The sequence below is a fragment of the Nipponia nippon genome, unplaced genomic scaffold (genome assembly GCF_047370975.1).
Source record: "Nipponia nippon isolate SJK-2023a ecotype South Korea unplaced genomic scaffold, ASM4737097v1 scaffold_4, whole genome shotgun sequence".
Taxonomy (NCBI): domain Eukaryota; kingdom Metazoa; phylum Chordata; class Aves; order Pelecaniformes; family Threskiornithidae; genus Nipponia; species Nipponia nippon.
The window spans coordinates 122,838,824-122,949,700 of NW_028262358.1; the positions used below are offsets into that span (position 1 = coordinate 122,838,824).

The 110,877-nt window shown below is 49.4% G+C and overlaps 9 protein-coding genes across 16 annotated transcripts; 5 read left to right on the top strand and 4 right to left on the bottom strand.

Moving 5' to 3' along the window:
* The first annotated feature begins 1,286 nt into the window (after positions 1-1,286).
* On the top strand, positions 1,287-19,024 carry EFHC1 (EF-hand domain containing 1). 2 transcript variants are annotated; one of them, XM_009467356.2, is made up of 11 exons: positions 1,287-1,386; positions 6,545-6,766; positions 8,366-8,653; positions 10,459-10,608; positions 11,595-11,787; positions 12,108-12,328; positions 13,121-13,261; positions 14,477-14,690; positions 15,324-15,471; positions 16,300-16,516; positions 18,444-19,024. In XM_009467356.2, the coding sequence occupies exons 1-11, from the start codon at positions 1,324-1,326 to the stop codon at positions 18,513-18,515; spliced, it is 1,929 nt and encodes a 642-aa protein (XP_009465631.1). In that variant the 5' UTR covers positions 1,287-1,323; the 3' UTR covers positions 18,516-19,024. The 2 variants fall into 2 exon arrangements, with proteins under 2 accessions (XP_009465631.1, XP_087631786.1); XM_087775660.1 differs by having other exon boundaries at positions 11,595-11,640.
* A 1,207-nt stretch (positions 19,025-20,231) lies between these two features.
* Positions 20,232-41,668, bottom strand: TRAM2 (translocation associated membrane protein 2). The gene is made up of 11 exons (XM_087776148.1): positions 41,422-41,668; positions 32,579-32,642; positions 30,046-30,155; positions 29,701-29,817; positions 27,951-28,009; positions 27,310-27,394; positions 27,102-27,172; positions 26,404-26,508; positions 26,109-26,267; positions 25,061-25,224; positions 20,232-24,809 (listed from the first exon to the last, which is right to left on the bottom strand). The coding sequence occupies exons 1-11, from the start codon at positions 41,539-41,541 to the stop codon at positions 24,736-24,738; spliced, it is 1,128 nt and encodes a 375-aa protein (XP_087632274.1). The 5' UTR covers positions 41,542-41,668; the 3' UTR covers positions 20,232-24,735.
* Positions 41,669-46,320: 4,652 nt separating this feature from the next.
* On the bottom strand, positions 46,321-54,519 carry XKR5 (XK related 5). 5 transcript variants are annotated; one of them, XM_087777185.1, is made up of 8 exons: positions 54,345-54,519; positions 53,733-53,916; positions 53,450-53,631; positions 52,208-52,417; positions 51,921-52,090; positions 51,397-51,508; positions 49,418-49,992; positions 46,321-48,549 (listed from the first exon to the last, which is right to left on the bottom strand). In XM_087777185.1, the coding sequence occupies exons 1-8, from the start codon at positions 54,400-54,402 to the stop codon at positions 48,454-48,456; spliced, it is 1,587 nt and encodes a 528-aa protein (XP_087633311.1). In that variant the 5' UTR covers positions 54,403-54,519; the 3' UTR covers positions 46,321-48,453. The 5 variants fall into 5 exon arrangements, with proteins under 5 accessions (XP_087633311.1, XP_009465632.1, XP_087633314.1 ...); XM_009467357.2 differs by having other exon boundaries at positions 46,321-49,992; XM_087777188.1 differs by lacking the exons at positions 53,733-53,916; positions 54,345-54,519 and having other exon boundaries at positions 46,321-49,992; positions 51,921-52,106; positions 52,208-52,362; positions 53,450-53,581.
* An 11,013-nt stretch (positions 54,520-65,532) lies between these two features.
* On the top strand, positions 65,533-68,674 carry LOC148053502 (gallinacin-4-like). Its single transcript, XM_087775747.1, has 3 exons — positions 65,533-65,653; positions 66,417-66,503; positions 68,544-68,674. Exons 2-3 carry the CDS (start codon positions 66,446-66,448, stop codon positions 68,672-68,674), a joined length of 189 nt encoding a protein of 62 aa, XP_087631873.1. The 5' UTR covers positions 65,533-65,653; positions 66,417-66,445.
* Positions 68,675-73,947: 5,273 nt separating this feature from the next.
* On the top strand, positions 73,948-75,490 carry LOC148053503 (gallinacin-5-like). 2 transcript variants are annotated; one of them, XM_087775745.1, is made up of 4 exons: positions 73,948-74,179; positions 74,299-74,385; positions 74,989-75,115; positions 75,282-75,490. In XM_087775745.1, the coding sequence occupies exons 2-4, from the start codon at positions 74,328-74,330 to the stop codon at positions 75,295-75,297; spliced, it is 201 nt and encodes a 66-aa protein (XP_087631871.1). In that variant the 5' UTR covers positions 73,948-74,179; positions 74,299-74,327; the 3' UTR covers positions 75,298-75,490. The 2 variants fall into 2 exon arrangements, with proteins under 2 accessions (XP_087631871.1, XP_087631870.1); XM_087775744.1 differs by having other exon boundaries at positions 73,948-74,172.
* An 8,536-nt stretch (positions 75,491-84,026) lies between these two features.
* On the top strand, positions 84,027-86,428 carry LOC148053504 (antimicrobial peptide THP1-like). The gene is given in 4 exon segments (XM_087776151.1): positions 84,027-84,121; positions 85,082-85,169; positions 85,544-85,674; positions 86,183-86,428. Coding segments are annotated over 4 exon segments (351 nt in total). The 5' UTR covers positions 84,027-84,100; the 3' UTR covers positions 86,294-86,428.
* Positions 86,429-89,733: 3,305 nt separating this feature from the next.
* Positions 89,734-90,676, top strand: LOC148053505 (antimicrobial peptide THP1-like). Its single transcript, XM_087776194.1, has 2 exons — positions 89,734-89,791; positions 90,546-90,676. The coding sequence occupies exons 1-2, from the start codon at positions 89,734-89,736 to the stop codon at positions 90,674-90,676; spliced, it is 189 nt and encodes a 62-aa protein (XP_087632320.1).
* A 5,495-nt stretch (positions 90,677-96,171) lies between these two features.
* On the bottom strand, positions 96,172-99,647 carry LOC104014755 (antimicrobial peptide THP2). Its single transcript, XM_009467431.2, is given in 4 exon segments — positions 96,172-96,403; positions 97,115-97,239; positions 98,259-98,337; positions 99,567-99,647. Coding segments are annotated over 3 exon segments (348 nt in total). The 5' UTR covers positions 98,317-98,337; positions 99,567-99,647; the 3' UTR covers positions 96,172-96,238.
* A 6,120-nt stretch (positions 99,648-105,767) lies between these two features.
* Positions 105,768-107,501, bottom strand: DEFB136 (defensin beta 136). 2 transcript variants are annotated; one of them, XM_087775832.1, is made up of 4 exons: positions 107,448-107,501; positions 106,501-106,586; positions 106,268-106,394; positions 105,768-106,013 (listed from the first exon to the last, which is right to left on the bottom strand). In XM_087775832.1, the coding sequence occupies exons 2-4, from the start codon at positions 106,556-106,558 to the stop codon at positions 105,998-106,000; spliced, it is 201 nt and encodes a 66-aa protein (XP_087631958.1). In that variant the 5' UTR covers positions 106,559-106,586; positions 107,448-107,501; the 3' UTR covers positions 105,768-105,997. The 2 variants fall into 2 exon arrangements, with proteins under 2 accessions (XP_087631958.1, XP_087631959.1); XM_087775833.1 differs by having other exon boundaries at positions 107,395-107,483.
* Positions 107,502-110,877: the final 3,376 nt, after the last annotated feature.

Sequence of the window (110,877 nt, forward strand, 5' to 3'; positions counted from 1 at the left end):
GGCGCTCTGCCACACAGCCTTGTTAAAAAGTTGCTGTCACTCTCCTAGAGGATGGCCCATGGCCCACGGAGGCAAGCTTCCTTCTCTGAGGAAGGCCCTGGTCCTTGCTAAGTTCAGGAAACCTGCTAAATGGTGCTTGGACATCACAGCAGGAGAAATCAGAGAGCTGAGGTCCCAGCACCTGCATCTGAGTCAGCAGTCACATTAGCAGCTTGCTGTCTTTCAGATCCAGCTCTTTCAGCCCTGCTTAGCCTTCAATCTCTTATTTTCCTTTCTAAGCTCATCAGACTCATTCTTTATCTCCCACCGGCTGGCTTTCTTCTCTCTCCCACACCATGCTTAGACAGACGGTCTGGCTGCATTTCTCTCTGCTTGACTTCTGCTTACAAATCTCTCAGATCCTGCTGCCTGCCCTTGAAGCGCAGCCTGTCCTGTCCTGTGTACCGTTGATAAAGAGACCAAGGGAAAGACATACAAAAGACTCTTTTCTCCATGGTGATTGACTTGGCTCTCCTTTCTCTCTTACATTTGGGAGTGACTTTTGCACAACCGCCTTTTCCTAGGTGGCCTCCTCGCTGCTTCTTTTTGCTGCCTCCTTCAGAAAGGGATAAAAATTGTGTTTTTAAAAGAGAGGAACTATGTCAGTGGTACGTATCACAAACCCCACTATTTCACAGCTAATATACATACTACATACATAACAAACCAGCACAATCACTTCTCCTGTTAAAATGTTTTGAGCACTCCAGGTACAGTTTTGACCCCCTCGGGCTACTCCTCTCCCTGGGCACGGGACAGGGCAGGGACGACTCCCAAAAGGCGTCCCTGGATGCCACCACCCGTTTTGGAAGCCAAGAGATTTTAATAGCACGGGCTATGCCGAGGGGGTGAGGGCCTGGCAGAGGCAATACTGAGCTTACGCCGCGGGATACTGAAAGGCCCCGGCTGGGCGTGAGGGGGAAGAAGAACATGGCGGCAGCCTGCGTTGGCGCGCTCAAATCCGTAAGAAAACAGGATTAAGGCTTTCCGCAGCTCCCGGGACTCCCTTCTTTTCCACACTGCGGGGGCGAGGGCACCCCGGACCCCCCTTCCCAGGGTGCTGGGGGCGGCCCAGCCGCTCCGGCCCCAGCCCCGGGCTCGGCCGGGCTCCAGCGGCCGCGTTCCCGCCCTCCCGTCGCCACGGCAACCCCGCCCCGGCGCTCACCGCGCAGGCGCGGACGCCCCCGGCTCAGTGCGCAGGCGCGCTTCCCGGCGAGCCTGCGCACCGGCGGTTGCCGTGGAGACGGCGTCGCCGGAGGCCGGGGAGGGAGCGCCTCCGCCGCCATGAGCTCGGAGCCGGGGCCGGGCCTGCCCTTCCTCCCGGGCTGCGCCTTCAGGGACCCCATGGTGAGCGCAGCCGTCCGGCGTCCCCTGCCCGAATCCCCCCGGGACACCCCCAAGCCCGCTCTGGGCTGGCCATGCAGGTGCCCCCCCTGAGAGCCCCCCTAAGAAGCGGGCCTCTGCACCCCCCACCTGCTTCAGGGACTCGTCAATGACCTGTACCCTGTCCGGCTCCCCCGGGGGACCTGGTACCCCGTGAAGACACCCCCTGGGAACCTGGTAGTCCCTCAGACCCTCCTCTAAGTCCCCAGGAGACCTGGTACCCCTAAACTCACTGATTGTTCCCCCAGGGAACATGTTACCCCCTGAACCCACCCCGAGGGAACCTTCTGTTCCCTCAGACCACCCTCTAATTCTTCCAAGAGGCCTGATACCTCCTGAATTCACCTAATATCCCGGCGGGGACTTAGTATACTGTGAACTCATGTTCTGGGAACCTGGTACCCCTCAAACTCATCAGACACCCTTCAGGGGACCTGGTACCCTGTGAAGTGACCCCCAAGGGACCTGGTGCCCTGTAAACTCATTTGACGCTCCCCAGCGGATCTAATACCCACTGAACTCTCCCCCAGGGGACCTGGTGTTTCCCAAAGCCAACAAATACCTGCTGAACTCTCTGAACCCACCTGGTATCCCCTGACCCCACCCACAGCAGACCTGGGACTCCCTAAGTTCTCTCGATGTAATTGAAAGTCTGTTCCCAGGGGACCAGATATCCCTGAGCTCACCTTCCAGGGGACTTGGTACTCTTAATCTTGTCCACAAGGAACCCATTGCATCTTGCACCCATCTGATAACCCCTGAAATTGTCCTAGTAGCTTTGGAGAGGTGAGTTCCCCCAGCCTCATTGGAGACTCCAAAAGCTTTCTCTGTAACTGCAGAATTACTATCTGCAAACTCACCCCACAGAGATCCAGTAGCCCTGAATCCACCCAATAGTTCCCCCACCAGTTCATGTGGTACCCCAAGGGAAGGAGTATCCCTGTATTCGCTTTACAGTCTTGACACCTGATTCCCCCAGGGAAACTCCTGTTTCTCTGAACCATCTCAGTTTTCTCAAAGGGATGTGTTCTGAACCCACTGCTCATTCTGATACTGCCCTGAACCAGGACCCTTAAACACACCTGATGTGCCCTCAACTGACTCGATATACCCAGGAGAACCAACACTCTCCAAACCTCAAGCAGTCCTCCACTAGGCATTATTCCTCAATACCATCCCTGTATACCTAGGGAAACAGGTAGGTCCTGGACCCACCCACCACCCTTAGAGGGACAGATACACCCTGAAGTCACCAGTCTCCTGGGCAACCAATACTCTCCTGATACCCCCTCCTCCAAAGCTCCAATACTTACACAAATGCTCTTCCAGTATCGCCTGGAGAACTGAATCCTTGATAGTCCATAAGGAGCTAATGGTCTGGAACCTGAGAACCTGACAGTCTTCAAAGAACTGGTATCCCTCACAGAATGGGTACCACCACAGCCTCCAGGATCCTGCCAAGGAAGTGAGACCCTCTCAGCTTCTCCCAGGTTCCTTGGAAGAAGTAGTGTCATCCTCATCCTCTGCACTTGAATTGGTACCTAAATGAGGAAGCAACCTCTCCTTTTCCCCATTCCCAATGGCCCACACACTGAGGATCTGATAACACCAAATCCTTCCAATATCCTCTTGAGGAAGCAGTACCGCAGATGAGAACTGATACTCCCTGAGTTCCTTCCAGTACTGCTTCAGAGCAGCTGACAGCTCTGCCCTTCCTTCTCCCTGGGGAACTAATATATGAGTCTTGACACCATTGCTCAACTTCATCTCAATGCTACTAATGTCAGTTTGAGAAACCAATACCCTGACTGCTTCCCTCAGAAGCAATGCTCCCAGACTTTTGTAGGGAACAGATAGACCAGGGCATGCCTTACATTTCCCTGGAGTTTAATATCCTCAAGAACAGGTTCCACCATTTCCATAAGGCTCAGCATTCTGAGTGAGGCCCCTTCTTCCTCCTGCTCCCTCCCAATACATCCAAGTTGCCTGGTCATCAGGCGAACGGGACCCCAGTATGCTCTGGTATTGCAGGACAAGGAACCTTGTGTACTTGCATGTGAACATTTGTCATGGGACGTGCTCTACTACCACAAAAAATAAAAGACATACCTTGGGACAGTACTCTTTGTCCTTGATATTCCCATCAAAAACTGACACCTCTAGAACAAGCACTTCCCTGCCTTCCTGATACGTCCCCTAGATTGTGCTCTACAGAAGAGAGAACCTCTTACCAATCCAGTCTACCCTTTGGCAAATCTTCTCAAGTGATGGTGAGCCCCGCTGCAGGTCAGCCCACTCTGCTCTTCCCATATGACTCACAGAGCCTCTTTACTTCCCGGGACACAGACGTCATGCTTATTTGATCTTCCAATGGAAATGCTAATTCTCCCAAAGGAGCGCTCCCTTAGGAAGATATTGTCCTGTATTTCTTAGACCAGTGGTGGCATTGTCACTAATACTGTTTGACAGATGTGCTCTTGAAATGATGTGCTCTTGACAAGGACTGTGTCATGATGGGCTTTGGTAAACCCAGTCCAGATCATTCTGGATGCTTTTGTGGGAACCCAGTTTTCTCTGTTTTTCTAAATAGGACCCACTCTTTTCTTTACTCTGCTTGTGTGTGGATCAGATTACCCAAGGATAAATTCTCACTGTGCCAGTATTAGTGGTACCTTCCAGCCTGAACAGTCAAACTATTTTCTAAGTCAGTGACAACTGAGTTCTTCAACAGTAAGTGGAGTCATTTACTCATAATGAATACTCTTAACCATACAGTAATAAAGGTTATCTCAGAATTATTCTCATCTTAATATTATTTCCTCAATATCATTTATAACATCTTGGAAATATGCAATGCAAATTTCTGCCCCTAGCAAAATATTATTTCCTCTATCAGTAAAATCCTGCCTGCTTTAGTCATGTGAATGCTTCTACTGACTTCAGCAGTGTATGTAAGAAACACCCACGGGACTTAGCAGAGCAGATCATTATTTTAGAGTAACTTGAAGTATTGGTAATGTTTTAAGGAGATCTGGACTCCAGAAATGGCTTTGCAGTGTTCCTCAGGATGAGCCCTAGCAAGTGCTATCAACTCCGTTTGCCTCAATTTTCCAGTCTATAAAATAGGCATCGTGATACTTGTTTTCCAAGTGAATACTGAGAAGTGCTGAAGAAAACCTCTGTCTTCAAATAAGATTGTATTGTTATTGCTTAGTGCTCGTGTGACAGAGGAACAGAGACACTGGGAGGGGGAACGGCATTTGTATGAAGTGTTATAGACTTGGCAAAAAGAAGGACTTAATTCAGTGGCATTTCTTCAGATATGGACTGGCAGCAACTGAGATTAGGAGTTTATAATCTGGCTTTTCCCTTTTACATTTACATTGGTCACCTGATACTGTGAGATGTTATCTGGCATCCACGCTCGCTTGGGAGAGCCTATCAACTTTGGGAGTCTTATGAATTTGTGAGGTGTTTTCTTTAGGCAACCGTGAGCCCTTAAAAGCCTGTGCACTTCTGACAAACGCTGATATTGCCCAATTTAAAGACAAACTTCCTGGTTTTCCTTGAATATTTTTCCCACAGCTTTCCCTTGATATTCATTTAACAGAAGGAAATGGCAGTTCTGTGGCAGGGCTAATGTTTGTAAGACATTCTGTTAATATGTCTTCAGTAAGATCTCTTGTTTTCACCTGAACCTGTTTTCCCAACTGCTCTGGCCACAGCATTGCAAGATCCGTCGTACCAGTTTAAAGAGAAAACGGGCGATTATGTGAAATTCAAGTGGGGCCTGGAAGGTATAAATAAGATTAGAGGCTTAACCATGAGGGGTGAGGGAAGGGGTGGAGAAGTGGTTCACATGCCTGAGGTTGGACAGATTGCAAGTCTGGGTCTGGAAAAGGAGGTGAAGCTTGTTCCTTCAGGGCCAGAAATGCGTACAACTCTGTTTTAATTGGCAAAAGTCAAGGTAAAGTCAGGGATTTTATTATCAGGGACTCATGATTTCTCCTGCTTTCTCTGGAGCATTAAGTGTTGAAAGCCCAGTGGGACCAGCCAGGCACGTGTTATTTGAAATGCTTTCAGGATTGCAGGTGAGGTACCAGGCATGGTGGACTGTACAGCAAGTGGAGTAGCTTGGTGTCACTCAAGTCCGATCCTAATCTTCAGTAATGAAGAACAGGACTGGGCTGACAGAGATCAGGTCCCATTCACAGCTCTGACATTTTCTTGTTGTGTGTCCTTAAGCAAAGCAGGGACCTTCCTGTGCCACCTGGATAATTATTTAGCTTGAAGAATGACTCAGTAGCTGGCATGAGGGAGATCGCAAAGGTAGGTGAAAGGCTCCAAGAAACTCAAAACCAAGATTAAACCAACAAAGCAAAAAGTAACAAGTGAATCCTATAGCCAGCATTGTACAGTGCTCACAAAGATAGAATTCTTCTCGCCTTATCAGGCTTCTCATTAATCTGCTATAGGGTCTTACATTGTGGTTGTGGTTATTTAATGTGTGACCCTTGCCTGGACTGCGGAGAGAGGTGGTGAAACAGCTAATGTGCTTTGGTACGTTTCATAATTGCAGTTCTGTGAGCATGACACACCTTGATTTAGCCCAGCAAAGAAAACCCTGTGAATATCATCTCCAGGAGAGGGTTAACAAAATAAAGAGCAACAGAAAACACACAGGGTGCACAAGGTGTAATAGTCAAGGGAGCACCGTAAGGCAACAACAGAGTGAGGTCCCACGGTGCTCTGTACTGCCATAGCACAGAGTCGGGAACAAGAGTTTGTGAGAGAAATACTAGGGCAGGTAAAGTGCTGTCACCCCATTCTAGGAACTGAGAATGGTGGCAATAGGGACATGATGTGATTTAAGCTCTTGGCGAGTCTGTGCCAGTGCTAGGATTTGAGTTCACTCTGATGCTTTTTTCCTCCAGCCACTTACTGTTTTTTCAGCGTTCTTGATCTAAGTGTAAAATCTGATTGTAAATAACTGCTGCAGTAGGTTATAATAAAATGCTGGGGAGGCATTCTGAATATTACACTCTTACTGTTTTTCTCAGCTTTCAGTAGCTATATCTACTATGCGCATGTAGTATTTTAACAGCTGGATTTCTTTCCACAGAAAACATCTTTTCATCGGTCCCAGACACTGGGCTACAAAAATGGATTTGCCTTTTCTCGGCTGCCAACAGTGGGGATCGGCGGGGAGCGACTCTATGTGAATCAGCTTTCTCAAGCTGAATTAGACGAATTATCCAACAAGAGACCCACGCTGACCTATGGGCAAGCCAAGCAGGCTCTGCCTTCAGGCTTCATTCCAGCACACGTGGCTTTTGACAAAAAGGTATAAAGAAGCTTATTCCAGGAATATCGCTGGCCAAGTTCAGAGACATAAACAGTCAGCTCCAGGGTTCATGGGACAGTGTACAGCAGTTTTCAGATGCCATAGCCCTTAGTCAGAGACAGCTGAACCTCAGACTGAAAGAGGCTTTCTTTGCTCGGGAGGAGGATTATAATACGTAAACGATGTAAGACATAAGTTACGCTAGAGCATTTCCAGCAGGCGTTGGAAAAGAAGTTTGATTAACTCTGAAAAGCTTCAGTTTATAACCATTGCCCTGTAAACCACAGCCTGGCCTTCTGTATTTCCAAAACTATATTGAGATTGTAACCCAGCTTAAACTGTAAAAGACAGTCTGCAATGGGGACCCTGTTCGACTGTTTAACTGTGGTCTATCTATTTATGCTTGTTTGTCACCACAGCGTGTTACAGCCTGTACTGCTCCATTAGTACTTCCTGCATTACATCGTGGTGATCGTATCGGACTCGGAGGTGGCTGTGTGTCTGCTTGGAGCAGTCCTGAGCTGACCCTTGGTGTTAAATGTGCCAGTGGCACAGACTGCAAGCCGGCGAGTGCAGCCACAGCCAAGGACAGAGCAGACGCTGCAGAGCGTGCAAGGCTCAGCAGACCTGAACGCGTGCAGGGGTTTGCACGCTGCCAGGCAGGCCTGGAAAGGCTGTCTGTAGCCAGCCCTCAGCCCATCTGTAAGCCAGACTGGGGAACAGATGTGCTGTGTTAATTACTGAGGCTATTCCTTCAGAGTAATGTAGATGTTGCCGTTTTTAATCTGTCAGATACTTCTCTGCCCCTTCATTCAAGCCAGAGTAGCAGCAGGGGCCCCAGTGCTGCTGGGGGAAGTCATGGTCCCTTTTGAAGCACTTTTGCTGGCTAGTAGGAACTTGCTGGCTTTATCCTTACTTAATTACCTAGGCCTGTGGGCTGATGTAGGCTGGATATGCAAGACCTGATTGGCCACCTACATCGTCTTAAGGGGTAATGAATGATCTTGGAGGGAATATTCCTCATACTTCTGCCAAGCACAGGAACTGTGATTGACTGGCTTTTGGCAGGGTGCATTTTCTCTGCACCCTGATTTCTCTCCTTGTTTCTCCAGCACAGATTAGCTTTTGCTGTCAGTGCTAAATAGATGTGACTTCAGATGACCCATGCAGATTTTAAAATCCACAGGTGTGGTTGAACTCTTTACTAAAATCTCCTGATAGCTTCCCTAAATCAGGGTCTGCAAAGCTGACAATAGTAAAGAAAGTCACGTATGTCAGCAAACTAGATTACTGGCAGTAACCAAGCACCTGGAAGTAGGTGGAACAGTGGGTGATGAAGGAGGAGTAGGGAAAAGGCTGTATTTTTTACACCTGTCTCAAGCATACCAGATTTGTAAAAGGCAGGTCTTGATAAAAGCCCTCATGATGCCTCTGCCATCAGTCACAGATTAGGCTACAGTTGGCTTTGATGATTTTATAGATTACAATCCAGTATCTTTGTACTCTAAAGCACATTACAAATAAGTTATTTGTCTTAATTGACTAATCATGGTGTTCAAATTGTTTCTTTCTCCCTTTGGGATATTGCCCCTTTCGCAGATTTTGAAGTTTGATGCCTATTTCCGGGAAGATGTTCCTCTCTCTGCAGAAGAGCGTTACCGGATCCGCCAAGTGGCTATCTATTACTATTTGGAAGATGACAGCATGTCCGTCATAGAGCCTGTTGTACGGAACTCTGGTCTTCCTCAAGGCAAACTTATCAGACGCCACCGGCTGCCTAAGAATGACCGTGGGGATCATTACCACTGGAAAGATCTGAATCGGGGCATGAACATCACCATGTATGGCAGGATGTACCGCATAGTCGACTGTGATCCATTCACACAGGTGTGTTGCTTGTACTGAGAACACTGACACAGAGAATCCTGGGAATTACAGGTGGCCAGACCTGTTAGAGTCCAGTAGTCTGCATCTGTAGCTTTCAGAATAAGGTTGCTTGCAATCTTTCATTTTGCTTTTTGTGAAGACTTCTTTCTTCAGATCAATGGGGAGTTCAAGGTATGGTATGTGCTGAGGGCATATTAATTTCTCAGTATTTGTGCCCCAGGGCTGCTGGGAGTCCGTCCTTTGTCCTCAGGACTTCTCCTTACAATACAAATTCTAAGTTCATTTCTGCGTGTACAACAGTTTAACTGCTTAGAGTCCAGATGAAACATTGTGCATATGTGAGAGGGAAATAGTAACTCTTTTCTGACTTAATACTCTTCTGTTAAGAATAGGGGAAGGGAATGCAGTCAGTAACTCTGCACCCATCTACAGCCAAGCCAGAAGAGCAGTCATGATCCGTGGGTTGAGAATCATGGTATGAACTGACCTTTCTAAGAGACCTTACTTATTGCCTGCTTTTCTATTTCTGGCTATTTCTGTACCAGTAAGTGAAATAATAACAATCCAATAGCAAATACCAGTATAATGGTATCCTGTTAGATTGTCCCCCAGTATAATCTCAGCCCTGGTCAACTACTATTCTTCCAAGCAATTCCCAGGAGCAGGCCAGGAGTTAGAATGCTCCAGCAACCATTCCCAATAGGTGAGTTACATGCAGCCAACCTGTCCTAGAGCCTGACAGAGTTTAGATGCAGGCTGTTCCTTGCCAGTTGGCCTCAGTGCCCAGGAATGTTCCCAAGCATGTATAATATATTGGTATATAGGTGGCTGTTGAGAACATGTGGGGCCAGCTCTGCTGGAACTAGGTGACTGTTAAAGTCAGTTTACATCAGATGAAGAGCTGGTTCTCAGATAAATGTTGGCTGGTTGATGGAAAACACAAAATGAGCGATGTGGGTCTACATCTCAAGGCCACTAGGCTATTTATCATTAACTGGCATCCTCCAGACCAGAAAATAGTGAGTCTGAAAGTGTGAACCTGCTTTGTGAGTCTTCAGGGTGATCTCACGTACCTGTTGGAGATATTTGCATAGGTGCTTCCTGGGCTGAATGTTTTCATGGGCCACATCCCAAGGCCAAAAAGGGAAGAAGTCCGTTGACTTCAGAGGTTGTTTTGGGTGACTGATGTGAATACACAAGTAATACCCTAGAGTTTGTTGATGCATCCAAGATAAGCAAAAAATCTATTTATAAACAAACAAATTGTCCTCTTTCTGTGGCAAAAGTACTCCTGAAAGATGGACTGAAGCTGCCACTCTGGCACATATCCTCGTGGCCCAAAGGGCTTTGGTGGCCTTACTGTGGGTAACACTAACTTCCACTGTCTGACACATTGGGGAGCCATAGGTCTCTTGCAAATTCTGACTGACTACATCCACCATTATGCACTAATTTAGCTTTTTTCATTTACGTAAAAGAGACCAGCTGACAGTTATCTTCCATTTAAAGGCCTAAGGCCAGGGAAAACTGTGCTCAAGTAAAATCTGAGTTAGGATGTTGAGGACAAGACTGCCCTGAGTAATTAAAGGGCAAGCAAAGCTAAGAAGCAGCTTAAACAGAAACATCTTAATCATCTTCTATTGTATTTGTTATTGCAGTAGAACTAATACTCCTGCAGCCTGGTGGTCTGTGAGGAATGAACTTGCAGTGTTCTGACAACACTCATCTCAGCCCATCTGTAATCTCTAGTTACCTCTTACCTTCAGAACTCACAGCAGCATTAATACCTCAGATGACCTTCCTAGGTGTTCCTGGAGAGCCAAGGAATTGAACTGAACCCTCCAGAGAAAATGGTTTTTGATCCTTACACAGAACTGCGTCGGATGCCTACGCACAACTACATCACACCATCAGATTTCGACCAACTCAAACAGTTTCTGACTTACGACAAGCAGGTGAGAGAGCTGGTGGTGATTACCCACATTACAGACTATATGTGTTATTGAAACTCGAGTTTTGTGAGTGTCTACAACCTTACTCATTCTAAAAAATCTCAGTCCGCTGAACAGACTCCAGTTTTGCTCCTTTCTTGGCTTTAGTAAGAAACAAAATCTTTTATCTTTTTACTGGGCTTTGTGCCTTGTGAACAGCTTCTCTTTGGATTGCAGAACCTATGCTCTAGATCCTCCATCTCCCTCTTGCTTTCTGTTGGGCTGTGCCTGCCATTTTACTGCCAGTTTAGCCTTAGTGACTCAAGTCTGTGCTGGGCCAACTCTGCCCGCAATGGCCATTGAGCTGCCTGTTTAGCAGCTGTACCTTGGGGAACTCTTGAGCATCACAGTGTGAAGAGTTAGATTTCTGTGGCATTAAAAGATGAGATTTCCAGTAGGCAGAAATAAGATCGGGTCTGCAGCGAATGCAGCCTCCTCAGGACTGCTGAGTGCCTTCCCCTCTGCCTTCCTCAGCATGACAGTAGTAAAGAATTGGCCATGAAACCTCTGAGAGGTTTAAGAGTCAAAACAAGATTCTGTCTTGCTGCATTAAGTTTCATTATAAAAATCACTTCCCTTTAGACTACTTCCCTATTCAGTCCTGGGCAATTATTTTCTGCTGCTTTTTAATCACTTCCCTCTCCATTTTTCCTCATGCTTCCTGAACTAAATTTCTTGTCTTAGCATAAACTGTTCTCTCTCACTTGCTGCTGTCAAGGTAAGCCAGGCCTGTCCAGCTCTCCAGGCCCCTGCTGCCCTTCCCACTGCTGCCTCAGCAGCCCATTCATCCCAGTACCCACAGTACAAGGGCTTGGTTCTTCTGTGCCTGGCAGCGAAGATTGCTGAGATGCCTCCAATCACCCAGCCCATTTCAACCCACCTTGTCTGGACAAAGCATTAGTAATTCTAATCCATGTTTGTCTTCTCTGCCTCTTTTTTCCCCACCCCAGGTCCTTCGCTTCTACGCCATGTGGGATGACACTGACAGCATGTTTGGTGAGAATCGGCCTTACATCATCCATTACTACTTGGCAGATGACACAGTGGAGGTTCGGGAAGTACACAAGCAAAATGATGGTAGAGACCCATTCCCAATACTGATAAAACGCCAACGCTTGCCCAAAACCTTTGTGGACAAGAAAAGTAAGTTTAGATTGGCCAGCACATCTGTCTGTGCTGAAGTGCCTTGGTGGGTAGACATGTGTGTGATGGCTGTGTCAGAGGTACGCTGAATGTGGAGAATTTTTTCTGAGAACACTCCAAGTGTCATTGGTTTTTGGACAAAGAAAAATTCTTTAAATGATTACTAAATTCTTTATCTTTTGGGAAGCAGTGGCAGGACAGCAGTACCAACAGCTCCCTGGAGCTATTTATACAGCTTGCTTTTGTATCCCTTTTCACTAGGAAATGTTAACATCTACCTGATGATTGATTTATTTTTCCTTTTGCTCCCTTTTCCTTAGAGACCTTCCCAAGCTGTGTGCTGGAGATCTCTGATCGGGAGGTACTTGAGTGGTACACAGCTAAAGATTTTGCTGTTGGGAAATCTACCACCCTCCTTGGACGCACCTTCTTCATCTATGATTGCGATGACTTCACACGAAACTTCTATCGTGACAAATTTGGCATCACAGACTTCCAGCCAGTGGAAATAAAGGAGAAACCACTTGAGGAAGTTCCACAGGTACTGCAAACAATTTCTTGAAGGGAGGGAAGGAAGCAGTTGGTATAAGTTCTTATTGTAAAGTATAGGTTCAGCTTAGTAAGAACCTATAGTAAACAAGTTCAGCTTAAAGAAAAGAGCAAGTAACTTGAAAAAGACAAGGCAAGAATGGTCATAATCAATATAAAAATGAAAGTCCCCTGAAACTGTTGATTTCTAATACTGTAAAGGACAAAGCACTTGCTAATAGTCATAGAAAGAACTCTGGTTATGTCTATACTAGAAAATTAAACAGTGTCAGGGTTTGGTTTTGTCTGGGAAGCCAACTGGTGCAGTATGGCTGAACTCATACTACTAAACTCTCCCTCACGTGGTTGCTAAGTCCAGACTGCCTACTGGGGACAGTCACAGCCCTTGTTACCTCCCAGACTGAGCCTAGGAATGGTTTGGAGTGCGAGCTGGCCTAGACCACAAACACAGTGGGGATTAGGTTAACAGTGTAACCATATAGATGATTGAGTTCCTGTGCACAGGAAGGTTTAGTTATTAGTATGGCCATAGTCTCTTTATTCAGAGAAATTACCTGGCTTTCTGAATTTCAGATTTTCTTAATTCTCTTAAATATTTTCTGTAAGTAGGGGATCCAACACACGGCTGGGCTAGTAGCGTCTCTACTGGGCAGGATGTCACAGCTACTGCTACCTGGTGACAAAAGATTTCTTTCCAAACAGATGGTTTCTGATAAGTTGTCTTGCAAACATTGTCGTGTTCTTAGTTTCAGCTGTTTATGCTTGATATCTAATCTGGATGCAGGTAATTCCTCCCTATAATGGTTTTGGCATCCTTGAAGACTCTCTTCAGAACTGCTTTTCTCTCGTTCCAAAGCCTCCACGGAAAGATGTAATTAAGATGCTAGAGAATGACCACAAGGTGCTGCGATACCAGGTGGCCCTGGTAAGTGTTTTGCTTGGTGGTATAGTGCCAGCTTATGTTGTAGAGTCAGAAGGATGGGAGGAACAGCCTGCTGAGACAAGGCTGTTAGCAAGTTCTCCTCTGTGCTGGTGGGAAAAGAGAGTTCCCCAAGCCAACAGGAGTGCCCCTTGGGGGATGCCGTTGGGTTACTGTGTACTTGCTGTGACAATTAGTAGCACGCAAAGGTAGAAAAAAAACAAGGCCAGAAAATACAAAACAGACATGCTACAAAACCACGGCCATTTATGGAAAAACTCCCACTGACATCAGCACGTGACAGATGGCCCTAACTGAAACAGCATTGCAACTGGGCACTGTGCCTCTGCCTGCCTTCCGCTGCTGCCACAGGCGTAAGCTTGCTCTCTCCGCTGCTGGCTCCCAGCACCTGTCCTTCTCCAGGCTGGTCCTGGCTGCAGCAGCCAGCAAGGGGCTGTGCTAGCAGAGCAGCCGAGTGCCAGCGCAGAAGCTGGGGAGTCTGCGGGGACGGTGCTTTCCACCCACGACATCGGCATTCAGGCCCTGGCCTTTGTGCCAGCTTTACAGTTGGTTTATGCAAGGAGCCTCTGGCACGGCCAGCAGTAGCAATGGCATTTCCTCTGCTGCCTGGTGCCTGCCCTCTCCACACACTCAGGGTGAATAAGGGCTGATTTCTTTTCCCGATTGTGCACGAGTTCCTAAAGGTCACAGCTGACGAGTTCAGATCCACTTAATTTTAAACTAATCAAGTAAACCTACTGGTGTGTCAGGGGAGTGTCTTCTGTGACTAAGAGCTGGAAGCAGCACCGACCTCGGCTCAGATGCTTATTATAATGAAAAATATACCTGTAATACTGAATTTTACAGCCAGTGTCTCTCTGTGATGAATCATTCCCTATAGGATAGTCCTTTCTCTTGGATTACTCAGTCTGTGGAAACACTGAATTTACTTGGTCACTGCAGCCCAGATTCTGCTTCTGTTAGCCTGACTAGAGCAAGTAACCTTTGAAATTCAGATACTTAATGCTGTCTAGGGCTTTGTTAAACTATGTCAGCATATCTGTAGCTTTTGGCCTACCTTAAGCGCTTTGTTTAGTCAGCTATAAAAAAAAGCTATGAACTCGGGGTACTTACGAGTGGGTTACTAGGTACTCCTAAGCACCCCAGGAAAGAAAAACCTGGTTCAAATGTTCTTTTCCAAAGCCACTACCTTTCCTCTAGGAATCACCACACCCTGAGGACAGAAAGCGTCGTTTCATCCTCTCTTATTTCCTCTCCAATGACATGATCAGCATCTATGAACCCCCAGTCCGTAACTCTGGCATCATTGGAGGCAAATACTTAGGAAAGACCAGAGTTGCCAAACCAGGTTCTACTACAGAGAATGTCACGTACTATGAGCCCTCTGACCTCACCATCGGTTCTACAATTGAAGGTAAAACCCAGCCTGGATTGATAACACTCTCTGAGCTTTGGTCTTCAGTGCCTGCTCTGATATGTCATTTATTGCATGGACAGTGCATATACCTTCCTTCACTTGAAAGATCTGTTCCTTCTGGCTCTCATTACGTTTGAGTTTCCAGACCACCAGCTGGTGTACATTGATATATCTTTGTTACTCTCAATGATGTTTGGACCTTTGACATAATTAGGCAAAGAAAGAGCTACATTCTCCATAGTATGTGTTCAGTTTACATTTTAGGACCTGCCGGGATTTACAGGGTTAAAGCTATGCCAGACGACTTCCAGCAGCAAAGGCCTAACCTGCAAGGAAAATCTATCCTGTAAGGAAGACAAATGTAATACTGAAATATTAGAAACACAACAGCACTAATGGGGTGTCATAGGCCCAAGCACAGGTCCTTTGCTCTCAGCAGCTGCTTTTCTTGCAGCAAAGCTCCCGTTGAGTCAGTGAAACTATTCTCACTTCAAGGACTGAAACAAATAGCAGAGCTCGCTCAGACCTGCGCCCAGCCACAGGAGAGAAACCATGCTTTCTCCTGGATGATGAAGCGACTTACCCATGCTGAAAGGCAAGTAACTGCTTTCTTTAATGCCTCTTCCCCAGTGTTTGGCCACAGGTTTGTTATCACCGACGCTGATGAATATGTGCTTAACTACATGGAGAGCAATGCAGAGAGTTTCCCTGCAGCAGCACTGCAGTCCCTGAGGGATCATTTTCACCCACGGCAGGTGGTAAAGGAGGATGCCAACAGGTAGGCTTCAAAGGATGGCGTTGTGGAACTAAGACTCAGGGTTGACAGCTAAGGGCATTTCCAGCATCATCCATGGGCTCCAGCCTGCTGTCTAATGGCTGCTTGGTGGATTATTCAGCTCCAAGAGCCTGTGTCTGGACACATACAGAGGGAGTTAAGTGTGTATAAGATAATGTTGTGGCTGCTGCTGACCCAAAAACCTTGCGGGACAGCTCTGGCTCAGCAGCAGAGATAGATACTTTCAGCTAAATGGACACAGTCATCTTTTCCCAAAAGTCAGCAGTTAACTTAAGAGGTGCTGCTAACAGTATCTGCATGAGCTACTAGATGGTTTCAGGCTCAGCAGAGAGTTGGTGGAGTCTTTTTTTTCATTTGCTCTGGCTGTGCTTATCAGCCCATCAGAGCCTAAACCACATCCTCTTTTTTAGCTGTCTGGGTGACCAAGTAACAACCCTACACCTCACAACACACTTTGGAGTCAGTTAGTATCATGGTAGTTCAGGGGCTCTGGTTGAAACTAGAGTTGCATACAGTTCCTGGGACTGTATGGAGCACACAAGAAAACGCTCTTTGTCCCAGAGCACTTGCAGACAAAAGGTGCACGGGGGAAATGTCCTGCAAAGGGAAAATAGTTTATCTAATGCTCCAAGATCAAGACTGAGCTTCATCTCCAAGTTCAAGCTGAGGTGAGCTTGCCCTAAAAACCAAGAACTCCAGAAGCCTGCTGTGTATTTAGAAATAGTGTGTGGTCAGCCAGCACAGAAGTGTCACAGTAAGGCTGCCAGAAGTAGCTTTTTCATGAAGTCCTGTTCTTCCTTTCTTTTACAGTGACATCCCCACTCTTGGGACCAGCAAGCAGGAACTGGATGAATTAATTGTGCAGGTTCAGGAAGAGCTGAAGCTCCATAAGTACTTGAACAATAAGAACATTCGGGAAGCGTTTCTTCAGTGCGACAAGGATGGCTCTGGCATCCTGGACAAAGCAAAATTTTTAGCCCTTTGCAACAGCTTGAGTGTGCCAACCAACACCACTCTTCTTAACAAGGTCAGAAAGAAGGGGTGCTGTGCATAATGAATTCCCTTCCTATAGCTCTTCTACAAACCAACCCTAGCCAGGCGAGAACAAAAGCTGCTCTGCCCTACAAAGGGGAACAGCTTCAAGAAAAGGGCAAGAAAGTCCCAATTCAGAAAGGCCTCTGAGCTGTTGGACTGAGCCTGTTTTTTAAAGGGTGAGATAATAATTGCTGTCCTCTAAGTAAAGGGAAGAAATGTTACCCAGGTTGCCCCCCAAATGAGCAGCCTAATGTTTGGCTGCACTGTTTTGTGCGGCCTGAAAATGCCTGCTGGCTCAGGTCTCAGAGATGAGCAGAAGAGGTTGTATATCATGATAGAGGTCAGGCATAGACTACTGCAGAGCCACTGAGTGTCTGTCATGACTTAAGCACACCTGGGCTTGAGTAGAGATGACACTGAGGCGCTTAGGGAATGAGCCTTAGGAAAGCTTAGACACATTTTGGGTTTAACAGCAAAACTGAATTGAAAATTTGAGAACTAAGTATTGTACCAACAAAAAAAAAAAAAAGAGAAATCGGAATCGTAACCACTTGGTTAACACAACTGAAACATAGGCTTGCTGGGCACTATGAGCAACAGCACATGGAGATCACAGCCTGTATAGCAGAAAATGTGAGGGAAACTGCAGAGAAAGATTCATGCAGCATGGAGATGGAGGATCCTTTCAGGAATATGACTGGCAAGGGTGCTTTCTTAGCATAATGTGATATGCAGTAGATTAGTGGCCAATAAAGGCAGACTCAGAGTTTAAAGAAATCTAGAAATCCGAGGGAGTACTTCCCTTGCTAAAAAAAAAACATTTTCTAAACCAGCTAACCATGAGCATCCCAGCTGTGGTTAGAGAGGTGCTAGGGTAGCGTATTTCTGTCTCTGAATGTGCACTGAATAAAGGCCTTTGACCAGCACCCAGGGCTTTGCTGTACTGGAGTTCATCAGAGACCACTCTTCCCTGAGGAATTTACAATGTGGTGACAGTCCTTCCTGCTTCCACTCCGAGGACGGGAGGTGAAGTGACATGCCCAAGAGCATGTGGGGAACGTGTGACAATTGAGGCTCAACCCCCATGTTTCAATCCCCATCTAGGACCTATACACTACAAGCATTCCTCTTCTCTCTGGAAAGAGTGTGCCCAGAGCCCTCAGAAGTGTGGTGGTGCTATAAATTAAATATACGCCAGATAGATAGTTAACTACTGTCTGGATTGGAGAGGAGCACAGCTGTCAGTCACACAAGAGCAACTCTAGTAAATCTGTCTCCAGGTGACAAGGGGAAGAAGAATCCTTCCAAGGAACTGTGATATTAGACCTTATCCATCTCCCTGGGTGTCTGAAGGCGATTAGTTATGCAATTAAAGAAACAAAAGCCCTCTTTCTTCCCCTTAAGCACACAAAGGCTATAGCTCTGTAACACAATGCAGGGTCAGGCACGGATACCAGAGCCGGCTCATTAGTACGGCTGTCACTAAGCTCAGTTATCTGTGTCTCCACCTTATGCCATGGGCGCACACCCAAGCGACACCAGTGAACAGAAACTGTTCAGATATGCTGCCCCCATCCCACTTTTGGCAGGGATTTCTGTGGGGTTTCTGAAAGATTTGCCATGGCCTATGCCAGTCTGTGGCCACACTTCATTTTTTTTGTGGATCTATTGCCACTGTGATGATACTTAGAAGGCAATCAGGATTAAACTCTTTTTCTTGCATGGATTAGTGTCACCTATAAGCATTCAAGGTTACCTGTGATTCAGGACTACTAAGGTGGTAGGCTCTTCCACACAGGGGAATAAGATTTTCTGCTCTGTCACACAAGGAGTACCTCTGGGCACTTTTCCCTAAAAAAACCTAAATTTGCAGCTTCTTCCAACGCTTTATGTTGTTTGTTGGTTTTTTTTTCCCCCAGCTGATTGACCTATGTTCTTGTGGAGACGACAAGATAAACTACCATGACTTCCTTAGAGCCTTCCCCTCGTGATCTTCCCGCAGAAGCTGAGGAACAAGACCAGCAATGAAATTCTTAGCTGAGTTGACTTTAAGACATTGGACTTCAAAAAGGACGCTCTAGTCTTTACCCTTGCTTCACTCACTCTCCCCCTTCCCTTCTCACTAGAGCCAACTAATTTCACCCTCACTTTGTTAACTTTTTTCCTTCCAAACCTCTCCCTGCCCTTCAAGCCACCACCAAACTCAACCTCACAACTGCTGGATATTGCAATGAAACTCACATGAGAAAGAACTTCAGAGGACCAAAGCCAGGTTCTCCTCTTGATCTCTCAAGTTTTTAAAACAGTACAGCAAGGCTTGCTAGAGCCAAAGCTCTGTAAAGTCTGGAGTGATAACCACTCTAGATTTCTCTTACAGAGTCGAAAGGGGCCTTTCACCTTCAAGCAGCAAAGACTGCCAGCTTAAATCGTTATTTGCCTTGCAAGAAGATCTAAGAGCCCTGCCATGGACTCACACTTGCTGAATGTAAGCAATTCATGCATAGCTGCTATAAAAGTGTTAATAAAGCTGCTTTAAATAAAAGTACCTCGTGGCTGGAATTACTAAGGATTAAAGCGAGGGGGAAAAACCCACAAAACAGTGATTCTGAGTTTCCTTGAAATGGAGCAGTGAGTTTAGCTCTCACATAGCTATGGAGATAGCAGGGTCTGTACACAAATCTGCTGACAGCAACTTTGCATTTTTTAACAAAAGGTTGGGAGAATGGTTTTAGGACTGAGATACTGTCTAAACCCATCTTACGCAACCTGTCATCTTACCCGACAGGTCCAATGAAAGGGGAAAACTAGCTGCTGGCATAGCAATAGAGTTACGACACTTGTGCCCCACGTAGAGTCACGTTGCTCATCTCTCCATGAAGGTAAACGCGGCAGGGACCTTCTCACCCCAAATGCCAGGTATTGCAGTTGAGCACATATGAAAGGCAGCTATCATGCACACAAGTAGAGAACAAAGCTCTTTGGAACAAAATCAGCTTTTGTGCTGTGGATTCCCGTTTCCCCTCAGACAGCTGATAGTCTCCATATGACAGCTCCCTCCTGCCTCTTCGGAAAGGTCACCGCTCTTCCCTTCTGGGCCCATTTTGTGCTGCTGCTCACTCCGAATGAGAAACGTTACAGCTCTCTGAGGTCCAGCTCGGATTTCAAAGCACGGCTCGGCATTGCACGAGGTGCCTTCCAAGCGGCAGCTGACAAAGGCTAACTTCTAAAGGCCACCTTAATCGGCTTTTCCAGAAACCAAGAACTTACAGATGAGATTACTGGAGCTGTAGGCTGTAGAAAAGAAAGTCAGAAACTGTTTTCTGCACATGCTATGAAACTGTAACCTAATACTCATCCAATCATGTAGCATGCCCGGGGCCAGCTGCAGAAAGTATACAATTTAGCTCACCATAAAGTATGCACCTAAACCACATCAGATAAATCATATCCTACAAATGCCCTTATCCTCCACTCCCAACGATGAAGGCAGCCGCAGATGACTAACTCAGAAGCAGCTGCCCATGCTGTAGACATGGGAAAAGCAAGAAGATGAACCCCAGCTGCGGGGAACGCAAGGACACAAGATGCTGCGCCGAAGGGAACAGACTAGTCTGGTATGGCAGGAGAGCGACAAGTACGACCCATCGCAGCTTGCTCTGGAAACGCATACAGCTTAGCAGAGTGATAAAGCATCAGCAGATAGCAGCAACGGAAGAATCTATGCCTTTTATTTATTTATTTCAGAAAAATACTTTTGTTGAGTTTATCACAAAAGTCATTTAACAACAAACAACAACGAACAAAATCCGTACAAAAACTTAAGTGACAGGAAGAATGAAACAAATGGGATAAAATATCAGAGACGGTTACTTCCCCCCACCCCCTCCAAAATTAGGAAATTTGCACTAAAGCATAAATATGGAAGAACAGAAATTTTCCTTGAGTTCCTTTGCTGAAGTTTGGTCCGTCGAGTTCAACATATTCAAAGAAAAAAACTACATGCTTCTGCCTGGCTTTTACAACAGCCGTTCTTCCCCGCTGCCAGCAAAACCCCATGTGCAGCCCCAAGGCGAAGTAACATACTTCACAGTTTAAATATACAGCCTGCCAAACCATCTATTACACACTCGTGAAGTTTACCAGAAGGCTGTAACTCAAACCCCATAATCTCCATCTACTGTTGATGCAAGTCGGGGTCCATCTACCAAGACTTTACCTAAGGCAAGAGACTGAGGCTGCTGTAAACCCCCGGGCACTGCAGCGAAGGCAGGGTAGCTACAGGCTTCGAGAGTCACTTGGAGGCAAGGGGGAGGCATCCTAGAGTAGTCGTTCTTCCCTCCAACCGGGAAGCCTACCAAAAATACATTTTAAAGTGGTGAGTTAAGGGGAAGGGGACCTATAGGGGAACTGGAACTTGTCTTCTTTACTACTAACCCAAACATGATAAGTAAGAAGAAGAATCCTAAACAACAAAAAAATAACACAACTGTAATGCCCCATAACATAAGAGTCACTCAAAAATTATATGTGAAATGCTACATCTGTTCTTCCTCTGTCCCCTTCTCTTCCCAAGCCCATTCCCCAACTATCTAAGACAAAAAGACGAACTACTGCTGGTATTTCACAGCTCCTGTAGGCGAGGGCAGGAAAACACTACGCTTGACACCAAAACTCACAGACTACTCGATCCCCGGCCTTCTTAGGTTGGATAATGGACACAGACTACAAAAGCAGCCTCAAGGCCACAGGAAGGGTGCAAGCAATAGCGTTACGCTGAAAGTAAAGACTTCCAGTTTTGCATAGTCTCTAACACTTGCTGCACTGTGGTGGACAAGAGCTCCTGTTTGGGGTTGAGTCTTTTTTGGAGAAGACACAGGGCTTGACAAGATGGGGCACCAGAAGAGCACCCACTCAAGGAAAGTGGGCTCTCGGCACCTTTGTACGCAGAGTGGTCAAGGGAAGACTGACCACTAAGGGCTTGCAATGAAAATACTCCATCTGGGAAAGAAAAAGCTCTTTGGGCTGAGGAGAAGGCTCGGTCTGCTGAGAAAGGACATGGACGTAGAAGCAGTTACTGCAGGCTTGCAGCTGAAGGATGGTGCTCACACTACGAGACAGAGGCAGAAGCAGCCCGTGGCAGCCCCTCCAATGGAGGGTGGATTGCAGACCTCTGGGATGACAGCGCATATTGCCTTACAGCAAAGGCTCAGCTCAAAAAAAAGGCCCCAGGGATCCTGCCACGCTTGGGCATAACAGGAGAAGAATGAGGACTTCTGAGGACTAAGGACAAGGGAGGGCAAAAAAAGGCCCATCATCTACAGGTTAAAAAAAAAATAAAAAAAACCACATGGAAATGCTTCCAAAACAAACTGTCCCTTTTACTGGTAGCTCTATCAAAAAGAAAACAAAAAACACATAAATGTAGCATATGTTGTACATACATTGTAAAGAGGGAGGGCGTTCAGCTACTGATATAGTACACAGATCAAGCATTCAAGAGACTACATGGCAACATAAGGCACTTGGGATACAAAGCATCATTAGCTACTTTATGAAGATGCAGGATTGTACAAGTGGAAAAGCTGCCTGAAGCGAAGCAGGCAGGAGGAGGAATCCTTCAGCAGCCAGTTTTTGGGGGACTGTATGTGTCACCTGTTAACAGAGTCAATACCTCAGCTGCTGCGAGGCACCGGCTTTGCAGAAAGGACCGGCTGAGGCTCTGGAGAGATGCCGGCCAGCAGTCGCTCTCGGAGGGCACGTGGCAGTGGATGGCTGCGGATGGGAATAGTCAGGAGAAAGGAAAAACTTCTCACGCTAGACCTTTTCCGTGTCCTCCCTAACATAAAGCTCTTTTCCCCCCCTCTCATCACATCACACTGCAGGTACTGCTGCTGCCTCTGGTTGAGCCAAAATGTATATTATCTACCCAGCAAGGGCTATGAGGAGCAATTGCAAGATACCACCAAGGGCTCTGCTCCAAAGCCTCCTTCCTCAGTTCCCCTGAAAATGGGGGAATCCTTCTCCCAGAGTCCTGCTGACATCTCTCCTTTGGGACTCAGAGGTCGTGGGGATGGAGGAACAAGTGGAATTTGACCAACTGTCCTCACATCCCTGCACATTTTCTCCCTCCAGTGCCCAGTGTTAGCTGGGGCTCAACGAGAAGAGGGGGAAGAAGGGAGAAAAGACGCGTACAGAAGGAGGAAAAACACCTGGCCCAACTCCAAGAGGCAGAAAATCAACTGTCACACATTCCCTAAAACACAAATGATGCGAAAGACAACTGCGCCAGCCGCAAGCTAGAATTGCACTCCGAGAGAGCCAGAGTTCGGCTGCCCAAAGCGCTGAACAAGAGGCACACTAAGGACCACGTGCCTCCCTCACCCGCAAGGAAGGTGGACCTCAATCTTGGCTTGCGTATCGAAGAGCATCCAAGCTCCCCGCAACCCTGTGCCCCCTCTTCTTGCCCAGCCAAGGGAGCACACCACTCGCCTGCTCCTGCCGCAGTGAAGAACGAAAGCTACAGCCGGCTTCGCTGCACAAGAGGCACCAACAGCAAAGCCCAGCTACAGAAACTGCCCCAGAGGAGAGATGTGGGGTGAGAGATGCCTGTTTACTGCACGCCTAGCAAATCGAGACTGGTGCATGGCACCTCAAAGCTCAGCGAGCTGGCACTGACCCACAAAACCCTGGGCAGGAGATGCTGCTCCCCAGCAAAGAGGCAGCAGGGGTCTGAGCCAGTGGGATCTGGGGTTCCCACGAATCTCCTGCCACCATGTACAGGTGGCAGCGGGCAGGTGCAAGAGGGGAAAGTGGTCTGCAGCAACAGATGGCCTCTGAGGTAGATTTGAGACAACTCCATCTGCCAACAGCTACGCGTCACAGGTCAGGCTTTTCCTAATATGCAAGCTGCTCCTTGCAGCCCCGGCTTCCTTCCCCTTCCCTGTCATCTCATTCACAGCTCAGAAAGGGATGAAGGGGCTAGGTTTTTTGGAAGAAACCCTGCATTTGATAGCACCGTGGGTGGATACAAGCTCTGTATCCTTTGGAAACAAAGAGTGAAGCTGGTGGCTGCTGATGGCATGGCTGGACTGGTACGGTAGGGACGAGGAAGGCTAAGGTGACAGCATGAGGGGCACAGTCCCATTGATGCAAAAACCCTTTGCAGCAGCCAGTTTGTCATCTGGACGTGGTCACAAGCCATGAGAACACCAGGTCCACGAGGCACACGCAAGCTGGCAAAGGGCCGGGGCTGACAGGAGCCAGGCCAGCGCTCAGAGTGGGGCAGGACTCAAGGTTTCACTTGGACCTGAGGATGCTGCTGCCCCACAACAAGGCACTGTGAGCTGCAGAGCCCCAAGCCCAGCTCCTGGGGCTGCGAGGTCCAGAACTACAGGGCAGCTCACCTCCTGCAGCCAAGAGGGTAAGAGGGACCCAGCTGTACCAGAAGAGCTGGGGCAAGCAAAGGCTAGGAGATGGGTCCTATATGAAGAGGGAACTTCTCTCCCTCCTCCGCTGCCCGGCTCTCTAAAATTAGCTCAAAACTAGGGGTCAGAGAAACCCCACTTAACCAGAAGTCCACCATGAGACAAGGCACGGTTGAGGTTCCTCCCTCAGACCCTGGTCTCTATTTGCAGCACCACCATCCTGTGGCACTTGCCAAGCGCTGGCCAGACGTGCCCCAGGAGAGGCAACCCTCGCCCCAGAGCACCCCTAAGCCTCAGGGTCACAGAGCCCCAGCGCATTCCCCTAGGAGCCTGTTCCCATAACAGACACATGGTGCCTTCAAGCTGCCACGGCCCTGACCCCGGGGCTCAGGGAAGCACCACAGAGAGAGGGGAGGAACACGCTGTAGAAGAAAAAAGGACTTTTTGGAACCATCTACGATGCAATTGTAACAATAATCCAAAATAACCAAACACTAAAATACAAAAGAAAAAAATTGCACACTGATTTACGATGAAACAGAGGAAGGCAAAACCAGGAGGGCTGGAAAAGGTTCCTACGAGGGGAAGGGAGCAGGGGAAAAGGACCTTTTTGGTTTTATTGCAAATGGTTCAAGAAAGTAAAAAAGGAAGGGAGGAGAGCGAGAGACACCTTGGGAAGATGACCGGTTTCCAAGCCGTTCAAGATGATGCTTGTGAGGACCAGGAGGAGGGGCTGCTTCTTAGTCCCGGTATCTCGCCCTCCTCCCCAGGAGACAAGCCTTTGCTTCTATGGTGATTTCAGCTTCTTGGTTCGTGGCGAGGTGCCGTTCTCCGCTTTCACCACTCCGTTTTCATGGTAACCTGGGGATGGAGAGAGAAAACTTTGTCCCTTGCACAGGCCAAAACCCTAACCCTCCAGGGACTGGCCCACAGATATGGAGAAAACCATCACCGCGGGATGATCCTGCTGGGGACCCCCGGGCTCAGCGCGGAGTGGCAGGAGGCACTGCCGCAGCATCGCCTGCACAGGCAGCAGCCTGCCAAAGGGCTGCTGAACCACAGGACTGATCTCCCACGGTGCCACCCCACGGCATGCCAGCCCTGGCACTCACCAGAGTCCCTCTTGAGCGGCTTGGCTTGCTGCTTGGCGCCAGAGGCGGCTCGCTTCCGACTGCTCTGCTCGTTCCAGTACTCCCGCCAGCGCCGCAGCTGGAAGTGGATGAAGCGCCACATCACCGAGGCCTGGAAGAGGCACACCAACAGCAGCACACTCATTCTGGTAGGGGTGGAGAAGAGGCAGGCTGAGAACAGAGGAGCGAGGCCAGAACCAGCCCAGCCTTTCACCCACACCGGGGCTGGTGGCCAAGGTCCCGCTGGACCGGAGGCAGGTGCTGTCCCTCCAGCCCCTGTCTCTGCTTTCTGCCATCCCCTGAGCTCAGGGCAGCCACTTCCCTTTCTCTCCCCACCATGAAGCTCTCAGGTGCTCAGGGCATTGCTGACTCTTAAGACTTTAGGCAGGAATGGATGAATAGGATCATCTCAACGAGCACTACCCAAACCGCAGTCTACACGGTCAAGGTAAGATGTCCCCAGCTGCTCTGTACAACTAGAAGACAGATGTGGTTGGAAGGGAGCTAAGAAAGTCCCCCAAATACTCAGGCATGCCAGCAGTCTATAGCTCTGAAAACCTTGGGAATAATCAGGCACCTGTCCTAGCAGCTTCTGGTCTGAACCCACAGCTGCTGTATGGGTGAGAAAGGCTCCCAGTCTTGACAGACAGACTGCAAGGCACGAGGAACCCATCTCATCCTCTGCTTCCCACGTCAACAGGCAGCAAAACATGTCCAAGCAGAAGGGAAAACGCCTTTTCATTGACCACATCCATGTGAGCGCAGTTATGGGCACAGAAGCCTGCAAGCCTTTCTCTAAGACGCTCACGCTTTATAACTTCACTCAGTGAACAGCTTATTTGCTGGCTTTTCCCTTGCATTGTGGCTCTGCAGCCTTTAACCCCTCCTCACTCCCTCCACACCCTCCCAGCTCACTAGGACCTTCCCTAAAGGGAACCTAGATCAGATCCCTACTGGCATTTCCAAACTCAGCAAAAACCACCTTGTGGGATAACACAACCAAGGAAGATACAGTAGGGGACATTCCTACCTGAAGAGGATATTGTTGAAGAGAAAGCTGAAGAAGTTCCCTCTCTCGGGGTCGAGGGCCTGGTTCTCCACCCGTGGCAGCCCAAAGCCGATGACCAGGATGTACAGGGTGAGGGTGAAGAGCCTGGTGACCACGAACACGACAGCCCAGACGTTAAACCTGCAGGAGAGCAAGCAGAGGTGTCAGCAGGAGAAGCCTCCAGCACTGAGCTGGACGGTGAGAACGAGCCCCCCATCACACCGTCGGCTCTCCTGGGCACCGGGGGAGAGAAGCCACGGCCAGCTCGCCTGCTTACAGCTTCTCGTTGTTCTCATCCGTGAAGCAGACCAGCCGGGCCATGTGGAAGAAGAATTCGGCTAAGTACTGCAACAGCAAGAGGATCAGCCCCAAACGGGTTAAGCTAGGAGGGAAGAGAAAGAAAAAAGCATCACTGGGCTGGTCAAGCTTAGTCCTTCATATCCAGCAATGGCGTCTCCCCTGCCATCCCTGCGCTGCAGCAAGCACCAGCCCGAAGCCGGACCTCTCCGCAGCAGCAGGGGTCGGATTGTGACGGGGGAAATCCCTGTCCCCAAAACATCAAAGCGGCTCAAACCAGTAGCATAGCCGGGATGGGTACGAAACAAGGCCCTAACCGCTGGCATTGCTGCTCTGTGCACGCATTCAGAGGAAGGGTAAGAGCTTGCCTGCCCGTGCTGAGCTGGGAGAGCACCCCAGGGTGCCTCCCACACCCAGGGGAGATGCACCCATCCGCCTCCGCCTTGGGTCCCTGGTTAACACTTGCTTTGCAACACCCTGTGAACAGGGACCGCCTATGCACTTGTGTAACACTGCTGAACTCCTTCAAAATCAGCTCTGTGGGTCTGTGAAAACTGTTTGCCATTATTCCTTTTAAGCCCTCCACCCCGCTGAGGCTTCCCGGGTGACTCGCACTGCAAAAGGACCCGCTCAGCCCCATCCACGGCGCGGGATGGGATGCCGAGGCAGCCGACTCACTTGAGGAGGTATGCGCCGGCGATGTGCACCAGGTAGAGCGCGATGCACTGCAGCTGGCGGGGGATCTCCTCCTGGCAGGGGCAGAAAGCCATGTTAACCCCTCGCCTCTCTTTGCCCACCCTCTCCCAAAGTCTGCTTTCCCCAAAGCCGGTGGGCAAACCGCCTCAAGCATCCCCAGGGCACACGGGAGCAGCCACCCGGCTCTCACCTTGCGAACTTTTTGGAAGTAGAGCTCCGGCAGGGCGTGCAGCCAGTACGCCAGCTGGCACAGGTAGAAAAACTTCACCTGGAACCTGAAACGCAGGGACGAGCCGCGTGAGCCAGCCCGGGGCATGGCAGGACCCCAAGGACCCGGGCACCAGGGAAAGTGCCCAGCCGCACAGCACCAGGCAATCCCTCCACCGCTTTGAAGCCACGGGATTTAGGAGGCATAATTTCTGGGCTGAAATTATATGTTCAGCTGAGCTAGCCATGCCCAGAGTTTATCCGGCTGCTCGTGCCGCAGTCTCCATGCTCTCAGCAAACCTCACTTTTGCAAAAACCCAAGAAGGGAGGATTGTCCCCACTTCTTTGTTTCTACTATGAAAAACAAACAGCAAAGCAACTTGCCTAAGGTGATGCAGGCAGTAAGCAGCCAGGATGAGTAACCAAGCTCGCAGGGCCTTCCTCATGGAGGAAACCCTCCAGGAACACCATCCCTCGTCCCCCGGGATCTGACTGCAGCATCCTTGCAGCAGGGTGCACGCAAAGGGTGCTGCACTGTCAGCACCCCGCTCCCAGCCACAGGGAAAACCATATAGAGGAAGGAAGCGGTCAGCCCGAGAACAAAATGCCCTTGCGAGTGCTTACGGAAGATAAACATGCGGGTAGTTTTCCCACAAACTCCGGGGGTTCGATATGTATCCTTCCTGAAAAAAGAGAAGAGATGCAAGCCTTCAGCAAAATAAACAGGCAGAGCATGGTTATGATGGGGCGGGCTAATGCTACAGTGAAATTAGGAACTGGGGATGACACTCGCGTCCTTTCAGCCTGCAGTAAAAACCGTGTCCCCTGCACAAGCCAAGGCTGAGCTCTCCAAAGCTCAGCCACATTCATGGGTCCCTAGTACCCTGCTCAAGTTTCGTGAGGCCCCCGTGTCTAGGGGTTGAAAGCTCCTTGCTCGGTTGCACAGAGGGTCCCGAGTTCGGGATAGGATATTTTGGGGTTTGGGCAATGCAAGAGGGATGCTCTGGAGGCGTGGGGGCAAGATGCCAGTGGCACAGCTACAAGCAATCATGTGCATGGTCCGGGGGGGCTTCTTCCCCACTGGCATTTCCAACCCGAGTATCAGTTAAGCAAAAAGAAGTACTTCTGAAGAGAAAGGAGAACAGAAAACGCCTACAAAAATAATTTAATATGCATTGCATAGTTTAATTTTCCACCTGTCTGCCTTCCCCTATGGCCTCTTGCCTTATGCTTGCAGGGCAGATTACAGGACGGGGTTCCCTTCTCGTTTCACGCTTGCACAGCTCCTGCCACAGGGGTGCTACACTGGGCTTTGCAAAGAGATGCAGGCATGGAAAATTCATCTTGCCCAGGACCTGTCATCATTGTCCACGCCCTGTCTGCCCTAAGCCCTTTTTTCGGTTGAGGGAGCCTGGAGGAGATGCAAATTCTGTAAAAGGTGACCTGCTCTGCACATGGGGGGCATTCGGGGAGCACACCACGGCACCACAGGTTTGCCCAGGAGGCTGCAGCCCCAGAGCTGGTGAGAGATGGGTCTGGTGCTGGGTGAGGGCAGCCCAAAAACAGTGGCCTCGACTGTTTTGCCAAAGCTTCCCTCCCCACAGCCCTACAGGGCAGGAGCAGTGCCAGCAGAAGCGCTGGCCTGGAGGGGGTAGCAGTCCTCTAAGGAGGGCTGGCAGGACCCCCGAGCATCCATCCCCAGCACCGCCAGGGACCACAGCTGAACCCCAGTGGCCACCACTAGCGAAGCATCATCATTATCCCTTCACGCTGCTAAAACAGTTGTATCTCTCCACCACTGCCTGTTCTTCCCTCCCCCTTCCTCCCCAAAATGAAACATTTCCACTCCCAATTTTTCTCCCAGCACTTATGGGTTGAAATATCCCCAACGCAACCCAAGGCACGGTGTCGTTTCCCTGCTCTCAGCATTCCCCTCACTGCCAGCTCACCAAGAGAGGGATTGCAGAGAGGGATCAGAGAAATCTGTCCATTCACCCCACATCCCTGTAAAGGGCACCCGAAAACCCCAAGGCACTGAATGCAAATAAGGAGGAAAATAAAGCTGAGAAAGACAGCAGGTCCCAGAGCATCGGATGGAGATGACAGGGCCAGGCAGGATTTCTAGGGTCCAGCTCTGAAAATACTTTACAGCCCATTTGCTTGTGCCTTGCACAAAGCAGGAGAAGGATGTCCTGAAACTGCCCTCACTCTGTGGCCGAAAAGACCCACCACACTTGAAAATTAAATTTGCTGAAACGTGCCTGTCTTGGCCCAGGGGCCGGCTGGGGACTCTCTGCTGCCATTAGGGTTTTGTGGTCCCAAAACCCTAAATCCCACCCAGGGAACCCAAAGCCTGGCCAGCCCCGTGCCTTACCGTCACCACGACGTACAAGCACCAAATCACAGAGGTGATGTGGAAGGCAACCAGCTGTCCCGATTCATTGAACTTGCTGTGTTTGACCTTGGAGAGATGGAGACGCCTGTTGATTTTCTGGGAAGAAGCAGAGGGAGAGAAAAGGAACAAGAAAACATGAGCCACCCGGTCAACAACTCTCCCTCCTCCTCTTCCCTGTCCCAAGCAGCCCCCAGAGATGAAGGCTCACCCATCACCACCCCAACCCCCAGACTACCCCCCGAACAGCATTTAACTGCAGCAGGACCACGTCCCCCCATGCTACTTGAGATATTTTGGTGACTCAAGACGCTGAACGGCACTCACGTCCAGGGCGTACTCCTGCACCACCGCATGCAGGATGATGGCAATCAAGATGTAAAAGAGGATGGTGACCAGATCCTTCAGGCCATAGTGATACTGGACCAGCTCCCCATCTGCAAAGAGACCAAATGGTGGGTCAAATCCCCATGACCCAAATGATTTCCAGGTAAGGGCTTAAGGGTTAGTTGAAGTTCAGAGGGGCTATTCCCAACATGCAGCTTGGATGGGGCCACCAGAGAGGTGGAGGCAGAGAGAGGTCATGACTGTGCCAGTGGCTGCAGGGCTGGAAAAAAGGGCTCTAGCCTGAGTCAGTTTATTGGCAGAGGGTGGATGGTTTCCCCTCCAGTAGTTACACACCTCAAGGGAGGTGACACTCAGGACACTTCAAGCTTTTCCTGCCAGAGGTGAGGGGCTGCGGACAGCCTGGCTGTGGAGACGGGAATTTATCAGCCTGGTGGGATGAAGACATGGAGGCAGTGCTGAAGCAGGTGATGGGATCAGGGACACGTCACTGGGAGCATTAGGGCTCGGGATGGGATTTCCACCCCCTCAGTTATCATCCAACACCCAGTCTCTCCCACTCACCCCTGAAAGGTGCCAGAGCAGGATTCAGCTGCCTAAACGCAGATGCCTTGTGCTATTAAGAGATCCGAGACAGTGGCACAGGGCTGGCGGATGAGAAATAGGACCCATGGGACGTCCTGCTCTATCAGAGCAACAGGAGACCCAACAGCACCCAAAATACCCCTGACGTCTCCTTTTAGGCAACTATTTGCAGCCCTGAAGCTTATGGGGAAGAAGCAGAGTCGGGAAAGCTGCTGTCCTCGTGGCACCCTGCAGAAAGCATCGCGATGCAAAGCTCAGCCCACCCCAGCTGCTGCTCTCCTGTACCCTGATCCTGACCACCCCCCTCTCCTAATATCAATGCTGGGAAGTAACTTGTCTATCACCAAGCCTGTTTACCCTCGAACAAAGCTTCAGTCCAGATTTCTAAGATTTGCGGTACATGAGTAAGGTTTGAATAGGATTTATGAAAACACCTGGCGTAAGGATGTGAAAACACTTGGTCCTTAGGAGCCCCCCAGCTGGGTGCTGTGTAAATCCAGAGGTAAAAACATTGCCTGTATCAGAGCGCTCATAACCCCAGCGTAGGATAAAAGAATTGCAAGATTAAAGAAATTAAACATTATGCACGTGCATGACTGCTCTGCCTCCTCTCCTCTCTCTAGGGCACTTCAGAGGCTGCTCTAGCAGGAGCCGTGCGTGCGCTGAGCACGGGAGACGAGAGCGAGATCTGCCGACTGGCAGGCAACAGCATCCTTGTTGCGAGGGATGTGAAACAGCCTTGGAAAAATTCAGGTGAGCAATAAGCCTTCCTCCGAGCAAGCTGGCTGCACCAAGGTCTCTCTCCCCACAGCCTCAGCTAGCTAATGCCCTATACTGATACCCCAATACCTGGTCCTGGCGAGATGGGTATGTGCCCCCCCCCGCCCCGAGATTTCTGGTATCAGGAAAGAATAAATCACTTAACGGCAGCGGAAGCTGGCTGGACTGTGCCATAGGGGAGCACAGACCACAATTTAATCTGGAAGCTGGATGATTTCTTCAACCATAACGTTCAAAGATTTTAAGGGCAGACCTTTTATCTTCTGCGTGTCTGCCTCATCGTAGTTTCACTAATCCCAACAACCCCGCTCTTCCCTTGGATGATTACTCGAACACTTCTAATTAACTGCAGTTTTCTGCCCCGGGCGTTTGGCTCATCCTGAGCCCAGGGCTTTACCCAAACCACCTCCTGCTGCCCCCATGCCGGTGCCCAGATCGCTGCCAGCCCCAGCGGGGCTGTTGGCTAGGAAGGTAGCTACTAGCAGCCAAAATACAAACAGGGACGGAGGCTCCAGCTGCCTCCTGGCTGGGAGCTGGGGCACGTCCTCTGGTCCATCGGTCTCGGACCTGTGCCAGCTCGGAGCCTCCTTGAATTAAACTCCATGTGCATCACGACCATAAGCTGCCTGGAGCAGGGATGCTGCGCACCATTTGCATCTCTGCACCCTCACCTTGTGCCATCCCCAATAAATAAAGCGAGATGGGAATTATCTGCGCAGCCCCGGCTGCTTAGCAAAGAGCTAAATCCCTCCTGCTCCTCGGCAGGGCACAGAGCTGCTCTGGGCACGCAATCAGGCAATTTGATCTTGCCTGACCAGGCTTGGAGGAGGATCCTCACCCTGCAGAGCGCACAGAGAGGCCTCACCATGGCAGAAACAGGGTAGAAAGGAAGCCCTAAAACCCCCTGGAAAGCATTTCTTCCCAACCCTGGCAGCACAAGGGCTGGCAGACACAACCAGTGTGCTCTGAGCCACTCAAACTTTGCTTTTCACCCATGTATCTTATTTTTAAAATCTCTTTTACTACCAGACAACGGCTCGAGCAGTGTGCATCAGTAAAAGGTGAGCCCAGGCCAGCTGACAGCGAGGGTTTGGGGCAGACCACGACTCGACCCTCCCCTTGGGGTATCCGCAGCAGCAGCACCTCTTACCTGCTGTAGGCACGCTAATGTTATACTGAGGTAAGATAAACACGAAGGCAGTCTTGGCTGTAACCTGTCAAAGAGACACAGAGGGGAAAAAAAAAGCAAATCAGTTCTTAAATCCATTCCTCTGCCACCATTAACTCCCCTTTCCTACCACAACAGGTAAGGCAAATTGTCCAGGGAGATGTGCAGGCACCAGCTCCACTCACAAAAGTGCCTTTCAGCAAGGGGACTGCTAGGGAAGAGGTTTGCCAACAGGGACTTGGGATTTGGGAAGGAGAGAGGGGTGGATAAAAGAGGAAGAAACCTGGAAAAGCAATGCAACCATAAAAGCCACCAGCTAGCCTGATGGGGGAAGCTCCCTGCTTCCCCTCAAGGATGAGCATCCCTCCAGTAGCATAGACCACCGTCACGTGCGACCCGCTGCTCAGGGGACACCAGGAGCCTGACCCCGCAGGCCGTTTGTGTTAATTAAAACCATCCCTCGTTCCCATCCACTCCAGGCAGCCATGCCAGAAGTCTGGCCTGGGTAGAAATGACAACATCCACACCTGAGCAAGCTCAGTGGCTTCAAAGCCCCACAGGCTACGCACGTATCCAGCCCCCACAGCTTTGCAGAGACTCCTCTAGTAACAGCAGCCACGGGACTGATGAAGCTGGACCCCTTTAGAGACCACGCAGGTGCTCATGAGGGTCCCACAGGGCAGGGGAAAAGCAGCTTTGGAAAAAGGGCTGAACCTTGCACTGGCCATGCACAAATCCCAGCACATGGCCAGCATCACAGGCTGGCCCATAAAGGGAAAAAAAAGCCTAGGATGAGACATCAGGCCCCCTGCAAACCAGGGCTGTGCTGTTTGCTTTTCATTTATTGCTTTTAATTCAAGGGAATGATCCTCCCCAGCAGTGAAGCAGGAGGCTTCGTGGGGACGGGACAGAGCCGAGCATCCCATCCCAGTGCATCTGCAGGACACCCCAAAGCAGCACCTCTGAGCCTGATGAACCCCTGAGCCGGGTCCGCAACAAAACCCAGTGCACAGATGTCCAATGCCAACCTCCATCCGCGCCTTCATCCCATCCAATCCCACACCGGCAGCAGGTCACCAGAGATTTTTACCTTTCCGATGGCTCCTCAGCCACCCCTCCAACGCTTCGCAAGTGCCCAGCCTCATACGCAACCAGCCCAAATAAATCCTGTGCCCGTCGAACGCTGATAGGGATGAGCTGCATTTCACACAGACATCACTGCAACTGTTACAGAGCTGCAGGCTATTAAAAACACGGCTGGAAATATTGCTTCACATCTTGCGGGATGTAGCTGCGGGAGGGACGCGGGGGCTTTGCCAAGTGTTCCCATCCCGCCCCCACGAGCATTGAGCAACCGGCCGGCGGCTCCGCTCTGCCGGCGCTGGCAGTGCTGCCCATCCTCTTGCAGCCTCGGCTGGGGGACAGCACACTCCACAGTGTGTTTTCATGATGTTTGGGGATTATTATTTTTTTTTTCTCACTTAAAAAAAGAAATCCCACGTGTTGTGCTCTGCTTGTGGAGGAGTAGATGCAAGAAGCACTCTGCCAAGACAGATGGAGAGGTTGAGGTGGTAATGGAAAAAGCACATCGCCTGGCCTCAAGCTGGCTTAAGGAGACACTTCTGGCTCTTGCAAACCTTGCTGGCTAGGAAAGCAAAGTTGCTTCATCCCAGAGCGGTACAGCACAGCCGGGACCCGGACTTTACATCCAAACCTTGTCAGAGGCTGGCGCAGGGCATGAAAGAAACGCACGAAGCTGGTGGTGGCTGTGATGCTGCAGGGATGGGCGGCCGTGTCACGGCTGTGCTGATGGCAGCAGGCACTGAAGGTTTTACATCCTACCCAAGTACCTGGCTGATATCCAGAGGTGTAAACAGCTGGAAACAAGGCATCATCTCTAGATGAAGTCTCCTAATCCACCGGAGGGGCCATAAACCAGACTTGTGGGTCCAAGAAAACGACCCCAGAGCACCCCGACAGACTGATTTCCAGAGAACTGTCTCCCTCCTCCACCTGAAGGATAGGGAAGCCAAGGCACACACCTGCAGCCACTCACTAAGGGCCACAGTGGCAGCTCTGGGAGCCAAACTTGAACCTCGGGGCATCCAACCTCCCCATCCACCTCTGGACATCTCAAAGATCTTATGTGGAGGGAAGGTCTCCTCTTGGGCATCAAAGGCTTTCCTTTCTCCTGCAACCAGTCGGGAAGTGTTCACACGGACCGTGGAAACGTCTGAACGTGTGCAGGATTTCATCCTTCACCCGGGCGCAGTCCCTGCACGTGCTCCTCTGTGGGCATCAGCAGGACTTTAATGGCCAAGGCAACATTTTCAGAGGCGGGTCCCTGGGCTTTCCAAGGGCTGAAAAGACTGGTTGCATCTCATTTTGTGAGCGTTTACACCTCCATGCCTTCCTCGCTGCAATCGCACAAGAAACCCAGAACATGGCACTTATCATCTGGCTTAGCTCTGTCCTCTGAGACTCACCACCTGCGAGGCCCCCGGTGTCCTGATCACACCGCACACCCTCGGCCAGGTCTCCTCTATCTCCTTGCCACCACTGTGAGGACATTTCAGTTCAGATAGGAAAAGAGTTGTGCTTTCCAGCAGCCAAGGCGGCACAAAACACACGGGACAAACGACTTTGAGGAAGACGCTGGTGACACCCCTCCATCCTTGAAGGTGAAGGACACCCTACACGTCCACTCGCATCTTTTTGCCATTGCTCACAACACACCCCTTACCAGCGGGTATGTAGGGACAGGTGACTTGATCACGGTCATAGCTGAGCTCCATCAGGCTCCAAAATCCCACGCTGTAGCCATATCCACCACAGCATCTCCTCTGCCACATCAACTGGGAGCACCCACGGTGCACCCATTGCTACACAGCCCTGCATAGCGTATAGAGACAGAAACACCACTGAGCAGCTTAAGCCTCCTGGAAAACGGGGAACACTTGAACCATGACCTCCAGCAACACCACCTCCAGCTCCCCTGCAAGGCAAGAACCAGGTTTCGTTGGCTCGGGAAGCAGTGACGAGCACCGGGGATGGCAAAGCTTTAGAGCTCACATCCAGCATTTCGCAGGCTGCCAAAGAAAGGAGAACTTTGTAAGGGGAAGAGCAACGTGAGGATTATTCAGTGGCACATGACGCTTGCTGTCTGTTTGCTCTGAAACAAGATGCTGGTATGAGAAAGGAAGCGCCAGGCACGTTCCTGCCTTGCAGGGCAGTGAGCAGAGCCGGAGCCTCTGCAAAATTGCTGCAGGCAGGGGCAGAATTGGGCCTCTCCAGGTATTGGTATATTTTTTCGTTATGCTGTGAGGCCACCTCCTCAACTTGCTTCTTTGGTTTTCCCCTCTTATCTCCAGCCTTGCCTCAAGGCAGCCAGAAATCCAAACCCTACAGAGCATCACCATGACTTGGGTAGGGACTTTTATAGGGTGGGAGAAGGATTTGTCTGCATGGGATGAGCTGAGCAGGGACCATATAGAAAAGGCCGTATATTCCTTGCTTGCTCCCTGCCCTGCATTAAGGGCACCTCCATGCAACCCACCACTGCCCAAGGGGGTGAGGGAGATGCTCCTCATCCTGGCCTCATCCTGCCTGGCATGAGGGATGTGCCTGAACCAGCTAAATTTGGGCAACAGTTGTCCTGGGGGCTCTCTACAGCCACGCAGAGGGAACAGCATCTTCAGCAGTGAGTGGGTTCCTGGTGATTAACGACACTAACCCGAGGACCAAAGGGCAGCCGGACGGTGAAGAGGCAAAACACGATGCATCCATCAAGACCACGGTTTTCTGCGATGCTCAGAGCAGCTGGGACAGGGCTCGGGCTGTTTCTCATGGAGCAACGTGTCCAGACATCCGCTTCACACCCCTCAATGGCAGGGCGATGGATAAAGCCAAACAATCCCAGCACTACTATGCATTTACTATGCATCTGCTATCCACCACTACGCATCTACTCCCCGATAATGCAGTGACTGGAAAAATGCACACCCCCACTAACCTGGAGTTTGCTGCCTAATATAAAGCAGGAAAGCTCCCCCCACTCTTTTTAGAAGATGCCACAAAACGCTGTAAGAGTCCAAACCAAAATCCCAATTCCACTTTTGCAGGCACGCAAGCGGCTAAGCACACACATCCAGGCAGCTTAGCACCTCTCCCAAAATCTACCCGCTGAGACTCTCAAGCACTAAGATTTTCAGGAGCAGGGGATAACTTTTGAGCATCCTTTGCAAAGAGGTAGCAGGTCACCCTCTGAAATCCAGTTCCCTTCCCAAAAGCCTCAGCCCGTCAGGATTTGCAGGATCCGCGCTGTCTTCACCCTGGCCAGGAGCCGTCCCCGTGGTCCTGTTTGGGTTAAAACTGCTTCGGAGGAAGGAAACAGCTCCAAACCTCTGGCAGGGGAGGCTGGGGGAGTTTCTGCAGTCTGAGCTGGGAAAATATTTCCAGGACTTGAAAAACAACTCAAACTAATTAAAGATAAAATGCTGTCTGAAGGCTTTCCTCACAACTTTTTTTTTTTTTTTTTATTTTCCCTCCACCAGCCGGAGTGTTTATTGAAAGAAAAACTTGTTGATCCACGGTATGGATTGACACAGGCCCTATATGTAAACTAAAGCCCAAACTTTGGACCAAAGCCTTTAAAAGTAAACAGCCAGCTTCGACAAAAAATACTCCCCGAGGGCAGCGCAGCCCCTCTGCTTGCACCCACACACTCGTCCCCCAGCACCACACCGTTATCATCGCCTCACGCTCCCTCCTGTTTATTCTCTTCTTAAAAGCAGACCTAAATTCTGCTTTTTTTTCCCCCCTTTTTCCCCCGCACAACTATTCAGCCTTTAAGCCACTTGCGTGCCTCAGTTCCCACATCTGGCAAAGACCAAGGGAGGCAGAAACGCAGTTTGTTTTCCCTCGTTAATGACAGGAAGGCCTTAATTTTTGCAGAGTACTACGGAGGGGACCGGGGAGGGGAAAGTATATTTAGCAGGAAGCCTGGAAATAGCAGCTCATTCGTCAGCCGCCTTCGTCCGACAGTGTCACAACCCGGTGTTTGGGAGACCGTGACTCACCGCCGCGGCTCTGCGCATGGGGGAAAGCCCTTGCACGGCATCTCTTATAACGTTTTATAACTTTATTACCATTATCCCGTGCATAAACATCAGGACCTGTCCTCTGCTTTGTCCCTGAGCTTGTGGCAGCCAGCACTGGGCATAAAGGAGAAATAAGATTGAGCCTCAGTTTCCCCATCTTACAGAGATTCTGACAGTAGCCTCTGTTTAATACAGAAACTCCCCCAAACCAGCCAGGTCTCCCCCAAACTCAACCTGCACGGAGGCTGAGCGATCCAACACGGCACACTGGAGCCATCCCTGCCGGGACACAGGTCACCGGGCAGCTGCAGGTTAAACGCAGCCTGGCCTTGGCTTCGTTTTTCTGCAAAGCAGGGTGGAAAAAGATATGCAAAGCGATTTCTGCGCAAGGATGGAGAGCACCTGCTTCGTGTTTCTAGACACAGTCAGTTAAAATGGTTTTTGACCAAAGAAAAAAAAAAAAAAAAAAAAAAAAAAAAGAGGGACATTTTTCTTTCTGGGCTCCAGCTCTCTCGTGGATGGAGCAGCCACACACATGCAGCAAAATCCGTCCCCAGCACCACACACATGTCCACAGGGTGCATTTTCACACCCTGAAGGCTTAGGGCTGGCCGGGAAGGCAGAAAACCCCACAACACCCAGCTCAGGACAGCTCTTTTTGGGGGGACCCCCTCCAAGCCCTGGGCTTCCCTCCCTGAGCATCTTCCATCCCTACGATCATCTAAAATGCGCACAACACTCGAATAATCAAGTCCAACACACCCCTAACAGCGGCAAGCAGCCTCGTGCCATGCTCCGTGTCCCCAGATCCCCTCCCTGGAGCCGGAACAGTGCTAGCGGCACAGCCGGCAGCAAAGCCAGGCATTAAGCAAGATGAGAACAGTACCTCCATCGCGACGGGTACCTGCTCCCTGCTGAGGAGAAATTACCAGCCTGGTGGAGCCCATTGATGCATTTGGATGGGGAAGAGGTTGCATACCCAAAAAGATGCTCAAGGATGCTCTCATGCCGCTCTTTGGGAGGGGGAGACCCGCGGCAGCCCTCGAGCATTGCTGTGAGCACGGTGCCGGAGCAAGCAAGCACTCAACTCCCAGGGGCCGCCTGGGAAAAGGTTAAAAATCCCGTTTGTGCCTTCCCAAAGAAACCTCCCCTGCAGGAAACGGCCTATTGTGAGCAGGATTCGGCCGTTTCCGCTGAGCCTGAGCTCGGCGGTGGCCACCTCGGTGGTGGCCACCAGCATTGGGGAAGGCGGGAGCCCGGCTGCAGGGTGGGAAGCGGGGCAGCAAGGAGGAGGAGGAGAAGGGATGGCGACATGTCCTCCCCACCAGTGCAGAGGCGCTGAAAAGGCGTCAAAAGGCAGAAATATCTGAGCTGTCACCAAAACTCACCATAGAGGTGGTGAGAATCATACAATGCTTTGGGATGGAAGGGACCTTTAAAGGCCATCTAGTCCATCCCCCTGCCATGGGCAGGGGCATCTACAACCAGATCAGGTTGCTCAGAGCCCCATCCAGCCTGGCCTTGAATGTTTCCAAGGATGGGGCATCTCCCACCTCTCTGGGCAACCCGTGACAGTGTTTCACCACCCTCATCGTGAAAAATTTCTTCCTTATACCTAGTCTGAATCTCCCCTCTTTTAGTTTAAAACCATTTCCCCTTGTCCTATCGCTACAGGCCCTGCTAAAAAGTCTGTCCCCGTCTTTCTTATGATCCCCCTTTAAGTACTGAAAGGCCAAAATGGGCATGGATGGTTTGGAGGGCTGAGGAAGAGCAGAGCCCGATTTCTCCTCCAGGGGAAAAGAAAGCAGAAGGAATAAATAAAATAAAATAAAATAACCACAAGGACCAAAAGAGCTGTCCCAAACCCCATGCCAAGGGGAACACGAGGGCAGATGCTGCCGAACGGGGACGCAGCTGGGCAGTACAGAGGGAGGAGCGCTGAAAGCCACCCCAGCACGGCAAGCGCCGTCTCCCCGAGGTCCGCCGGGAGAGCGGCGGCACCAGCAGGAAATTGCTGCCTCTCAGCAACCGGGAGAAATTTAATTAAAAAAAATATAAAAAAAAAAAAATCAGAAACGCTGCAAAAGCCTCCCTTGCCATCACCTCCACGGGGGGTTTTATCGCATTGCATTTCAAAACCACCTTCGGAGCACCACATCGATCAAAAGCCCTTGCAGCAGCGAGCCCGGGTACCACCTCACCGGGATGGGGTTCCTGGCGTGCAACCGCAGGCACCAGCCCTCTGAAAAAACCAGCTGTGGGGAGAAACCCTGACAGAGATGCAATCCCAGTGACTGGTCTTTTTTTAAAGTACGACTATGAAACTTGCAGCCCAACTTTGCAGCATTTGCATGTGGTTTTGGAATACAGCCGGCCCTCTCGGGTTAGTTTTGAACCCCCCCCCCGGACTCTAAAATAAGTATATATATATGCACAAGCACATCGAAAAGGTTTTGTGCACTGGAAGTGACTCACTCATTCAATGCATTTGCAGAAAAAAAAAAAAAGGGGGTGGGGGGAGAAAAAAAGAAGGGGGCTGCCACCAGGAGGGTATTAAGGAAATGGATTTCCTCCTCCTGCGATTTGCTACAGAAGGAGCCTTTCCTCCTCCGCCAGGCCCCCCGGCCACCCCTTTCCCGTCCGGATTTGCTTTGAAACGTGGCACTGCGCTGAAGGGGAGGGTTTGCGCGGGGGAAGCAGGGAGGGGGTCCGATCCGGCGGCTCGCAGCCGCCTGAGGTGCCTCCGCGTAGGGTGCCCAGAGCTGAGCGAAGCTGCACAGCGGTGGTGGCCTCCAGCCCTCCCCTTGTCTCCTCCCCAAAAGAGGAAAGGAAAAAGCAAGCTGGGAGGGAAGCAGACGGAGCAGAGGGAGCGCGGCATTCCCGGCATGGCTCCGTACGGCGCTGGGGCGGCGGCGGGACAGCAGCCTTCCCAGGGGGCTCCGGCCACCCTGGCTGGGCGAAGGTTTCCCGTGGAGCAGCCAGGGATGGCTTCTCACGGCCTGCGACGGAGCGAGATGGCCGGGATGGGGAAAGGCCGGGGAGCCGCTGGCGTCTGCACGAGGCCCAGGAGCCCCCGGTGCGCGTCCCACGGCGCAGGGTCAGCGGGCTGAGGAGAAAGCACCTGGAAAAGGGCTAACATTAAAGAATAAAAAAGGTAAAAAAATACTACCCCTATTTCCAAAAGCTGGAAATATCAGTGAGGGCTTGACTTCTCCCTGCATGTGGCCAGGCGGCCGATGCACCCCTCCGTGCTTGGGAAGCGGTGCAGGGCAGGGACTGTCCCCCAGCAGCGGTGGTGGGCGTGCAGGAGAAGGCGGTTCGCCACCCCCCTGTGCTCCCCCTTCCCCAGCTGGGGACCCCGGGCAGGGCTGGGGGTGGCAGAAGGATGCACCACCCCGAAAACCAGCACTGGGATGGGTCCCCATGGGGATTTGGGGGGGGGTGGAAGAGAGACGGGGAATGAATGGGGCAGCACTTGGCGCCCCAGGGACGGAGGGGTCCCGCACCCCATCGCCCCCTCCCCAAGCGGGACGGGGTCACCTCGCAGGGGTGCAGCACCCCGGGCACCCCCTGAGCAGAGGCAGAGGCGGGGGAGGGGGGGTGGCGGTGGGTGGGGGGCACCCCCCGGGACGCCCCGTCCCCAGCGAGGGTGTCCACGGGTGGGGGTGATCCCCGTGGGGTGAGGGTGTGTGTATGCGCGTTGGGGGGGGGGGGGGGGGGTCTCACCTCGAACATGAGGGCGACGAGGACGAGGAGCACCAGGCACAAGACGATGTCGGCGTGGTTGTGGATGAGGAACTCCTGGCTGAAGAACGGGTGGCTCTTGGCCCGCCGGCGGAAGGCCATGGCCGCGCCGGGAGGGGAGCGGAGCGGGAGCGGGAGCGGGAGCGGGAGGAGCGGGAGCCGCCGCCCCGCCGCCCCGCCGCCGCGCAGCGCCGCAAACTTCCCCGGGCCCCCGCGCAACTTCGCGGCGCGCCGGGACGGCCCCGCGCAGGCGCCGCCCGCCCCGCCGCCAGGTCCCGCCCCGGCCCCCGCCCCCGCCCCTGCCCGCGGCCGCTGCCCCACGCCCGGCCCGGCTCCCCGCGGCGGGGAGGTGGAGGCACCCACCCGGGTCGGCACCCAGCTCCCATCCACGTCTGCGCCCACCCGTTGTGCGCGTCTGGACGCCGGCTCGCGTCTGCACCCACCTACCGTGTCTGTCTGGACACCCACCTGCGTCTGCAGCCCACCTACCGTGCGTGTCCGGACTCCCACCCACATCTGCACCCACCTACCGTGCACATCTGGACACCCACCCGTATCTGCACCCACCTACCGTGCACATCTGGACACACACCCGTATCTGCACCCGCCTACCGTGCGTGTCCAGACTCCCACCCGTATCTGCACCCACCTACCGTGCGTGTCCAGACTCCCACCCACATCTGCACCCGCCTACCGTGCACATCTGGACACCCACCCATATCTGCACCCACCTACCGTGCGTGTCCGGACTCCCACCCACATCTGCACCCACCTACCGTGCACATCTGGACACCCACCCGTATCTGCACCCACCTACCGTGCACATCTGGACACGCACCCGTATCTGCACCCACCTACCGTGCCTGTCTGGACGCCCACCTGAGTCTGCAGCCCACCTACTGTGCATGTCCAGACTCCCACCCGTATCTGCACCCACCTACCGTGCCTGTCTGGATGCCCACCTGCATCTGCACCCACCTATCATGCACATCTGGATCCCCCACTTACCATGCACATCTGGCACCCACTTACCATGCACATCCAGAGACCCACCCCTCCCTCTGCCCACCTACAGTGCACGTCTGGACACCCACACACATCTGCACTCACCGACCGTGCACATCTGGACACCCACCTACACCTGCACCCACCTCTCCACACAGACCCAACCACGACTGCACCCGTCACCCGTCTGTCGCCCAGCACCCACCTCCCTGCGCACCCCCTGACACCCACCTGCCTCTGCATTGCCCCCCCAAGCCCACAGCCCCGGCGCTGAACCCCAAATCTCCCTCCCTCCCCATTAACCAGGGAGAGGCCAGAGGCGCGGGGCCTCCTTCCCATCCCACCCCCTTCCCGAACCCCCATCCCAGCTGGGGCTGGGGTGCAGCGGCCATGGGATGCTCCGCAGCATGGACAGAGAGATGATTCAGGCGAGTCTCCAGGGCAGAGCGGTGGCACGTTCACTGTTACTTATTGAAGCCAGTCTCTAAAAAAGCCCCCCAAAGCTCCCCAGGGAGCCTGAAGGACATTAAGGGGAGCAGGCAGGGCCCTTTGGTGGCCTTGCTTAAAAAAAGCAAGGCACAAACAGGGCTTTTGTTTTAAAGATCTCCCTTCAAGCAAAACAAGCACCAGATCCTTTAGCTTGCAGGATCTGGCCCAGCTCCTCCAGCATCCCTGGATCCCCACGGATCCCTCGCAGCCGCAGATCCCGTCCCGTGGCCGTTGGGGAGGATTCACGGGAGGGAGGAAACGCTGCTCCGGTGCGTTCGAGGGAACTGAGCCATCTCAAACCTGGTGCTGCGAGCACAAAGCGTTTTCCTCCAGCCAAATCCAGCACAGGAAGCACAGTCCCTGGGTTCTCATTAAGCAGTCGTTGGTATTAGGCAAGTCCTGATTAGCCGTGTTTACCCTCCGCAAACCCCCCCTCTGCGTTATTGTTTAGCCTTAGAGCGATGGGCACGGAGATGCAGCCTGGGCCAAGCCACTTACAGGAATAGTAAAGACACCAGAAAGGGATTTGAGGCAAATCGAAACTGTTTAATTAGGGGGAAAAAAATATCCAAAGTTTCAGCTTGGAAAAAACGAGCAAATAATAACAACCCCAGGGCAAATACTTATATTTTCTGTAATGTCCAAGCATTGTGTTCCGATATTTTTGGAAGTGAAAAGATTTTTTTCTGGGTAAATCTTTCCTGGGTTAGTTCAGGGGGGTTACATCATCTTGGAGCTGGAGAGAATGTTTTTTCACCATGTGTCAAGCAAAACTGAGCCCGAAACCTGGCGCCTGCGGGCAGAGCTCAGAAATCAGGCTGCAGAGGGAGGCGGAAAATGGTGCTGCTGGAAGGCAAGATCCCAGCAGGGCTGGGGCAGGGCTGCTGCCAACCCTCGTGCCCTGTCGGTACCTTTCCAACCCACTTTATTTTATTTCACCTTGAAAGAGGGAGGAGAGTAACCCATTAAAAACAACAAGCCACAGGGACAGTGCCAGCGGCCTGGACAGCCATGTCCCCAAGCCAAAGTGCTTGCTCGGGTATTGTTTAATTTATTAGGGACGTAGCCTCCGTTCCTGCCTGTTCGCTCCTTTTTCCAGATCACCGGTGAGCGGCACAGCCAGTTCTCCTCGGGAGCCCGTGGGTCACTCCCTGCATTGTCAAAATTCACCATCGATCCCTGCTCTCGGTTCCCTTGCTGCCCTTTCACAGCCCACGAGAGCTCCTCTCATTGGTGGCACTGAGCTCTCCTGGGCTGGGGCACGAGCCTCCGCCTCTCTAAAGCACTGGAGAGGGTTTCCTTCAAAAACAAAAAAGGCTCATAGGAGGCAAATGAGCAGAAATTTTCCATTCCGGGGCAGGCGAGAGCGCAGGATGATCTGGCCAAGTCTGGTGGGATGAAGACATCCTCCAGACTTTCTATAGGTGGCTGAAGCCCAAACATTGGTGATGAGCATTCCCCAAGGCTGGGCAGATCCTAAGGTCTAGCTCAGGATAACTTCTCTCATCTGAAAAGAGCTCCACGGGAAATGCTGAAGAAGTAGGAGAGGGTCTGGTGGGGTGTCCTCAAGCATTTGGGACATAGGGAGGAAACATTGCCGGTTCCCCTGAGCAGTTGGTTCGCTGTCCGTCTGCCATGCTTTTTCCCAGCTGCAGTTTCTCGTGCAGGTTCACACTCTGGGTTTGGATTGGCCCAGGACCACGTTGCTCCATGGAGAGCAAGGACCTGGGCTTTGTGGGACCTCTGTGCTCTGTGGGTTGATGTGAAGACAGACCAGAGTGGGGAGTGACTATGTCACCCAGGCGCACGTGCACTGCTCCGTGGGTGCGCCGCCGAATATCAGGACTCAGCACCGTGGTGGCAACAGCTGGATCTGGTTCTACCAAACCAGCAGGTTCCCAGGCCGTGTCCAATGTGATTGGTGGCAGCTCCCCTTGCACACCCACCTTTGGACCTGAAGTCACCATGGGGTATTTGCAGATCCCTTCCCAGCCCTGAATACTACCTTGGCCAGACCCTGGCAGGGGCTACCGAACTTCCCCCATGACCCAGTGATGGCTAGGGAAGTGGAAGGAGCCTCCTGCAACCACAGCCGCACTTGCTTGTGCACCTTATTGGCCACCTTCAGTATCCCAGAGCCCCCCATGTAGCTCCCACCAGCTCCCATCTGCGATGCCACAGCAGCATCAGTCCTGCGCATCCCTCTCCTCCCATAACCCGGGTTCTGGATTTGGAACAAGGAGTCCGCTTTTGTGGCCTTGAGCAGCATCTCCCTCTGGTGGCTGAGGAACAAGCAGCTATGGGAAGAAACACCTCCCCAGCACGACTTCTTCAGTCTGGCATGGTGTAGGGAAAAAATCTGGATGTGCACCAGGTCATTGGAGCATCTTGAGTTCCCCCCTCACAGAGATGGGAAGGGGGTTGGTACCTGGAGCTGTGATTTGCAGCTGGACAAACAGGGCTTTTGATTTAACTAAATATAAGTCATTTCTGTAGGTGGAGACCTATAGGTGGGATTGTACCCAGCATGCAGGACTTGAACCCTGGGTGCAACAGGGCTTTCACACAAGCTGGAAGTCTTTAAGGACAGATAGTCCACATTGTTTCACCTCATTTCACATTGCTCCTAAGGAGAAGGTGAGGGGGAGCATGGCAGGATCTCACCAGTGACCATCTCCCATCATCAGGTAGCAAAGCCACGGGAACATGGCCCCCACACCTACACCCCCATCCGTACCCCAGCCATCATGCTCCCTCTGGTCCTGTCCCCAGAGTGTCCTCCTCTCTTGTCCACTCCTTGATCCATCTAGGATTTCCACAACCACCTCCTCCAGGGTCAGAGATGTCTGCTCTTGGTGCATGTCCAGGCCCTCTGTGCATCATGGATGTGCTCTGAGAAATGAAAGTCCTCGGGCATGCCTGTCTCCTCTGCCCAAAAGTATTTCTCTGCTTTCTTAAAATTGTCTGGCCATATTTTCTTTTCTGACTGGTCCGTGGGATAGTTTCATGACAGCTGCTCGGTGCTGTTGGACCTTTACCATCTACAGTTAAGCCGTGCCACCACGGAGCTAGCATTAAGCTGTAGGATATAGCCCTCCCAACCATTTCATGACCCTTATCAATTTTTGCAGTTACAGCTAAACCAGACCCATGGCTGTTCAAGACAGTCCCTGGTAAGCCCAAGTTTAGTTAGCACAAAGCCTATGGTCTGCTGTTAACAGCAGCAACCCTGTATTTATTGGCTGAAAAACACATAAATCACTCACAAGTGCAGCAAGGTTGGTGTAAATACTTCTGTGTCTCAAAGCCCTGGACCAGGACAGAACAACAAACCCTCAATGCATTTGCTTGTCCTGCCCAGTCTTGCCTTGTGATAACCAGCACAGGTTTGAGGGGAGCCCATAATTTGGATAATCATCACTTGACCTACTAAGCATTTGATTTTTGTAGTACATGCAAATGATCATGGCACGTAGGATTGCAACCATAAGGTGTAGAGCCAAGGTCAACACTGCAGTGGCTTGCGTAGAGCATCCAAGGAGAGATTCCCACCAAGCACAATGCCACGCATTGTGATCCTTGGATTGGTGGCTTGTTTTCCAACCTGCATGACCTCAGATGTTAGGGTTGGATGCTCTTACTATCTGCAGCAAATGCTCAAAATCTACCCCAAATATTACCAGTCTTAATTTAGCATATAGTTTCAATGATTCTTACCATGTTAGTGTTTCTTCTCAAGCTTGCTAAAATCAGATCCTCCTAAGTTGCTACTTGCCTGCAGCAACCAAACTCACCCAACCCACTGCTCTCTGCATGCCACATTGAGGTGCCCAGGTCCCACAGACTGAGGTGGCCCCAGCTAGAAAGATGCTGGATGCAGACCCTTCTTCAAAATCCCCACAGGCAACTCGTCCTGAGTGTGGTGAAGAGAGAAAGGAGATGTGGAGTCCCCTGCCCATTCATATCTGTGTCCTATCTTTGCACAGCTTACAGCTGGAGAAAGCAAAAAACCCTGCTCAATTAAACAAAAATGGCTTGATTGGAGGCAGGTAGAACCGGAATGGGTAGAAAAATCTACGAAAACAGGAAAATGGAGTTGCGAAGGAGAGGGGAGGAGGTGAGGTCACATCCAGCCAGGAAGCTGCACAGTGGTTCGCTTGCAAAGCAGCAGGAGATCAAGGTCCAACATCCCCTACAGCAAGGTCCAGAGAGGACCTCTCCACTCTTACGTGCACCCCCAACACATAACACAGACACATCAAAGGCTGGTTTGTTTTTTAAAGCATCATTATATATTATCAAAGGTAGAAAAACAAACTAGATAAAAATTTCCACAATGCCACGGCAGCTCTGCTGCCTTCTGTGTGATGCACATAGTGAGGAGGACTCTGGAAAAACTGCTGCAGCTCCTTCCTCCCTGCAGAGCGCAGCCACAGCACGGCGGTGCTGGCGTCCGAACGCAGACATGGAGCTTTCACCACGTTGGAAAGCGGCCTCACTCTGAAACCAGCACCATCTGGATTTTCAGTGCCCAGATCAGCTTGAAGAAACATCTGGCTGGGACAATCCTGAGCAGTGAATGCTACATGGAAGCTTTTTTTAAATAATTCATCGCATGCCTGTCCTTCCTGCTGCCTTTCCTGCCCTGTGGCACCACCAGAGTCCTGTCCGCAGTGGGACAACAGCTGGAGGACGCGGCCAGATGTGCACCAGCTGGCACCCACAAGCTCGCTGGTGAACCCAGCCAACCAGACCTCAATCAACATGTCAAGCCACGTCCTGGGGACAAACCCATGTCCAAGCAGCCTGGCTGGAAGCATTAGCTATTTCTGAGACCATGGTATTGAGACTTCTAGTTTCCGATATAAATAACCCCTGCCTGCAATGGGGATTTTACGGTGGCAGGAGTATGTAGATCTGTGTCGAGATTTGGCTTGAAGCTAAATTTAGGAGGGAGCATCCAGCCAGATCTGGATTATCCGCAGCTGGGTGGAAGGGGGCAAGGAAGAGGCTGGGCAGAGAAGGTCACTTGAGGAAGCAGGACAGCAAGCAAGCAAGCAGGACACACTTTTGTCTATAATTCAGCATCCTGAGGTTGTAGTTTACAGCATGAAGAGGGTCTGGGCTCCTATGTGGCCCCAACAAATGCAGCTGGTAAAGCTCTCAAGATGAACCTGGTGGGGGAAAAATAAATCAAGCACCACTGAGCCTTACTTTAGGGCTTATTCTGCCCAGCATCATTGAATTGTTTAGGTTGGAAAAGACCTTTAAGATCATCAAGTCCAACCATTAACCCAGCACTGCCAAGTCCACTGCTAAACCATGTTCCTAAGCACCACATCTCCCTGTCTTTTAAATCCCTCCAGGGATGGGGACTCAACCACTTCCCTGGGCAGCCTGTGCCAGTGCTTGACAACCCTTTTGGTGAAGAAATTTTTCCTAATATCCAATCTAAACCTCTCCCAGTGCAACTTGCGGGAAGGGAGGGCATCTGAGAGTAAAACTCATTATTTTTCTGGTTTAGGCACTTATTTGTCCTGAGAAGACTCCTGCTTTGGCCAGCATCGCATCCCCTGGAGACAGCAGCCAGGACTCCACGCTGGGACAGGCCAGCAGCTTGTATAGGCACTTGTTAAAGGACACGCTGCAAGACATCACCACAAATATATCAAAGGCAGCATGCTCCAGCTGCCTAGCAGGACTGTTACATAAATAAGTTTAATAAATACCTAAACCTGGACTTTTAAGGCTTTTTAAGACCTCTGAAGCTCTCCAAAAACTGCAAATAGAAGATGCACCAGGAGGGAGGGTGATGTCCCAGCGATGGAGGACCACATCTGCCCAGTGGCAGGGGCATCATGGGGACAGTCTTCATGGCCAGCATTAACATCCCCTCACCTCCTGCCGTACCCTGTTGACGAGGCAGTCACCCCAATGCTGACCCACAGTGACTGCACAGCAATTTACAGGGTCACTCCAGCAACCCAGACAGGTCTGTCCCCTCTCCCAGCTCCCCCAGTCCTCGCTGTGCGCATCTAGGGTCACCTTTGGGGGTGGAGGTGAAGCACGGTGGCCTCAGCTTGCTCCTCATGACAGTCCCCTGTGTGCCACAAGGGTGGGTGTCCCAAAGGTGATGCCACCCCATGAGGGCATCCTCCAGCCCCATGGGCTTCGAACCCTCTTTGGGGGGACCCACCACCCCACAACCCCCTGTGTTGCTGAGGGGAGAGCTGCTCCGCAGATGCTTGTGGGTACAAGTGCCCAGGATTGGGCTGATGCTCACTGTCTCAAGGGATAAATTCCCTCTTCCTCCTCCTCCCAGGCAGCCTGGAGGAGGCTGGGCTTCACCATCCCTTTGCACCAGGGCCATGCACGTAGCTGTGGCTGTCCCCGTGCCGGGCAAGGTGAGGCCTCCCGCACTCGCGCTGAAATACATAAAGGAGCCCTCGGCCGGATCCGGGGAGAAGCTGCTGGGAAAGGATACAGCCGGGTGAGAACGAGGCTCCCGCCCTGCTCCGTCCTCCCGTGCCGTTCTCGCAGCGCTGGCGCTGGGTTTGCCACCTCCTCCATTCCCCGCCGCCAGCAATTTCTTATCAGTCAGACCAGATTCAACACCCTGAGGACTTATTTCCTTCACGGGGAGGGAAAGGTTTGCTCTAGGCTCAACACTGGCGAGTTTCCCCAGCATCCATCCTCCAGGGTAGACCTCTCCCACGCCACCATCTCCAAAAGCTGCATTGATCGTGGACATATCTCCTGTCTTCAAGGCCAGCTTTACCAGCAGCCAGTGGTGATGGTTTGTCCAGCTGTCCTCCAGACGCCCTCTGAATTGCAGGAGCAATGAGCTGTTCCCATTTTTGGGACCTGCCATGGTCCCTTCCCCTGACAAGGACTCTCTGTTTCCCGAAATTCCCAAACTCTGCCCTGCTTGGGAGCCATCTCCAGCAACCTCATCATCACCGGCAGCTGAAGCACTGCAGGTTGTCTCCAAGAAGCCCTGCCAGATCTCTGTGGACTTGGGATGGAGCAGGCTGTAATAAACCACCAGAGCTGCGGCACCTAAAAAAGAGCAGAAAGGTGTCAAGCGATGAGTCCCAGCAGTGTTTTGGTGAGGTTTGGAGGAGAGACCAGACCTCGCTGCCACCTCCAGATCAACAGGCCCTTTGCAGAGATGCTGCTGGGCATCAGGTGTCCGAGCAGCACGTCCTTCAAGCATTTTTAGCATTTTAACTTGAGCAGCTTTCAGGAAAGGGAGTGCTGAGCATACTCTCAAGACCGAATTTAATCCGGATTGATTTGCAGACTGGTAGGTGCACAGCGAGACAGCCGCTGAGCACCAGCAGACAGGGCACAGGGCAGGGAGGAGCTGTGTGATGCAGGAATCCTTCCCATCTCGCAGCATCCCCATCCTCTGGCCATTAAATGAGACACCAGCAGGTTTTTAAGACACCTTGCTGCTTCTGTCCTGAACTCATTCAAGGCCAGAGGAATTGCTCCTTTTCCAGCCCAAACGTGCCCTTTCTTGAACACGGTTGATCTGCGTGCAGCCGGTCAGGGGAGCTGCACAAAGCCCAGCACACGGCCATTACAGCTTCTCCCCTCTGCCTCCATCCCACTGGGAAAAGATGAGCCTGGTGGGGACCTCACCCAGCAAACAGCAACTCCCATCCTTGCCCAGTGCCAGTTTTGCAAATAGAGGTGCCGATGGGTTGTTTGCAAGCATCGTACAACCTCTCCCCTCCTTCAGCTGAGTTGTGGATTAAAGCTTTAGGGAATTAAATGCACCAGCTGGCCATAGCTGCTGCCTGCTTTATGGGCAGGGCATGGAGTAAGGTAGGGTATGGGCAAGGTATGGAGTACCTTGTCCATCACATACCGAAAAATCCTCCCCATGAACGCAAAAAGCTTTTCCATTTACAGAAGCAGCGCTAGTCTTTGAAAGAAAACAAGGTGGGAAAAAGCTGCTGTAGGTCTGCGTGGTCCCACACCAGCGTATTTCCAAAACATACCCAGCGATGGCTGATCAATCACAAGCCACCTTCATAAATCATCAGTATATGCTCAAATGAAAACGTTTCCTTGCAGCGATCCCCTGTGTTCTACCGCTGTCTGCACTGACCACCAAGCACCAAGATCACAGAAAGCACAAACAGATGTGCTTCGAAATTGCATATATTGTATTTGGCAGCGGTACCTGAGCCGTTTGGTGACATCTCGATCATTTCTGCAAGCCTCCCTCTTCAGGGATGGGTTTTTAAGAAATGATGAAAAAACGAAACTCAAAGTGGATTCACATATTATCATATACATTCAGATGCTTAAGCTGGAAGAAATAAAGCAAATAGTCTGACGCAACTAAAATAACTGATGATGCCCATTTGTTCATTTGCAACTAAAATAACTGATGATGCTCACTTACTCTCAAGACATGCAACCCAGCCTCTAAAAACCAGCAGATCTTACCTATTACAGACCCCGACATGACAGCCCCAGTCACGCACAGGCTGTTCCTCAGCTCTGCCTGCAGGAACCGGGTGGCCAGCAGGAGCAGGAGGGTGTTTTCCATCAGCATTATCTGCAGAGGGAAGAGAGTTGTCACTTTTATCCTTCTGATGGCTTTAGACGTGTTTTTGATGACAGAAAACACCCAGTTTCTAGATTTATTTTGCACCGAACTTATCACTTAAAACTTAATGGTTGCTGAACTGAACTTTCTGCAAGGTCTCGACCTTTTTTTACCATGAAAAATAACTACAGAGCAGCATGGCCGCGCTGGTGTTATTGAGACTTTGTATGGCTGCTGCTAAGAAAACAAAGCCAGTGCAGAAGGTGCATCCACCTCGGTGACCGCGTGGCTTTGTCAGGACATGGGAAATGCTGGATTTTTATCAAGTGGTGATGTGAGACATGAGAAAGGAGAGTCTGAAGCTATTGCTTCTCCCCAGCAGCGGCATCCATGTGGAACACCGAAAATCCTGGGTACTTACTGAGTAAAACACAGCCACCCTGTGCTTGGAGGGACCGGGCCGGACATTAACATAGCAGAAGATGTACACGGCTCCCACCAGGCAATTGAACAGCCTCCAGCGGCAGGGCTGGGCCACGATGTCCGTCTGCTGGGCCACCAGCCAGAAGGACATGAGCAACCAGTGGACACCTGAAAGGGGAAGGGACTGAAAGGGCTAAGCCATTCCTGGGGGAGGCTTCCAGTACCAGGAGCATCCCTGCAGCTGACAGCAGGATAGGACATGGGGAAGATGATCACAGGTCTTACCTGCCACAGCAAAAACCCAAAAGGAATACAGCCTGGCAAAGAGCACCAGGGCCAGGACCCTGGTCCCCAGCATCCCTGTCCTCCAGAGCAGCAGGCAGAGGATGGCCGCGACCGGCGGGCAGAGGTGACCGGGTTTCAGTAGACAGGCAAAGCGGCTGTAAGAGACCAAAGCCCAAGCGAGGGAGAGCAGGGACAGCCCGGCGCTGACACCTGCATGGGGACAGGAGTCATCAGGCACTCTGAAGGATGCCCAGCTGCGTTGTAGGACCATATCATGGAATCATAGAATGGTTTGGGTTGGAAGGGACCTTACAGATCATCTGGTTCCAACCCCCCTGCCATGGGCAGGGACACCTTCCACTAGACCAGGTTGCTCAGAGCCCCATCCAACCTGGCCTTCAACACTTCCAGGGATGGGGCATCCACAGCTTCTCTGGGCAGCCTGTTCCAGTGTCTCACCACCTTCATGGTGAAGAATTTCTTCCTTCTATCTAATCTAAATCCACCCTCTTTCAGTTTAAAGCCATTCCCCCTTGTCCTATCACTATGTGCCCTTGTAAAAAGTCCATCTCCATATCTCAACGCTAAGGAGCTGTTGGTAGCATCGCACTTCGATACAAGCCAGACACCCCACTGTCCTGCCAACTGGAGTATTTCAACCAATTTCTGCTGAATCTGGTCTCCTTTGCATGCTTGGCATCTCCCTGATTAAGTCCTCTGACAGCTCCCTCCCACGGGCAGAGGTCTGCAGCAGCAGGGCAGATCCATCTCCAGTCATTGCGATCGGACCAGAGACTGATACCGACTTGAGCGTAACCTTGCACACACCGTGACTCCACACCCCAACTTCTCCCTTTGCACACCTGAAAGTTCACCTTTTCTACAAAGCAGCCCCAAAACCCTAAATGCTTAGCACGGCACTGCGATTAGGGCTGGACCATCAATAGGAACATGTGTTGGGTTCAAACCCAACCAAGGCACTGTCTGCCATGGAAGTCCCCTATATGCCACAGGGAATGACCGTACCGGCCAGGAAAAGCCGTGGATAGCTCAGGACTCCTCCATGTTCAACCACAGCAGATCTTTAAGCCACATTTGTCCCTGTTGCTTCCCAGCTCCTTTGCAGCGTGCTCCTCCACCCAGAGCCTGCCCTGCACCCTGCCAGGTGGGCACACGCGTTCCCTGCCCAAATGCATCACCCCTCTGCAACTCGAAGCATCCTCCTGGGAACTCCCCGCTCACCAGGGATGAAGCCTGCTGGGTCGACTGCCACGACGACATAGGCCTGCAGCAGGAGGTGAGGCAGGGTCTGCAGCAGGGCTTCCAGGAGCCGCAGCACACACACGTCCCCGCGCTGCATCAGCACCTCCCCGGCACCACCACTACCGCCCGCCTTTACCGCTGTCCGCAAAACATCCCAGTACCTGCAAGAGTCACCGTGACACAATGTCCACCCTGGTTTTGGCAGGTTTGGGACTGCGTCTGGGTTTCGGGGGCTGGGTGGACTGTGGGGAGCATCTCTCACCGCTTCCAGAGGCCCAGTTGCAGGATGTGGAGCGCCAGGAGCCAGCAGCCGGGCGGGCGGCCGTCTTCCCTGAACCAGAGGATGCTGAGGAGCTGAGCCACGTAGCCGGGCACCACACAGGCGACGGTCAGGCCGAACCAGCCCAGCTGCCCACGGGCAAGGTAGTGGATGATGGCGCAGAGCCCTGGAGAACGGCAGAGACGCACCGCTGAGGGATGCCACAGCCCTGCACGCCCAGCAACTGAAAGGTGCTACCCACCACCCGCCCCAAATTCAACTCCCAGCCGCCGAGGGGTTTGCAGCCCTTGTCCCAGGCTTATCTCCAGCTGCCAGCTCCCGGTGGCTTGTCAGCTGTGGCACAGCCATCGCCAGCGAGGGGCCCGGCCCAAAGAAGGGGTGTGATAAAAAGCGCTCGGACAAGGGCTCATGCTCCAAATTAAACAAAAAAAAAATACAATTTTTCAAATTAAAAATAAGAGGAAATGGCTGGGGTCTGCACGGATGCAGAAAGCCCGCGCCCGGGGCGCTGCCGCCCATCAGTCCCGGCGGCAGAACCGCGCACCTTCCCCTCCGCCTGCGCGCGGCCCCGCGCATCCTGCGCGCTTCACTTACGCGCTCCGCGCTCCGCCGCCAGCAGCGCCAAGCAGAGCCCCGGGAAAGCCCCGCGCATCCTGCGCGCCCCTTCCGCGGCGACCGCACCACGAAGGAGAAGGAGGAGGAGGAGGAGGAGGAGGAGGAGGAATAGGAGGAGGAGGAATAGGAGGAGGAGGAAGGAGCCGCCAGCGCCGGTCCCTCCCCGCCCGCCCCGGCCCGGGCACCTCCCCAAGTGCCTCCCCTCGCTTCTCTCCCGCCGGGCAATGTTACGTCACGTTGCTTGCGTCACGCGGGCTCCTCGGGATTTTGCAGCAGCATAGACCGGCGGTGGTTGCGCCAGCCCGAGACCCTTGGGGTTACCGTGCATTTGCACAAGCCCGTCCCAATATCCCCCCAGTTGTTGTTCTTACTTGCACAAGTCTCATCCTGATGTCCCCCCAAGTTTCTCGTGCGCTTGCACGAGCCCGTCCCCGTGTCCCTGGGTTCTTGTGCACTTGCACAAGCCCACCCCGATGTCCCCCGCTTTCTTGTGCGCTTGCCCAAGCCCGTCCCCACGTCGCCCCGTGCGATGCCCAAGCGCTGTGCATCCACCGCAGGGATGAGCACTAGGTGGCAGCCGGGACACGACGTGCAGGGAACCACAAACTAATTCAGTTGTTTTTTTTTTTTTTCCCCCACCCAAGAAATGAAACCTTCGTGAAACGTCATCCCAACCGTTGGTGGTTGCAGGTGCTCGTGTGTGCGTGCAGAGACGCGTCCTATCCGACTCCATCCCCTGAGAAGCACATGCTTTCTAGAAAATAAACCCTCGGGAAAGGCCGTGACGAGCTGTTATAATGAAGTCCAAATATCATCTAAGGTTTTGTCATTACTTTTGCAAAATCGTGCAGGAAGCTCCCCAAGGTTTGTACATCAGCTGGGCTGTCGGGCTGTACATGTGTTTGGGGGCATTCACACATTTACTGTTGTTTTTTGAAATTTTAGTGAGTTTCTTTGCAGCCCTGGGAACTAAGCCTGGACCCTGTTGCTTAACAGCAGGAAAATTTTTCACCCATTCAGCTGAGTCCCAGAGCAGGGACTTTTTGAAATATGAAAACTCAGTTGCCAGGGTTCTCTATAGGTCCCCAGTACATTATGCCTGTCCCTGCCATGCTCTATAACTCCCCTCTTCAATTATTTGCATGTGAGTGATGAAGCAAATATCCTGTGTGTGCTCAGGGCCGTGGATGTGCTGCTGGCCGGGGAGCCAAACTGCTCAGAGATGTCGTCATCTGACTCTCCCTCCTCGAGGGAGCACCACCAGGGTCTCGCCTTGGTCTCCGGCACTCGGTTTTTACCGAGCGTGTAAGAACTTTGAATCTTTGCAGCCTCAACTCCAGTGTTTGGATTTCGTGTCCAGTGGGTTAAAAAAGTGACAGGTGGAAGGGATAGCCTACTTTTCCTCTTGTCCTGCTGCCATGTCCTTATTCAGCAAAGTGTTTCATTCACTAACAATGTTGAGCTGTTGGGCCCAGCTCCAGCGAAGCATTTTAATAAAGCTAGGGGTGTAAAGAGGGCTCTGGAGCCAAGTGAAGCTCAGTCTTGGTTGTCTCCAAGCCTTGTCCTCCACGGTTTCTAGTGCAACAACTACCATGGCTGCCAAATGGCCCATTCCTAGAAAACCCAACTTTCTGCATGCAAAGCACAACTAAGCCTCTAATGGGCATCAAAGCCTCTTCCAAAGCTGAGGGCGGGCTGTTGAAGAACCGTCTTTGCTTGCAAATCCAGCAGTGAGGAAGGTGCAAGTGTTCATGCAGGAGCAATGTGGCTGTCCTGGTTTCAGCTAGGATAGAGTTAATTTTCTTCTTAGTAGCTGGTAGAGTGCTGTGTTTTGGATTTAGGATGAGAATAATGTTGATAACACACTGATGGTTTAGTTGTTGCTAAGTAGTGCTCACACTGGTGAAGGACTTTCCAGCTTCCCATGCTCTGCCCGGTGCGCAAGGGTCTGGGAGGGGGCACAGCCAGGACAGCTGACCCGGACTGGCCAAAGGGCTATGCCATACCGTATGATGTCATGCCCAGTATATGAACTGGGGGAAGAAGAAGGAAGGGGGGGACGGTCGGAGCGGTGGTGTTTGTCTTCCCATTACGTGGGATGGAGCCCTGCTTTCCTGGAGACGGCTGAACACCTGCCTGCCCATGGGAAGGAGTGAATGAATTCCTTGTTTTGCTTTGCTTGTGTGGGCGGCTTTTGCTTTACCTATTAAACTGTCTATCTCAACCCACGACTTTTCTCACTTTTACTCTTCCAGTTCTCTCCCCCATCCCACCGGAGGCGAATGAGCGCACGGATGTGTGGTGCTTAGCTGCCAGCTGGGCTTAAACCACAACAGTTGCCCACAGAAGAGGTGTGAACCTCATCATCTCATCCCCCCTGCCCTCCATCGTCATGATTCCCCGGAAGGAGCCACCCCGAGACACCTCAACTGTCTTTTCTCAGTCTCGAAGTGACTGATGACAAAATCGGTCCCTCCCTCTGCCCAAAGGCTTTGTTCCAACCCAGGAATAAATTCCCATGCCACACAAGACGTGCCATTACCACCCCGAAACAATGCTAACCAGGGAAGGAGAAAGCCAGAAAGCCTTCCAGAGGATGTTCCCAGAGCTAGCCACCCTCCCCAGTTTGCCAGCTCCCAGCTGCTCTGGCTGCCTTCCAGCCACTGGTTTGTCTGAACTTTTCTCTGCTGGATTTCAGCGCCGAGGAGCCTCTCTTGCTAAAAAACCCCTCAGGACTCCAACAAAGCTACATCCAGAAGATGGTGAAGCCACCTCTCCATATTTTATTTAGCGAGCTTAGCAAATGAAGATTCTCCAGCTCCTCCATGCAAAGCTGTTTCTCCAACCTTCAAGTGATTTTTTGGGACTCCCTACTGCACCTTCTCATATTTTAACCCCCTCTTGAAGTGGAAGCACAAGGAGTTGCAGAGACCTCTTAGCTGTGCTGGTGGAGCTGCACACAGACAAGTATAACATCTTGGTGGGACTGATTCTAGATCCAGTCTCTATGTGGCTTTGGGCAATCTTTTTTGGGGCCAAAATGGGAACAAATATTCCTTTCTGTGTAAAATCTGAATTTCTGGAGGCAAAGATGCATCTTATGAAGATCTGAGTGTGCAAATACCTTGAAGTGAACTGGGCCTTGTGCATGTGGTCATTGCTCTGGCTAAATGGTTGCTGAAATATCTGCCTGTCTGTGCTGTTCATGGAGGAGTTGGTGCTTTGGATCAGGACATGGGAGTCAGCAGGCGTCAGTGTTAAGAGGATAATTCCTTTCGGGGTGGGGACGTGGCACGGTATCTATCCACACAGGAGTTTGTAATTAGAGGTTACAACGTGCATCCTTTAAATACATTATTTGGATCCAAATACCATTGCTAAATTCCTGCAGATCACATTCATCAAAGCCTTATAAATACAGTTCATTCCTTCCTCTTGCAGCGTCTCTTGGTCTCAGCAGCTTTGTGGTGACACTCCGCCGCGTCAACGAAAGCCATGAAGATACTCTTCCTGCTGCTGCTTCTCCTCATGGTGTCCCAGGCCACTGCAGGTGAGTGTAAATACAACTAGCGTGCATTTTTGTGTTTGGGGAATGGGGAGTGATTCTGTCAATGAGGAACAAACTCATGATACGTGCGCAGCTGATGTGATACTTGGGTGCTGTACCTGCCTGCCTAGCGTTGAGTAAGCGAACTCCAGTTAGCCATTTCAGAGCTAAGGGGAGAGAGCATCGCAGTTTGTAGAACTCACGAATGCTTTCAGACATCACAGCAAAACTCAACAGCAGGCTGATGATCTCCCCGAGGTGCCACTTGTGCTATCTGCAGACCGAGCTGTCACTAAGATGGGGACAGACTTTATTCACACGTGTAAATCCAAACAGCGATGCTTACTGGCTCTTTTTCTCAATTACAGTGTCAGACACCGTGACGTGTCGGAAGACCAAGGGCAAGTGTTCGTTCCTGCTGTGTCCCTTGTTTAAGAGAGCCACCGGTACCTGCTACAATGGACTGGCAAAGTGCTGCAGGCCCTTATGGTGACCCTCCACAGTCCACACCGGGGCTGGTAGCGTCAGTAGCATCAGTAGCAGTGGCAGCAGTAGCGTAGTTTTGTCCTTCTCTACATGGGTATGTGTTGGTTTTGGTGCTGTCTTTCCTCAGAGCTGGTGGAAGTTACTTTTGCATGTGGCCATGTGTCTGCTCTTTACCCATTCAGGGGCCTCACCAAGGCAGGGTTGAATGGGTAGCCCGAAACTGGGCAGCTCCTCTCCCCTCCCTGCCAAGGGTGGTTTGTGGTGGGAAACAGGCAGATTTCCTCCTCGTGTTGGGGGAGGGTGTGATGTGTCCCAGGCAATGCTGAGATACCACAGCAGACCTCATCCATCCCATATGCTCTCCTGTGGTAGCCACCCATGGAGCCCTGATGGCCTCGGTTGCCACCCTGGTGTCCCAAGGGGAGAGCACAAGGCTGATTTCCAACCACTGAAGAAGTTTAGTTGGGAAGGAGCTCCCGGTTACAGCCCTGCTTCTTCACCTTGGTCGAGCCCATTGGGGGATGAGGTGTGGAGGGCTGGTGCTAGGCAAGGCTCAGATCTGATAGTGCAGCCCCTTGGGATCTTCCTCCAGCTCTTGGACTTCTGCATTGCCCTTTCCACCCACCACACACCAAAAGGGTGTGGGACAGGGACACCACTGCTTTCTCTCCCCATGTCTCTCCTACCTTGTCCTTGCCTGTGATTTGTCTCCCTGCCTTCATCCTCATCAGCCAGATCCTGCATGGCGAGGTCTTAGCTCCTCTGGCCAGACCTTCTTTCTCCCCTGGGGCACTGAGTTGCTCCTGCCAATGTAATATTTAGAAATATCTTGTTAACTTGCTCACCTTCTCCATGCAGGATGGCTGCCTTTCCTGAACAGATGGGTAAATGTGAAATATAACCCATATTTTCCCATCTTCCCTGTAGGACCCCATTTCTCTTCCATAAGGCTATTTATTTCCTATATCCCCTTATAATCATCTCAAAATAAGGTCTTTTATCTTCCACCTTTCCTATCCTGTATTCTCAGAAGATACCGTCCTGGCTCGGTCATCTGTCCAGCTTCTCAGAGGACATCAGGTTGATTCAGACCCTGTTCTGGAGGGGAGATCTGGTCAACTCTCATTTGACCTGTACCGTGATACAGCAAGGGCTGGAAACTGAAGTCTTCAGGGATGTTCTGCTGCTGTCTTGCAGGCTCTGCAAAATATCTCAGCCCTCCAGTATTGAAGCGATCTGTGCTCTTTTTCTCTCCTCTAACACATATTCGCTGTGTCCAAAGAGGCTGTGGTTCATAAACTATTTGAGTTGTGTAAATATCTAATAAAGCATGAGTAATAGCACAGTGCTTTAAACAATTCATTGGTGAGGAGTGTTTTGATCCCTCTGGTTTCTAAGGTGTAAGGCCTAGGTCCTGTGGATCTTATATCCAGCCACACCTCATCAGCGGGCATCTTCAAAGCCTGGGAAAGGTTTTCTAGGTCATCTCCTACCCGAGCCCAAGTCAAAAGGAGGTTTGATTAACTCCACAGTCAGGGAGCTCAGATTTGTTCAGCCCAGGAAGATAGCTTAAAAAAAATCTCATCGGACATCTGTGCTGCTTTTGGTGTAGCAGCTTCTTCAGGCACAACTAGTCCTGCAAATGCACTGCAGCTGACATTATTGCGTAGCATGTTGCCACTGCCAAAGAAAAAAAACCACTGAGAATAATCAAGCTCTCCAAGCCCAAAGGTGCTATTTGAACCTTAATCACTCCTTCCATCTAGGGATTTGAAAGTCCTTTGTACTCGTGAACTGAGGCTTGCACCACCCCTAGGAGGTAGCCAAGCAAACAGAAGGTACCTGCTGTTGTAATTAAGCCACGCTCTTCCACCCAGGATTAATGTTAACCCTTTTAGTTCAGGAATAAAAAATAATAATAGCAAAAAGCAGATATTTGGTGGTATGCCAAAAAGTTGCAGTGACTGTCACGGGGCTGGCTTTCAGGAATAATAAGTGAGACTCCTCAATGGTTGTATAATCATTGCAATTAGGAAATCAAGTGCTTTACAGAGTATGCAAGAATTGCTGCTCACGTTGCACTGGTGAAGAAAATGGGGTGCAGAACAGGGAATTGTCAGCAAGGTCATTGCCTCCTGGTCACTCACAGCCAGGAGGAGGAGAAAGATCTTGGGAGTTGTGCTCTGACGTCCTAAATGTTTATCCCCTTTGAAAATAAATGCAAGCATCATTAACAAAATAGCATGCAAAATCATTCTTAATTGTGACCAACAACTGGGGACAATTGATGCTTTGGTGTAGAGCATGATTGCTGGCCACCACATCCCAGAAGTCTGAACAGCCATGTCATAGCTATCATGGGGCAGGCATGGAAAAATTTCTTCACAGAACTCAGGAAGATTCACTCCATGTGAAAGATGGATAATGTAAGAGTCAGGGCTATACTGAGCTGGAAATGCCTTCGTCATTTGAAGGGAGTTCACGATCTGAGGCTGAGTGAAGCCCAGCGAAACCAGGGAGCTGGACAGCCCGTGTGTTACTCATCCAGTGGGCAAGGACAATGAGGAGCATCAAAATTACATGCACAACTACATGCCCCAATTAGCGCTGTCCCCATGGATAGGAGAGGAGGTAGCGAAGGCAAAGGGAGTCTTGGCTTGCCTATGGATGATATCACATGGACTCAGCCGTCCCTCACATGTTGAGCCACCTGTGTGTACTTGCTTCAACCTGTGTTTTGCTACACACCCCAGCTGCAAATATTTCTCAACACCTTAGAGAAAGGTCTAAGCAATAGTCCCTCCCTGATGGACCCAGATAGCGGGTCACATCTTTTGCAGATCATTCCCCTGCTCGAGGTGGTGCAGCAGAGCAGTCATGAGGGGTGATTGTGGATGATGTTAGGAGATGCAGAGATCAAATTTTTGTTGCAGTAAAAGGGTGATTCTTAGAACAACTAGTCCTGGCACCAACAAGAAGAGTTGCCTTCCTGGATCTGGTCCTGAGTGGTGCAAAGGACCTAATTCAAAAATTGTTTGTGAGAGAGCTGCTCTGTAAAAATGACCGTAGTACTTAACCATGTTGTGGGACCAAATACATTTGACATGTGAATATTTAATCTCAAAAAAAGCAAAAATGAGGAAAGAAAAGCACCAAAGGAGCAGTCCAGAGGAGCAAGAAGCCTGCAGGCGGCCTGAAAGATGTTAAAAAGGCTGTGCTAGAAACCTCAGTAAAATATTTGCTTTGGCTGGGAAAGAAAACAAAGAGGTCTAAGAAAAATCCCTGCAGGGCATGAAGGTCAAGTCAAGGGAGGCTCCCGAAGGGAAGAGCTCAGTGATGAACAAATGGCTGACAGAAGAGAACAGCAACTCCCATAAAATGTGCCAGGCCAGATTCAGGCAGGAAAGAGGGCTAAAAAGGAAACTGGAGATGCTTTTGCAACAGACACCTGAACTGATAGTAGAAATGTCAGTAAATGCATGGAAAGCAGGAAGCCATTGGGGGGTCCTTGATGAGACAGGAATAGGAGGGCACTTAGGGGTGGTATGCTGTAGCACAGTACTCTTTTCTGTCCATGGCAAGATAGTAAAGGCTATAATAAAAATAAAGTTGCTGAGCAGGGCAGTGAATTTCTGGACATCACTGGCACAGGAGGCTGGGGAGGTAGAAAACACCAGCAGGTCTGAAAAGGGTTAGGCAAATTCACGGACAGCAGGTGCTGCTTACATGGGTATTGGAAGGATGAGCAAGGATGTCCCCTGCAACATTCCTGCTTCTGCAATTATGGATGCTGGGGCAAAATGGGAGGACTTGCCCACAGACACTGCCTAGCCTCACATGCTCTCCCTGAACAGCAGGGAAGGCATGGAAAGAGAAGATAAAGAAAAGGCATGGAAAGGGGTTGCAAAAAAGAAGGTAAAAGGGCATCCAGAGACAGGCAAGGGACGGTGAGCAGTGTCTGGAGTCAGGCCAGTGGCAATATGCTTCTGACTGTGGCAGTTAATTGCAAGCAATGACTCTGTAAACCATTTTTCTCCTCAGTTATGAGCTGTGAACCAAAATGTGCAGCCCTTGGAAGAGCCCATGGCCTGACCTGCTTGATGGCAATGCCCATGCAAAGGTGACAGCGGGCACTTCAGCTGCTGAGAGCTTTCTCATGGAGAAACCTCTAGGAAACACCCTGGTGGGATTGCTCACACATTCCTCAGCTTTTATGAGTTGGGTGCCCATTGATGCAAGCCTCCATGGGCTTTGGCTTTTGTTGGGATGCTGAAACCCTTTCCATACTCAATTCATTAACTATTTAAATAATTCAGTTGCTCTCTGGAACATCTCTCATCAGACAGCTTTGCTTTACAGAATTGTTACCCCAGTAAGTCCCTGTTTTGCCAGCTGTGCCACCTGAGTGTTGACAGACTCATCACTCACAAGACCTAAGCTACTGCTTCCTGCTCTTGGAGGTGCAGAAACTGCAGTGAGCCCAGGGTGGGCAGCAAAGAAAGCTTTAACCACAACTAGGTTAGCCTCGAGGTCTATAAAAACCTCTGCATGTGGAGAGAGATCACGAGCAAATATATTCAAGCTAAAATGGCAAATGTAACCAGAGCAATGTCTTCTACAGTTTAAGACCATATTCTGCTCCTCACTATTCTGAGAGGTGTAAATCAGAAGGAAATCTGCTGAAATCATTGCACCAACTTCTGACATCATGAAGATCAAAATCAATCCATGGCTGAGCATGGAAAGACTCACCAAAAGGAACTGTGGTGATCTTCCAGCCTTCCTCTTCTTGATAGCCCATTGCCAAAAGGCCCCAGGGTCTAATCCTGCTGGGCACCAGAAGCTTCAGGCAGAAGGAGGCTTTCCCCTCTTTTCTACCTGAGAGGCACATTGGAAAATCTGCTAGAGATCTGTCAAGGCAGAGATTGCTTTCTCCTCAACTCTGGCAATATCACAGAGGTCCAGGAGGCTGTGCTGTAAGACAGCAGGGAAGAACTTTTCATCTCTTTTAACAAAGGATTGCACAACCTGTAAGTCTGCCGCTGAGCTTGTGGCCAAGCTCTGCCTACAGACATTGCAGAACATGGAAGGTGCATTTACACCACCGTGTCAGAGACACACTTTGGGGTCCTGTGAGGCACCCAAAAACTGCCTTTCCTGTCCTTTGTACCTCTGTGCCTCAGCCTGGTGACACCACCCTGCTCAAGCACAGATGACAAGCAGCATTGTCTGACCCCTCAAATTAATTGAGGAAAGCTGGCATAGATCTGCAGGTCCTTTCCAGGTGTATGGTATTGGGAGCATCCAAGCACATGACAGTCCTTACACCTAGTCCTTGAAATATGGAAGACAGCAACTCTTGCTCCAGTATCTCCTTGAAAAGGTAAACCGACAGCAGCAGAAGCTACAGAAGAATAAACACAAACTCCTGCCCGTGTCTGACAACTTCACCCAGCATTGGTTTCTTATTCAAGCTTACCAGGGCTCATACCAAAGAGGAAGGTCCCTGGAAAACCAGTATGAGGGAAAATGAAAAAGAAGATTTAAAACATCACGTCGTTGGGGTGGTTCTAGTAATGATTTCCATAAATAGCTGTGGCTTACATATGGTGCAGGTAATTAGTACTGAAATTTTTTTGGTGCAAAAGTGAAAAAAAAAACAACACACCTTTTCCTTTTTTGTTTTTTACTCATAACTATCAGATTTCTGTTTTATTTTCTTATTTTTTTCCTACCATTCCCTATTGTAGTTCTTTTGCATGTTCTTAATCAAAATAGAGAGAACTCTCAAATTTTCCCTTCCAACAGCAGAAATGATGTAATATATTAATATTACAGCTCATTAATCCTCTTTCTGATATTCCAAAGAAACACTAACTTCCCATTTAATGCAGTTCTTTTTAACTAATTCCAGCTGATGATTATTTTTCTTTTTATGGTGACATATTTTCACATTTGTAAGGAATTAATACGAAATCTTTGAAAATAGATGGAGACAGTGCTTCCCCACTAGAGAGCTGTGGGCATCTAAGGAGAAATTCCTGCTGGGATTTATTTGGCAAATGAAATAACTGGCTAGTTTGTTAATAACACTCAGATACACATGACTACCCTCATCAAAACCTGAAGCGCATTGCTGCAGAAAGCAAAATTAATAGCTAGAGCTAGAAATCATTGCATATCCCTCAAATGACGATGACGTTATATTAAAATCAACATTTTTTTTTTCTCTTTTCTTTTCAAGTTACAAGAGCAAAGTCAAGCTTAGGTACAACACCGTTCCATAATTTAGCCGTAGACCTGCCCCTGGCACAAGCTTGGCTCTTGTGCTCTCCCTCCAATTTCCAGATGCAGTCTAAAAGCTGGCAGAGACCAGGGACCATTCCTAGCAGGCAATTTAGGTGAAGCCAATCCATGCTGGAGACTGAGTTTAATAGTACGGGCATGGCTAGCCTCTGCCTTTTGGCCTGGAGATAAACCTGGTGCAGGTTACCTTCCTAGCAGACGTATGACCATCAAGCAGCAAATAATTCTGTGCTCAAAGGGCAGTTAAATCGAGTAACAACTGGCGCTGATCATGCTAACCCTGAAACCTACCCGAACCGAGCAGCTTCAAGATAGCTTCAGGTTTATGATTTTCTTCCATGCCACAGGGACCAAAAGTCGTGAATGAGGGACATGCCTTAGCAAGATACCTGCTCTGTGGACATCTGAGTGGACATCTGCTGAGTAAATCCCACCAGACCCCACCATGTACCATTTCCCCGAGGGATCCCATCACACAGCATCAGCATCCAAACAAGCTGTGCAGAATGACCATCCAGGAGCACGGCAGCCTGTATAGCTGTTTTTATTGTGCTGGAGAGTAACTACCACCAAGCCTCAACTGGTAAACATATATGGCACAGAAACCTTGAGCGAGCTGCTGTGGCCAAACACGTTGCACAAACGGAGGTGGCCCAAGGCGGTTTGCATGCAGCTCAGCACATTTCCCGAAACGATGCTGCAATATTTTGAAAACGATACCTTGGTTCCTCATAGGAGGACGGTAATGGAGAGGATTCATTGGACCTCCCCAATGCTCCCCAGAGCTGCGAGGATTGTCTGATTGGCCACCAGAAGGCTGTGAAGAGCAAGCATCCTTCACTACCCTCCAGAAACAGCATAAAGTCAAGCTTTGCTCCTTCATCTTAATGCACCTGGGTGGCTGACACTGATCCAAGGACTGTTCCAACCTAGAGCCTCCTCTTACCTGGTAACAACCAAAATCTTCTCATTTTTCAGCCTCTCCTAAAAAGTTCTGTCCTTCTTAAACAGGCTGGAGACTTTATATCGTTCATGTATAGCAGCATTTCACTATTATAGTCTTAACTGTGCAGTGACTCCAGTCTATCAAGAGTCAGTTCTAGAGATTTCAGGTATTGATAAGGGAGAAGAGTTTTTGTTGGCTGTGGGAAGAGAGCTGAGAGGAAACACAAACACTTAGAAATTTATCCTGGAAATCATGTAATTCTTGAGGTGAAGGAAAAGCAACAACCTCTAAGCAAGAATAGGGAGAAGCTGGGTTTTAACTTAACTGTGAAGGAATTTTTTCTGCTTTTTTTTTTTTAATTAGAAAATCTTGAGAATGCACATTGGGTTTTTTTGTATAAATATAGCAAAAATTGTCTTATTTTTCTTTCTCAATTGACACTTTTAACTTCCATAAGGCAAATAGAATTTATTGCAATGTATTGCAAAGTATCAAGCGATCTAGGATAAATACCTGGCTAATTAATACATTAATTAAAAGAGGATTTAAAATTGTATCTTTCTGCACCGAAGTTTCTTCCTGTGACACAATCCTATGTATGCTCCAGGGAACCCTTGGGACAATAGACATTATTATAAAGAAAGTGTGTAATACCTCTTCTAGATAACGCTTGGTCTTGAAGAACATTTCTGTGTGTCACTTCTCAGCCCACTGTGATTGTGGAGGGACAACCCCTTACTAATGTCTTGGTCTCCTTTCTCTGTAGTGACGGGAGTTCCCAGTCCACTCTCTGCCATGAAAATCCTTTCCTTTCTCTTTGCTCTCCTCTTGGTGGTACTTCACGGAGCTGCAGGTAAGGTGTAAATGAAGATAAGAAGCTATATAGAAGGAGATACTGGTGTCTTATAAAGGTCTCCTGTCTCCTTCAGAAAGCGGCCAAGCTGCCTTCTGCAAAGAATCTTCACACATATCATCAAAACTTATTGGCAGATTACAGAAAATACGTGAAATTAGCAGGCAAAAACTCCAGCCATCAATTCAGTGCCTTTGCTATTCCTCTGAAAATCCAGTCTGAGTTGAAAGCACTAGGGCAGCCCCAAAATTACCATTCAGCACCAGCATTTTCCCCATTAAAGCTTTCAGACTCTTATACTTAAATCATCTTGTCTCTGGGTCACCCTACAACAAACCACTCATAATCAAATATTCTTAAGCCACACAGAAAAAAAAGGAATCTGGTCCCATGCTTTCCAAATATTCTTTGCTTCAGGACCTTGTACTTGGGGTGGGGAGGCAGAAGATCGTGAGTTAAGACTGAAATGTTACTGGTAGCTTCTGCTTGGTGGAGAAGCCTGTACAACCATAAGTGGTGGTGTAAGGCTGTGCCTTTTGGGGGGTTGCAAAGGAGTCTGGAACCCCAACCCCACCTTATTGTCCAGAAAAGGGGACTGTGTTTAAACACCATCCCTGAAAATGGCACAATTACACTGCAGGGTACTGAGTGCACAAACAAGTGCCAGTGGGGGTTTGGGGTTGATCTCTGTGGGAATAGGATGGAAAGTGCCCTCTGGGGAGTAAGGATGGGAAAAGACTGTGACGAATTGCAGAAGACCAAGACCATGGGCCTCTACTCAGGGCAGTTCTTATAGGCAGGACATTGGGCAAAGTGTTCCTTTGGTCTGGACTACAGCAGTTGTTTCATGTCCTTATTCAACATACAGATACAGACGGTGGACATTTGGGCTGTTTTCAGTAGGACCTATCTTCTGGCTATGGTAAAGCAAGAAATTTATCTGGAAAAAAGTGTTTCTGAGAGCTGAGACTGCTCACAATCATCTCTGCAATGTCCCACAGACACATAGTTTGGGACCAAAAATGTTTTATTCATCCTTCCCCACAAAAATGTCCACAAAAATGATCAGAGGGATGGAGCACCTCTGCTATGAGGAAAGGCTGAGAGAGCTGGGGGTGTTCAGCCTGGAGAGGAGAAGGTTGCGGGGTGACCTTATTGCAGCCTTTCAGTGCTTAAAGGGGGCTTATAAGAAAGATGGGGACAGACTTTTTAGCAGGGCCAGTAGCGACATGACAAGGAGTAATGGTTTTAAACTAAAAGGGGGGAGATTCAGACTAGATAGAAGGAAGAAATTTTTTACAATGAGGGTAGTGAAACACTGGAACGGGTTGCCCAGAGAGGTGGGAGATGCCCCATCCCTGGAAACATTCAAGGCCAGGCTGGATGGGGCTCTGAGCAACCTGATCTGGTTGAAGATGTCCCTGCTCATTGCAGGGGGGATGGACTAGATGGCCTTTAAAGGTCCCTTCCATCCCGAAGCATTCTATGATTCTATGATTCCCAGTACTCCTTTATTGCTGCCTGGGATTTTCTGGTACTGCATTGTTGAGTTTACTCATCTATGGGGGCCATCTATATGGACTGCTAGACACTAGGACCTGTTTTGAGACATGGGTGAAATTTATAGGGAGGGAAACAGGCCAAATCTGTGGAAATGCAGATGCACAGAAATCCTCATCTTTCTGCCCCTAGAAGTGGCAGCCTCCCAGCTGAGCTGGTGCATCTTTCCTTCATTGTGACCTATAAGACTTTGAGAGCTGGTGTCACTTACTGTTTTCTATCAGGTCTCTGGTGTCTGTCCCTGAAATCTGAGTTCCTAAGGGAGTCCTGGGCTTGAAAACACAGTTCTTACACCTGAAGAAGGGATTAGAGCATTTGCTTGATTATTCTGCCCATGGACCTCCTCCTCTGAGGGTTTCACTAGGACTGTCATGACTTTGGGCACCAGTGTGGCATGGTGTCAGCCCACAGGAATTAGCAAAATGCAAAACCCTGACAGAAAAAAACTGTCTCCTGCTTTTTTTTTTTTTTATGGTACAGGCTTTGCAAAACCTCAAAAACCTTTTATGCGATGTGGATATCGTGGGACTTTCTGCTTCCCTGGGATGTGCCCTCGTGGCAACGCTTATCTGGGGGTGTGTCGTTCGGGGCATTCTTGCTGTAAATGGTAAGTTCAGGATTTAACCAGGGCAAAGATGACTTTCCAAATTTTCAGTTAAGTCCTGTGTAGTGGGATTTTCCCCATCAACATAGGCCTGAAAACCCTGAAATATTCTTTCCTTTGTGTAGGTTGTAGTGTGGTTAATTGCACAGGATCTCCAGGGATCTGGGGATGATTGCTTCTCACGTCGTTGGATTCAGGGAACTGTTGTACCGGTCATCAAGAATTTGACATTCTTCTTTCAATAAATGCAAGATCTGGGGAGGCTGTATGGCAGCTGTGCGTGGTGTTGTCATTCTTTTCTTTAGAAGTGTTATTTGCCTTTAGAAATTTGAGCAAGAATTCTGAAATCAGGTTAAACCTACCAGGAATGCTTCATTTACCGAAATATTTTCCCCTCTTGGGTTGCTGATTGAATGAGTGCTGGCATGTTCTCCACCCATGCCTGCTAGGAATCCTCTGCCGTGTCCTAAGCTGGGGTCAGTCACCGTTTCCATAGGGAGCCTGAAAATCTTCTCCAGTGTGATGCTTCATAGCACCTCTGTTCTGAAAACTTTCCCACCTCCTAGTCCAGAAGTTTAAGACCTGGGAAGAGCATCCTGCTTTGTTATGTAAACTAAGGAGGAGACACTGAGGAGAACAAAAGGAGGCAGGTGACCCCATTTTAAGACTTGCAGCTTGCTTTTACCCGTGGTTATTTTGGCTGGTATAAATTTGGAGTAAATCTGCAAAATTTATATCAGCTGCAGTAGCAAATCAGGAGATCGGAGTTAGACCTACGACATTGAGAAATTAGACAAAATATATGGAAGGCCAATACCCCTGCTACTTCAATCACTCTTCTTGCAAGAGGTTTCTCCTGCCCTGCCCTGAACCCTAATAGAAAACTCAGAAGGTGCAGGTTGCTCAGTGAGCTCCTGTCTCCACAGCTGCTCTTGCATGGTCAGGAGCATCCTTGTGCAGAGCAGTCAGCCTTCAGACTAGCACTCCGTGGCTGCAGGCAGTAGATAGTTTTCTGCCCTGAGACCAGCTGGCAGGGCAGAATTTGTGCACGTACAGCCAAACTCAGCCTCCAAAGCAGGGCAGCTTTTGTTTGCTCACACTGTCTCCTGAGCCCTGCTCAGCTATTGCCAGGGACTGAGCCCAGGCCACCGAGCACTGTGCCAGAATAACCCTGGGGCTTAGCACAGGCCAAGGACCTTTCTGAAAAATCAGTCTGGATGTAGCCACCCTTTCCCACAAACAGAGGGAATTTAATAGCAAGCATGGCCAGGCTGGGCTGGCTGCTCTTAGGGAACACCTTTGGGGGTAAGGGGAATACATGCATCTCTGAAATACAGTGGGAACCGACCTCGGATCTCCTGTGGCCTGTGTGAAAGGCAGCACTCACGGATGCTCAGCAAAGGTAGGAACACTAATCATAGAATCATAGAATCATAGAATCATAGAATCATAGAATCATAGAATCACAGAATCATAGAATAGTTTGGGTTGGAAGTGACCTTTAAAGGTCATCTAGTCCATCCCCCCTGCAATGAGCAGGGACATCTTCAACGCGATCAGGTTGCTCAGAGCCCCGTCCAACCTGGCCTTGAATGTTTCCAAGGATGGGGTATCTCCCACCTCTCTGGGCAACCCGTTCCAGTGTTTCACCACCCTCATCGTGAAAAATGTCTTCCTTATACCTAGTCTGAATCTCCCCTCCTTTAGTTTAAAACCATTACCCCTTGTTGTAGTACAACAGGCGCTATTAGAAAAATCTGTCCCCATCTTTCTTATAAGCTCCCTTTAAGTATTGAAAGGCTGCAATAAGGTCTCCCCGCAGCCTTCTCTTCTCCAGGCTGAACAGCCCCAGCTCTTTCAGCCTTTCTCCATAGCAGAGGTGTTCCAGCCCTTTGATCATTTTTGGTGGCCTCCTCTGGCCCCGCTCCAACAGGTCCATGTCCTTCCTGTGCTGAGGACCCCTGAGCTGGACACAGGGCTCCAGGGGGGTCTCCCCAGAGCGGAGCAGAGGGGCAGAATCCCCTCCCTCGCCCTGCTGGCCACGCTGCTGGGGATGCAGCCCAGGAGACGCTTGGCTTTCTGGCCTGCAAGCGCACATTGCTGGCTCATGGCCAGCTTTTCATCTATCAGTACCCCCAAGTCCTTCTCCTCAGGGCTGCTCTCAATCCCTTCATCCCGCATCCTGTATTGATACTGGGGATTGCCCTGACCCAACTGCAGGACCTTGCACTTGGCTTTTAAGGGAAACAACCAACCCAAGTGCCTACATGCAAAGGACTGACTCGAAGCCCCGAGCTTGCCATTTGTGTCAAAGCATCTGGCCTCCCTTCAAAGCAGATGCTTCTGCAAATGACTCTGCCACCATTGAAACCACAGCCTTGTGAAGGGCAGGAAACTGGGCCAACGGCCACCTCACAGGGATTCCCCTGGATGGAGACCTGAGGAAGTTGCCAAGTGGAACCAAACCAGCAATTTACAGTTTATGTCCTAAGAAGTTTTGCACAATCCACAGTAGGTGAGTGTTTCTTTCACGAACTGGAATGGCACAAGATGTTTTGCTCAAGGACTGAGGACTTTGCAGAGAGGGTTCAGCCCTTATTATTTTAGATTCAACTCTGGAATAGAATCACGCAGAATACTGTATCATCACACTTTTAACTCACTGCCACAAATTGCTGCCCTTTCATTTATCACTGGGGAATGGCTTCAAGAGCCAGCTGAGAGTGAAACACAGGCTGAAACCTCACCTTCTAGAATCCATGCTGCATGTCTTCTCCCTGCTTCTTACCCCAATTCCATCTCCCCAGCACTCTGCACATGTTTGAATTCATCTCACAGCTCTTCCCAGGAGGTAGAGATGCTGCTGAGGATGGAATAGAAAATACCATACAGATAGCACCAGAACTAGTGGAGTGGGACTGGCCATGCCATGGCCAAATGTAAGGGTGTGCAGCATCTAAAGCTCATTTCAGATACACATCAAGCCCTTGGTGGAATGGCTGGTCATGCAAAATCACAGTTTGTGCTACTAGGACTCTACTACATCCCCCAATGGTACTGCTGTCACTCTTTTAGCACAGCCCCTCTCTCTGTGCAGGTCTGAGAGAGGACATCATTGTTTCAAGGCACAAAGGCATGAAGAGCAGGAGATCTGTTCACCCCAGTGACTCAGCAGCCCTCTTTGCACATGAAGCTTCACTGGAGAAGACAGACACTCCCAGCACCTCACTGGAGGCACAGCAGTGTTAGCAGCACTGTCTGGGTCTCTCTTTTCCATAGTATGCTGCTTGGTGTGGACTGACATCTGTCACAGAGATGATGAATGTGGAGCAGGATGTGGAGCTGTGAGCTCAGTCTTACCTCAAGGTGAGCACACACAAATGTTCAGGGAGGACTTGGGCGTGTATGGGGCAAGACCAGTCCCCATAAACAGCTTGGATGCAGCTACGCAGGGGTAAGACTGAGACGGCTGGCCTGAGGAATAGACTGGTTTAGTGTTGGTTTGCATGAGTCCGAAATATCATGGGAGGTGACCAACTTTCAGTGTCCTGCTTGTAATCACAGTACACAGAAATAACGTTTCCTTAGAAGCGGGCTGTGGAATTAGCAGTTTTCTTGTTTCAGGAGGGACTGGCAAATAGATTGGAAGTCTATTCAGAGAAGCCGGTGTCATCCAAGGTGGTTTCATCTGCACTTAACATTCGATGACAATGATACAGACACCTGTGTCAGAGCTGGTCATGGTAAGTTCCCTTTATAGACCATGGCAGAGAAACAGAAGTTTTTTAAGTGGGATTCACCAGGCCTGTTTTGGACATCACCATGAGGATGACATGACTTGTGCTCCATCTGCTGTGGAAGGAGCAGGAGATGAAGATGAAGAGCTCAGCGCAACTGCTTCATCACTGCAAAAATCTGCATGTGGCCAGCTGAGTCCTGCCCTTGGTATGTGTTGACAAGTGCTCTTGTTTCAACTGTGTCACCTCGTCCCCTTACACACAGCAGCAGGCATTGGCAAGCTGTTGTGCTAAGCAGGATGGCACCTTGGAAGAGCAACAGCCGGTGGCCTCCTCCTGGACCCTCCACAGCTCCCATCCTTGTCTCACAGGTGAGCCCCTGCAAGAGGACTTCTGTCTCCCAGCAAAGTCCCAGACCAACCTGCTGGGTCCATGGCTCTTCTGCTTTGTCCAAGCATGCAGCAGCTGTCTTCCAACGTTTCTGCAGTGGCTGGATCACACAGGCACTGGCATCTTGACAAGGTGGGAGAAGGAAAAGCCCAGCTGCCAACCTCCACTGCCAAAGTCCCCAGCAGGCAGCCCCTGGTAGCTGGAAGAATCATGAGTACCCTTTCAAACATCTCAACAGGCAACCCAAAACTCAGGCATGCAGCACAGCCCCCTCCTGCCAGGCAAGGACTGTCACTTATCCTGATGGCATGCTGATCCTACAGCTACAGCCAGAAAAAGGGAAAAGACCTTGGTCCAAGCATTTTTTATGTCTGCTGAGCTGTCATGGCATCAGAGCCACAGGAGGACATGGGCTGGGAGCAGCTGCATCTGGTGGTCAGGCTCTTTACAGAGTTTCGTTAAGGTGGCAATTGTGCTGTTGCTTTTCAACACATGCACTAGCTTAGCTTTGGGGTGATGGAGGAAATGAGGAGCTGTCCTGAGCGCCCTGCTCCTAACCACCATGGCAGCATAGTGTTGGCTGCCAAGAGATCCCCCCAGAGTCAGACCTGCAAATACTTTGTGCAATTTCCCTTGCTGAGGGGAGAAATTGAGGCTGGAAAGAGCAATGAAATATGATGATAAAAGGTATATTCATGTAACCACTCAGCAAATATACATTATGCATGAACGTGTTTTTTATATACACACACACACACATACATATGCTTGCTGAATCTGCAACAAGGCTGAAAAAGTATACAAAGATGGGGCCATCAATACACTGAGAACCAATAAAGGGTTACACACAGCAAACTCTTAACACAACAAAGTCACAATTAAAGCTTGTCATTCATGGGATAGCCAGTTGGACGGAGATGTCATCCCATGTGGCGTCTTCCCAGTTATTTTCAAGTGAAGCATAAAGAGCAAGCTTCACTTGCGGGGAGGAATACAGAGCTCCCTTGTGTTGCAAAAGCAGATTGCTTGCCAAGGTCTAACGAACAGGGATGCAGTGTGTCCCAAGACGTGTCCAGCAAACCACAGCGCCAAATGCCCCTTACGCAAGGCAGGATGACACAAGACCCCTGGCTGGAGGCCTGGGAATCCTTCTCAGAGGTGTTAGAAGAGGAAAGCGATGCCTCTTTTTCTCTGGCGGGGGGGATAAGCAGGAAAAGGAGCTTTTGAGCTGGATGTTTTGAGGTGTCAGCCATCCCAAGGGACACTTTGCCACGTGGAGAGACCAGCTGGCTGGGACCAAACTGCTGCTGCTGCCGCTGGGAGCTGAGAAGCTGCGGGAGGCTCCTACCCCCAGGCTCTCGAGCACGTCCTCCCACCGGTGACTGGTCACGTCTCCTCCTGGATGGGCTGTCCCCTCTCCTCAGTCCCGTCCCTGTGCAGGTGCTACACGGCACACCGTCAGGGACCGTCCTGTTCATTTCTGCCTCCTTTCTCTTCTCCCCAGAGCTGTGACCCTGCCGGCGACTGCCAGCCATGCGGATCCTGCCTCTCCTCTGTGCTTTCCTCCTCCTAATGCTCCAGGGAGCAGCAGGTAAGAAATGTCAGGGGGGGAACATGGAGGATTTGTCCTTTGTCAATATTTTGTAGGGAGGATTTGCCAGCTGAGATGATGAGTCACGTGTGACTTCTGGTTGCTGTGGCATCCCCCCTGGGGTCCCTCACACCCCATACCTTTAAGAAAAGGCTCGTGCTGCAGGTTCTGCAGCTGGGACAAGAGCTGGGACTTTGTTGCAAAGCTCTTGTGCTCCACAGATGAGGATGTGCTATCTTCTCTGTACCTCCTGTCCCATGTCTTTCCGAGTCAGCAGCACTAGGCACAGCAGCCCTGCTGGAGAGAAGGGGGAGGAGGGAGAACGGCAGACCCTGCTTCTACCCTTGGAGCCCTCCCTTGTGCCAGGAGGGACCCAGCAGACATGTTGGAGAGCCTCTCCTAGAGGCTGCTGAGGGATGGTAGTGAGTGTGTCCCATCTAAGTGCCATAAACATCACCTTGATTTCTGCTGCAGACAGCTGCCTGGGCATTTATGGCAGGGGACAATCAGTGGTGGGCTAATACTGGCCACACAGGGACCAGGGGCTGCACTCAGCATCTCGGCAGGGCCATGCCAAAGGTCTCCTCTTTCTGTGCTCTGCAGGGCTGTCCCTCGCTCGAGGATTGCCCCAGGACTGTGAACGCCGCGGGGGCTTCTGCTCTCACGGGTCGTGCCCTCCGGGGATTGGTCGCGTTGGCATTTGCTCTGAGCAAGTCTTCTGCTGTCGGAGGTATGTTCAGGGCTGCCCGAAGGGCTGAGGTTGCTGCCTGTTGGGGTTAGAGGTGAGGCTGTTGGAGAAAAAGGGGAGAATATGCAACCCAAGGGCACGGGGACATCCCTGAGCCCTCACTGCTGTCCTGGTTGGGACAGGCACTGCCAGACGTTTCCTTCCGCAGGAGATGGTATCCCTGATGGGCTCCTGGGTCCCCGGCGCCAAACTCTGAGCAGCCCTCTGAGACCAGCCCATGCCCTCGCAGCGTGGTTGGGGCGATGCTGTGTGAAGGCACCAAGCACGGCCGGGAACGGCAGCAACCCTGGACAGCCAGACCGCGGTCCCATGGGAATCCCTTACCCCAGTGTCCCCAATACAAGATGGTGGTTTGCATTCCCACTGCCAAGGGGGGTGTGTGTGTGTGTCCTCAGGGAGCAATGTGCGGGCGTGCATCTCTTTTCTCTGCGTGCACGGAAAGGTGGAGGAGACAGGGTGAATTCCCAATAGGCATGGACCCACAAACACACACCCTACCATCTCTCCAAGTTGGCCGCAAGCCACAGCAGCATCCCTCCCAGTATGTGGGGGGACCCACAGGGATCCCAACACCAGCTTTCTCTCTCAGCAGGGGCATCCCTGCACCTCACATCCAGGGTCAGGGATGGGGGGGTTGCTATGAACCCCCTAATTTCAGTGGGTGCCTGATGGTTGTCCACAGGGTCCCAAGCTGGGTCAGGAGTCCCCATGGGGCTCTGGCAGCCTTGGGTCCATCCCCAGCTGTGGGATCTGGGTACATGGCACCAGGGGGATGTTGTGAGGTTCAGAGATAGTTGGGGTGGTGGGGGAAGTCATTCTGCCCCTGAGGAAATAGGGACTGATGGCTGTGCCAGGGGGCCACTCAGGAGCTTGGGATTGAGTTGGGAGTCAGTGCTGGGGGGGCTTCAAGACATGGGGCTGGGCCAGGGGGGTCAGTTAGGAGCCCAGTGCCAGGCTGTGGGCCAGCATTGTGGGCGAGCCTTGGGGCAGATCGATGATGCTCAGCTCAGGGTGGCCGTGGGGGTGTCCCCTGCACTGCCATGGGGCAGTCACCCTAGAGGCTGGCAGGGCAGGGATCATGCCGCTGTCCCCAGCCAGGGAGCAGGGCAGGCCGGGGGGCTGGGAGCAGCCTCAGCCTGGGGCATTGGGCACCTCTGTGGGCACAGGCCAAGGCCAGGCAAGGACGTCAGCTGTGGGTCAAGGACCAGGTCTGGATCAGCAGGGCCAAGCTGCAGCTCTGGTGGGGTCCAGCACAAGATCCCTACCTCAAAGTAGTTCCCCTGGGCAGTGGTTGGACCCAGCCATGGCCTCCCTGCAGTGTGGGGTGGAAGCCTTTTCCACACCATAATCAGCAGGCCCTGGCTGTGCTGGCCTTGGACTGGTCCTGAGCCGGGTACCAAACGTCCAGGAATGAAGACGCTCCCAGGACCCTTACACCCGTGAAAATACCACCACGGACACCCAATTCTACTTCTATGGATTGCCGCTCAGGGAAAATCCCCATCATGCGTGTCTCTGATAGATGGCACCAGACCCTTTGTCTCTGATGTAGCCAACCTCAAGACCCTTCCTTCTCTCCAGGATCCAAATCCCAGAGCTTTGGTCTCTCTGGGCAATGGACCAGCACTCTTGGTACTCTCTCCCATACCCAGTACTCTGTCTCGAAGTTTACTAGAGGACTGCACAACCATGCAGGCACACCATAGACAGATTGTACAAAAAATAGCTAGAAATAAAGTTTACTAGGAATATAGGACAGATTATGGTGATCAGATGTAGGGCTTGGCCAGAGGAACTTATTGACCAGTAGCCTGCTTATATGAGCTTGGCCCCTTTTATCCTTTGCTTCTCTTTGTTTCTCATGAACTGTTCCTCTGTGACCTGTTCCTCCATGACTCACCTTGATCTTTACCTTTCTGAAGCATCACATAACTCCTATAAATCCACGAACTGTCTTGATCAAGTCCACATCTCCAAGGCCTAATAAGTCCTTCACCTTCACTCAGTAGTCTCCCTTAGTTTGCATACCTTTACACAGAGACTTTTTTTCTATTGAACCACATTTGTGGGTTTTGTACCAGGAGCGACAGTTTTAAGAGCAGTGAATTCAGACAGAATTAGGTGAGCCGTGGTCTCACCTGATTGCTTTTCCTCTGTTCACTGTTTGTTTATCTGAGCAGCCATCAGAAAGCTAGCCTTATGCTTCTCACATCCTGACATGTCAAATGCAAATCACCTTGGCAAGGATGAAGCTGTTCCTATAATGTTAAAAGAGGAGAAGATGAAAATATTTTGCATGATCCTGCATGTGACCCACTACCTGCTTACTAAGTAAACTGACAGGAAAAGAAGAGACAAATATTTTTACCTATTATGGGACTGGTTGCTACTAGTGTCTACACCAACCAGTCTGCTTTGTCCATCCCAGGCAGTTCACGGTGAGCCACCGCAGCTCGTGTGCCCACTGTGGCATGGAGTGTCACAAGACGTGTTGCATGAGGATAACGGTGAAGATTGCAACAGCCCCCAGGAGGCACCTCAGCCTCTCCCACAGCATCAGAAAGGGATAAGGTACAACCCCATCATCCCCACACAGATGGGTCGCTTTCTGGTTGGCCAAGGGGAGATGTGTCAGCAGGAATAAGTGCATGTCCCACCCACCAGCAATGGTATAAAACTGTGCTGTTTTGGCCAAAACAATACTCCTTGGACTCAAGGGCATCTGGACGCCAGTGATTCCTGCTGGGTTTGTTACTGCCTGAACACCAAGACCTTCATCAGGTAGGTGATTGCCGGGTGCCTCTCTGGAAAACTGCCCATTCAGCTTCTTTGTTCAATCCCCATCACCCTAGACTCATCTAAATGACAAACAGCTGGAAGTATCCGTGCCTATAATGAGGCCATCAGAGATGCCTGGGAAAGAGAATAAAAACCTCCATAGGAGTCTTAAGAGCCCAGAGCATGTGGAAGATGGAACCAGATTTTCCTGAGTCAAGGAGAGCCTGAGTCAAGGAGAGCCTGGAAAGGTGCCTTGATGCTGGAGGAGGGACCCTAAGACCTTCTGTTCTGGGAGAATGGGGACTTTCCTCAGCAAAGTAAGATGCTTCTCCCACAGCAATACAGAGATTTTCTGTCCTTTCCAGCTTTCAGTCGACTCAAAAGGTGGACTTGTGTTTCCATTCCTGGCCACCAAGACACTTCCCTGCCCCCTTGCTCCTCCCTTGGTCGGTGCTGCATGGGGCAGGGGCAGTAAATGTGGGGCTGGGGAGTGTCTTTGCTGGGAAGCCTGGGAACGGTCTTGAGTTGAGGATGAGCGCTCCCAAGCTGAGCTGGGAGGACTTTCCTGAGCCCAAGGAAGCAGAGGTGATTGGGCAGGGTGGTTTGGGCAGCCAGCTTTGGAGGGGCTGAGGTGATGAAGAGCACCAGCTAACCCTTCATATGGCATGGCCTCTCCAGGTACATGCATTTCCCTAAATTCTTGACCCTGGTTCGGCTATTGGCATGGCATTGATTGCTTGCACAAGCATCTCCTGATGTGCAAACCTTCCCTGCTCTGGTCCTTGGTTAAGGAGAGGCAGAAATGAGAGAGGAAAGTCACAAGAAGTAATTCTGATCTGCTTGAAAACATGTCATGTTTCATTCCTTGATTGGGGACAACCCTGGAGACAGACCGTTTCAGGCCATAGGAATTTAGCACCTTCAGAGAACCTTGGAAATTAGGGTCTTTCCAGCAATCAGGGAATATATGTGTATTTTGTTAATGAGAAAAGTGATACATGAAGCATGAGGAAGTAAAAGTTCATTAGTTCTGTAACTTTCAATGGCAATTTTATATCTGCATTTTCCAGAATTCACTGGATGTTGTTTTGGTTGAATTGGCAACATCTGGCCCCGAGTTCTGCAGTCTGTGCTTTGGGTAAGGTCTATGAAAGACCTTTGAGAAAGTTAATGGAAAAGCATCAGCTTAGGTAATCAATTTCCAAGAGGCTGAAACATCATGAAATACTCCCAAGATATGGATTGTGCTACAGACCTAGGAACTGTTCTTAAGAGAAAGGTAGAGGAAACATCATCTGCTTTAGTTGGACATAGCCCCTCTGTAGTTTGGTATACCACAGTGCCCAGGCTTCTACACCACCTGGGGTCCTCTATGTCCTTATTGCCTTGGTGTCCCCCCCTGCAGCCCTGTGAAGACCCAGGCCAGGCATCAGCCATGAAGATCCTGTACCTGCTCTTCCCCTTCTTCCTCCTGTTGGTCCAGGGTGCTGCAGGTGAGAGGGGAAGAGGGGAGATGGGCAAGGTATAAGTCCCTATCAGTGGGGTCCTCCATGTCCCAGTAAGTGACCATATTAATTGGAGTGATGCAAAGGTTAGGGGGGATTGAGGAAAAGGCGTTTTCTGGGTGCCCTTCCAAGAGGACATGGACTGGGGGTGGAGAAAGCCACTAGAAATAGAAGCCTGGCTTCTTCCGTGGGTCAGGAAGGGGTTTGGTTTCAGGCTCTAACCCTGCACACAGCTGTTCCTCTTTGGGTGTCTCTGGATGATCTTTTGCCCTGTGTGGGGATGGGAGAGAGCCCCAGGGGACTGTTGGCTCGGTGAGTTGCCTGGGGCATAAAGCTGTCCCTTGTCATTTAATGGTGTCTCAGCTGAGTGTCCCAAAACCTCATTACCACGAGGCATGATCCCTGCAAGGGCTGGGCAAGGACTTTCCATCAGAGGTCACTCAAAGGCAGGGTGCAGCCAGAACAGGGACGTGGGATGCAAGGAGTGCCCTGCTTGCCAGCTCTGCCGGTCCAGGTGGCGGTGGACACGCAGCTGGGGAGACAGCATGGCTCTTCCTCAGCCTCATGCTAGTCCTTCCCACTGCCTGTTCTTCTGTGCACCCACTATAGAGTGAAAGAGTCCTTCTAGGTGAGACAGGTTGCTATTGAAGATGTGGCTATGGTGAGGTTGAAGATGAGTCCATATATTGGCCTGAAATTGGGGAGTGTCAGCCTTTCTGCAGCCACAGACTGCTATACCAGATTATCACTTTAATTATTTTGTGTGTATCATTCCCCACAAAAACAGGAAGCCCATTTCGATGCATTCAAAGAGGGGGATACTGCAGTTTTGGGGACTGCCGCTACCCTGCAAGATCTATTGGAAGATGTTCGCGTTTTCAGCAATGCTGCAAAAAGTAAGGTCTAGATCCCTGGCTGAGGAAAGAATTTCCTCCTCTGTCCACAGAAATATGCGTTAAAATTTTTTTCCTAGCCAATGCCTGCTAAATACACTCCTGCATTTATGCTTTCTGGCAGAGGGCCAAGAATGAAATAAAAAGCCCTTATGGGTTTGGACCTGCCCTGAGTGGGGCTGGAGGAGCCCAAGGTCAGGCAGCATGTCCCCACTCTCCTTCAGTCCCATGAGACTCCTTCAGGCTTTGCAGAGGGCTCTCCCAAGCTAGCAAAGAGTGAAGCATTCACTGTCCTTTGACAGCATCGAGGACATGATCCTGGCTTTGCTGCATCTGCATCGGCTTGGAGTCAGGGCTGCCAACACTAAAAGAACGGGGGTGCAAACTGTCTGCAATAAGGACTGAACCTCCCCTCCCTTGAGCCTGATTCTCCGGCACCATAGACTTGCTTGACATCCCAGGGCGGGTGGGAGAGAGTGGGAGGGAGAGAAAAGCAAGTTACAACAGGTGATGTGCTTCTCTGCTTTCTTTGTACAGTATCTGGGGTTGAGTCCCTCAACTCTGTCAGCAGGACGTCCCGCTCGCTTCTGGCAACCATCTCCTGACGTCCTCTCCCCTCCCTGCCTCTGCCGTCTCCAGGTGGTGTGAGAGCAGGAGTGGAAGCGCTGCTCCTGCTGGGTGCCCGGGCGTTTGTGGGCTGGAGACATCCTGTCACAGGCCTGGTGGTGTTTGGGCAGAGGTTGCTTTTCCCAGCTTGAATAAAGATGAGCAGTTTGGCATTGCAGCGGGTGGGACGTGTGGTCGTTTCCTTGTGACGGAGGGTGTGCCGTGCCTGCTCGCTAGGGAGGGAATGGTGGGTTGGTGTCAGGAGAACCGCCTGGGGATGCTGGGGGTGACCACCGCATCTGTCCCTGGGGTTGCTCTTGCCTGGCAGTGGTGTGGGGACACCAAGCCTGCCAGTCTGTGCCAGGCCAGGGCGTTTGCTGTGGGTGTGATGGAGCTGCTCCGTGGGTGCTCCCTCCTGGAGAGTGGGAGCCCTTTCCTGGTTTTCATAGGCCCAGACTTCTTTCTTTTTCCAGGACCCTACTTCCATGTCAGTCTCTTTTTGTGGTGGGTAATGGTCCTTTCATGTGGTAAGTGCTCAGCCCAAGTGATGAGTTCAAGGGAGGCACCGTCCTGCTGCTCAGTGAGAAAGGAGTCTCCTTGGATGCTATGCAGGAGATGTCTGTGCCCAAATTGACCAGGACATTGCTCCGACTGGAAGGGTCAGACTGTACATTTGTGTTTGTTTATTTGTGCAAACACTGGAAACTCACTCCCAATCTTGTTACTGGCTGGGCAAATAGCCGGAGCCCAGGAAGGCCCCTGCACTCTCTGCAGGTGGCGGCTGGGCTGCCATCAGTGTTGGTGGGAGGTGTTGAAGGATGCTGGGTCGCTGCAGCCTCAGCAGCAGCTCCCAGGTTGGGCAGCGCAGAAATGTCAACTCAGGGGTGTTCCCATGTCCCTGGGCTGCATATTCCCTTTCTCCAACAGCCAAGGGAAATTTTCCAATGGAAAGCAGAGTGATGTTTGTGGCACTTGGATGGCATGCTCACTACCATCCTGCAACAGCCTCCGGGAGAGTCTCTCCAACAAGTCTGCTGGCTCCCTCCTGGCACAAGGGAGGACTCCGAGGGTGGAAGCAGGATCTGCCTTCCTCCCTCCTCCTCCTCTCCAGCAGGGCTGCTGTGCCCAGTGCTGCTGACTTGGAAAGACATGGGCCAGGAGACATGGAGATGGTGTCAAAACCTCATCCCTGGAGCGCGAGAGCTTTGTTACAAGGTCCCAGCTCTTGTCCTAGCTGCAGAACCTGTAGCAGGAGCCTTTTCTTAAAGATATGGGGTGTGAGGGACCCCAGGGAGGATGCCACAGCAACCAGGAAAAGTCACACATGACTCATGGTCTCAATGGAGGAAAAATAAATATCTCTACTAAGAGGTTTGGCTTCTGTTGTCTTTCATCTGCATTATGTCTATAGGGAAACCTCATTACTTACTGGACAACTTCACCATAGCATCAGATAAATCCTCCATTTTTCCATGCACTTCATTCATTCATATCTTACCTGCTGCTCCCTGGAGCATCAGGAGGAGGAGAGCACAGAGGACAGGACAGAGTCACTGGTACCTTAAAACACCCAGCCCAAACTCTCCTTTTCCTGTTTCTTCCCCCACCAGAGAAAAGGAGGCATCACTTTTGTCTTCTGACACCTCTGAGGAGGATTCCCAGCCCTGGGTCTTGTGTCATCTTGCCTTGCATAAGGGCCGTTCAGAGCCGTGGTTTGCTAGACACCGCTTGGGACACATGCACACACATACACTGCATTCCTGCTCGTTAGAAACCAGCACCAAACTGCTGCTGTGCCACAAAACAGAACTTTTTCTGCTCCTCTCTAAGCAGCTCTCCCAGTAAAAACCAAGATCAGTCTTCTGGGCACGTGGGCGCTCTGCTTCTGCTAAGCATGCAGAACCCACCTTCCACCTGTTTTGCAATTGTTATCTTGCCACCGTGACTGGACATCTCAATGGCGTGCAAGGAGAAAAGGCCGAGAGGCCAGGCTCCAGTACCAAAATCTCCAGCAAGTAACTCCTTGGAGTTGGGGGGACCAGATTGCTCTTCCAAACACCTTGAGAGGCAGTTGCCAAGTTGGGCATGCAGCACAGCCCCCTCCAGCCCAGCAAGGACTGCCACTTCTCCCGATGGCATGAATGGCATCAAATGCATTGGCTTCACAAGCAATGGCTACATGCATCTTATATTTCTTCAGCTTGGATGGCTTTAGGAGGAGGTTCAGATTCATTGGATCGCCTGGTTTACAGACCTTAACGTGTATCCTGGTGTTAGCCTCAATTTATCTGAACAGTCACTGGAGAGTTAGTGTCATGCTTATCACATTTGACATGTCAGGTGCACAGACATCTTGTTGCAGAAGAAGGTGTTCTTGCAGTGTCTAGAGGTGGGGGGGTTTCCAGTATTCTGCCAGTTCTTGCACATCACATGCTAGCTGATTTTTCAGTCAGATGAGAAGAAACAAAGAAGGACTCCCTTCTTCTGGGACTGGGCTCCTGCTGGTGTCCGCACCAACCAGTTACTTGGTCCATCCCAGAGAGTTTTCAGTGAGACACCACAGCCTGTGCGCCTGCTGTGCAGCGGGGTGTCACAAGACGTGTTGCATGAGGATAACGGTGAAGATTGCAACAGCCCCCAGGAGGCACCTCAGCCTCTCGCACGGCAGCAGGGAGGGATGAGGTGCAAGCCCACCATCCCCACGCAGATGGGTCACTTTCTGATTGGCCAAGGGGAGATGTGTCAGCAGGAATAAGCGTATGTCCCACCCACTGGCAACAGTGTAAATCCAGGGTGTTTTGGGCAAAGCGATACTCCCTGATCCTAACACTTCTGGACGCAAGTGATTCCTGGTTGGATTGTTACAGCCCGTGGCTGCCTTGGTACGCTCTGAACCAACACCTTCTTCAGGTAGGTGACTGTGGAGTCTCTTCCAGGCTGGCCACCCATTCAGCCTCTCTGTGCAAATCCATCTTCCTGGAACTGTCTAAATGACCAACTGTTGGAAGTGTCTTTGAATGGAAACAAGCATCAGAGCTGCCTGGGAAAGAGAATAAAAACCTCCATAGGAGTCTTAAGAGCCCAGAGCATGTAGAAGATGGAACCAGATTTTCCTGAGTCAAGGAGAGCCTGGAAAGGTGCCTTGATGCTTGAAGAAGGACCCCGAGATCTCCTGTTCTGGGGCAATGGGGACGTTCCTCAGCAAAGTAAGGAGATGCTTCTCCCACAGCAGTACAGAGATTTTCCATCCTTTCTGGCTTTCAGTTGACTCAAAAGGTGGACTTGTGTTTCCATTCCTGGCCACCAAGACACTTCCCTGCCCCCTTGCTCCTCCCTGGGTCGGTGCTGCATGAGGCAGGGGCAGTAAATGTGGGGCTGGGGAGTGTCTTTGCTGGGAAGCCTGGGAACGGTCTTGAGTTGAGGACGAGCGCTCCCAAGCTGAGCTGGGAGGACTTTCCTGAGCCCAAGGAAGCAGAGGTGATTGGGCAGGGTGGTTTGGGCAGCCAGCTTTGGAGTGGCTGAGGTGATGAAGAGCACCAGCTAACCCTTCATATGGCATGGCCTCTCCAGGTACATGCATTTCCCTAAATTCTTGACCCTGGTTCGGCTATTGGCATGGCATTGATTGCTTGCACAAGCATCTCCTGATGTGCAAACCTTCTCTGCTCTGGCATTTGATTAAGAAGAGCCATAACGGAGAGAGTAAATGCCCTAGTGTTAATCCTGGTCTGCTGGCTGTGCTGGCCAGTGTACCTTGTGTCACACCTTGATCCTGTCTCTCTGCAAAATGCTGATCAGGGGACAAACACATGCCCTGCCAAACTTCTGAGCGATTACAACTTGTGAAAGTAATTTTTCTTTCCTTAAAATCTGAGTTTCAGTGGATGTTGCTTTGAGTAACACAGCAAGAGCTAGGCATGAATCCTCCAGTATGTGTCTTGAGGAAAACATTAGGAAGACCTGTGAAGAAGACAATGAAATAAACTCCAGATTGTCCAACAGGCTGGTGCTTCCCAAAATGCTCGCAGGATACTTGTGAACTTGCAATGCTAAGAATCATTATTGTCTCCTTTTGATGGAGATTCTGCTTCTGCTTTTTGGCTCGCCATGCGTGCCCCACCTGGTCCATGTCCTTTCTTTGTTGTCTTGATGTGTCCTCTCTGCAGCCCTGTGAAGACCTGGGCCAGGCGTCAGCCATGCGGATCCTGTACCTGCTCTTCCCTTTCTTCCTCCTGTTGGCCCAGGGTGCTGCAGGTGAGAGGGGAGGAGGGGAGATGGGGTGAAGTGTGAGCCCCCATCTGTGGGGTCCTCCGTGTCCTGGGAAGTGACCAGATTTGTCAGATACATATACTGTTTGGGAGGGACTGGTTCTGGTGAACGGCTGGGCAGCTGAGGAGGTGGCACGGCACTTCCCGGACCTCACACTGGTCTTTCCCTATGACTTTCCCCACGTGCACACACGCTGCTGCAGAAAAGATAACCTCCTACTGGAGAGGTAGAGGTGTTGAGTTTGGTGCTCAGTGTGTGTGGGAGACTGAGGTCCAGGGGTAGTGTCAGCCTGTCTGGAACCACGCACACTTTTTACAGTTATCCCATACTCACTTTCTTTAACCTCTTTCACTGTGCAGGATCGTCCCTGCGTCCAGGAAATAAGGAACAATGTCATCGACAAAAAGGCCACTGTGCACTACTGGTTTGCCAATTTCCCCTTATTGCCATTGGAAAATGTTCAAGGTTTTTCTTTTGCTGCAAACCGTAAGTTCTGGAAATAGAAATGCTACTGTGATGGCAGAAAGAGCTGCTGATGTGTTTAAGTGCCCATGACTAGCTAACGGCTCAGTGCTATCTATGCTCCAAGGCAGAGGCCCGGGGAGGAAAGGAAAGGTGCTTGGACCTGCCCTGAGTGGGGCTGGAGGAGCCCAAGGTCAGGCAGCATGTCCCCACTCTCCTTCAGTCCCATGAGACTCCTTCAGGCTTTGCAGAGGGCTCTCCCAAGCTAGCAAAGAGTGAAGCATTCACTGTCCTTGGACAGCATCGAGGACATGATCCTGGCTTTGCTGCATCTGCATCGGCTTGGAGTCAGGGCTGCCAACACTAAAAGAACGGGGGTGCAAACTGTCTGCAATAAGGACTGAACCTCCCCTCCCTTGAGCCTGATTCTCCGGCACCATAGACTTGCTTGACATCCCAGGGCGGGTGGGAGAGAGTGGGAGGGAGAGAAAAGCAAGTTACAACAGGTGATGTGCTTCTCTGCTTTCTTTGTACAGTATCTGGGGTTGAGTCCCTCAACTCTGTCAGCAGGACGTCCCGCTCGCTTCTGGCAACCATCTCCTGACGTCCTCTCCCCTCCCTGCCTCTGCCGTCTCCAGGTGGTGTGAGAGCAGGAGTGGAAGCGCTGCTCCTGCTGGGTGCCCGGGCGTTTGTGGGCTGGAGACATCCTGTCACAGGCCTGGTGGTGTTTGGGCAGAGGTTGCTTTTCCCAGCTTGAATAAAGATGAGCAGTTTGGCATTGCAGCGGGTGGGACGTGTGGTCGTTTCCTTGTGACGGAGGGTGTGCCGTGCCTGCTCGCTAGGGAGGGAATGGTGGGTTGGTGTCAGGAGAACCGCCTGGGGATGCTGGGGGTGACCACCGCATCTGTCCCTGGGGTTGCTCTTGCCTGGCAGTGGTGTGGGGACACCAAGCCTGCCAGTCTGTGCCAGGCCAGGGAGTTTGCTGTGGGTGTGATGGAGCTGCTCTGTGGGTGCTCCCTCCTGGAGAGCGGGAGCCCTGTCCTGGTCCTGCTGGTCACAATTGTCCCTTGTCCCTGGCAGCCACAGCTTGCTGCGCAGGGCTGTGCTGGGTGGTGTGCCCCTTGGGTGTTCATGGCCAGGCCTGCGCACCCTACCCATGCAGAGGCTCCCGACACCCCACCACACAGTGGGCTGGGACCTCCGTCTCCCTGATCTTCACGGCTGAGCGTTACAGAGCAGTGCCCACTCAGCTGCCTTCCTGCTCCCAGCCTCCCAGCACCAACCCCTCTACCAGCCCCACATCTTCTGTCCCTGCCACATCCCTCCTGGAGGAGCCTGGTCCCACAGACAGCCCCCAAGGAGACCTTTACAGGCCTCATAGAGAAGTACGTCTCCCAGGCTGGCTGTCCAGCTCCTGAAGGTGACCTCTCCAATGCGTCCCATGGACCGCAACCTGGAAATGTCCAGAAGTGTAGTCCAGCAGGGAGAAAGCAGCATGTCTTCTCCTCTCTGCCTGCCTCAGACAAACTGGCATTGCAATGCTGTTCTCCGTCAACAGCCAGTGCCCTTAGCCTTTCTGCAAGTGCAGAGCCCTGCCCTGTAGAGTTACATACATGTGCGTGTCCACGCACATGTACGTCAGCAACTAGTGACCCTGGCTGATTTACTGAATCCTTTCCATTCCAAGGAGGCAGCTCACCCTCAGCACTCCATCCCTGACTTCCCCACCTTCTGCTTCTGCGCTGGCTGGGTAGCCCTTCCCAGAGCCATGGGGCTGATGCCTGCATTTGCTCCCAGGGCATCTCTGCCCTGGTCCTGAAGCTGAAGGTCCCACTGGATTCAGAGTAGCCCCATCTCCTGTGCAGACATAAATTCCCTGTGGGAGGCTTGTAGGAGTGAGCTGCGATCTGTACAACGCCAAGAGATGTGTCCACATCAGCTAGGGTCTTTCCTCACATTTACCAGCAGCTCCCACCCTGCTGTCCAGGTCCTGTACCCAGCACAGCAAGTTCCCGCTGACTTTCCAGGATCGTTTCCTTCACGTTCATTCACCTGAACATTTAGCAGTCACCCCATGAACACCCTTTATTTCAGCAGCGTGAAGCCGTTCCACTGTCCCATTGGCCCCTTCGCCCGGAACATAGTGTACAAAACCGACTGTGCTGTGGAAAGTCACACCATGAGTTTAATAGAGTAGAGAGAGAGGAGAAACAAAAAGAAAAGGAGAAAGATCAATGGATAAAGGAAATTTTCTGTTACCTATGACATTGACAGGACTTACATGGAAGCCGTGAACCGGAGATGTTGAGGTATGTGTGCATTTGAACATCAGCTCATAAAGGCATGCAGCAATCCCTATGTTATTTCCAAAACACCTGATGAAACTTCAGATAAAAGCAGAGATAACCCCCTTCTAATAATTTTGAGAGGCAAGAAGGTTTATAATACTCGTCACGTTCTGGCACATCCCACGCTAGCTGGTTATTTTGTCAGACTGGAGGAGACGAGGAGGGAAACCTTATCTGCTTTTTGGAGCCTGGTTGCTGCTGTCTGTACCAGGCAAAGTCCAAGCAGTTGATGCCAAGCCATCGCAGCCTGTGCGCCTGCTGTGCAGCGGGGTGTCACAAGACGTGTTGCATGAGGATAACGGTGAAGATTGCAACAGCCCCCAGGAGGCACCTCAGCCTCTCGCACGGCAGCAGGGAGGGATGAGGTGCAAGCCCACCATCCCCACGCAGATGGGTCACTTTCTGATTGGCCAAGGGGAGACGTGGTCACGGGAATAAGCATGTCTCACCCGCCCGCAGTGGTATAAATCCAGGGTGTTTTGGGCAAAGTGGTATTCCCTGACCCCAAGGGCTTCTGGACGCAAGTGATTCCTGGCACGTTTATTGCTGCCTGAAGACAAAGACTTCCCCTCATCAGGCAAGTAACTATGGGGTCTCTTCCAGGCTGGCCACCCATTCAGTGTCCCTGTTCAAGTCCCATCATAGTGGAACCGTCTAAATGACAAGGAGTTGGATATATCTGTTCACATAATGATGTCATCTGAGCTTTCTAGGGAAAAAAAGTAAATTGAAAATGTAATTCCGTTCCATTAGAGCTTGGAATCTGCTGAAGCTGGATCCAGGGTTTCCCCAGCACATGAGAAATTGGAAAGTTTCTGTGGGGTTTGAAGAAGGACACCAGGATCTTGTATTCTGGTGAAAAGGGACCTCTATAACTTAAAGGGAAGAGCCACTTTACATGCAGCAGGACAGAGAATTTCCATTTTTTCAGCCTTCAGTTGACTTCAAAGGTCGTGTTTTCCTGATCTCTTTGGCCACTGAGACATTTCTCTCCTCTTTTTCTCCTAACTGGGGAGCTGCTGCACAGAATCATTTCGTGACCGTAGCTTTACTATTGCTTCGCATTCAGCATTGGCGCAAGCATCTCCAAAGTGTGCAAACTTTCTCTACTTTGGTAAGGAGATGCAGAAGCAAGAGAGCACAGGTACTAGGTATAACTCTTATCTGATGAGCATTCTTGAAAGCATACCTAGTCTATCTCTTTGATTCTGTCTCCCTAGAAACATATTTAGGTCTGTTTTAGAGACAAGTGTGCCATGCATAAGGCCCAAGGTACTTCCAAAGGTAATTTTTCTGACTGCATTCTCTAAATAGCACCAGCTGCTTTTTTACTTAAAACAGCATGAATCACCAGACATAAGATCTACAGTCTGTGCATAAAGAAGATAACTGAAAAATATGTGTATAGGTACTGCCTTGCCTGAAATTTTCTGAGCTATTCGCAGTCTATTAATGACGTTGCATAGGTAGCCGTTGTTCTTGTGAATAGGCTACAGACAACACCATCTTCTTTTGTTCAGAATAACACATCTGCAATTTAGTAAACCACTGTGCCCAGGCTTCTACACCACCTGCGGTCTCCCATGCCTTTGTTGCCTTGGTGTCTCCCCTCTGCAGCCCTGTGATGGAGATTCTGCTTTTTGGCTTATCATGCGTGCCCCGCCTGATCCATGTCCTTTCTTTGTTGTCTTGATGTGTCCTCTCTGCAGCCCTGTGAAGACCTGAGCCAGGCATCATCCATGAAGATCCTGTACCTGCTCTTCCCCTTCTTCCTCTTGTTGGTCCAGGGTGCTGCAGGTGAGAGGGGAAGAGGGGAGATGGGGAAGGTATAAACCCCCATCAGTGGGGTCCTCCATGTCCCAGGAAGTGACCATATTTTTTTAGAGATGCTTAAAGGAGGGAATGGTTTTGTGGCTTTGCTCCAGCACGAAAAGTCATGCAATGAGATATACCAAAAGATGCTCTCACAACGCCCCTTCCTTTCAGAGTAGAGGGGGTGGTGTGGAGAAAGCCATTGAGGAATAAGAGCTTGGCTCCTTCTGTGGGTTAGGGAGGGACTGAGCTCTGGGGCCCACCCTGGGCATTCAGGTGCTGCTTCGGGGGGTGTCTCCCGATGAGCTCCCATTGCGATCGCTGAAGTCAGCCTATATAGCCTACCTTGCTCACCCAAAAAATGGATGGGGAAGTCTGTTGTTTAATCACAGATGCTTAGCACCTTTTGAGGATCTGTAGAGGTATGTGATTCTGAGATATCAAAGCCCTCTACCCAAGGCTGGATGAGCTAGCCAAGGCTTTATGGAAAGGCTGCTCCTTCTGCAGGGACAGTGGGGGGATGGAAAATATCCCTTTGTACCACAAACAGCCAGGGATACCTGTGCCTCAGGGCTTTAGCTGAGTCCTAGGTAGTTAACTTGCTATTGACGGTGAAATTTTGGTCATTTTAATACTTGGCCCACAAAGTGGGTTGAAATCCTAGTGGAGTGCCAGCCCTTCTGGAATTACAAAGTATTCCCCCAAATTATCTTTTCCTTTCAATTGTTTCTCTGTACAGGTGCCTCTCTGGCTCCAGAAAATGAAGGTCAATGTAAGCAAGAAGGGGGATTCTGTAGTTTTTTGAAATGCTATCATCCTTATCATGTCTTTGGAAGGTGTTCAACATTTATGGTTTGCTGCAAAAGGTGAGTTCTAAAGTCAAACATTCAGGAATTGGCCCTCTGCTTTCTTGGCCAAAATAGATCTAGTGTTCTCTTTACATCCACACTGCTGGATAACACCTTCCTGCATTCATGTTGAGAGGCAGAGGCCAGGGAAGGAGGGTTAAAGTCCTTTGGTAAAGCTGCTTGAACCTGCCCTGTGTGGGGCTGAAGAAGCCCATATTCAGCCAGCATCTTCGCAGTCCCCCTCAGCCTCGTCAGACCAGACTAGGGGTTTTCATGAAGACTTTCTCTTGCTGTTGGAAAGTGAAGTTTGATCGTTGTGTACTGTGGGGCACAGGACCATCTCCTTGAGGTTTCTGAAGAGCCTTGGGTTCAAGGCTAGAAGCACTAAAGAAAGCACAGGTCCAAGTCATCTGCAACAAGGACTGGAGTTTATCTGAGGAGGGATTGTCCAGTAATTCCCTACAGGTCCTAATAACAGGAGAAGCGTCAGAGAGACTGGAGGAAGACAAAGAAGGAACATCAGGAATAAATATCAGATACCACATATTGTGCTCTGTTTATGCAGGAAATGGTGATGAATCCCTGGACTTTCCAAGCAGGATGTCCCTCTCACTTCTGGCTTCTGGAACTGGCTCCTGACGTCCTCTCCCCTCCTGGCTTCTGCTGTTTCCAGGTGATGTGACAGCGGGAGTGGAAGCGCTGCATCTGCTGGGTGCTCATGGGCTGAAGACATCCCATCACGGGCCTGGTGTTGTTTGGGCAGAGGCTGCTTTTCCTGGCTTCAATAAAGACATGTAGTTTCACAGAATCACAGACTGGTTGAGGCTGGAAGGGACCTCTGGAGGTCATTTGGTCCAACCCCCTTGCTCAAGCTGGCCACCCAGAGCTGGTTGCTGAGGACTGTGTCCAGATGGCTTCTAAATATCTCCAAGGATGGAGACTCCAACCTGTGCCAGTGCTCAGTTGCCCCCACAGTAAAAAAGTGTTTCCTGCTGTTCAGAGGGAACCTCCTGTGTTTCATTGTGTGCCCATGGCCTCTGGTCCTGGCACTGAACACCACTTGAAAGAGCCTGGCTTTGTCCTCTTTGCACTTTCCCTTCAGGTATTTATACATATTAATAAGATACTCCCTGAGCCTTCTCTTCTCCAGGCTCAATAATCCCAGACCTCTCAGCCTTTCGTCATAGGAGAGATGCTCCAGTCCCTTCATCATCTTGGGGGCCCTTTGTTGGACTCTCTCCAGTATGTCCATGTCTGTTTTGGACTGGGGAGCCCAGAACTGGACACAGTACTCCAGGTGTGGCCTCATGAGCACTGAGTAGAGGGGAAGGATCACCTCCCTCATCCTGCTGGCAATACTTGATCTAATGCAGCCCAGGATACCTTCAGGATAGCCTTCTTTGCCGCAAGGGCCTATTGATGGCCTGGTGATTCAGCCTGGTGTTCACCAGAACACCCAGGTCCTTTCTTGCAAAGATGCTTTTCAGCTGGGTGGGCCCAAGAGTATATTGATGTGCAGGATTGTTCCTTCCCAAGTGCAGGACATTGCACTTCTCCAGCTTGAACTTCATGAGGTTCCTGTCAGTCCATTTCCTCAGCCTGCCAAGGTCCCTCTGGGTGGCAACACAACCCCCAGTGTATCAGCCACTCCTCACAGTTTGATGTCATCTCCAAGCTTGCTGAGGGTAACCTATATCTTAAAGTTTCCTGATTTCCAGGGAGGAAACAGGATGCCTCCTCCTCTTTTCCCATCTGGAGACCATAGGAGACCAGCCCTGCTGCTCTCTGCTATCAGGCACTAACCTCAGCCCTTCTACAAACCAACACACAAAGCTGTGTTGTTGTGTGAACACGTATGTTTGTGTGCAGGTCTGCATGTGACCAAAATACTTGTCAGGGAGCAGTAAGGCCAGGCTGTTCTACCAGGGAAGTCTGGCTTCACAGCAATGAGGCAGCTCCAGGTTTAAACCAGGAAGGCAGGTCAGCAAGGTGTACAGCCAGGATCAAAGCTGGCAAATAGCTCAAGGAAGGGTCAGAGAAAAGAAACTGAGCTTAAAAGCAGCTCGCAAATGATGTTTGGGAGACTTCTGCTTATCACAGATCTTTCTCATGCAGCACTGTTACTCAAGGCCATGTAGCAGCTCCATGTGAATCCTGGCTTTGAAAAGAGGCAGCTAAACCTCTGAAAGGGGTGGGGTGAGCACAGCCCTCTATGTCTCCTGAGAGATGACCCCTGGACTAGGACGTCCCATGGCTTGGGGGTTTCCCTAGGAGAGATGTTCAGCTTCGTCAAGATAGAAAGTAACTGTATCTCTGTACTGTACTTCTTGATGATATGTATGAGTCTGCTTTTAGAGTAAGGCAGAAAATGAAAACCTCTTCTGAGCCTTCTGCTCCATAAGACCATCAGTGAGTGGAGTTTTGCTGCGAAGCGATCTCCCTGAAGACAAAATTGCAAACACTTTTTTAATGATGGGAAAATAGAGTTAGTGCAGAGCCATCTTCATAGCAAGTGAGAACTGGATTAAGTTACCCAGTGAAACAAGATGGAAGCAAATGCCAACGAACAGAAGCCTAGCGTCTCTGCCAAGTGTGGCATACCCAGCTGGAAAGTTGGCGATGGTTGACGGTGGCCTCCTTTGAAAGAGCAGTCTTCACCAGAACAACCGGAGTCCCTTCTTATGAACACACATGTTCATGGATACACACACATATTTACCCACAGGTAAACCACAATCATGGACGCATTTTGTAGAAAGGGTGAGGTCAGCCCATTGGCAGAGAGCAGCCAGTCTAGACTCAGGTTGTCTCCAGATGGGTGGAGAGAAGAAGACAACCTGCTCAGTCCCTGCAGGACTACCCATCTGATCCATGAAACCCCTTTGAGATGTCACCTTGAGGGGGAGCTGGGCAGTCAGCCTGGGAGATCTATTTCCCTCTAAGATCTTCAAAGGTCTCCTTGGGGGTTGCCCATGGGATCAGCCCAAGTGCTGATGAGGGCAAGGGAGGTCCCTCCCCAGTGTCTGGTGGGATGGGGCATGGAGCAGCACAGCTACCAGCAGGGCCTCCAACAAGGAGGGCTACAGTGTGCTGGAGTAAAATGGGGAAGAGCCTGGGGCATCCAGGATGGGTAGTGCCCACCCAAGGGACACACTGCCCACCACAGACCTCCACAGGCATCTGCGGCTGCTGGTGCATGTGGCTGCCAGGGACAAGGACCAGGACAAGGGTGACATTTGGCCATTCATAGCAAGCAATATCCTGTATACTGAGGCCAGAATTTTTGTCAAGGTAAAGGTCAGGGCTTGAAATTTGAGCTTTTGAATTGTAGAGAAACCTCAATAGTTTGTGGCCAGCTACCCACTGACTCCTGCTGTGTTGAGAAATAACGATGTTTCCTGTCCTTCACTTCCACAGTGTGCACTTCATTCCCAGACATAACCATAAAAGGTTACATTGCCAAGGGGTACCACTCGAGGGAGTATTAAACATTTGGACAAGTTCAGGCAGAACTGCAGGAGGTAAGAGAGAGCCTGAGACAAGAAGAAACATTTCAGTACCAAATATTATTATGTGACATGTGAAGTATGTATACCATATCTTCCACAATATATACTGCATGCAACACATTTGGGGAAGATTCAGTTCCTCTGGCTTAATTTGGGTGACTACAGCCACAGTGGCGGCTAGACTCCCATCACAGTCAATAGAGTCAGGAGAGCCAACAGACCGGTGAGGACAGCTTCAGTTGCTTGAACATTGGCAGTAGTGCCATTTCTAGTGCTGTGTGATATTCTGCCTGGTCTCCATGTGCTGTTGTGGAAGAGTCAAGACCTCTCGCAAGTCCTGTCTATTACAGGACTGTAAAAATTAAGATCTGTAATTTTAAATGTCATAAATGATGAGATCTTCTAAAGACCTTCTCTGTATAGTTCATTAACACTATTGAACACTGTTTAGTGTAGGAAATCTTACAAGGAACAGTAGGCTAGATGTTACATTTTCGTAATGCATTTGGTCTAAAGGTGAATATAATATAGTATAATTATCCTGCTTACCTGCTGGTTAAGGAATAGTCAACAACTGTATTCTTTGTAAGCTAATTCCTTTGTACACTTGCATTTCTCAGCAAAACTTAGAGCTTGTGTCATGATGACAGCTAAAAACACCCTGATGTTTTCTAGGCACAGATTTTCACTGCTTTGTCTCTGTTCTGGTGTCTTTTTTCCCCTCTTAATAGAGAGTGCTGAACTTGCTTTCAACCATAAGGCTCCTACGCATACTCTTTGCTTTTCTCTTAGCAGTGTCAGATAAGTCTACAAGTCTACAGCTTACACCAAAGAGGAAAAAAAAAGGAATAAACACTTCAGAGGCATTTTTTCTAAAATCTGCCCAATCAGTTTTGAACTGCTTTTTGAGGGTGGATGTAAATGCACTGAGAAGAGACCTGAAGCATTAAATTTCACCTGAATGCATAGCCATGTTGCATGTTGGATGCCCTCTCTAGATACGTTCCCTCTGGGGGACAACAGTACCCTCTCAGCCCCCTTTGGCATTTGAGCAAGCCTTGCCAGCTGTCTCACTGTGTGACAGGGCCAGACTGTCAGCTAGCACCAGGCAGAGGGTCTACAACTTGTCCAAGCATGCATTCCTCCAAACACCCATTTTCCGAAGACTTTGAGTTATGTTAACTATCATCATGACTTGAGTATAGGAAATCATGCCACAGAGATTTTTAAGCTGGATGGGACACCTGAGGATAAGTTTGCTCCCTGCTAAGAAGTGCAAAGAAATAGTCATAGGAGACATAAATGCTGCAATTTTGGCAGGCAAATAAAATCCCCTCCGGGGCAATATTTCAGAAATGTGTGTATCCCAACGGAGAACTGAAGGGAGTGTGCCATATGGTGGAGGGAGTAAGAGAGGAGCTAATGAAGAGAGACCAGTATAAGATGTTCTCCATCTATTATCTTTTATGCATCCTGTCCAGAGGGACAGGTGGGAAAACAAAAGCAAAACTTACATCCATTGCTGTGAAATTACAGGACAAACAACTTCTGGAGAGAAAAGAACTGGCATAAATTGTTGCACTATTTAAAAAAAAAGAAATATGTAGAGGCCTACATCTTTCCCAGGGTGCTCATGGGCATCTTCCAGAAGCCAGAACATTGAGTCTCACACACTGACATTTGGATGGTGGGTGTCTGGGTGTTTAGCTATTTCAATTTCTCTTTCCCCAAGAAAAGATTTCTGCATATTAAGAAAAAAAGGATTTTGGTATTTGAACACATTCCCGCAAAGGGAAGCTGAGTTCTTCCAGCCAGCCTATCTCTTGGTACTGGAGGGTAAGGTCTTCAGTCCATGTCTGACTAGCCCTGGACAGCTGTATGTCTCAGAACAGCTCAAATTAAGGAGCAGCTGGCACTGTAAATTGTTGCCCTCCGGGTTTTGTGTGTCAAAACCGAGGTAGGATCATCGCCCTCAGCCCATGCAACAGACACCCATGTTTCAGTGACATGAATGCTAAGCAACAACAATTTATTCAAAAGGAGGGAAAGCAATGGAGAATACATTTGGATTTACTCTACATCATAAAGCTTTTTGTGTGAAAAATGAAAGGTACATAAGGCTCTGTAGCAGGATCCGGTGGTTTCAGAAGTAAGGCGATTCGAAGCAAATTCCTAGGTTTAGAAGAAATTTTCATCACTCTTGAATGGAGAATCCATGAAGTTTTTATGCATTCCATGGGCTGCACAAAGAAAAAAGAAGATTCAGATTCTCTTTCTGCTTGTATTCCCTCCCTACTTACTCTCAATCCATGCACAGTTTCCTCTTGGGTATAAAGACTTTCCAAAATACCTAATGTCATGTGTAGTCATGCTGGGACAGCCCTGCGCACTCATACCTTTGAGTAAGAAGAGTGTTTTCCTATTGCTTCAGGAAAAGCAGGGAATTGAATTGATATCCCTTGATAATGGGGTGAATGCATTCATTCCTGAGTGAAAATAGAAGGCTACCTTTCATATGATAATTTCTTTTTACAACACTGTTGCACTTTTTGCACACATTTGACAGCACTCGGAGATCTGTGTTCAGCTTGCAGCGTAACTGAATTCCCCTCTGTTCCCCATACGGCACAGCAGCCCAGTTCTGCAAATACCAAACCCTGATATTTTGCTCTGGCATAGGAGCTGTAAAGGGGTCAAACAGAGCTGGGACAGTACAAGACTGATATCTCTGACTCTACTTTATCCTTCTTGCTGGGGCAGATGATGGTGCACATCTCAGGAGAAAGAGCACCGTAAAGCTCAACCTACTTCAACGCTTGACTGTCCTCATGGTGTAATAGGTTTTTTTGCTTATATCCAATCTGAACATTCAATAGCACCTTGGGGTTAAGGAGACAGGCAAAACAGATTTGTCTGCCCATACTGCAGACAAGCCTTGGTGTATGTCAAACTCACTCTTTGCAGCAGGAGCGGAACCCAAAGCAACTTCCAACTTTAACCAGATGGAAGGGACATCTTCCAAAGTGACAGGACCCTTTTCTACAGAGAAACATGTCCCGCCGAGGTGAAGACAAACCTGCAACAATAACAAAAAAATTCCTTCCTTCTCATTCATTGGCATTTCAATACTTAAAGGGGGCTTATAAGAGCGATGGGGACAGACTTTTTAGCAGGGCCAATAGCGACATGACAAGGAGTAATGGTTTTAAACTAAAAGGGCGGAGATTCAGACTAGATAGAAGGAAGAAATTTTTTACAATGAGGTAGTGAAACACTGGAACGGATTGCCCAGAGAGGTGGTAGATGCCCCATCCCTGGAAACATTGAAGGCCAGGCTGGATGGGGCTCTGAGCAACCTGATCTGGTTGAAGATGTCCCTGTGAATTGCAGGGGGGATGGGCTGGATGGCCTTTAAAGGTCCCTTCCATCCCAAAGCATTCTATGGTTCTGTGATTCTATGATTCTGCAGGGCAGGGCAACGCAGTCGTAATGCCAGCCAGGTTTCCTATTCATTGAGCTTCCTTCACCACCAACGTGCCTTAAGGACTGTTGTCTAGATTTGGCGGTGTTAAAAGACTAAGAGGTGAGATTACAAAGCACGTCTACACCTTGCAGAGGTGGGATCCTTAGCTCACAGTGCATCTAAATGGATGGCCTTAAAGTCTAGGCAGAGAATGATACAGACCTCCTGACTCATTGTCCTTTACCTGAGGGAAAAGGGTCACAGGTCCAGGAGCTTTAATACTGGCTCCTATCAAAAAACAGTTGGCCAGGCTTCATTTTCATCTGCATATGCACTGCTGAGTGTGCTGTTATCCAAAGATCATGGCCACTGCAGCACCATCTCAGGTGTCTAACACCAGAGTGTGTAGCATGATCTTTTCAGGAAGACACCAGAAGTGAAAAATCACTTTTGTTCAGAAGTCATAATTTCTCCACCTTTGAAAGAGTTTTCATAGGGGAGCACAGGCGCTGAGCTATTTGACTAACTCCTGCTCGGTTTCTAGCAATTTTAACCAGTAGTGGTTAAAATGTGCTGGGAAGTTTACTTCAGGTGCATAAAAATCCCCTTCTAGCATCTCTTTTCAATCTTACCTGGAGAAACCTGGAGTGCCAAGAAGAGGAGAGAAAAGAGCAGGTAAAGGATCTTCATGACTGCAGATTTACTGTGTCACTGTAGGGAAAAGGACCAAGAAAGATGTATGACAGACAGTCCCTGGGATCTACAGTCTTCTGAACTGTACAACTACTGTGTTAACCAAAATGGCATTTATATTCTTTTATATTCTTTTTCTTCAAACTTTCAAAAATAACCAGTAAGACGCATATGATATCATGACTGCTGTGTGAGCATTCCTGGGAAAAGTAAATATACATGGGGCAACGCATTTTCAGGATATGCGGTCATTAAGTTATTTTAATAGGTTGATTGCTCAGATTTCTTTCACATTTTGCAAATAGTCCTTAGCCAAAATGTAATCATGACTTTATTTTTAGTTAAATGTTTTATCTAATAAATAAACAACACTAAGCAAAATGCGGTGATTATACAGTCAAACTTACAAACTTCAGAAAAAAAATGTCCATTTTGCAATGTTAAAATTTATCAAGAAATAACAGCTAAAATCAACTTGCTCAAAATCTTCAGTCTTAGTCTACAGGCAGCAGTTCTATAATGGAAATGTACAACCAAATCAGTTCCCATATGACAAATGAAATTTGAAAAGCAAACACGTAATGCCTTCATTGAAAGAGTTAATAATTGAACTAATATCAACAAAATGGGATAAGATAGCCTAGAAGGGGGCTTATGGATAAAGAAGAAGTAGTTAATGTCATATAGAGAATTAGAGAATCTTCTGATCTGTCATAAATTATGTTCCCCTAAGCAAGGAAGGGGAGGTTGTGCTGAAATGTATTTCTGCGAATGGAATGGTAAAGGGTGGTCCAAAACAGCTTTGAAATTGGTATTAGAAGTTTACACAAATTTCTGTATATTTGAAAATATCAGGAGAAACAAGTAGGCAAAGTTAACAATTCTGAAAATTAAATAAAGTTCTTAACAGAGAGACATAGATAAAAAATATATACTGGTTTCCATTGAAGAGACCACCAATTTCTCTGGACCACAGACCTCTCTAAAGTAACCTGACACAGCCAGATTTTTTCCTAGGAGTTAGTAAGCAGAGTATTTTTATCAAAGTATTCTAGGTATTAGCACATATTTGAACTACTTATCCAACTTGTGCAATTTCTGGAAAACTTAGATTAAACTTTTTAGTAACCTACATATTTATGTTAATAATGCAGAAGTTTGGGTTTTTGTTTCAGTTTTTTTTTTTTTTTTCAGGAAAAGACAACAGCAGACATTGAAAGAAAGACTGAAAAGAACTGAGAAGTTACCAGGTATCAGGTGAGCACAGAAGCCAAATGTAACCTGCTCTTGGTCCCTTCCCTCCAGAGGGCTTTGGCTGTGGGGCTGAGAGCCTCTGTTATAATGTGTTTTCTAAGGGGAGTGGCAACTGCTTTCTCTTCTCAGCAAGTACACATTGAGCCAATCAAAAAATTACCCTTTTTTTTTTTGGTGACTTCTAATCCAACCAGAATCAAGTTGCTTTTCATTTCCCAGTGAAAAAGCATGGTTGCTCCCAGAACCTATTGAAGCTTTTCTTCTGGAAAATCCCAGGTTATTCATGCAATACCTCTTGTGACACTCCAGTTTGTGTAAGATGCGTTAAACCACCGTGGTATGTGTCAAACATCTTGGGACATACGTTGAACTGTTCCTGCTTAGGAGCAACATAATCTATTGCAATACAAAACATCTGCATGCTTCTCTGCACTCCTAGTTAGTTTATTTTCTGTTCCATAAATACAGAATATAAGAACACGGAATGGGCATACGAAACTACAACAAATGTCAATTGGCTTAGAGGCCAGTGGCCACTAAGGATGTCTAAGTAAAGAGCATAAAATGTACAGAAATAAAGTAGAGTGCATCGTGATTATGTCCCTGTACACCCTTCCAGCTGATGGAAAATATATCAGTTTAGGAAAATCCAGTGCCAGAGACTGTCTCTGGACCCTCAGGCTGCAGAGTTCTTGACTGAGCATTTTTCTGAGACTCTGGCTGATCTTGTACTTCTGGCCTCCACAGGACCTTCAGTTGATAATTCCACAAACACAGTATAGGTGAGCATTCATTTTTTTCTTACCTGCTCTCAGTCTGCCAGCTGATGATCTCTGCTTCTTCTGTCATGGGAAGTAGCAAAGAAATATTCCATTTTCACATCTCTACATCACTACTGATGCTGTGGTCTTTTCTTACTCTCCCCCTTGTCTATTTTCCCACAATGAAAAGAGGGATTTTTTCAAACGCCTCTGTCAGACAAGTCTTCAAATGGATCCAGCTATTTCAGTGGATCATTCCTGTTGTACATTTATCTTATTTTTTCAGTTCTATTACACCCTTTTGGGAATGGGCTGGCTAGAATTGCATCCAATGTCCAAAATGCATCTTGGATTTGTTAGTGCCTAATCATATTTATTCTTTTGTTTTCAGCTCCTTTTTTTTGGTCAGTTCCTAACATTTCTTTTTTGCTTTTGTCCACAGGTGAACACTGACATTTCTAGAGCAGTATCCACAGTGAAGTCTACAATTGCATTGGTGAAGTTTTGAAGTAACCCCTAGATGGTCCCCTGCGACTTCATGCTAGTTCGGTTTGCAGAGGGGTTTTCATGTGTGCAAACTAGATTCCTTAGGAGGAAACTGAACCAGAAGTTTTGCATTGAAGGTACTACAACAGTACTCTGAAGGTACTCCAGTGCCTAGTGGGGCATGAACTAATGTGTGGGCTACATCACCTCAAGGTCCTGTAAAGTGTACATAACATTTCTTTATTTTGGAAACCTGGAGAGTTTGGGCTGGGGGATCAGCCATTTAAGGAGCAGCTGAAGGACCCATCTTTGTTCAGCTTGGAGAAGACATGGCAAAGGGTCATCTAATTGCTGTTCACAACTACCTAATGGTAGCTATAGAGAAGATGGAGCCACATTCTTCTCAGAGGTGCACAGTGGAAGGATGAGAGGTAACAGACACAAATTACAATGAGAGACATTCCAATTAGATATAAGGAAAAAAAACCCTCTCACAATGAGGGTCACCAAACACTGGAATGGGGGCCCAGAGATTTTTATAGAATCTTGATCCCCATGTAGCTATTCAAACTCAACTGGAAAAAGCTCTAAGCAACCAGTTCTGTCTTTGAAACTGGCTCTGTCTGGAGGGATAGATGGACCAGATGGTCTCCAAACACCCATTCCAACTTCCATTGTTTTGTGGTTTATTCAATAGCAAAATCCAAGTCAAACTGAATTCATAAATCCATATAATGAAGAACTGAGGAGACTCAGCACAGTCTCTAAGGTCTAGTGATCCTTTCTTATCTACTGATCTTCCATTGCACCAAGTCACTTGCTGACATACCCAATAATTATCCAAAGACACCAATACTAAACACTTTTTCAGATAATCTTTTACTTTACACCTCACTTCAGTCAACAAACATTGTTCATGCAATATTTTGACACCTGAAGTACATCATAATAGGTTATAATATGTTTGCTGTTTTGAATGACTAGTGTTTCTAATTGACCAAGATCTCTGCAAATGATACCAAGTCTTAAAGATCATTTAGTATCAAAACTAAACTGAAATATTTTGTTTATTGGTTCCTCAGTTTAGTTACTAGTGATGTGATTTTTTCAATACTTTGATATTAATTTCTTAAGTATACAGAAGTGTACACATGTGCATACATCCACAGACACATAGATATATATGCATGCAAAAACATGTTTACAAATACATACCCTGATAATTGAGATAGCTCTTTATTTTCTACATATTTTTATAAGTGAACTGTTTTTGCAGTAGGAAAAAATGATAGTTGAATTTCTGGTGTGTCTATGAACTTAGAATCATAGAATCATAGAATGCTTTGGGATGGAAGGGACCTTTAAAGGTCATCTAATCCATCCCCCCTGCAATGGGCAGGGACATCTTCAACCAGATCAGGTTGCTCAGAGCCCCATCCAGCCTGGCCTTCAATGTTTCCAAGGATGGGGCATCTCCCACCTCTCTGGGCAACCCGTTCCAGTGTTTCACTACCCTCATTGTAAAAAATTTCTTCCTTCTATCTAGTCTGAATCTCCCCTCTTTTAGTTTAAAACCATTACTCCTTGTCCTGTTGCAAAAGGCCTTGCTAAAAAGACTATCCCCATCTTTCTTGTAGGCCCCCTTTAAGTATTGAAAGGCTGCAATAAGCAGCCCGCAGCCTTCTCCTCTCCAGGCTGAACAGCCCCAGCTCTTTCAGCCTTTGCTCATAGCAGAGGTGTTCCATCGCTCTGATCATTTTTGTGGCCCTAAACTACCTGGCCATAAAGCAGAAAACGGAGGGAATACAATTACAAAAGTTGCAGTTACTTCACAACTTGCCAAGAGTTTGCGGTTAGTTTGCCTACCAACTGTTATTGTTACTCAACCTGATTCCTCAAGGAACCAAAGATGCATCGTTAATTTTTACCAAGTCCAAGGTCCTACGTGCAAGCAATGTCAGGGACTTGGCTTTAACGCTGAGCATTCTTGACACTAATAATTAAAAATTCTACATGGTCACTCCCACCGTTACCATTAAAATGTCTCTGTCTGGAGATGGGTAAGGGAGAAGCAGAGGAGGGATGGAGCACCTTTGGTTGCCCAAAGCTCATACTGGTGAGGCAGGCCTTATCGAGATTTAGGTTTGTGGCTCTCAGGGTGGAAAATCTTTCCATCCAATCCTGTTCTTAGCAGGAGACAGTCAGTCAGTTTCGTACATCAGGAGGGACATATTAGTGTTTTGCCCTTCACAATCTCAGCGTTTTTCTCCAGTGCCTTTTGCTGGTAGACCTGACTTACACCAGGATCACAGTAGCACCAACTACGTGTTCCTCTGCCCGGGCTACCTGGGTAGGAAAGTGCATGGAATCCAGCCCAGCTAAGTTGGGAAGCACCTTGCAATCATTTGGCTCTTGACATTAGGTAAGTAATCCTCTCTTCCCAAAACACCATCTACTTTCTCACTATTTTCAGTGTAGAGGGAAAGGGGGTCTTCATGGAGAGTTTCCTTCTGCTTAAATAACATTTCTTTTGTCTTCTTGTTTCACCAAAGTTCAGAAGATGATCCAGTTATGTTTCTCTCTATCTCCATGGCAAGTGGCACCAACAATGCCACACTCCCCCACCCATTTCAGGTCCAGATCACCCAGTCCTCTTTGGAGGAGGAGAAATATTATGATGAGGTGAGCATTTTATGTAAGAATATAGTGCTTAGAGCCCTGGCACAAGAACTGATAGATGGATCCTGAAGTGCTGATCTGCCTGATATAGGTGGGATACACTATTAAGAGAAGCATCTTCACAGTGAGGCTGCAGAGTGTCATGAGGAGAAACGACTTTCACCCTTTTCAAATTAAGATGTTTGGGTAATTGTGCCAGGATCACTTGCCAGAGAGTAAGGAGGATCTTACCTCCATCTTAGGAGTCTGTATCTAACACAGCAGATGAGGCAATTAGCAACAAATGGGAGAATCTCAAACTCTGGTCCTAATAGTTTTCTGGTGAAAAAAAGTAGCAAATATTAGGGAGGTCTTTCAGTAGTGTCACCCCTGTTTAAAATACTACTACACAAAATACCTGTCTGCTGTTTTATCCCTCACCTCCAGAGGACGATTTGTTCATGGCAATGAAGGCTCCAGGCATCTGGAAGTCATTGTATGCAGGCATAGCTAGAACATCCAGACCAACAAAAGGCTGAGCCCTAGCAGCTCACCAAAGAGCAGATGTTTTAGCAACTGCTCCTCAGTTATACAGTAACATCATCCCTTCATGTGCACTGAACGGAATTCTAACCATAAGGCATAATCGATGCACTGGAGATCAAGGTATTTTGATGCCACTGTGGACTGTATAGTATAGAAATTCAGACTCCTCTAGATTAGCTGCAAAAGCTGTTAGCAGCAGTTGCACTGCCAAAGTAGATCCACCAAAAGGAAAATAACCAGTATTTAGATGTTGTTCTGTAGTTATAGGTGAATTTACAAGGCACATACTGCATTATAGTTAGCAGATAAAGTTTTGATCCAAGTGTAGATCATCTGAATCAATAACAAATGGACACACAGTCATAACCTTCAAACAGCACACAAAAAGTATTTAATCAAGCTCAAGACTTTAATGATTACGTAGTTATCTTGAGTAACCAGGGAGAAATTATGAGATTAACATCCGTATGAACAAATCTGCCCTCCATCTTATTTTTGACTTGACAGCTAATTGGAGGTATCAGGGTACCAGTGCAGAGTCCAGCCTCTTGGTGTAAGGACCACACTGTGACTGGCAGGCATGCAGTGTGCGTTGAAAGCTCCTTGGCACAGGCCACGTAGCCTAGAGTTTCTGAAAACCAAAGAATCCCTGTAAACTGAATCATATTTTCTAGAGACAAATGACAGAAGTAATCTCACCAAACTTTAGATGTCCTAAAGGTAAACATCAAAGTCCAAGCTACTTTCACTGCTCTTCTTTTATAGCTAATGGAGTAAAGATTTTTAACTGAAGTACAAACATTTACAATAAGAGTGTTAGAATAAACGCAGAAGTAGCAGTAAGAAAATACAAGAAACCCAGAAATGTTGCATTAGGAGATGTGCTACAGCATCTCTGGCAAGCTGAAGAGCTACAAGCACTCATTCTGCAGAACAGTATAAATGAGAGCTGTGTCTCTAACAAAGCCAGCATTTCCCCTTCAGAGGGTTTTTTACATACGTGGGCACCTCTCCAAACCCACCCAGAAAGCCATTAGTAGTCAAACCCATCTCAGTTTGATAATGTATTTGACTAGGCACTGTTCTATGCACATTCAGCAACTGCTTCTGAGAATATAATGGCCAGATCACTGTGTGGCACATCCATAACTTTTGGAAATGTGTTTACTAGTCTCTTTCCTTCTTTGTAACTTTTTTCTGGTTTGCGTCCCTGTCAAGCGGCTGATGTTATCCAAAATGTTCCTGGTTTTTCCTTGTGTGAGGTCCCCTCAGAAGTGAAATTTCTCAGATGCCTCCAGGCCCTCTGAAGGAAGCACCTGGAGATATCCTGGCATTTTCTACACTGCTAGGCCATGATGGCAGGGAAAAAGAGACAGAAAGCAAGGATTTTGTCTCTGACATCTCAGTCAAAAATACTGTAATACTTTCAAAAAGCAGCCTGGAAACCACCAGAATGTGTGCCTGCTGGACACAAGCACCCATGAAATCATCACAGAGAGAAGCTAGGTTTCATCCCTGACAAAGATACGATGGTCACTGCAGGAGTGTTCCAGGAATATGGCAATTGGTAAGTGAGGGATGAAATGACCTCCCTTTTCCCTGGGGTGCACGGGGGTGCAAGTGGAGAAATGTCTAGCTGTACAAGCCACCAGCCCACCTGTGTGTTACTGCTCATGGTGTAAGCAGTTCTACGAAATATCCCCTCCTTCCCTACAAAAAACACCCAAGGTTCAACCAAATGAATGCTATCATAACTGATTTTATTAAAAGAGGGGAAAGAAATAATTTCCACGGTATTGCCTGGTTCAGATTTATGTTTTTGCAGACGCTGGTGTTTGCTTCACTGCAAAGGAAGATTTTGAGAGCTTTTCGTTGCAGCAGGAACTGGTGCCACCAGAAGCGATGGCATCAGGGTGATTCAGAAGCCGTTCAGTAGAAGCAGAAAGGATTTCCAAGGAGAATCCAGAGAGTCTTCAGCTCCTCCACCCCCTGCGCGGTAAAGAAGAGAGAGAGTCTCAGGTTACCCACCAGTAGGTTTTCCGCAGTTCTCTTTATTTCATGGCACCAGAGCAGAGGCTGCCATGGGATGTGTACACCCCCTGAGGACCTTCTATGCCAGTGGGTTTGGCATGGGAGAAGTGAGACAGAATGGTGTCAGGAGCTGTGCCACTAAGATGTTGCTCTGAAGAAAAGATAAGGAGGATATCAGTCATTGCCACAGTGATCCTTGCACTTCTACATACCTTTTGCAGCAAGAATATCCATTATGACATGTTCCAATCCAGTAATACGGTCGACGACATATCCCTGGGAAGCAGTGTCCCTTTTGGAATATACAAGGATGGTGTGGTTCAGGAATGTAGGGCTGACCTGCACAGTGGAAAGAGAATAGTCATTTACCATGAAAGTGAGGAAAAGTGGATACTTTCTCTCTCTCTGTCCTCTAATTCCTCTCTCTATCCCCCTCACACCTTACCTGCAGCCCCTTGGAGCATCATGAAGATGACAACAAGGAGCTGGTAAAGGATCCTCATGGCCACAGCTGGGATGTGAATTCCTTACCTGTAATGAGCAGAGACCACAAGACCAAAAGACACTGAATGGAGGGTCCCCTCCTGACTGGGAGACGAGGAGCCGCTTAAAGCATGCCCTGAGTGACCAAAGCCAAAATTGTATAAAATACAATGAATTTGAATGAAGAACAGAGTGAAAAGTGAGTCCTTGGAGATATTCAAATTTTCAGCGAATGTATCTCTAAGCAACATGACCTAATTAGCCCCGCTTTGAGCATGGATTCAGACTAGAAACTCCTGGACTCCATTCCAACTAAAATTATTCTGGGATTCTATGGTGTTTTGGTGTCGTTCTTTTTTAAAATATTGGTCTTATTGCATTGAAAAATTATATTCCAGACCTATACAACACCAGGCAGGTTACTCTGGTACCAACATAGACCCACAAATTATTCACCTTCAACCTACTGTAGGTCACAAAGTATTCAGAGACCGAGCCAACCATCATCCTTAGGAAAGTCTAAAAAAGACATCTCTTGAACATCAATTACGGTGACAACTCACTCAAAATTTTACTGGAATTCAGGCAAGATATGTAGCTCAAAATACAACTCTGAACTGCTGTGCTGGCTAGATGCCAGTTTCTGTAGGAAGCTAGATATTTCTTAACTGACAAGCCCTCTGTCTCTGATGCCTCGAGTGAAGGTTTCTGGGCCTCTGTTCACTCCTCTTGGAGGTCAGCAAACACAGCTTCCTCCTGCAAGCCCTGCAAGCAACCCATGATTCTGCAGGACACGTACAGACCAGACACACTCACTGGAGTAATGAGAAGGAAGGGGTTAATGAAAGCAGAATACTTTATAAAGGTGAAGAGCTGAGGGTGCCCGTCCAGAACCAGGCAGAGAGTTACCAGCAGAGGATGTGGAAGATCACCACTGCTGTCCGTCTCTCGTCTCCAGCGGGTGCCCCAGACCCAAACATGCCTCTTTATATAAAGGTTAGAGGATGCCGGCAGTGCAGTCACAGGCCAATGAAAAAAGCCTTTTCCAGCCAAATTTGTCCCGTACTTCAGTATTTTCCAATGAGAAAGGAGGGTCCGCTTTGAGACTGCTTTCACCGCAAAGCCCCTGATCTTTGTGCAACCCATCTTAGACCATGCAAGTTTGTGTAAGATACGTTAGGCCACAGGGTTACGTAAAATACCTGTGAACATGCAATAACTGCTCCTTTAGGTCCTGCAGGGTCTTTATTCTGCCTTTGGTAAGCAGCTTCGTTGTCTAATTTGCTGCTGTAGCATGGCCATTGTTTCCCTTCATAACATTTTGTCCTTTACATCTAACCTTCTAGTTGTCTTTTCTCCATGTCAGTAAAAGAATAAGCATTGCTTACTTTTCAGCTTATTAATTACCAAGTTAATAGTTTAATGCATAATGAAATTATGAGGTATGAAATTATAACATGAATACAAACTTTCATATAAAATGTTATGATAGATCATGTTTTCATTTCTACCACTTCCTCTCTGGATTACTCTTGGGTTTTTTCCTGTTATTTCCGTGTCCTTCCTGATATCAACTTTTACTCAATCTTTCTCAGGCTGCCCAGCCTCTGGCAGGATAACCAGAACACCTGCCAACCTCATATATATTTCTCAAATTATCTATAAAAGCTAAGCAGTTTATTAAGAAGAAATTTCATTTCTAATCCTTCTAGTTTTGAACAGCAGTCAGAAGTCACACATTCTCTCTATATACATGTGCATGTATATTTGTATATACATATTATACATGGATCAGTATACATACACGTATTCAATCACTGAAGATTTACTTCAAAGATTGTCACGGTTTTACAGTTTCTGAGCCATGAGCACATTTGCTGTTACTCAGCCTAAGTCCTTTCTGGGACACAGAAGCAGGAATTCCTCTTTCTCAAGCGCTGCTTCTTCTAAAAGCCTAAAAGTCTAAACCATATGAATAACTCCATCCTCTGTCAGGACATCTTTATTAGCAGTTTATTCCATATAATCCAGCAAATGGCACTGGCCGGGGTAGGGAGGATGGGGAGCACATGTGAGAAGCCCGGTTAGGAAGCGCTGCTGAGGCTCTGTCTCCTCTTCCATGGCAGCAACCAACGTAGTTGGCCACATGTTTTTAAAGCCCTGACAGTCCACCAAGTCAGCCATGGCACGCAGGAGGAATTTTCTTATTTGTTTTTCGCAAGGAACACATTAAAAAAAATTATCTGGATCTCCAACACTGATATTATTGGAGCACAGAGTCAAATGAGGCGATTTTTGGCATGGAGAAAATGCAGACGTCCCTGTCACCTGCATCTACTGGTGAGCAAACCTTTCCTCCAGGTTTACCTTTATGTGGTTTTCTGGTTATTGTAAACCCCACATGGTCCCTTTCTACAACAGTAAGAAATGTTCTTTCTTTCCACCTTTCCTTATCCCCATCCTGACAAGACGCCTGGTCCCTCTTCCTTTGGGACCTTCCCACTCTCCCATGCTACCTCATCTCCTCTGGATGTTTCTCTGCTTATCCCACTCTCTGCTTCAGAAGTTTTACCCCCCCAAAAATATCAACAAATAGTTGTCCATGAGCCAACAATTTAAAGTCAAGCCATGCCTTGCAGTAGCAGATTTGTTAACCCATGACACAGGGAGTTCATCTCCATACTCGGAGGATGGTGGGAAGACCCAGATGCACACAGCTGCTGTCAGCTTGGCCATCAGACACTTTGCTGTGCTGTGTCCCACCAGGCAGGAGGTCTGGATCTGTGGTGCCCTCATCTGGAGGTTGCTGCCTCGCAGCTGGGCTGTGCAATGCTTGTGCATCTGGTGTTATAAAGGAAGAGATGGGAGGAAGCTGTGGATGCACATCAGTTTGACATCACATGCGATGGGTCATCAGCGGCACCCTGGCTGTTCGGTGCCTCATGTTTGCACAAATCCCCATTTGTCTTTTTTTTTTTTTTTCCAGGCATCTTTAGGTGTGCAAAGAGAGGATTAACAGAGAGGTTAATTTATCACAGCTTTTAAACTTAGCTTGCTCAGTTACTCAGCATCCCGGGCCCCATTGTGCAGCTGGACTGGAGCAGAGCTGAGCACCGGGTCACGGAGAGCTGAAACCTGGGCAGCAGTAGGAGGTTACAGAGGGGTTTACAGAGAGACAGAAGTAAAAGCTGTAGGAAAATAACACTGAATGATTTCCTTCTTTCTTCCCTGTACCACAGTGCTTACTTTTACAAAACGTATGTAGGTGTTCTTTTTTAAATAACAAACTGCAGCCTTTGAAGGATGCTCCCTGCCAAGTTTCGCAGCATGATCTGAAGGAGCAGCGCTCCCTATCTCTCTCCCAGAGAATTTATTCATATTCATTGTAACTGTTTTCCCTATTGACAGTTACACAGCTGTGTCTGCCCTGTTCCCTTTGGAAAAGTGTGTGGCTTGAAGAAAGCAACATGATCTTGTTTACACAGGGTAGAAGGGTAATTTTCTGGATAGGGCTGGTGCTGGAGATGAAGCTGAGTGGCACCAGGTTTCATGGACATTAATTGCACTGGTGATTTTGGGCTGGAGCAGGGGTGCCCAGGGGCTGCCTGGTTATGGCTTCTTTATTTGAAAGAAAAGACTAGGATTGCCTTAAAGGATGCTGTGACAATTCCTGATTCAGTTAACCCAGTACCCAGCAGCCCAAACCTTGTGTGAGCCATTGCTGCTCTTAAATTGGGCCATATGTGTAAAAATGCTTTAAATCACCTTGGATGAAAGGAAGATGAGGAATCTAAAACTTCTCTGATGTCTTAGAGTCCTGAGTTTTCGCTTTACAACAACTGTGTCCATAAGCGATGTCCCACTATAATAAAAATAAATGTGTAACGGAATAGGTGCCACTGGTGGTATTGCCAGCTTCCCCTGGTGACTGCTGTGGTGCTTCATAGATCTTCTGGACTATATAACCAGGAGGACCATAAACCCTGCTGCCCAGGAGGAATGCCACACTGGGGTGAGGAAGGGGACTGGAAGAGGCTGTTTCTTTCTGCAGGACTCTATGTGAATGATTTTAAAAAATCTGAGTGCTGGGAATATCTTCCTCAAGACTAGCTATCAGCTTTATAGTTGCTTGAGTGCCCTGCATGGAAAGGCAGCTCAGATGTACACCTTCACGTTATTTAAACCTATGTTTTGGTCCCATCTGGGTAAACTCTCCATGTGACAGAAAGCCTGGCTTTGCAGTTGGTGAAGCGCAGATAAATATTACTGCTGCTCTGTAGGCATAAAGCTGAATTTCTGTTCTCTGGTTCCACGAGCAGCACATTTGCCCTCATATTTC

What these genes read in the sequence shown, in the direction of transcription:
- EFHC1 (XM_009467356.2), top strand. Translation starts at nt 1,324, where the DNA reads ATGAGCTCGGAGCCGGGGCCGGGCCTGCCCTTCCTCCCGGGCTGCGCC. An exon ending in TTCTGACTTACGACAAGCAG is followed by an intron (nt 10,609 to 11,594) that starts GTGAGAGAGCTG and finishes TCCCCACCCCAG; the next exon opens with GTCCTTCGCTTCTACGCCAT. An exon ending in GTAAAGGAGGATGCCAACAG is followed by an intron (nt 15,472 to 16,299) that starts GTAGGCTTCAAA and finishes TTTCTTTTACAG; the next exon opens with TGACATCCCCACTCTTGGGA.
- TRAM2 (XM_087776148.1), bottom strand. Translation starts at nt 41,541, where the DNA reads ATGGCCTTCCGCCGGCGGGCCAAGAGCCACCCGTTCTTCAGCCAGGAG. An exon ending in ACTTCCAAAAAGTTCGCAAG is followed by an intron (nt 27,173 to 27,309) that starts GTGAGAGCCGGG and finishes TGCCCCTGCCAG; the next exon opens with GAGGAGATCCCCCGCCAGCT. An exon ending in GCCGGCGCATACCTCCTCAA is followed by an intron (nt 26,509 to 27,101) that starts GTGAGTCGGCTG and finishes CTTCCCTCCTAG; the next exon opens with CTTAACCCGTTTGGGGCTGA.
- XKR5 (XM_009467357.2), bottom strand. Translation starts at nt 54,402, where the DNA reads ATGCGCGGGGCTTTCCCGGGGCTCTGCTTGGCGCTGCTGGCGGCGGAG. An exon ending in GGCGGCGGAGCGCGGAGCGC is followed by an intron (nt 53,917 to 54,344) that starts GTAAGTGAAGCG and finishes GCCGTTCTCCAG; the next exon opens with GGCTCTGCGCCATCATCCAC. An exon ending in CCCAGCAGGCTTCATCCCTG is followed by an intron (nt 52,418 to 53,449) that starts GTGAGCGGGGAG and finishes GTCCCCATGCAG; the next exon opens with GTGTCAGCGCCGGGCTGTCC.
- LOC148053502 (XM_087775747.1), top strand. Translation starts at nt 66,446, where the DNA reads ATGAAAATCCTTTCCTTTCTCTTTGCTCTCCTCTTGGTGGTACTTCAC. An exon ending in GGTACTTCACGGAGCTGCAG is followed by an intron (nt 66,504 to 68,543) that starts GTAAGGTGTAAA and finishes TTTATGGTACAG; the next exon opens with GCTTTGCAAAACCTCAAAAA.
- LOC148053503 (XM_087775745.1), top strand. Translation starts at nt 74,328, where the DNA reads ATGCGGATCCTGCCTCTCCTCTGTGCTTTCCTCCTCCTAATGCTCCAG. An exon ending in AATGCTCCAGGGAGCAGCAG is followed by an intron (nt 74,386 to 74,988) that starts GTAAGAAATGTC and finishes TGTGCTCTGCAG; the next exon opens with GGCTGTCCCTCGCTCGAGGA.
- LOC148053505 (XM_087776194.1), top strand. Translation starts at nt 89,734, where the DNA reads ATGAAGATCCTGTACCTGCTCTTCCCCTTCTTCCTCTTGTTGGTCCAG. An exon ending in GTTGGTCCAGGGTGCTGCAG is followed by an intron (nt 89,792 to 90,545) that starts GTGAGAGGGGAA and finishes TTCTCTGTACAG; the next exon opens with GTGCCTCTCTGGCTCCAGAA.
- DEFB136 (XM_087775832.1), bottom strand. Translation starts at nt 106,558, where the DNA reads ATGAGGATCCTTTACCAGCTCCTTGTTGTCATCTTCATGATGCTCCAA. An exon ending in GATGCTCCAAGGGGCTGCAG is followed by an intron (nt 106,395 to 106,500) that starts GTAAGGTGTGAG and finishes TCCACTGTGCAG; the next exon opens with GTCAGCCCTACATTCCTGAA.